This window comes from Carassius gibelio, chromosome B13 (assembly GCF_023724105.1).
Source record: "Carassius gibelio isolate Cgi1373 ecotype wild population from Czech Republic chromosome B13, carGib1.2-hapl.c, whole genome shotgun sequence".
In the NCBI taxonomy this organism is placed as follows: Eukaryota; Metazoa; Chordata; class Actinopteri; order Cypriniformes; family Cyprinidae; genus Carassius; species Carassius gibelio.
In genome coordinates this window covers 9,320,942-9,461,480 of record NC_068408.1, presented here as the reverse complement: position 1 = coordinate 9,461,480, position 140,539 = coordinate 9,320,942, and the positions used below count along the sequence as shown (strand labels likewise).

Here is a 140,539-nt window from a genome sequence, read left to right as displayed (position 1 = left end):
CCAGCTGGGTCTGAAACTTCATTAGACAAGAAAAAAACATTGCAAGAGAAGCAGTGTTCAATGTGTTTCAGTCTATTATTATTCTGGGCTTTGGAAATGTGCCTTTTTTGCTGTTGCCAGTAACCGCAGCCTCTTTGTTCCTCTTTTTTGGCCCACGGTTTAGCATGAAGATACATTGACACTTAACATTTATTTTTGATTTCACTTTGTAAATGAGCTCAGGATGTCAGACTGTAGAAAAGTGCTGGTTAATTTCTGTGTGTGATAGGAAATTCTAATTGAATGTCAATTTTGTGCGCAGGAGAATGATTTTGGTGGCTTGGAGCCAGTAGGAGACATAATGGTGGATGGTGAGGAGAATAACTCTGCCTGTCTGGACACGGTTGGTGCGGTCGTGGTGGATCGGGAAGGGAATGTGGCGTCTGCGGTTTCCAGCGGAGGCCTGGCCATGAAACACCCGGGTCGGGTGGGACAGGTGACCTGTGATTCGCTCCTTAGTCTGAGTGTATTCTATTTAATCATGCTATACATTTAAATAAATAAGCATGTCAGTGATATAGTAGTTAATAGTAAAAATTCATATTTATTAATAATACTATAATGTTATAATTGTAATTACCATTAATAATGTTCATTGGTTCATTCATTGATTTTCATAATTAAGGCCTATTCACATTGAGCAATTTTTTTTGCACAACAAAATTTGAAATAACAATGGATTATTACACTACTGTTCAAAAGGTTGGGGTCTGCAAGAGTTTTACATTTGTTACAAGTGTTTTATGCTCAAAGTTGCATTTTTGATCAAACATATAGTGAAAATCTTAGTAATTACTGATAACTAGTCATGTAAACTATGAAATTGTAAAATATTGTTACAATTTAAAATAACTTTTATATTCTGATATGCTGATTGGGTGCTCAAGCAACATTTCTTATGCTGCATAGAAGTATTGATTTCTTAAAGACAAATCTTACCCCAGACTTTTAAACTGTATTGGGTAACACTTTACAATAGGAAACACACATTCACTATTAACTAAGAGTTTACCTTGAGCAAACTCATAATTGGCTGCTTATTAATAGTTCATAAATTAGTTTACTTTTACAGATAGAGTAGGGTTGCAGGATCTAAAATGTGGTAATGCAGGATAAGGCATTAATATGTGCTTTTTAAGTACTAATAAGCAGCTAATATGCTAGTAATATGCATGCTAATAAATCAGCTTGTAAATAGTGAGAATTGGTCCTTAAAATAAAGTGTTACCCAGTATTGAATCCTGCAAACATTTGCACTTAGTAATAAGTGTAATAAGGTTTGGAAAAACTTAAGTTTTCTTTAAGTATAATAACGCTGCATTGACCATTTGGATGCTAATAAAAGATACTCTTAAGCCCGTTCGCACCAAGAACGTTAACTATAAATATAACTATAAAGATAACTATAAAGATAACTATAAAAGTAACAATATAAGTGTTCACATCCGCGAACGAGATCATGTGTTTATTCACATGCGTCTGCCGCCTTAAATTCTTGAGCTCGTTATAGCAGGATGGATTCTGATTGGCTGTCAATGTTTGTATCGTTCATCAGATGAAAAAAATAGTTCTGAAAATTATCCCAACGATATCGTTTCTCTGTGCATTTATCGTTACAGTTGTAATATGGACTCTGATATTCTTTAAAATTGCGAACGATTTTTAGAACTATATCTTTATCGTCATCTATAAAGTTATCGTGCTTGGTGTGAACTTTATTCAACATTTTTCTTCAAATGTTTCTGTCTCAGGCTGCTCACTATGGTTGTGGCTGCTGGGCTGAAAACGCCCGTGACGTCAGCCTTTACTCTACAGCTGTGAGTACCTCAGGTATCAAAAACACATATTAGTGTGACATTACTGTGCATTTACTGCTTTTTGACCGGTTTTACACAGCTTCAGTCAACCGTTAATGGGTCGTTGTTTAAGAAATTTGTGCACAAAAAATATCTCATTTGTAGCTTTCTTTTGCCCTAATTTAGATGTCAATCTTCTCCTCCAATATCTTAATGCCATTAGCCGGTGCTTAGTCGGGACATATATCAAGAGCAAAAAGGGAAGTTTTCTGCTTTAGTTGGGATTCCTGCTGTGAGCGGGGCCCAAGGCCGTGCTCTTCATGCTTAAACTAATGATTTCTGTCACATGAATAAAACTATATTTTCTCTCTATTATCTGTGCCCAAGTCAGTATGCCACAGACATGATTCACATCTCCATACAACACATGCAAGCACGCATGTCCATTGTGCCCATAGAGAATGTCTTGATCTCTTAAAGCAATCATAACATAAGACAGATTTTTGTTCATGGCTAGACTTTTGTGTATTTGAATAAATATTATTATGTATTCACTTCAGGTCCAGATTAAAGTAAAGATGAAATCTGTGTTTGGGTTTATACATCATATCACAACACATCACTTATTTTGATGTGAGTACAGTATATGCTTTAGCTTCTTTGCTAAATGGGCAGGATTACAGTGTAAAATATATGAAAATGGATTGAAGTGGTTTTATTTTGTAATAATATTTTACATGAATCTTTTTACTTTATTTTTGAATTCAGTCTTAAGTGATGTGACATACAGCCAAGTATGGTGACCCATACTCAGAATTTGTGCTCTGCATTTAACCCATCCAAAGTGCATTCAAAGCAGTGAACACACACACTGTGAACACACACCCAGAGCAGTGGGCAGCCATTTATGCTGTGGCGCCTGAGGGGCAGTTGGGGATTTGGTGCCTTGCTCCAGCGAACCAAAGTCGTGGTATTGCAGGCCCGAGACTCGAACCCACAACCTTAGGGTTAGGAGTCAAACTCTCTAACTATTAGGCCACGACTTCCCTTAGTGAACATAAGAGACTTGCTTTCATAAAAACAATCTTTCTGACCCCAAGCTTTTGGACCGTGATGTTTATTATAAATAATTATGTGTAGCAATGTATTATACCATAGCTGTCTCTTATTTTGATGGGGCCGTAAGGGATTGAATTATATGTGCACATACCTGATATGGCCATGGTGAGTGCATTGTGCAGTACTTTGAAGTTAAATGTATTCAACATTTAATTTATTCCATCTCCCCTATTCTGTGCAGTAAATTTGGACTTTGTTAACCACCACGACATGGTACAATAACCTTTTCCGCATAACTGCACCTGTAACTTTATTATAATATTTCACAAGGAATGGCGAAGCTTTCAACAACCAGTCACCTTGTTAAAAAGCTCCACTTAGCTTTGAATTGTCCAACTGTAGCTTCTGTTACTATGCTTCTCCATGCCAAAAGAGTGTTACACTATGATGAAGGCCATATTTCTTTTCTTTTCCTTCATCCTTTGTCCTGCGGCACCCTTGTGTGAAAGCACCTTTGGCCTGGCCTGAGCCCTGCAGTGAAAACACACCTGGCCCATTGAAGAGAGACTGGGATTCATTCAAGCTTGGCATGTTGCACAGGGGTGCAGCATGTATGACCTCCCCTGGTTAAAAGAAAAAAATGTTGGCCGTGATGTTGGTCACATATAGTTTTTAAGAGACTCTGCTAAGTCTTTTGCTGCCTAATTGTAATGTCATAAAAAAAAAAAAAACAATTATCAAAGTTTTTTTTACATTTCTATACATGCATTTATCAGATGCTTTTATCCAAATTGACTTACAGAGCATTCATGCTATAATTTATTTTTTTACCAGTATGTGTGTTCCCTGGGAATTGAACCCACGACCTGTTGCACTGCTAACACGATGCTCTACCACTGAGCCATAGGAACACAATTTTTATATAATCTTTCAATTTCTTTTTTTGATTTTAATGGAAAATATTACACGGACATGTTCTTGACAGGTTTCGTGATTGCTTGATTCAACAGGTCTGAAATATTATGAGCGCTGTTTTACATGTGTGCTCCCTGTTGACATTTTTACTTTATAATCACACAAACTCGTGCAACAGGCACGAAACTCACATTGTGTTTTGTGCCTCTTTGTTTTTGATCGTCCGCCATTCCGAAAACAAAAGCAGAATCACACATTTTATCACCTTCTCCCCCCATGGCCATTTCAACATGCATTTCTCTTTCATCCTCCTCAAAATTGAAAACGCATGGCGGTGAGGACAGGCTGTTCGAATGTGCGCTCCAGCGGTGCACCTGCTTTTCATTTCCCAACTTAAAAGGCGTTCCTATCAAAAGGAGGAGAAAAACATTCATTCTGGCTTCAAACTGACACAAAGAGCTTGCTTTCTCTCAGGTCAGCCCTGTTAGTCTCTGCAGCGCTCGCTGCGGTTTCGCTGAGGGCAAAAGGCGAGTCGAATCTCTTTCGCTACGTTTGCCTGTTTCATGCCATCTCTGGTTTGTTGTGTTTTATTTACTTTCCACTAGAAATTGAGTTTGCACTATCATGGCGCTGTTTGCTTGTTAAATTAACTGTTAACTTGTGGTATTGTTGCCAGTAACGTCCATTTCTCCAGAGAGAACGCGAGGGTTTACGGTAACTTGAAAATTGTGAGCCAACGGTGGAGCCAGTCGTTTGTTCGTTCTTTTGTTAAAACAATAAAAATAGAAGAACAGAAAAGAAATGAGCATCTAATTGTCATGGCAACAAACCCCGCACATAGTTTTGTTGTAGTTACCTGATATTTTACGAGGCCCACGTTTGTGTTTACAGAAACAACATGGCTATTTTCTTAAGGCTTTATGGTTTCTTAGGCTTGAGCGGTTGCCAGACGTTTTGTGTTCAAGGCATTTCTTTACACTCCCTCTCTTTTGAAAACTGGCTTCTGTACACGTTGGCCTTTGAAAAGCAAATGACTGTGACAGTCTTTAGTGTTTTGACAGTGAGATGAACCGTTTTTATACATTCTTTTAACTTTGTTCCTGTGGGGACACCTGACCTGTCAAACCTTTGGTTTTTATTTATTTATTTATTTTTATTGTACATATACATTACTTAAAATGTACCCAATAAAGAATTTGTAGTACAAAATAACTACATGGGTTAATGTTAGGTTCAGTGGTAAGTTAAGGGTTAGTACCTACATTTCATTTAGCTGACGATTTTATCCAAAGCGACTTACAATTGCTATATATGTCAGAGGTCGCACACTTCTGGAGCAACTAGGGTTTAAGTGTCTTGCTCAGGGACACATTGGTGTCTCACAGTGGATTCAAACCCGGGTCTCTTACAACAAAGGCATGTGTCTTATCCACTGCGCCAACACATATACATATATATATATACATACATTTTTCCCCCAATTAGATAAGAATTAGAGCACTTTCCATTTAAAATATAAACACAAGTCAGTTCCCAGTCAGTATGACAGTAAGATTTTCTGAAACGCTATGAACACAGACAAACCGAGTGATGCAAACAGTGAAACGTCTCAGTGCTTTTGGACAAATAAATCAGATTATGCAATTTGTTGTTTTTTTGTCAAATAAAAGTAAATACTGAATTATTAAAATGGGTGTTGTCTGTACTATTGCAGGCTCTGGAGAGCATCTGATTCGCACCATGTTGGCCAGAGAGTGCTCTACTGCCATGCAGGCTGAAAACGCACACCAGGCCCTACTGGAGGCTATGCAAAACAAATTCATCAGTGAGTGACTCTCAGAGACTCTCTTGTTTTCATGTTTCTCTCTCTCTTTCAGCAGGCTAGTGTCACTTCACCACAGTATGTGACAGTAAGAGCTGCACTGAGCTAAAACTGAACAACAAAATCATTAACAACTTGCTTGACTGGAAATGAGCACGACAAAAATTCAGCAGCCACAATGTTTTTTTCTATTTGTTTGGATTTGGGGATCAATAACATTCTTTTGAATGGGCTCCACAAGTTTTTGGTTAAATCATATTTCTCTGGCCACAGTTATTTTCAGTTGCCATAAATACTCTGTTGACAGGGCATTTGAAGATGTCGCTTGCTTTCATGTTAAGAAGCTTCGCTCATTTTGTTCCCTTTCTGGGCTTGTGAAATCGGGTGAACGCTTGGATTTCTTATTGAATGTAGCACACAAAATACATGTGGGAATATTTGCTGGTTTTGGCCTGTGACCTTTATAGTTTTGTTGCACGGAAATCCACAACTGCGGGAGATGCATAAATCTACATAAATATTCAAAATAAAACACTAGAATATTTTATTACAATTAAGGAATTCATTCATGAGAAAATAAAAAAAATGATTATGTACAATCTTGGATCAATCATGCACCATGTACTAACTATATACAGTGCAATGAGTTTCCAGTGACAAGCAGTTCTTTGTCAGTTGTGACATGGTGACAAATCAAAACCATTCAAAAGTCATAGCCAATCAGTAGAGCGTGTGGGTGAAGTCTCACACTTGCAACAAAATGGATGTTAATAGTTAAATTTATGAAATGTTTTTATTTTATTTTTTTTACATTATTTAGAATACCTAGTAGTGACTGATCAATTCTTTGAATCACAGTTCTACTTTCCTATTGGTGAAAATTATACTTTGTCGCTATAGTCGACTATTGAAGTCACTCAAAATGATATTCGAACTCTAACTTAAATATTGTGCACAGACGTACATGAGATTATCATTAATGCTGTCAGCCGCAAGTTCACAAATAAAAAGCAGTCCAAAAATAGAATCTGTTGTTGATCACCATGTATTGCTGTCTTTGATTAATATGAAAAAGATAGCTTTATTGCATGTTGTCGTGTCGCTTTGTGTTTTTTTTTTTTTTTGACAAGATGTTCATTTTGAGAAAATGACCAGATGGCTATGCATTACTTTTTTTAACCGTATAATTAAATGTGTATTATTTTTTTATAATTTTTTTTGAGAAAAAAGAGGCTTTGGAGTGACACGGTGTTTATTCTGTTATACTATTTTACTGCAAGAACCAATCAGAATCAAGTGTTTCTGAAAGCTGTGTAATTTGATTAAACTGTGGGGATGAAACAGAAGAAAAGAATAAAGGGATTTAATGGAATGTTGGATAAAGATCTATTTAAAGGTGTCTTTTGAAGTGTGGTGTTAAGATGTGTTCTGTGTGAAGGCCATCCAGGTTTTCATTGAAGGGTTTTAATGAGAGGTTTCATAAAAGAGCTGTGTTCTGTGTAAACAAGCTGAAAACACAACACGATGTGCAAAATCAATAAACCGAGCACCTATATGAGGTGAAATTTGAACTCTTCCCTCCTGTGGATTGATGTTATGCTTGAATGCTTCAAACCTAGGCTCCTTCCAGCACTCCTTTGCTTTTGAGATGTAATCATTTAAATGGGCTTGAAGCCCGTTTTGCAGCTCAAAACCTTTTTTTTGTTGTTTTTTTCCTCTTTGGAAAAGTATGCATTTCTCAACAGAGTCCCTTTATCAGGGCTCCGTGAGGGGTTACAGAAATAACTAATTCCATCATTAACCTATTAAAGAGCGAAAAGTGGCTCTGCTCCCAATTTTTCTCCTTTGGTTAATAAAACAAAAGCTTTGGAAAGAATAATTGTTTTCAGTCGCTAAGGTTGGCAGGGGAAAGTACGGAAATGTACAGCTTTTCCGCTCATTTCATTAACTTCTCAGAACACAGCATAACTAATAAATCATTGACCGAATCGCTGGATTTTCTTAGATGCCTCCAACGTGCTTTCATTTCTACTTCACATCTAAATAGACTGATTGTAGTGGAAAGAGGGTCATGGTTGAAATGCAGTTGGCTTGTTTGTGTTTAAGGTTCGCCGTTCCTGGCTGGCGAGGACTGTGTTCTGGGTGGGGTGATCGTTCTGAGGTGCTGCACATGTGGAGAAGCCCAGCGCTCTGAAGACATCCAGGCTCTGCTGGGTACGTGCCTCAGCTTTAATCCAATACACCTCACGTCTAGATACTTGTGTGTTCATCAAAGCAGAATGGAACAGAATGCAGGGATCTTGCATTATAATGTAAATAATAATAATACTAATAAAGAATAAACTAGTTATTTTATTTACTTTACTGATATGAAATGATTAAGGTTGTTTTGTTTTTTAATCTTATGAAGAAAAAAACACCTTAATGACCTCAAATTTTACAACAGTTGTGTGTCTGTGTGTGTGTGTGTGTGTGTGTGTGTGTATACACTTTCAGTATCTGGGAGATCTTTAAGTATCCGAAAGTTTACAGATTATCATAGTTATGGGTTTTTCTATTTTCCTCAGCATCATTGCCATTTGATTGTTAGTAATGAGATCATAGACACTGGGAGCTTTAATAGGCTGCATTTACACTAATGCACAAATGTTTTTTTCGACATATCAGATGTTTTGTCCTGTTTTAAAAACATAACTGACTGTGTTTACATCAATTTTGTATCATAAAAGTATTGCTCTATTACTTCATTGATGAAGAATCATCCGCGTCTGCATCCCGATGCATCAATGCAACAATTAATTTTGGCATCCCTAATATATATATATATATATATATATAAAATAAAAAAAATTATCTAAAAGTAATAATAAAAATAAATACATTTTTTTGAGGGACATCTGGGTCACTGAAGATTCCTTGAAAGCCATTCATAATGTTGCCCCCCTCCACCGTTCTTTCTTCTGATGCATCCCTCACGTTCTTGTCTAAAGATGCTGACTGTTTTTCCAGGCTCTTTGTTTAAACATTCAGGGATAAACATGGCAGCTCCCTGCATTCACAAATAGCAGAACAAACAGCACTCAAAATGTGGTCTGGCCTCAGAGAATAAAGGCATTGTTATGATTACGGCCAACACTCAGTGGAAGAACACATCTGAGACAGATATGAATGTACTTTTCAATATCAGTCTCTGTCTGTTGTGTTGATCAACTGTTCAGCCTTGACTTTAATTTGCAGGCCGACTCTGAAGGCTAATTCACCACCGGGTTCCCTTTGGAGTTTCAAATACATTTTTAGAATAGTGGTTTTCCAGATATGAGTACAAACATAGTGTTACATTCCTTTCTCTTTCATTCACAGTGGAATTTCTATGGAGCCATACTACAGAGAGCATGTGTGTGGGATACATGTCTGCCCAGGACAGTAAAGCCAGGGTAAGAAGTTCCTGTATCAGAACTCTTCATCACTACACTATTGACAATGGACCTTTTTTTGCGAGCACACCTTTAGGGTAAAGGGTTTGTTTATTTGTGAGCATTAGTAATAGCAGGGCTTGCCTTTGCAGTCATCACTTTTAATGTTTGTTCATATTATTAATCAAATTTATTATTGAAGTATTACAAAAGTCCTTATGCCCAACAAATGGGCAGTGGAAGAACACACCAAATACCCACTAATATACTTTTTATATTTTTAGTATACTCAGTCCAATTGTTTCTGGTATATAATGGGTAGCAGTTATTTAGAAAATTAAGCTGTTCAGAATCAACAGTGTTGGATTGTGATGGGTCTTTCTTTCGATGACTCCTTGCAGCAGGAGGACACCATTCCAGAAACATTCCTCTCATTCCTGCATGCATTGTGCCGCTGTGTATGTGTGTGTGTCTGATGAGATGAAAGCCCAGGGCTGACTGGCAGTTCGGTGAGATAGAACACAGTCCGCAGCTCTTGGAGTGTGTGCCGTTTTAACCATTTCTATTTACGCTAGTAGCTCAGAGCACGTCTGGAAGTGTGCATTGACCCGTTTTCAAATAGTCTTTTGTTGGGTTTGTGTTATGAACAGGGGCTCTAGTCAGTTCTTGCAGGAGCCAGTGTATGCTTTATCCGGTCTATTGTCAGGGCAGTCTGGCTGGAAGCAGAGGATCTCTGTTGCTTCTAGCTCTTTGGCTTTCATGCCTGGCATTGATGAATCTCTTACACTAGCAAGCCTATTTAGCTCCAGAACTTCTAAACCTGTTCTGTTTGCATAATCTGTTAGCACTGTTACAGTGTTGAGCCATAATTTTCATTTCATTTAAAATTTAATTGAATTAAAAATTTAATGACATTTTTTTAATACTTAAATTAAATTGCAGTCTAATTGTAAGATGTCCATCTGTTCCAAGAAGACCTTCAGTCAAGTTTAAATTGTGCACAGCATAAAAAATGATTTCGATACAGTATATTTGTGACAATGAAACTGTACACTTAGGACACGGATGGGCCTCTGTTTTTGGTGCACTGACAAACATGCTATCCAACAGATAGTCTGGAATGTGAATTACATGTTTTTTTCTACTAGAGCAATGGGATGGCAAGATTTCAAACCTTCCAGCTCAATTCCCAAATCTGCACAGATCATGGCTGGTGGAGAGGAACTAGTCTTCTCCTGTACTCTGGTTGACGACTAATCAGTGTCACTGCTCGCTTTTCTATTTTTCCACTTAGCCTCTCGAAACGAGGGATGGCACATTGTGGTTGAGAACAAAATAGTATGCGAAAACCACAGCTGAAGCATGGTCATTGTCATAGATCTGTTTTTGCACTGCAGCCCCACTTCTGGTTTGAGCATTCTGGTTTTCAGCTCTTTAACACATCATACACGCATTTTTTTTTTACATGGCAATTAAGAAAACATTTTAATGGCATATTTTTGGTCTCCCAAACAAAGCTATTTTCTGATTCTATCCAAATTTTTGGCTGAATCTTGATGTCCATCTTAGTCAGTGAATCTCTGGTTTGCCACACAGAATTTCGTCTAATCTCCAGTTTGCGTTAAGACTTTGTAATTATTTCCAGCAGTGGTAATCCCAACCACATGGGAACCATTTCAGATAAAACACCATCGAGTAGATTGAAACACGTTCAACTTTAAAACACTGTTGTCATTTATAAGAAGAATCAGTCCAATTTAGGCTGGATGGTTAGAGGTGAATTTACTTTTCCTTTTTCAAGGTATGTTAAACCGACAAAACAATAAATCCACCATCACCTTTCATGTAGCATGAACTCAGCGGGAATTACATTTTATTTTTATTTTATTTTATTTTATTTTATTAGTTTTTTAAGCCACTGTGAATTATTTTATATTTTATTTTATGTATATTATTTGTTTTGATTATGAATTCTTATTCCTTTTTTAAAAGACTGCAAAAGAATATATAATAATAATAAAAAATAATAATAATAATAAATTCTTGTAGACTTCTATTGGCGGGTAGATCTGAGCCATCATGGAGACTTAGACCAATAAGCAACCACCCAAAGCACCCTGGTAACCATAGTATAGATCAATACAAATATGTGCATAATACAAACATTTCTAAATATGCCATTTATTGCACATCGCGATTACAAAATAAAAGTTTCTTAGTATGCATGTGGCCAAATATTACAATTAAATGGATTTAAAAGTTGTTTAATCACACTCTAAATTGAAACGTTACCCTCTGCAATTATCTGATATAATACATAAAATTTATCATGTTAATATTGCATTATATATTTTAGCCGTGTTGTTCAATAAAACTATGTAATTAATTGGTTTTGCTATTTTATTTGAGCCAGTTATTCTTGCCGTTAGTTTATATATAAATATTCATACCAAAGCCTGGTTTTCACTTAGGTCTGTTTGTGATAAAAAAAAATATCAGGTTACTCAAATGTGAAAATAATCGGTAGATTACTTGATAACCAGAATAATCATTAGTTACAGCCCTAGATGATTTAAAATATTTCAAAATATAACCTTATTCTTTTACTTTTTGTGATTAAAAGACAAATATTTTGTCATTGAAAATGTATTAAAAATAGTATTTAAAATGTAGATTCGTTCTAGTTAGCCAAGTATCTGTATTTTGTCTCATCTTGTGTTAAGCTTCAGGTTTTTTTTTTTTTGCTTTAACCCCTGAAACTGTGAATGGAAACGTTGGAAAGCGTTCCATGAGGTATTTATTTGAGTTTTGAATTTTTGTTTCCTAACCTGCCAGTAATCCGCCTGAGCCTGTTCTGGGAAGTCACGCAGAGTGTGGGAGTAAGATATGGATCACTACGTTAACTGACACACACCGATGTGCCGTGAGAGGTCACAGTTTTCCACTGACTTTAACTGTATGCGTGTCCTCCCGTAATGCACCAGTGTTAGTGACAGGTGGCCTGGGGCACTCTGGGATGATACCAGTGCCTTCATTCTCCTCACACATGGGCAGGAAGCTGTCTGCTTCTGGCTCCCTGAGGGCCACTGTCAGAGAACACGACCAGAGCGTGTGTCAGAGGCGCGCGGCAGCTGCCTTTGATTGCAAAGAGGACACCTCACTCCCACCATCCAGCAGCTGTGTGCTTTCCCGCCACACTCATTCTTGACCCTGTAAACACTCTGTTTCTCTCTCTGTTTGCCAGACTCACATATCCAGACTTCCTCCCGGGGCGGTGGCCGGACAGTCACTGGCAATCGAAGGTGGAGTTTGTCGACTCGGGACCGTGAGTGACTGAAGCGGTGTGAAATCATCCTCTATTTCTGTAGCAATATGCCAGCGCCGGGATCTTCATAGAAAGAGCTTGACGTTGTGTCATTGTTGGACACAATCAGAAAGGGACAAAAAGGTTGCAATATGTCTTTTCTTCCATCTTTTTCTTTCTTGCACAGATATAAGCAAATATATTCATTTATTCACAATGATTCCCAATATTATTTATTCAGTCTTTTATAAAAACCTACCATACTACTTTTGCGCTCCATTCATAGGCATTGCATAGACAGTGTCAACTGTTTTACTGTTATTTGAGAGGGTGGGGGGGTGTTAGGGTTAGCAGGGTAATTTGCCTAGGGCGTCTGCTAAGAAAAGGACATGCAAAGTGCACTTCAGGACTAGTGTACTGCTCTGGTTTTAGTGGGCTTCCAAGAAACTCGGCTTCTAGTATGTTCTGGACAAGACTTGATGCTCCATTTCTATTCATCTATGAAACAATATGCACCGTCCTTCATGTAAATAAGCTAAGGGTTGTTGAAACAGGGTGGCCATTGATGTAAACGGCTTAATGGTTTGTTGCTTACTTGATGTTTAATATTACTTTTACTATCATGTTTTTATATATAGCCGAGATGCTTGTTTTGCGCAGAAGTTTAGTTTAGAGACTTTTGAGATTTTTGACGTGTGCTTGACGTGAGTTGCAAATGCGTACACAACATGGCATACAGGATAAAATCCTTTTTGAAATTACAAGAATTGCCTTGTCATTTGACTTTTTTAAAGCTATGTATAGCAGTTCAGTTGGATGATTTTGTCATTTACTCGTTCTCATGTCATTCCAAACTGTATCCTAGCCATTATTTACCATATAATAAGCTTTAAAACAATTAAAAACCCAGAGTATCATAACAAAATGGTAGATATGAATAGTGTTCTTATGTTCTTAGTCTTAAGAACTTGTGTACAATTCACATAATACTTTGGTGCTTTTATGTCCATTTTATAGCTTAAAAGATTCAGTCCCCATTTGTAAAAACCACATGAAAAATCATTCCATTCTTTTGTTTTTCATGCAAAAAGGTTGTGCAGATTGGAATGACGTGAGGGTGAGTCATTTTTAGGTGAAGTATACCTTTAAAGAGTGGGACTATTCTCAAATCTAATGATATGCACTGTTGAAAAAAAATTGATTTGTGGTTGTTACACTTTCACCACATTTGATGGCAGTAGGATCTCAGAAAGATCTTCTGATGAGACTAGATGCACACGCACTTTTGCCCAGCGTCTTACTAAGTGCACTACTTTGACTAACTGCACTGCTCATGAGTGTACTAAGAATATGGCGCATGTTGCGTAATCCAAGTATGCATTTCTCTTGCGTACTGTGAGTTCACTTGACCTTGTTTGAAAGCTGCATCGTGCACTTCTGTGGTTGAGCTATATTAACAGGTGAACAGCTTTGTGTGTTTTCTAATGCCATGTGTAGTGCTCAAGAGATGAGACCCCAAAAAGCAAGCTAAAAAAAAAATGACTGTTAGTCCATCTTTGAAAATGCAAAATATATTTTAGGTCTGTATTTTATAATGGCAGAAAAATGAGAGGATCTCTAAAATGTATTTATAAAGTACACTGATTCAAATAAATTGAAGGTTATTACATTGTTGAGGGTTTTGCAGTTTAGACTTTTTCTTTAGTTAAAATTCTTGCAGTACTATAAAAATGTAAGAAATATATATGCTTATTTTAGTTTTAAATGATCTTGCATTTATTAATGAAATGTCTGTGAACGTTTCAAACAGCAGATTGTACTAACCTCTTGCTATTGTAATGTTCAATAAAAATGCGAAATGGTGTTGTAAGTGCTGATTGATTTATTCATTCATTGACTGCCTATTTTCACCTCTTTTACTTAGTCATATTATTATTATTATAATTTTTGGTGTGCCTCATGAATGAGGGTTCCAGTAATGTCAATGGCATAAATTTTTATTTTTATTTTTTCAAGTAAAATTGGTCCCCCTATTATTGTGGCTGCATGTGAAAATTGTTCATATGTTAAGGCTTTTCTTGCAATTAAAGTAAATAATCACAAGCTTAACTGATATTTGTGGGAGTTTCAGCTTTGGGTAAAATCATGTTAGTATAATTGGCTCCGGGGACAGCAAAGAACCTAATACGGTCGTAGTGTTTATGGAAACTTTCAAAAGAATCAATTACTAGATGTGCATTTTCGATTCTATTCTGGGAAAAGAGGTCAAAAATATAGATGATTCATCCTGCAATGCAAATTTCTGTCCAAATGTTCTCTAAAATGACTGTAGCTCTCTAACTCCAGCTGCTGCAGAGTAGCAAATAGCAAATCATGGTCCATGACCGTAATGTAACTAAAGCCGATTCGTTAGTACCTCTGTATGTCCCGCCCAAACTTCTTGTTTCAATAGGAACTACATCAACACTGGTAGGAAACTGTGGTTGCTTTACCATGCTCTTTAAGTGGACTAGTGAAAAAGGATTATCTTTGCATTCACACTGTTTCTGGCTTTAGAAGTGGACTTGGATCACTTTTTTGTTCCATTTTCCATAAACTGACTTGGATGCTGAACCATTTGAATCCTTCCTGTGTTAGAAAGTGTGTTGTTTTTTTTCTTCGGCCAAATTTATTGTATACAGTTTGTTGTTTTATCGTTTATCTGGAGGCTTCTGTATTTCACTCTTTTAGTCTCCATGTCCCATGAGCCCTTGTCTTCCAGACAAAAACACTACTCTATTTCTAGCATCATATTTGTTTTTGAGGCTCTAACGGACAGCAAAATTTCTATCCTTGTCTCCCCCAGCCTTTTCTACTCCCCACATATCTTATAATCTTAACTGTGGGCTGCTGGAGATTTACAGTCTAGAAATAAATTACACACTCGACAATAACCCAGAGGTGAAAATAGAAGCTCTCCAGAGAATCTGGAGAAATGAAATAACTCGCAAATGTTTGTTTGATGTCAAACCGGAATGATGTTGTTTTTTAGTCAGTAGTGTTTGGAAGGTTTGGGTTAATAGTGCTTTCCTTTAACATCCATAAATAACAATCCTGTGGCTGTCCCATGTTGTCCTGAAATTTGTCCTACGGGGTGCCTGTGGATTTATTGTCATCCCATTGTGTTTGTGGTTCGTGCCACATTTTGACGTTTGGTTTCTTTCACCGTCTTAAAGAGTGATTTAACCCTTCTTCATTGAATGGTTAATGCAGACTCGCGGAGTCCTTTGTGCCGTTTCCAGTTATGACAATGCTTAAATTTGTTCTTTAATAGAGATCTTGGTACAACATGGACGTCTTTTACACTATTGTAGGACGAATTTCTTTATACATCTGCCTGTCAATTAAATATGCAAATGCTGATTGCGCACTCCATTCCCACTTGTTGGCGATAGACTTACCTTCAAATACATGTAGATTTAAATACTGATTATATTTAGAGAGACATATATTAACACTTCTATTAAAATAGTCATTATAATTCTATTCAAATCGCAAATGCACTTTTTGACTTGATAGACTTATATTGCTAATTTGATAAAAAAAAATAAAAAAAAGATTTTAGTAATGGTAGATGAAGTCAATTACAAAAGTGTTCAAAAGAAAAAGTCTATATTTTCCTTCTGCTCTTGAAGACGTCCTCCACCTGTTGCTCTTCATAGCATAAGCACAAACACATCACAAAATAAAACGGTTCACCTTGAACACTTAACACAAACCTATTCCCTGTGTCCCTTTCCATTTCAGTGGCACTTTTATGCCGTGCACAGTGTAATGTTATTTGTGAGCTTGTGGCAGAAGGGTTGCGGAGGGCCCCTTTGGCTTTGAAAAGAGATACTTGGTCTTTAAGAGGTAGCAGGGCACAGAAGTGAGTGCCCCTCCACATTCAAGGTGTATCCAATGCCTCGCGCTCAGCGAGACCTAAAACGCAAAACAGACGGCAGTGCGAGTCAAGATCAAAGCGTGTGGCCGTGGTCCCGGTCGACCTGCTGTCCACGCAAGCTGAGCTCTCTTGTCAGACTGAATCGCTGCTGTGTGTCCTGTGTCTTTCTGCAAACACCGACTCAGACAATAGGGAGCTACCGCTCACCACCACCAAAATCGTTATTATTGCACCCGGTCTGAAGTCTGTACAGAGAGACAGTCACGTACACAGAGCCTCACAGGTCGTCTTCTGCTCATGTCACACAAGGACATTCTGTGCTGGAAATAGCAGGCAGACGCCCCTTCAGTGCAGAACAGAAGTAAAGGGAACTTGGCATAACTGTTCTCTCTGACTAGTTCAGTATTTTGTCAGTGGTTGATGGTGAAAGAATGTGTTATTTCAGAGTAAACATCCATGCACACACGCACGCGCGCACACACACACACACACACACACACAAACAAAATACACACATATATATATATATATATATATATATATATATATATATATATATATATATATATATATATATATTGCTATTTGTATAAATAAGATATATATATATATATTGCTATTTGTATAAATAGGAAATATTTTTAAAAACACATTCCATTCAAAAATGTTTGTTATTACAATTTATTGAGTTGTGTCTGTAGATTTAAATTACATTACATATCTTTTATAGTTTTATTTTTTCCTCCAAAAATCCATTTAACGAGTGATCAAATGATATCTAAAATCCCCTTTGTAAAATAATGTCAACAAAATGAAGTAAGCATTTTGAACTTGGCAATATCCGTTGTTCAGATAATAACTATATGCACATGAATGCATATTTAATTATATAATGTATCATTTGCATATCTAAACATAACATTTGAGAAACCCTATAATGCAATAATAATAATAATAATAATTCAGTTGGGGAAAGTAAATAGTTAATTTTACCCTATGCACCTATAATGTCTTGCCTTAATGATATGAAAATAAAACAAACAATATAATAACCTCAAAAACAAGTTTCTCTCTCTCTCTCTCTCTCTCTCTCTCTCTATCTCTCTATCTCTATCTCATTTGTCATAATGTCTTTTTCTATTAAAGCATTAAAAAAAAAAAAAAACTAAGCTGCAAAATATACTTTTTTCCCCCCATATTCCTATCCTGTTGTCTGCAAGGCTGCACACTTGTGAGGTGAAAGACTGAGGTCACGGCTAAGGTCATAAGGTCATGTATGCGTTTCAGCAGTTCTTATATGGACAATCCTCTCGCAAGGGTTAATCTAAGCCCCAGAGTCCTTTGAGGTGTTTGTCAGCTACTTGACCTGTTTGTTCAGCTGCATGCCCCTCATTCCTGGACCCCTCCCCCAGCTTCTGTGCACCCTGTGCCAACAAGCCGTCTTTAGGTCAGGCATCGGGCCAGGTAATACACCACTGACTGTAGCACTCTCCCTATGAGCCTAGGCATTTGAGCTAGTCCTGGCAGTCCAGGTCAGCTATTCCAGGTTCCACGCACCACGAGCTGCCTTCTAATTAAGCCCACCAAGCAGCCGCGGCCCTTGCGGCATTGCGGGCCAGACACTTCCTGAAATGTGCTACACCACCCATAAAGTGTCAACGCTGAGAGAAAGAGTGCAAAAGCGAATTGGATTTGCTCTAAAAACAGCCTCGCTTGAAGAGAATAACACGAAAATAGTGTGGTCAACTGCACTGTGGGACTTCTTTTATAAAAGCCAAATAGTGGTTCTGCATCATTGCAAAATGTTTTGGGCCTGAGTGTGTTTTTTTTTCCTTTGCTGCAATTGTAGAATGACCTAACCATTACTGTAGGCTTCAAGTTTTTAAAAATGACACGGATGCATGAAAAAAAAATCTATGTAAAACATAAAATATTTGTAAAAATGTAATGGTAAATATACAAATCAGATATTTGTACAACTTTTTTTGAGCATTTGGAATGAAAATGACTCCAGATATGACAAAAGTTTTGAATGTAATAAATATCAGCTCTAACTTTATTTCAATCATGACAACTCAGATTTTACGTGACAAAAGATTTGAGCATGGTGATGGTGATATTGATATGGTTATTGCTGTAGTTGCAGATTATTGCTGCTATTGCAAGCAAGTACAGGAACTTGCTACTGCCAATGCATACGGCGATATGTTGGTGTGAGTATTCAAGACATACTGCCGCTGAAAGTGACTTACAGTGCATTCATGCTATCAATTTTTACTTCATTTTGACTCACTCACTTTTTACCTATCATGTGTTCCCGGGGAATCGAACCCCCAACCTTGTGTTTGATAGCATAATGCTCTCTCTCTCTCTCTCTCTCTCTCTATATATATATTCTTTACAATTGCAAAATGATCTAACCACTACTGTTTGACACCAAAATCGAATAAACATCAGTAATGCCTGGTGTGTTATATGGTAATATCATCGTCTTTTGTCATTAAGGGTTAAAAATAACACCTCAAATTTGTAAGCTTAGTATTAAGTCCCAGTACTGAAACACCATCCAGTGTTCACAAGCACCTGTGAAGGCAGAAGTCTGTTATTATCCACTGTCGTTAGGAAGTCCGTAAATAGAAATGGTGTAACTTCTGGAAGGACATGTGGAGTGTGTGAGAGTGAGAGATAGAGTTGGTATGGGGCAGGATCTGCCACCACTCTAACACAGGCCTGATGTTTTAAAATAAAGCAGGCTGTTGGCTTTGATGTTGAGGGGCCTCTGAAGCAGACGGTCTGATTCAATAAAGATCACTGCTGCTTATCCCACTCCATGCTGTAAGCTTAGCCTTCACTCCAAAGTGCTTTTATGAAGGTGAGTTGGGAGAAGACCATGAGAATTCACTTGATACTAACAGCAGATGTACTCTAAACCCGCTTGATCGGTGTCTTGCTGAAGGCGTCTTCTGGAGCTCTCTGTCACTGTGGGCTCTGTGATCAAGTTTGATGTGTTAGGGCTTTTATGTACAATCATTTGACTTACTGTGAACATGCATCAAAATTCAACCACAACTGCCAGGCACCAAATGTAGGGAGGGGGCAGTCTCTCTTTGAGTTTGGTGATTTAGATAATATTAAACCAAGATAATGTTATTTAGCTGGTTTATATAATAACACAACTGAGCTATTGATGGATTTGCAAAAATTACTTTTGAAAGCATCAGTAAGAATGCTGAAAACTACAAAAGTCAGTGATGTTTTGTGCCAGATGCATTGTTTTATTCATAAATGTGTGTTTATGAATACATTAATTATATTATATCCATGTCATTTAAAATGTAATTCTGCATTTTCTTATATATTTAGCAAAATTTAGGAAATATTCTACAAATAAATGACTTGCCATAATTGTTTTCACCACTGATAATAATTTGAAATGTTTCTTGAGAATCAAATCGGCATATTAGAATGATTTCTGAAGGATGTTTTAAATTGTAATAACATTTCATAATAATACTGGTTTTACTGTATTTTTGATAAAAATACAAAATAGCAAAAGGTTTCTTATATGGTGAGAATGAGAAACTTTTCTCAAATAAGTCTTACTGACCCTAAACTCAGATCAGAAATTAATGTTTAATGAAAAATAATATGCATTGCTAAATAAATGTAAATGTAAAAAAAAAAAAATGCTTTTCTTGTAGGATAATGGTTTATATATATATATATAAAACAGTGAAATGATCATTGATACAAACATCTGACGGGATGTTCTGGGGTTTCAGCTTTGGCTCTAAGATTGCGGCCCTCTATTCATGTGATTGCATGATCATAGGCAGATAAATTACTGGGGAATTTAAGAATATGAGCAAGCTTGCAAAAAAAAAAAAAAAGAATTCGAGCCCCATTTAAAGGGAGGGAAAAGTATTTTGCATCAGACATCAAAAGAGGAGCTTAGGCCCATTTCTGGATAGAGCTAATAGGAGTCTTGTGGAATGGCTTAAAGTGTTTCATATCTGAGGACGGATCTTATTTGACTTTGATACAAGGTGAAAGTCTCTTTGACCTCAGCAGATGCTATGGAATAATCTCCTGTGAATTTAACACACAATAGACATTTAATGTGCCATGGACTATTTATTTAGCACTCAAAATGTGTCCATACATCTATATGCACAATCCCCTACCATCGACACATAACTATGACTCAATAAATACTTTGCAAAGATTATGCAGAACAGTTTTGTTTTTATCAAAAAGGAAAAGTGATACAACAGGACATAATATAGGAATTCTGTCAAATATATGCATGTTTACACAGGAACCTGAATTTGTATCCGATATCCTTATACCTGTCCAAGAATCCTGAGGTGAGGGTTTCCAACTGCATGTTGGCCATAATGCAAGCATGCAAAAACACATGAAACTCTCGCTGTCAGCTGAACATTGGTGGGGTGACTCCTGATATGACTTCCCTTTAGTTTTCCCTTTTTCTCCTTATAAAAAAATCTGTTAGCCCAAGTAATACAGATAAACAATACAAAGAGAACCATGGTGAGTAACTTGGTATTATTCTTTCCATGAAAACGCTCCAACCCAAGGTTCTGAGGGAAACCATATGAAGATGTTCTGTGCTTGTTGTTGGCTGTGCCGTCTGTTTCTCATAGCAAGTCCTGTTCAAACACACAGCCAGTTTTCAAAAGGAGTTCATAGCATCATCTCAGCTTAGAACTCTCTGGCCTCCTCAAACTGTTTATAATAGTCCTCATCCTGAGGGTTCTCTGCACATTTCTGTCCATTATTGGGAGGTCGAGCCTGGTTGTAGCGACTCCAGTCGCCCTTGCAGATGATCCATGGTAGGATGTCCACTTTGTAGTGCAGGTCGGCGGAGAACTCGGTGCTGATGAGATTGGGCGCTCCGGCCCCTTTGCCACGGGTGATGAGCTTCATGCTGTCATCGTAGCAGCAGTGCTGGGCTGCCAGTGTGGTGGATTCCAGTGTGAGCATGGAACGAATGCAATAGCGAGCGGTGGGTTTGTAGATCTCCAGCTTCTCCTTTGGTCCGCTGGCGTCCTTCCAGCGGAAGTTGCGCCTTGTGGTGGCATCATGGACGTCTGCGGTGCTGTAGGCCACCTCGGTTGGGTATGAGCAGGGACAGCTAGGTAGGTCGCTGGCCACTTTGCTCATGTATTTCTTGAGGAACTCGCTCTTGCAGTTCATCCAACGCTCGCAGCTGTCTGTATCTGGGGAGGAGTAACCCACATCACAAGAATAACAACATTTTTCAATATGTGATTGACTGTTAAATGGAATTTAAATTTTTGATAAGGAAATATTGGTAACACTTCAGTATAGGAAAGATTTCTCACTGTCAACTAGTCGCTTATTAGCATACCTATTATCATCATATTAGCTGTTTATTAGTACTTATAAAGCACATATTCTACATCTTTATCCTAACCAACACCTAAACGTAACAACTACCTTACTTAGCAGTAATTAGGAGTTTGAGGCAAAAGTCATACATAGCGAGAATTGGACCTTAAAATAAAGTTACTGAAATATTTTGAAAAACTACAGTAATTAACTGAATATTAAAAAGATCAAAATAAATCTTCTTAAATTGTATACGTTTAGTTCACTAAAAATAACTTTTTCATAAGGGACGTTTGATCTGGAATCGGACTACATTAGTCACGCTTGGTTTTGACTGACTTAAAGGGTTAGTACACCGAAAAATGAAAATTATGTCATTAATGACTTTGATGATGTTTTTATTACCTTTCTGGACATGGACAGTATACTGTACATACATTTTCAATGGAGGGGCTGAGAGCTCTCGGACTAAATCTAAAATATCTTAAACTGTGTTCTGAAGATGAACGGAAGTCTCACGGGTTTAGAACGACCTGAGGGTGAGTCATTAATGACATAATTTTAATTTATTGGTGAACTAACCCTTTAAGACAGCACATGAAATTATTCTGATTCGTGAATGATGCTATCTTATAAGTCAAAACCACACAAAACAACTAGTGAGGTCAGATTCATGAATTAATTAGTGAACTAGTTGTGCTGTTTAGTTTTGATTCACTAAAAGAACTGAATCTTAGGTCTCATTTGTTCAGGAATCAGAATGGTGTATTAGAAAACGAATCTGTATTCCTGTGTCTCTGCCTGAATATGGCCCAATATAAAGTAAAAAGAGTACCATTATAGAGTTAGGAGGTTGTTTTGATTGCTTTTTAGTGACCAGTCAACCAGGTGGTGTTAAATTATTAATAACTTGCCAACTCCAAAGAGTTCTGTTGCGTTAAAGTCTTCAGTGCCGGCGAGAAGACTGACTTCTGTCGCTGCTGTCCTGAAAGCATCTTCAATTCCTGTACATAAGAAAGTGGTTTACTCAGTGCCATTCATTTCATATATGTTTTTTTTGGCAGCATAAAGGAGCTTGCTTGTATGGTCTCCAAATGATGATCCAAAGAAAGTATTTCTTACCTGGACAGCTGGGCATGTCACATGTCCGTGACTCTGTGGCTGTGCAGGCATAGCCGCATGACCTGGTCCGCTTCTGGTTACCATTTCCACAGGATACGCTGCATGGCGACCAACCACTCCAATCACCATCACCATCTATGTAGTCTATAATAGAGTGAAAAAAATATATATTTATTTCACACATTCACTGGCACTTGAGTGCTATGACATGATTTCAAACACAGGTCCCACTGAGCAGATCCTGATTCAGACTGTATGTTTCAAATACCTGAGGCGCTCAAGTCAGCCCGCTGGCCTATACCATTAGCATACTTCTCTAATTGGCTCATACACATGGGAGTAGGTGAATGAATGAGCCAAGTCTGCATACTTACGCCAACTTCCAACTGTTTTTGAAACAGCATACAAGTATGACTCTTACATTTCTGATTCAGTGATGAGCAGCAAAACAGTAGCTGAGGTGGAGTATTCTAGAAATTCTAGAATGTCGTTTTCTGACATTCCCATAATTTTATGGCCTTCAATACAGTGTTATATCCTTGCGATGGGCGTTTACAGTTGGTCTGCTGGACACAAAAACATCTGCTCTTGCTAGATTCACATGAAACCAACCTAAGATTTTCTGTTTAGAAATGCAGATAATTTCTAAATTAAACTAAGAAAATCAAGGCTGAAATTTTAAGAATAACAATGTATTTGTTTAACATTATTTATTATTTTGTTATTATTATTATTATTATTATAGTTATTTGTATTATCAATCTAATAAGTTTAAACTCTAAAATGTATCAATTGTGGCTAGCAAAATTCTTGACAGAACGATGATGATGATGATGATGATTATTATCAACATTAATCTAATAATAAAAAAAGTTTATACTCAAAAATGTATATATTGTGGCTAGGAAATTCTTTGTAAAATTATTTATTATTATTCTTATTAATCTAATAAATTTATGCTCTAAAATGGATAAATTGTGGCTAGGAAAAGTATTTAAAGGATGATGATGATTATTATTATTATTAGTATTATTATTAATCTAATAATAATACAATTCTGCTCTAAAATATGTAAATTGTGGCTATGAAATTCTATACTAAATTATTATTATTATTATCATCAATCTAATAAGTATGTGCTCTAAAATATAAACTATGAAAATTCTTGTTGAAAATTTTGTTTACAAAAATAATTTTTTATAAATTATATATTGTCAATGTCAGTTTTGTAAAGAAATGATGTGTATATTTTCATATGCAACACTAATTTATTAGATTATTTTAATCAAATAAATTTTTATTTAAAATAATGTAATAATTTATAATAAATAGTTTTTTAATATTTCTTATAATTGTTATATTTCTTTAAAATTTTCTTTCTTTCTTTCTTTCTTTCTTTCTTTCTTTCTTTCTTTCTTTCTTTCTCAGTTCAATCAGATAATGAAAGAAAAGCAGCCAAACTAAGGGTGGATACTTTGCTAAATTATAAGGAAGTTTTGATTTATTTAACATTTCTTTTGGTCATTACATAATTTTCTGGTAGTGTATACGCACACAGACACACACACACACACACACACACACACACACACACACACACACACACAAACCAAGCAAGCAACCACAATCCTTATCCTCTGCCCCTGATGAGAGAAAAACAAAGACCTCTGGTCTTAAAAAGACAACATTACTTTTAGCGCTGTCAAGCTGCATGGTCACAGTCGAGTGCGGGCCAACTCACAGGCAACAACATGTCTGAACCCACACGAGCCACAGCTCCCCACACACCGCTAATGGAAACGAATAAGCCAATCAAAAGCAGATATGGCAAACCCTCAGGAATGAGTCATGGCCACAACAGTCCGCGTGTTAGTCATGAGGAAAATTATATGGAGAATTTTCAACTTCGATTTGGTATTACCTTAACACATTGATCACAGAGAGTTCCTCTAGAGTAAAAGGGTTTAGGCAAGTGGTGACAGGGTAAGAATGTGTTTGACAGGAAGTGCAGTCTCTGACAGCAACACACATTCACTCATTTAACTCCACTTTACCAAAAGAGACAGAGAGAGAGCTATTAGACCAGAGGAACAGATGCTCTGGATTCTCTCTCTCCTGCTTTGATGTTCAGGAGTGTTTTCTGTCATGGAGACAGACTCTGCCACACAGGAATCTCACTCCTGCAGGGAGCGATGTACACTGAACAAAATTATGAATGCAACACTTTTACTGACTGCAGGAGTGTCCACCAGAGCTGTTGCCCATGAATTGAACGTTCATTTCTCTACCATAAGCAATATCCAAAAGCGTTTCAGAGAATTTGGCAGTACATCCAACCGGCCCCGCAACCGTAGACCATGTGTAACTGCACCAGCCCAGAACCTCCACATTCACCTCTAAGATCGTCCAGAGTCCAGCCACCTGGACAGCTGCTGCAACAATCGGTTTGCATAACCAAAGAATTTCTGCACAAACTGTCAGAAACGGCCCCAAGTTGCAAGGATCTGTACACAATTCCTGGAAGCTGAAAACATCCCAGTTCTTGCATGGCCAGCATACTCACCAGTCATGTCACCCATTGAGCATGTTTGGGATGCTCTTGATTGGCATATACAACGGTGTGTTCCAGTTCCTGCCATTATCCAGCAACTTCACACAGCCATTGAAGAGGAGTGGACCAACATTCCACAGGCCACAATCAACAACCTGATCAACTCTATGCGAAGGAGATGTTTTGCGTAAGGCACTGCGTAAGGCAAATGGTAGTTACAACAGATATTGACTGGTTTTCAGTCACCCCCATCCCCCAGTCCCCCAAATATAGTACAACTGCACATTTTAGAGTGACTTTTTATTTTGGCCAGGCTAAGGCACACCCGTGCAATAAACTGTCTGTCTAATCAGCATCTTGACATGCTACACCTGTGAGGTGGATGGATTACCTCGGCATAGGAGAAGTGCTAACTAGCACAGATTTAGACAGATTTTTGAACAGTATTTGAGAAAAATAGGCCTTTTGTGTACATAGAAAAAGTTTTAGAACTTTTTAGTTCAGCTCATAAAAAAAGGGGGCATAAACAAAAGTGTTGCGTTTATAATTTTGTTCAGTGTACAATCACAGACTCCGTAAGAAGCACTGGCCTTGTTATAGTGACAAGTTACAGATTTCATCACCTCACGGTGGAGCCATATTTATGCTTTGCAGATTTTTTCAGTAAAACAATAACTCCATAACACATGCTCATCTGCAATGTACCGTATTCGGTCTGGGATCTGCTTCCTGTGCCAGCAGACCCTCTTCGCTCCCAGTCTCCGAGCGGTTTGAGGAAGTTGCTGTCCTCTGTGTTGCTCTCGTAATCCTGTTCATCAGGACCCTTCGGGGTGGATACGGAGGATGAGGACGAGGAAGACGAACGCTGCCACCAGTTCCTCCAGTTAGTAGCTGCCCAGCCAGGCTTGTTTTCTTTGCGTAGTCCCTTCTCTGGCTCAGAACCTTCCAGGCTGTCCACCACTTCTATGGTAACCTAACGATTTTAAAGGATACTATCATTAGTAGAGTTTACTGAGGCAAACATCGCTTATTATTGCTCATCCTCAAGGTTAGGGATTTAATACATCAAATATAAACCTATAATAACATTTTTACATTCATAAGACACTTAACCCTAAAAAGGGACCATAAAGATATTTTTTTTTCGATAAGTGAATTTTTTTATTCAGCAAGGACCCATAAATTGATCAAAAGTAATATATACGTAATGCCACAAAAAATATTTTCTTTTCTTTTGAACTTTCTGTTGATCAAAGAATCCTGAAAAAAAAAAAAGAATTCAAAAATATTAAGCAGCACAACTGTTTTCAACACTGATAACAATAATTCTTAGGCACAAAATTGGCATATTAGAGAATTATTTCTGAAGGATCACATGACATTGAAAACTATAGTAATGGCTGGCGGAAATACAGCTTTTTTATATATATTAATATAGAGAAAGATATTTTATATTGCAAAAATATTTCAAAATATTCTTTTTTTTTATTATATTTTTGATATGTTTGATAATATTTCCCATCATTTTACACTAAAATCAATATAATGTTTAAGTAAATTTATAATTTTTTCATTCTTTTAATTCAAACGCACACTACTATTCAAGTGTTCAAATATAAATTCTAATTATTAAATAAGATATATATTCATATTTATTTATTTATGGTTACACTTTATTTTGATAGTCCACTTGAGACATTCTACTTGCTATAAGTAATTTTGCAACTACATGTCAACTAATTCTCATTAATTTGCAACTACATGTCTACTAACTCTTAGAGTAGACTTAAGTTTAGGGTTAGAGGAATAAGTTGACATATACTTGCAAATGTTCTCATAGTCAGTATGTTGTGGACCTTCAAAAAAGTGTCTACTAATACTATAATGACTGCTAGTTGACATATAGTTGCAAAGTTAATTACTGTAAGTAGAATGTCAAAAGCATGAATATCAAACATGAGGTTAGGGTTAGGTACTAACCATGTGATACCATCATACCTCCAACAATTTCCTTTTGTAAGAAACTATTCATAACAATAATTCCATGCTGTGCTATAAAACACATTATAAACACTGCAGTCTACATCGGTCCCTTTTGTTGCAAATCTAATTTGTTTACTTGCACATGTTGAGAATAATTATACAGATCTGTTGTACTGAGAGATGGTTTTTGTGGAACATCAAACATTAAGGGGTAGTGTGATCTTGTGGAGGTCCAGATGGACTTTGGCTTAGGTCATGCTCATGCTCCATGTCTTGTTCAGAGACGCTGCCATTCTGCAGTGACACCCCCACCCCACCAGTAACACATGTGCCTCTCAGATTGGGGCAAGGGGTGGGCTTCCCCTCTCTTGCCTCTCTTTCTCTCGCTCTCTCCACCTAAACATCAAGTTCAAAGGGCCTCTCAGCCTCCTTAAGACCATGAAAGCCAGATGATGATTTGGATCAAAGATACCCATGCCCACACACACCCCCGAGCCTCACACACACACATTCACTGCCATCTTAAGACATCGATACACTTTATCCTTTCTGCCATTCTTGGTCAAAATTCACGTGTTTTTCCTTCTGATGGAACCCGTGGTGGATTAGTTGGCGGCCGGTGCTGTACAGGTGTGTGTGGTTACTAAGACTAAGACTAAGCAAATGTTAGAGTTTGATTGTGTGTGTGTGTGTGTGTGTGTGTGTAAAGATAGGGAGAGAGAGAAAGCGGGGGGACCAAAAGGCTCCCTTCTTGAAAAGAAGTGCTGATGTGCATCAGAGCTTTTTGCCACTTTCTGTTTGCCAAGATTTTACTTTATGTGCTTGGTCAGCCATGTCTCCTTTAAAAGTCTTTGTGTTTGTACACCGCAAAAAATGCAAAAAAAAGAAAATGTATTAATCATTGTTGTCTTATTCAAAAATCTAAACATATTTTAAAAAAGATACATTTATTTGATTTTATATACACATACATACATACATACATACATACATATATATATATATATATATATATATATATATATATATATATATATATATATATATATATATATATATATATATTTACTTATTTCTAAGTTTATTAGTTATTAATTAACAGTTTAAAATTCCTTTGCCAATTGGGTAGGAAAAAAAATCTATCAAATGTAACTTATTCCCTTGGTGGTTATGCTGAATTTTCAGCAGCCAATACTCCAGTCTGCAGTGTCACATGATCCTTCAGAAATCATTCTAATATGATTATTTGGTGATCGATTTTTATCAGTTGTGCTGCTTAATATTTTGTGGAGAATTTTTTTTTTTTTTTTTATGAATTGTAAGAACAAAATAACAACATTTAAATGTATATACTGTCATTTTGAAGGCACGGGTAATATATATAGTTTCATATAATAGTATATGAAAATAGAATAACATTATTTTAAAGTGCACTAATATTTCATAATATAACTGTTTTTACTGTATTCTGAACAAGACAAATACACACTGACTACACAATGTTTATTTATTTGTGTTAAGACAAAACATATTGTGTGTGCGTATTATATATTATTTTATATGTGACACTAATGAGCATAACAATTGATTTGGTAACTGTAAAGAAAAACACATTGGTTCTGAGCATCTTCCTACCTGAATGTTGGGGTTTTGCCCATTTATATCAGCTTTGGAAAGATCAGGGAAGTTCTGCAGGTCCAGCAGAAAAGCTCCAGGTCCGTCTTTCTGCAGGCTGCCCCCTGTCCCGTGACTTTGAACCCAGGGCTGAGACGCTGAAATATGAGGCACTCTGGACTTTCTGTCACCCGGCCCCAACTGAACGGAGGAGCTGCTTTCTGCATTGACATTATTCTGCACAAAATAATAAACCGTGGCAAATATTAGACTGGTGGTTCCCAGTACCTATTAAAAGTCTGTTTTAAAGGGTTACCCCACTTCAAAATGTAAATTATGTCATTATTCACTTACCCCCATGTCGTTCATAATTTAAGATATTTTGGATATTTCTGGAAGCTTGTGACTGTCCCATAGACTGCCAAGTATATCACACTGTCAAGGTCAAGAAAAGTTTTAAGATTTAAAACATCGTCAGAATAGTCCATCTGCCATCAGTGGTTCAGCCGCAATGTTATGAAGCGACGAGACACTTTTTGTACTCGAAGAAACAAAAATAATGACTTTATTCAACAATTTGTCCAACAATCCTCTGTCTCTCTCCACATCACTGTATCGCCATTTTGGAGAATATCCACTTAACGCAAGTAGTTTACGCTTGTAGTGTCTCAGCCACGACACAAAGATACGTTTTCTTCATGTATTTAAAATTTGATTTGAATAAAAACAGAGCATCCGTGCAGCACGGCTGACACAGAAGAGCGTAAGCTGCTTGCATTCAGTGGATGTCCTCCAAAATGCCTTTACGGTGATGAGGAGAGACGCAAAGGAGACAAATTGTTAAAGTCGTAAAAATTGTTTCTTTGAGTATAAAAAGTATTCTTTTCACTTGATAATGTTATGGTTGAACCACTGATGGCAGATGGACTATTCTGATTATGTCTTTCATACTTTTCTTGACCTTGACAGTGTAATTTACTTGGTAGTCTATGGGACAGTCACAAGCCTCCCGGTTTTCATCCAAAGTATCTTAAAATGTGTTCAGAAGATGAACGAAGCTTTTAAGACATGGGGGTAAGTGATTAATGACAACATTTTAATTTTGGGGTGGAGTATCCCTTTAAGTCTTTTTAACACACAAACTACATATGCAAGTTGCATTTTATTGTTTGCATTTAGTATAGTTTAGCATAGTCTTAGACCTGTGACCCATTTTTCATGACCCCCCAGTATCCTTACAGATATTCAAGGACTTGAATCATTCTGAAGAATGATAAAACAAACCACTCAGAGTGAATCATCCCTCTGTATACAATTCTTGACTCTGTTGTCACAGATTCAAAAATGTATCTCAATTATCAGCTTGTTTCCACCCAGACCTTGGGAGACAATCTACAATTGATGTTAGACTCAGTGTAGAAGTATATTTACACTGTGTAACTTCCCACCAAGAAAAAACAATGTACAGATGGGAGTGGTTAAAAGTGGCTTAGGGTCTGTTTACATAATTTAAGTCTCAAGCAGGAGTGCCCAATGGGTGATAGAATGGAATGGTGCTCCCTAGCTAGTCTTCAATGATCATTAGTTGCTCTATGATTGAAAAGATTGTCTATAAGCTGAGTTTTGACCTTGTAGACCATTGTGGCAACCTGGTTGGTGCTGGTAACCTCACAAACAATCTACAATGTTCTAATCTGGTTTCTCCAGGAGAAGATTGTTCTGTAAATCTGTTTAGAAAGTTAATAAACAGGAAAAACAGTGACTTCATGATATAAACTTCGATATTCGACTATGATCAGAAATGCCTTAAAAAAGGTGACTCAAACATCATCAGTATATTTTCCTTTCCACCTGAAAGGTGTGATTGCAACCTAGACGTCTTTAACACCCCTTTAACCAGCCATATGTTCAAGAAAGAGACCTTAAAGTCAGAGATCAATGGAAACATATACTGGTTTCATCCAGCTCACCCCAGAACTGTTTGTTTACACTCAGAGATTAGAGACATTAGCAGCTCCACTCACTCAATCTCGCCTCAAATGGCCTAATTACCCACAGGTGCTACATTGCTCCTAATCACCCCATAATATAAACATACACCCAGACACTTTCTGTGAATCTTGAGAAAGCACCATGACAATAGCCCATCATTTAAAACCTGCTGAGGGACAATTCACAAAAAAGCCTCATGAATTAGATAACTAAACTAAATCTGACCAGGTCACTTTAAAGGGATTGAATAAATGTTAAATTCATTGTTTTATTATAATCTTTTTTATGTTTTTGAAATAACTTTCCTGTAGTGTTGTCAAAAGACCCGGTAATTCTGTACCAATTCGGTACTACAAAATGTAAAATGTTACGGTACCAGGTTTTTTTAAGTACCGGTGGTACCGAGTACTCAGTCAGTCCGGTTCTTGATGCCCTATCCGAGAGGTGCGCAGATGCGCTCTCTTCATAAAAGCACTTAGACGTGGTGACATCAAAAGAACAACGACCAGTTAATGATAGACGTGAAACAGTTCTTTTAATTCATTCAATTAAATAATACATAACTACATAAATTATTCGGGTCACACTATAGATGAACTAACTAATATCTATGGCTTTTGCCTCAATATACTTTTTTTTTTAGAATAAGGTATTGCAGAACATTCATATGTTTTTTTAAAAGTAATAATAAACAGGAAATATCCCAGTAATATTAATGCTAATAACCAACTATTTAATATTGAGAATTGTACACTAAAGTTTTACCAATATTCTTACTAACGCACTAAAGTATTTAAAGTGAGAAGAGTACATAAAAAGCATGTATTTTAAGGTTAGACTTTACATTTCTATGTTAAATCCACTGTTGTGATGTATATACATTTTCTTCAGTCTGTCTTCCCTCAAGAGAGGAGTTCTGGTTGCAGTCCCGCACTGTTCTTGAAATAGATACTGTACTACTGAACTCTTGAAATAGATATAAAACGGAGCCCATATGGTAAAATTGTTGTGCGCCCCATTGGCTGACAAAAAAAATATGCTTTTCCATGTCAAAGAGGGTTGTAATTGTTTTCCCTTAAGACTGCCAAGGCATGTGTTTGCTGTCACATACACACAGAGGGGGCAATTACTTCACAACTGGACAGCTATAAGTAGCCTGTAATCATGCATACTGAGCTGGACAATAAGATCAAAGGGCATCTTCAATCTTTTGTCTCCCACTCCTCCCTATTTTTTATTCAAGCCATTTTGTTTGACTGACTGAGTGCTGTGTAAAGCTGTAGAGTAGAATGCATTTCGCTTCAGGTAAAGGGAACAAACATTGTCCAAAATGCTTCGGCAAAGCTATTTTGAAAAAGTAGTTGTTTTCCAATTGTTAAAGTGGTTAAACTATAGTAAAGCTACATGAGTATGTGAATGTTAAATAATGAACAATATACTATTTGGTATTTAATAGCATGACGGTAATGCATTTAAGGTGATAGTTGCCCAAAAATGAAAATGTGTTGTTTATCTGCTTACCTCCAGGGCATCCAAGATGTAGGTGATTTTGTTTCTTCAGTAGAGCACAAACTGAGATTTTTAACTCAAACCACTGCAGTCTGTCAGTTGTATAATGGAAGTGGATAAGAATCATGGCTTTGAGGGGCATAAAACATACACAAAAGAAACCCTGCAAATTAAACAAATTAAACCCTGCAGCTCTTGACGATACATTGATGTGTCAACACAAAAAGATCAGTCTGTGCAAGAAACTGAACAGTATTTACATTGTCTTTTTACCTCTGATTTTCACCGCAATGTCTGAACTGTCCTGAGAGCATTCGCGTCGTCTTCTTCACCCTGCATGTGAGGCATCTTCTTCTTCTTCTTGCTTTATGGTGGATTGCAGACTAATAAGTGTATTTCCCCCACCTATCTCTCAAACGGACCATTGACACACTATCTAAAATCTCAATTAGGAGTTTCAATGGTCCACTTGAGAGATAGGTGGCGGTAATGCACTGCGATCTGCGATCCACCATAGAGCAATCACATCAATGTATTGTCATGAGCCGCAGGGTTTAATTTAAACAAAATCGCGTTTAAAATCACAGGCGATTTATTGAAAGCCACTGAACTACGGATCTATGTAACAAATGCTGCTACATTTGAAAGCATGTGCTGGCTATTTACTTCTAATCACAGAAGCGGTTTTACTGGCGAAATGCACATGAGAATCACATTTGATTTTTTGCACAGCCCTACCATACACTTACTTTATACAACTGACAGACTTCAATGGGTTGAGTTAAAAATCTCTACTAAAGTGTTCTACTAAAGAACAAAGTCACTTACATTTCGGATGCCTTGGGGGTGAGCAGATAAACATAACATTTTCTTTTTTGGGTAAACTATCCCTTTAAGGGCTGGTTCTAAGATAGTCAGGGTTATTGATGTAATATCGTCATGCTTGACAGCAAATAAACATTAAAAAACTTTTTAAAAATCACGTCAGAGTAAACTTGGCATAACAACAGCAATGTAACACCTTAACGACTGTCAATCAATCTTCCTGTTATATCCAGGCTTTTGAACTTTGCAAGTTGAACACGGCTTTAAATAAGACTTCTGTCCAACTGAAAAATATGAAAAATCCTAGAAAATCCAAGATATATCTGGTTATGCAAGGTTAATTTGATGTACATGAGGCTGTGAACAAACCGTTAGATACCCATTACAGTTCCTACAAAAACTTACAAAGACATTACACACACCATTCTTCAAACCATATGGGTTTCTAACAAGGAAAACAGACACAAGGGTGACATACAGACGCCCCTGTCACATTTCTGACTACTTCCACCTCCTGCTTCCTCTTTATTCCCTTTGCTTAAGGAGCATGACAGCAATTCAATTAGAAGCCTCTCAGGGGGTCTTCCCAGGAGACTGGACAGGAAACGAATGCTAAACACAAAGTGCAATAGGCCTTTCAATGAAACACCTATATCAAGTAGTAAAATATTTGTTTTTCTGACATTTTCTGAGGAAGTACACAGCTTCTTGTAGTCTGGAAAATTACTTAACCCAGTTTTCATGACATTGTGAATCCTATAGAATAAATCATAAAAAAGAGAGGAGAGAGAGAAAAAAAGGTAATAATCAATGTTTATGTTTAAAGGATTGCAGGGGCTGGTGGTTCTCTTACTGCTTCTGTGCATTAAGTACTTTAAGATCAGAAACTGCAAGTGAGGCTTAACTGTCCATCACCAGGCTCTTCTGCCTACAACCCTCACTGCTGCCCCCAACTCTCCTCAAACTTGGTGATGTTTGACACATTCTATTTACATTCCAGACGTATTTCCAACAGCCGTGCATGTCATAAACGTGTTCCCAGAAAAGTGAGTTCTGTCCCATGACTCTACGTACAAAAACCACAGACTTGACCTCCAGGGCTAAACTGTAAAGACTCACCCGGGATTCATTCACTTCCTTTAGCAGCCACTGAATGCAGTTAAACCAGTAACAGATTGTGCAAATTCAAACTTTTAGCTTTCAGCTTCTGAAAATCCAAACAGCTTTTGGAGAACTACATAATAAATGAGATATCATTTAACTGTTCAGCTGAATCCCATTGCTGCTGCTATTCCGCTACAAGAGAACCACCGTAATGGATAAACACACATTTACCATGGTGTTGTGCCAATGTTTGCAGACTGACAAAGGCATCTCTGTGTCATGCTAAAAATACATCAAAAAGCCAGCCACAGGGTTTTTAATGCACCCAACAAAGCCCTGTTGATCTCAAACCCTTCTTGACCCCTTGGTCCAGTCTCTGGGAGCAATGCACTTGCTCCATAAACAGATGGCAGAACACTTTTAGCTGAAACCAGCACAGACTCATTAAAGACAGGTCTAATCTCGGCCAACGACACTAAAGGACTAAACGGAGAATGTATTCTGTAGCTCTGAAAGTCACCCTGCCTTATTGTAATGTTGTGCACCAATGTGTGGAACACATAGAGTCTATATTTGTCTTTCCCCCTTTCTTTCTTTCTTTTTTTTTTATCTTGGTAAATGCATGGTTTGAAGCATGAACATATTAACAGGATACTTGAGTGACACTGATGAACCAGTGGTGATAAATGATAGCCTGCAGCTAGTCAGCTAGAGAGAAAGAGAACATCTCTGACCCTGGCTGAACCCCAGCTCAGTTTGAATGCTAAGTCAAAACTACTTGATTAGATACAAAACAGTACATAAATCTGTGCAACATTACAAATTATGATGTTATGGTTGTTTTACAATTACAATGTGTATGCATATTCTATTAATGTCTATCTATCTATCTATCTATCTATCTATCTATCTATCTATCTATCTATCTATCTATCTATCTATCTATCAGTGGATCAAGCGATCAGTGCAATGCAAAGATGGTGAAACATAAGTATTTTTCATTTATTTACTCCTATGTACCTAATAAATAAATAAATAATTAAAAAGTCAAGATAAAGTCATGTTAACCCACAATCAATTGAAATATATGAATATATTTTATTTCTTTTGAGTGTTTTCTTTCGCCATATATTTTTTATTGAAACTTCCCCCACAAATTCTAATTATAAGGGGAAAATGTAACAAATATATAATTGTGATGATGAAAAAACATCTTAACGGTCTTACAAAAAAAAAAAATCTTGAAGCAAAAATACTTATTTGATATTTGACTTATTACTTATAAAACTTATTTGATCTTTAAAAAAAAAAAAAAAAAAAAAAAAAAAAATCTGGACGTATTTTCATAAAACTCACCTCCGCCACCTGCTCCGAGCTCACAGTGTCATTTCCGTGCTGCAGCGGGCTGCTCCGCAACACCGTGATGTGTAACGTCAGGAGAAGGAGTCCCAACAGCAACAGCAGCTCCGCCGCCAGCCGCACCATCCTCTTCACTCGAGCACTCTTAGGACCCTGCGCCGCCGCCGCCGCTGCTGCTGCTGCTGCCAGGCTTCCGCTGCCGCCTCCTGCCGCTGCAGACACTCCGATCTCCGGATCCGCCGCGGACGAGGAGCCGCCACACCACTGCGAAGCCACCTCGGGGTCCAGAAGAGCAATACTCAAGGGAAAAAGAGTTACTGGCAAGAAATGCTCTCAAAGAAGCCCAATCACTCCACGTCTGAAACTGCTCCTGATTTTAAAAATGGTATAATCCCGATGTCCAAAAATAACTCGAATTACCTTTAAAAAGCAATAAAGTAAGTCTCACAAACTCCAAAGCTTTGTACCATTCCATTGAGCATCAGTATAAAATGCGAAAGTAGATAAGCATATATGTTGTGATAATTTTTTTTTGACTTCTTTATTGAGGAAATACTGGAGTTTTACTTGTGCGCAGGTAAATCAGGTACATCGGCACAAGAAAACTCTTTTGAGAACCTGCAGCATTCTTCTTATGTTTTAAAATAAAAATAAAAGAAAACAACAAAGTCTCCAGTTCAAACCACTTCAAATCCTCGTGGTCTGTCCTTCACGTCTAATATAAAACTTCGGGTACATTGTTGCGCTCCGGTGCATTGCGCAAAGTGCTGTCATCCTCTCCAAATGCCACTGTGTCTTCAAGGAATACGTGAAGTTCACTATAAGCCCATCTTCAGTGTGATGAAGATCCAAAGTTCCTCCTCTGACTAACTCATCTGAGCTCTGTCCTCAGGAGGGTGTATGAGCCGCTCTTGCGCAAGAGTATCCACACACACCTTCTGCGTAAAAGCGTGCTGTCAAATAACACACGACACCACATCTAAAGACCAGTGTGTGTCCGTGTGTGTTCCCTTCTGTCGTTGTGTGTCTTTAGTCCAGCACAAACACAGTCAAACTCGTGCCCACGAAGCCTTTGGTGTTTTTATATCCCCCTCTTCTTTTGGTTAGCCGTCACCTCCCCTCCCCACAGATTTAACCCTTCATGTCCCATTGCACTATAGTGCACTCATCAGCTGAACACGTACTTAATGTCTTTATCTGTCCTTTGTCGATTTACTGTGAATATTTCGATAATCCATTCAACTGATAACAACTTTAATATACATTTAAAAAAAAAAAAAAGTTTTAAGGCAATTTTGAGGAAACTCGTTAATATTAGCATGAATAATTGCTGCCATATAAAACATGCATTATGCCATTAGACCTCTAACTCAAAACCTGCTCAACTCTACATCATTTCTACTAAATACTTGAGTGATTTAAGATTGATTTATTCAATTTAAAACACTAATTAAAAGTGATTAATGGGTCAGAGATTGTAAAGTCCTATTGGCTTTGCCTTTGTTTGAGTGATTACAGTGCTAATGAACTTATTGTAGATTCTAAGGCTCTCTTTACCTCCTCCAAATTTCACACATTCAGGAATGTGAGGACAGAAGGGGACGAGGTGCGTCATGATTTGCATTTCTTTGTTCTTCATGGGTCATCTGAGAGCCCAAATCAAAAAAGTGCGACAAATGTTGTAGCTCCCGTCCTGAACTTGTGTATTGCGTGGTTCAAAGGGGTCTGTGCTTTTTCAAGAATACTTGAACTTTGAAAGCTGTTTGTTTGGACTGTGCCTTCTGATTAAGCGAACAAATCTGCTTCGATGAAAAGGTGGTATGCAGAGCTAAAGTTTTGTACACTTCACATCTCAGTAACATTTCAAAATGATCTAATTTAGTGCTGTTGGGCAAGAAGTAAAAGGGAGAGGAATCCGGCAGGGCTCAGAACTGAGTGGCACACAGTCTTGCGAGTTTCAAAGGGTGGACGAGCTAATTCATGGGGGCCCCTTTGCTGATGGTCAATGCTTAGACAGATGTTTTCTTGGAGCAGCACATTACTGCGTTGGTAGCAAAGGAGATGGAAGGAGACTGGACATCTGTTCTCCAGACCGGCTAGACCCTCTGACACACAGGGTGGGTTGTAAACTGATGGAGAGAGGCCCATCCTGTTGCGTGTACATGTGTATTTGTGCTCTTCTGCTGAAATGTGTGTCCGTCCTTGATTTTCCTATAAACAAGGATTTTTTCCCCCCAAGTTGCGCTGTTAGAATTCCAAAATGTCAATAATCAAAGAATGAGTCTGGGTTTACGTACCTTGCAGAAGTGATAGCTTATGAGTCATCCTTTGCAAGGTTCAGATTTTTCAGCTGCTGACCCAAATCTTTTACGACTACATCACACCACTTAAAAGACAATAGTGAAGGCAGGATGTCTTCACACCAGGGTCAGATAACCTGGGCTTGGGGTAAAACAAAGTGTCACTGAAAAACCACAGACATTAAAATACCTCCAGTTTTGACCTGTTGTGTAATATTTGAGATATTCCACAATAGATTTTATTCGCCTAGGTCATTCTTGTTGTGGTTTCGAGCCTCTGCAGATATTACAGTGACCTTTAGCTGTCAGAATAGTGATGGTAAATGGGTAGCTAATATGTATTGGTTTTCATGTCTGATAAACACACACACACACACACACACACATAATTTAAAAAAAAAAAAAATATATATATATATATATATATACACACAAACACAAAAGTATTCAAAATGTTGGGGACACTTTTTTTTTCTTATTTTTTCCCTTTTTTTTGTTGAAGAAATTTATACTTTTATTCAGCAAAGATTAATTAAATTTATCAAAAGTGGCAGTAAAGGCATCCACAAAAATATTAAGCAGCAGCACAACTGTCTTCAACAGTGATAAAAAGAAATGTGCATCAAATCAGATCTAATGAAGACTGGCGTAATGACTGCAGAAAATCCAGCTTTGCCATCAAAAGAAATTACATTTAAAAATATATTAATATAGAAAAAAAAATGTCTTATTGCAATAATTTTTTTATATCTTTAATTATATTTCACAAGTTTTAATTGTTTGCCCTTTAATTAAAAAGTTAATTTCTAACAGGCAGAGGAACTCATCCACTTTGAATGTGTATTGGACGTCTTTTTTAGTAACAACCTTGGTTGATAAATGTTGTTTTCCAACTGTTTGCAAATGTTTTCCAGTGCAACAACAATTACTCCCACTGTGTCCCTGAAATAGCTAGAATAAAACAATGCATTCTCCGATGAGTCTAGTCCCCAAGACATCCTGAGTTTCTCACCTCAGTCTTGAGAAATCTTCATCACTATGGTGTTGGTATTCTTGAAATAACAAACATTGTTTCAAACATGGGTGAAACAAGTGCAGACTAGACCCCATCTGTCTGTAGCATTTACTATCTGTCTTGATTCCTCCCAGCATTAATCAAGTGGTTACCCCACACCTGCGGAATGTGTATCTCTCTACTAATTGCTAGTTTAAGGTGAATATTGGCTCGTGTGCAGCATATTTGGCATGTTGAGCTCTAGCGCTCAGACAGCGATTTTGTGTCTCTTTCAAATGTAACAATTAAGTTTTGTCTCATTCAAGGCAGAGAATTTGGGAAAACATGTGCAGACACTACTTTTTGTTAGCACAAATAATTTTGCAGCAAATGAAAGTCAAAGAGGTAATTACTATGTGCTTTGCTGTTTACTGTGGTAAATAAAGTTACCATAGAGACCCTGTGAATGTGGAGGTGGCATGTCATAATTAAGGATGAAAATTGTAAGTTCTGTGCTTGATTCCTCTTAATGATTCTGATTCTTCTGTCATTTAATTAACAAAGTACTACTGTGCTTTGGAAGTGCAAAACATAACAAGCGACAGTAAGCTGTATGTGTTCTCTAAAAAGAACCAGCTCAAAAGAATCATTTGTTTGGGAATTGGTTGAATTGCATTGCTTGTTACTGTATGGTACTGATTCACTAAAAAGAACTGACTCGAGTTAATTTGAGAATCAGAGAACTCCAAACTGAATAGGTGTTTGTTTTTAAGTCTAACGGTTTTTCAATTTGAAGTTTTCTTGGATCACAGTTCTAGGTATTATTAAACTAGATGTTTTGATTTCTGAAGAAAATAAGAATGAAATAAAATCTAAAATGCATGAAACAGAAGTTCTGCATCTGAAATATGCAAACAAATGACACAAAAACCCTTTCACACTTTCCAAGCAAAGATTTGATTTTCCAGGACAACCAGTTTATAAATGTTTTTTATTATAATTATAATTATTATTTTTTAAATCAGAAGTAGTTTCCTGCACATGAAATACAAATTAATCCATGTCAGTGTAAATTTGAAGGACTTGGAGCTGATAGCTGCTATGTGTGCATGTTTAGTGACTGTGAATGACTTGCACTGGGTCTGAAACGCCCAGCCTTGTTCAGTCTCTTTCAGTCAATGTAGTTGTGGATCACACATACACATAATACAGCACAGCATGGTCTTTCATCAGTCCATTTTAGCAGCAGGACAAAAAAAAAAAAACAACAGGATTTATTATCCACAGCTAGTTTTGATGTAGGTCAGTGTTAAGGGAGTTAACTGTTTGATATATGTAGATCAGCTTTTGATATACATTCTAGAAACACGGCCCTTTTCCAATCAATCCCCTGAGGACAAAATCATTTAACAAACTTCTCAAAACTGAGAAACAGCAGATTAAAAAAAAAAAACGATAAAATATAATTTTTTACAAAATATACATGTAAAAGTCAATGCCTCATAGTGAAACACACCTGAAAAAGTGATAAACACTGCAAAAAAACTTTTTTTTTTTGGTAGGGGGAGCAGAACAGTCCTGTGTGGTATTGCAGGACACTGTTTCTTCTAAAAACCACCAAGGCATTCACACCTTGGCAGTCTCTGGACAAGCCTTCACACTCACAGTGATGATGATGAGTGATTAGCTGTCCAGCTCAAAGTCTGTTTCATCATACAGTTCTGGCCGATAGGAAGATCTGTGCCTGGAGAACTTCAACTTGATGTCGTCTCCAAGTTCATCAAGGCTCTGGAGAACCTGGAAGAACATGAAGTGAAATGTGAAGCTAAGAAAATCAGAGGTTGCTATATAGACTTTTTTGGGGGGAATATGCCTGAGATGAGGTACGTCACTTTCTGCTGCCCTTTACAGTGGCATTTTTATGAGGCATTAAATCGGTTTTGGATTGTAAAAAGCACTAAATCAACTGATCTAAAATTGAAATTGAATAGGTGTTCAATCAGTGTCATTAATTGCAACCCATTATTCTTTTGAGGCAATTCTTTACTCAAAGATGTACAACTTACCAAAAACCATACCAAAATCATATCGGTCAATTTGGGATATTTAATTTTGCATGCTTCCCCTATATTAACATTTAAAGTACCTCATCTCATCATAATATATTGCTCAATCTAAGTTGATCTTTGAAAACACTAATAACTGGCTAAATTTAAACGTAATCTTTAGCAAATCTCAAAGTGAAATCCCCTTTTCATTTTAATTTAGCAAAGCCCACATTCACAATTTTTATAGTGTTTTATTTTGCCATTATTTAGACACAAGAATAGAGAATTTTAATACTGGCCATATATCATAACATAATTCTGTCAATCCGAAATCACATAGAATTTGTATATCTGTGCATCCCTATTAGGAAATCTTTGGAAATAAACTACATTTTCAGCTTTTATGTTTTAAAATTTGTCTTTGTGCCTCGACACTCATTTCTATTTCACTTGACAAAAGTCTAACACAAACAGTGAACGAAAAACAACAACAACAAAGAATACAGATAGAAATAGATAGAAGTGGAATGTTGTAGTTTATTACCTTATCGAGCATTTCTCTGGTGTGGGCGGCAGACACACAGAAGCGAGCCCTGGCCTCTGTAATAGGTGTAGCCGGGAAACCTACAACTACAACACCGATCTTCCTCTTCAACATGGCTCTTGAGAACGCCCTGTGAGCAGATGATTAACAACTTTATGGCATATCATCAATACGGATTTTATTGTGAAGTTTATGCACAGACACACTAGCAAAAGTACTACTGCCAAGCATCCAAATGTTCTATAACAACTTGCATCTTCAAGTTTTTTTGTTTTGTTTTTTTGGGAGAGCTGTTTACTATTGATGTCATAAAACAGGTAGATGTTTTCACTCTAGTCCTGAAAGCAGTACATGCCTTAACCCAATCTAAAGTGTTTTCTACATTCAAGCTTCCATACATTATTAGTGCTCTTAGTATGACCATCTTCATTACAAACTGAGCCTGTGATTACACATCAGAAAGACACCGTCTGTCTGTTGAAAGTAGAAACATTATGCAGGGTAAAGCTGTCGAGAATCCCATTCAGAGTTTGCACTGTCTGCTACCTTTCCTCACCCTTTGAGTGAAGGGAAATCCATTGTGAACCGCACAGCTGGACTGTCATTTGCATTAGCCAAGAGGGAGAATAAGAAATGGATTGACAGGGAGAGAAAGGCAAAGGGAAAGGTATAATGGAGGAGGAAAAGATTGAGAGCGAGAGGAGGAGAGTAGGCCTCCACTTTGTCAGAGAACAGAGCGGCGACGGAGAGTGAAAGCTGGATTTAAAAGGCCTCACAGCTGCCGTCGTCTTTGTTGGTGTGCCAGGAAGCTGTTATCTTTGGAGGAGTCTGAAACGCCTGTGCAGTGATGAGCTCTCGCATGTCATGTTTTCTTTCTGCCTCTCTTGTTTTTTTCCTCACCACTGATTCATGCATCAACCAGACCATCCAAGATGGCTACGGTCCAACGTCTTCTTGAAAAGACCACATCGCCTTCTTTGGAATGACCAGTGGAGATGACTGCAGCTTTTGTTGGGGTGTCCTCAAGCAGTTAGTACATTTCCAACATGGCATTCAAAGCTATCACCTTTGTAACCCGATGTAAGCCTGGCATTGTTGTTTTATTGGCAGCCCGAAATGTGGGCAGGTTCACAAGTTCAAAGAAGGATTACTATAGCATCCAGACAGTGGAAACTCTCCTTAATCACAAAGAAGACACGAGACGAGCTCACAAAGAAACAAAGTTTTGCTTCTCGCTGGCCCAGCGATCTAAGCTGAGGGTTTTCAAATAGACTAAATAGGGTTTGTGTAAATGCGAGCTTGGAGATTCTGTAGTGTAAACTGATGCTCTTTTATACATGTTGTGTGAATTGGACTTGGCCAGAATTGGTCATCCGAACGGGCCACTGGCTTTAGGAGGTGCTTACCCAACTTTTCCAGGTAGATAGAGCAGGAGTGGTACCACTGGAGAGTCCTGGTTGCCGTAAATGATGAAGCCCATCTCCTTCAGCCGAGATCTTAAGTAGCGTGTGTTCTCAGCCAGCTGCCGAACTCTTCGCTGGCCTGTGGGGGAGATGCAGACAGAAGCGTCATCGAGGAGAATTTGTTAGCTTTCATTGGAAAAGGAGAGACATAAATGGGAGTCTAGAATAAAGTAAAGGTCATGATTTACAACAGAGCAACCACAGGTCAAAAGGAAAAGTGCAAATAATCTCAAAGGGCTCCTCCACTGGGACTGTATCTGAAGGATTTGATTGTCCTCAAGATGAGAGGGATGCAGACTATGAAAGTCTCAGTTACAGTAGATGTCCTGCCATTATTTATAGGCCAATTACTAAGATGACAGTGAAACTTTACAGGCATATTTTTGCACAGAAAAATACCAAAACCTGCAATTGTCAGAAAAGAAATACAAAGGACCACAATAGTCAGTCAAATAATTTTTCATAACCGGTATACTATCTATACAATGCATAAAAGCTTGCTGTGTTTGGACTGTCTTAGGAACTAGTCTGGGGTGTGTTTTCCAAAAGCATTATTAGCGAACTATGGTAGTTAGTTCCACTGAAATCTATTGGTAATAACAGAACTTGCGATCACAGTTGCTTTTGGGAAATGCACCTCTGACTAGCAGTTAACCAACGTATGATCAATCTTACCTTTCAGATTCAATATTCACATTTTCCCTTTTTATGTCACTGAAATGTATGGCCGGTCCTAATCAAGGAATTTAAACGACTAAAGTAAGACAAGTTTAAGCAGTAGCACAACATTTACCAAAGCATATCGTGACATCACAAGTGGCACATCTGTGCACCTGCCTCGCAATTGCCCAAACAACCTGAAGGCACTGACTGTGGTGATTTGATAATTTGTTTATGATATTTTGTATAAACCTAAACTGTTTGAATCTGATGGTAATTTGAAAATACACGTGTAATTCTACAGTAATTTGTAGCACTCAGAGAGTCTGCACCCACTCTGCGGTAGCATGAACGCCAAACAGACCATGTCAGGCAAACCATAGAACAAATACGTCTACAAACTGGTCCTAAAAACAGCTGGCACAGAGATTAGCCCACTTCTTTCCAATTTTTTGCCTACACTGTTTGCCTGCAAGTTTCCTAGTTGTCTACTTAAATATAGTTGAAAACACTGGGGAAATGGCCAACGAATTGCAACATAATGTTGTGGCATAAAGCCATACCACCAGCGGTTATTTCTCTGACAAAACAGTCTTAGCAATACCTTAACTTGCCTTTACCTAGACAAACTAGAATGTAGACATTTCACCCTTTTATAAACAACTATTAGTTCCCTTTAGGATATAGGCTGATTAAGTGTGAAAGACTAGGAAAGGGGCCCAAAAGAGGAGACAGGAAATGACATCACCTGCTCTGCAGTTCAACTCCCAGGATCGGTCTTTTAATAGCCCCTCATTAAGACCATTAAGTAGTTAACTGAGACAGAGCAGAGCCATTCATAAAATAACCCAAAAACATAGTAACAAACAAAAACAGGAAGAAAACAGAAAACAATAAAGTATTACGGATGTTCAACATTTTCATTACATTTTGAGGCTCTCTTCAAAACGCCTCATAATGTGTGTGTGGAGTCAGTGGATGTGAAAAAGAGTAGCAGCTGGTTTTGTTTTGTCAGGCTGAATGGTAGACAAATTTCATCCTTTGCCAAGACACTCTTGGCTTGTGCATAGGATACAATGGATTTGGCACACAACTGGAGACTGGGGTAAACTGAGAAGCATGGACTCAGATGTGAACGGTACCATGCGGTTAGCGGTAGCTTAGCGGTTACCACTCTGGACTAGTAATCTGACCTTTGGTGGTTCGAACCACAAAGAGATCATTCAATGAACTTGATGTGATTGGAAACAATCAGTAGCTCGATGAACATCAATATCTTTCACTCTCTTGTCTCTTTCAGTTTATGTCTACCTCTCATTCCCTCCTCCATGTTTAACTGTGTAAATCATGCAGTTCTGGGGGCTGGCCAGGTCTGCCTCCAGCACTCTTTGGCACCATGGCCTGAGTTTTTGGAAAACAACGGCATGTTTGCATATAATTACCTGTGAACCGATTGGCAGGTATTTCAAAAGGAGGTGGGCTGTAAAGCTATGCTCAGAAGACCTTATGTCAGCAGAACGAATACAACCGCTGTTAACTTTCATTACATTAGAAACTCTTCAACAGAAACGCTGAAAACTGGCAAAAGCTAGAAACAGCAGGTGGAGCTCAGACTAAACAGTTAGTCATGGACGTGGTACAAGTTTAGATGTGGCAGGTCTTCTGCAGCATATTGTGTTGTATTCAGAGTGAGAAAGTGAACGCTCGGATCAGTGTGACTCACCCACCACAGAGCTGCACATCATGCCAGTAATGACACACATGGGCAGCTTGTCCAAGTCTGATACAGACATCACAGTGTTCAACAACTCCAAACAGCCTAGAGAGATTCTCTTCAGACAAGCTTGGGCTAGAATCACTTGTCCAACTGAAGCAGAGGAGTTTAGCTAGTTAATTAACTCCGCACTATATTTTTGTTTCAATTTGTATTAAAAGGTTTATTTTTTGGTGACTCCACATCTGATTTTGATTTTATTTTGTATAATTTTTTTTATGCATATACTTTAATGCTCATTTAATTTTAATGCATAAAACTATTTATTGGTCAGTTTAATTGCTGTTCTGTTGACTCACACTACCGTTCAAAAGTTTGGGGCCAGTAAGATCTTTTTCTTTTTAAAGAAATTAATGCTTTTATTCAACAAAGATGCACTGGATTAAGTGATAGTAAAAATTTTATAATGTTACAAAACATTTATATTTGAAATAAATGCTGTTCTTTTGAACTTTCTTTACATCATAACATCCTGAAAAAATGTTTAAGTTTTCCACAACTTTTCGATATTGACAGTAATAAGGAATGTTTCTTGTGAGGATATCAGTGAATGCTTTCTGAAGGATCATGTGACATTGAAGACTGCAGTAACAGCTGCTGAATAATAATTATTAATATAGTATTTTAAAATGATACATAATATATATATATATATATATATATATATATATATATATATATATATATATATATATATATAATTTAATATGTCACATTTTACAGTTGTTTCTGCATTCTTGATCAAATAAATTTGGCTTTGTTGCACATAAGCTTTCAAGAACAATCAAAAAATCTCACCGACCCCAAATTTTTTAACAGTAGTGTGCTGAACTTAAGGCTGGCCTTCAATAGTCTGAATCCCTTCCCATCATGGTGTGAACTGCGGTGAAATAAAAATGAAACGTATTCTCTAAAATAATAAATATATGGATCAACGCATATCAAAAACAGAAGAGAGCTTGGGAAAACCATTTTAACATCTGGTGCCATTCTGCTGACTCCTAATACTTGGAAATATGTGACCTTTCCTTGACTAAAAGTCTCTAAGACTCTTTAAGCCAGTCCTGTATTTTACTGAAATCTGTTTTCCATGAGTTATACGCTGTAGCAAAATAAATTTATAGTGTTATTAAATCCATGTGATTGAGAAGTGTTGGGTGGAGAATTTCAATGTCTTCCGATATTAGAATGGCTGACTAGTTTGAAATCAACGTCTTCTAACACATCAAGTGTAAAGTAGTGCATCTGTTGACTTCAGTCATGTGATTAAGTTTTACAGAATCTCTTTCATGATTTTATGCCTCAGTATTGCTTCAATGTCTATACATTGCTTTTTTTTTTTTATACCAACCTTCTGTTGTTCCATCGACACCCATGATGCATTTAATTGCCCTGATGATCTGCTCTACGACAGGTGGGGACATGGCTGTAGCGTACACGGCACTGTGAGAGTGACTCCGCAAATAATCCACCAACTCCTGCAAAAAAACATGTCCATCATTAAAGGAATACTTTCAGAATTTGTTCACATTTATGTTACTCAAGTTCAGACATTCTGCAAAAGATCTCCTTTTGTGCTTCACAAAAATAAGAAAAACACTGGGTTAAAAAAAGAAAATATTTTAATAGAATAAAGAAATGAATTATATTAAATAAATTACAATTAAACAAATTTAATTCAATTAATTTAATTTAAAATAAATTATACAAAATTGTAAAAAGAAATTAATACTGTTGTACCAGTTAGTAATTACTGCCAAAAATGTCGGAATGAGCTTTCCTTTTAACTATTTTATGGTCTACACTCCTTGTCAATGTTTCACAAGCTGTGGTAGTATTATGGTTAAAGTTATGATTTGTAAGTTTGAACTTTTGAGCAGGTGATCCATGAGAAATGTATTGCACCCTAGAGCAAGATATTTAACCTCAGGTTTTTTCAGCGAAAGAAACCCTGTAATAAGTGATTTTAAAAAATGACTATATACAAGAGTAGAACTGAAACATTGTGCTGTCCAAATTACACCACTAGATGGAGATGAAACCACACAACGCACACCTGAGACACTGATTGTCCAGTGATAATGACAGCTTCTCTATTTGTTGTCATTGTGTAAAATCTTTTTTTTTTTTTTTTGTTATGGCTGACACAGGATGTTAATTTTGCAAACTGCTTGTATTGGAGTCCCTTAACTGGTTATACTAACAGCAGATCTGACAATGAGACAAGCGAACACGTATGGACACTAATACAGGCTTTTCCATACAAACTATTACAGCTGTCATGGAATAAGGCGACACTTTGTACATTACAAACAAACAGTTTTGGAGATTGTGTCTGTCCTGCATCCATTAAAAAGCTTCTGAGTAGGAGCCAGGACCAATATTCAGCTCTTAATCTCTGTCCTCAGACATCTGCATCCACTGTGGAGGGACATGGGGAGGGGAAGCACCTCGCGGTGCACACGGGCCTCTGCATCCAGATGTGTCCTCTACTTTGAGGATGGGGGCGAAGGGGTTTTTAGGGGAACGATCTGCAAAGCAAACATCTGCTTCCACTTAAAATGCAAGATTTGAAGTACTTTAGGTCCTGGGAGCTTTGTGGAAACAGCATAAGATAAGTCAGTTAAGAGAACGTGTCCGAAAATCCACCCACATCTGTGGAGCAAGGACTGGCTGGAGCTGTTTGGCGGCTCTCTTTGCGAACCTCCCACTGTGCTTGTGTACAGTGTCCTTATTGCTGCTGAGAGCATGTGTTTTACTCTGCTGCTAAGTACCTTTATAAAAATATGGTAAATCTACAGGAAAGGAACAGAAGTTTTCTTTGATAAGCTGACAAGTTTGACTAAATGTCTGCTGACATTTTTCAGACAGAAAAAAAATATGAACCCTTTAAGTGCCCCTCCCATTTTTGAATATAGATGAGAAAGTGCTCTATTCAAACTTAAATTGTTATAATTCATGAACACTTTGCAATACAGACCTAAGGCTAGACTCTTCTTTTAGAAGACAATGCAGATTATTGCAGAAGTGGACTCATTTCAAAATATTAAAGTAATGTATCAAAAAGTGTACAATTTTCTGTTAAGAAAATGCACTGTACCATTTTTATTTTATCAAAATATTTTTGAATCCAAAATCGCTATAAAATAAAAGCCTTATGTCTAAATAAGTTATGTTCCAAATTTGAAGTTGAGATATATATATATATATATATATATATATATATATATATATTGTCAAGATTATAAAAAGGTTTGATTCTAAAAGACCACAATACATTTTGTTATATGACACCTGATTCAACTCACTAAGGGGAAGACTGCCAAAATACATTAAAGTCCCATTTCCATTGGTAACGCAATGTCTGATTTTAAAATGGTTTTCACAGGATGAATTTTGAGGTTTTAAGTTTTCAATTGATATGTAAGTTATAAGTATTACTAAGATATGTGACAGAGAAAAAACACAATGAAAAACAAAAGCATCAACAGGCCCACCAGTGGCACTTAAGAGGTTAAAAGTGTTATTTTTTTACAATTATTGTAATGATTATCTATTTATTTTTAAAATGGTAGTATACATTACAGACAAGTACCACGTTTGGAAGCAACCTTTAAAAACCTTCAATTCTGATTTGTTCCATAAAACAGAGTTGGCAATCGCACAGTCTCACCTTATTAAATTCTCAATATTACATAACACATGTATGGGTTCTCTCTCTCTCTCTCTCTCTCTGAATGTGTAATTCAAAGAAGCTGCAGTCTTTTTAATTTTCAGTCTTTTATAATCAACTGCCATGTTCGTGATGTGGTTATGAAGTGAAGTGGTCTTTTTTAATAGAGTAATGAGTTGAGAGAGGCGGTGTGACAGGAGCGTGAGTGACATTTGGGGAACATATGTAGTTTCACATCATGAAACAAGACCATGTGTGCGAGTTTGAAAAAGAAAGGAAGGGAGAATGGTGTGCACTCTGAGTAAAGGTGATGTAACTCTTTTCTGTACCACGAGCGTCAACAAATGACAAACAGCAGCGCAACGATCCAAATTTCTATAAAACCTTGTGCTGTCTGCCTCAGGAAATGTCTTGTTAAAAGCTTGACAGTAAGGCATTACATAATTCCTACCTTTTTCCCAGCTATGTACCCGCCAGCAGCCCCGAAGCTCTTAGTGAAGGTGCCCATTAGAACGTCCACTTCATTGGGATCCACCCCAAAATATTCTGTAACCCCCCGTCCCGTGGGCCCCACGGCCCCGATGCTGTGGGCCTCGTCGAGGTACAGATAAGCCTTGTACTTCTTCTTTAGCGCTAAGATCTCCGGCAACCGGACTAGAGAGCCTTCCATACTGAAAGAAATAGACAAAGACATTTCAATTAGGATGTGTAAGAAATCAGATTATGGACATAGAATGGTAAACACAAGGCAAATATGTGACTAGAAATATTTTAAATGATTGAAATAGTTTAATAAACTGTATGTGTGTGTGCGTGTGTGAGTGCATATATAAAATGTTTAACATGTATATGAATATACAGACAGACAGACAGACACATACATTAAAAAAAGTGTATTTTTTTTTACATTTAAATGATCTAACAACAACTTTTCAAGTTTTTTAATATTAACGGTGCTGTAAAGGATTAGTTAAACATAAAATGACGCCAACTACTTAGCAGATATCAGTGAAATAGACATAGAAATCACCTTTCTCAGTGATGGCAATAGGCACTGTAAACAGTATTATGTGGCTACTGGTACAGTGGTTGTAAGTTAGTGAATCATTCATAATCTTCTATAATCATGCATGAATTTCATATAAAGTTCATGAACCTTCAGTGTTCACTTCAAAGCACACAGAGGACAGATTTATGGAATAAATGACCTCAGAAAAGGGGTTATCGAGTTATCGGTTATGCTCACGAGACTGGAAAGGGTCACACAACCATGACTGAAGACTTTGGCCTCAATAAACTAACAATCAGACAGGCAACAAGAGTGATAATTGTGATAATAAAGATAATTTTGTTTGTGCCACCAGTTATTAAATCCAATTGCCTTTAGCTGTTAATGATAGTAAATTCATTTTTTATTGTTTAATTAACATTCTGCTGCTTTGTAAAGCATCTTGAGCTGTACTTTTGTAGGATAACCTCTCTATAAATGTAGTCTTTATCAATTTGCTTAATTAGATCCTTTTTTTTCATTTGATGTAGCTTCTTACCTTAAGGCTACAGTGAATGGAACGGTAAATATTCACAAACAAACTGACCTGTAAATGCCCTCCACCATGATGAGGATCTTCTTCCAGGCGCGATGGGTACGAGGTTGACCAGAGCAAATTGCATCCTTTAGCATTTTTTCTAGACTCTGCATGTCTGTAAGCAAACACAAAACAGACATTATGACACAATCAGGTATTAAAATAAATATATACTCTTAGTTGGTATTTAACCATAACTCAGGCATTGTCTTGTGCTAGTCATGAGCACAAGTGGAAATTTGATTCAATGAAAGAATTTTTAGGAATATATATGGCTGTAATATTACATATCACTAAGCTTCTTTACAGATTATGAACAACCCTTGAATTCTTCTGTATGTGGCCAACAAGTCTTTGGATGTACAGAACAGTGTTTTTCAAGCCTTCTTCTGTAGAGACGCCCCAGCAATGAATGTTTTAGATTGCTAAGACACGATTTGACAGTGGTTGCCAGACCTAGCTAGAAGAAGGAACATGTCATGGTCTGGTAAAACAAAACCCAAAATAAGTGACCTACAGTGTATCTTACCAAAATAAGCATCAAGAGTTTTTTTTTTTTGCCTTTCTGGGAGGGTGAGGGTTTTTATGGAGAACTGCTTGAATTCAATGATCTGATTTATTATAGCATAAAAAAAAACATTAACCAAGGCTAAATTACATCGTACTGCAAAAAAAAAAGAGAAAAAAAAAAGAAAATGGAAATAAATTATATTGATTAATAGTTATAACAAGTAAAACTGAGCTCTAACTGCACACTGGGATATTTAACAATGCTATTATTGGTAGGCCATATTTAGTTGTGTAAGCCCAAATGTGTGACTGTATTCTGTAACCAATAACCTGAAGTCGCTCATAACAACCACAACCAGACATGGCAACACTGCAAACTGGCCAACAGATGGCAGAGTGTAACTGCAAAATGACAGATTTTGAAAGCCAACACCGGTTTCATTCTGGCCTGTGTTCCATCTGATCCCATTCCTCCCCTTTTACCCTATTAACTTACTGCCTTCTTCCTACTGTCTCTATGAATAAAAAGTGACAAAAAGCCCAAAGAAAAGAATGTTCCATATAGTCTCTCATTAAAGTGGCCTCATTTCAAACAGGTGGACGTATTTAGGCCAGTGAAGGCCAATGTGGACGCGGCCTGCTTTCACTATCCATGCAGTCCTGAAATACTACACTCACCTAAACAGATCCGCAAACGGTTTCAGGCCAAGAACATCTATACAACAAACAATGAGAAGTACATTTATGTGGACATAAATGCCAAACTATTTGTGGCTAGATGTTTAAGTGTTTTATGTTGTCACTAGTTAATTCAAGATGACAATGAAAGCATTTGCAGCTTGGTTATAGAGACTCCAAACAAATAATACAAAAATATACTCTGTTTGCAGGAAAAATCCACCCACTCGCTTCAAAATATGTCTCACTGACGTATACAAAACAGCAGTGATCATTATTCAAAACAATGTGCAAATGAAACAACAAAAATCCATTATTTTATTCAGTGTGCCATATTTACAGCTGCAATCTTTCTCCGGAGAAAACACAAGTCTTCCAGCAATTCCTTGCGTAACTGATCAACTAAAAAAAAAAAGGTAAATCTATGGCCTAAATATTCCTGATGTCAACAACACATTTAGCGCATTTAAACAAATTGAGTCCGTTTGCATTTAAATGTTCTTTTTGAATGAGCAATCATTCAGAAAAACAGATGTTATTATCCTCTTCTGCTTTTGGATATTTTTTTATTTTTTCCAATGTGGGTTTCGCAATCCTCTGGAGACAGATAAAGAATTAAAATGGCAATGCACCCCTAGCGTGGTAGGTGGTAGACGTGGTATACAACGATCAAAATTCAGATGAAAAACGTTGTTATGCAGTGCTATTAACAGAGAAGAACGTTTACTGTATTTTCCACCAGTTTCTGCAAATGCTTGCTAAACAGGTTGGCTTATCATATAATTATGAACCTTAACTCACTGATGCATTTTATTTGCTTGATGGTTATCATTAACTCATCAAATCCGGTTGTTGCAGTACATCATACACCGGCATCTTTACGAAATCAGAAGAGGGGATCTCTGCACGAGTTCAAGTTGAAAGTTCAACTTCAAGCAGCATTCTTTTTCATTTCTGAGGAACCAGAACATGGCATTATGTTCAGACACCATAATTAAACAAACCTGAACCAGCTAATCAAGTTTTTTTTTTTTTTATCTGAACAATCGCAGCCAAGAACAATGGACTAGGGTTGCTAAACTCCTCTGTCACTTTTTATAAGTCCATTTTCAGTGGCATGTGGAGGCCTTCGGGTTTGATGTAAGGAGCCACAACCAACTATTACACGGCGCTGGCTGAGTACATTCAAGCTTTTGTTGTTCATGCATCAAGTATTCTCATCCATCCTCTGGAGAAAGATGCACACTAGTTTTCCAGTAGCTACACAAGAATACCATTAACCACTATGGATTCCCTAAAGCATAGCTTTTATAAAACCCAAATATGCCTCGCTGCAGTCGACTGCTTAAATTTAGCTTGCTAACCATCACAAAATGTTTTGACCTTTGACGATTGACCTCAGTATTTACAAATGTTTAACCTTGAGCAGTTGCGTGGATAACTGAACACACCATGACCTGGTGTTTTTAAACTTCATACTATTTTAAATATGTACTCACTGTTGTGCTTGAAGACTCGAATGGTGGCCCCAGACAACCTGGCTCCCAGAATGAGGGATGTGTGATTTAGCTCATCGCTCAGAATCAGGCAGCCCTGGAAACAGACATTGGGTGACACTTTAGAATAAGGTTCCATTAGTTAATGTTAGTTAACTACTTTAGTTAACACGAACTACTGTAAGCAAGAACAATCCTTCAAGCATTTATCAATCTTAGTTAATGATAATTTCAACATTTACTAATGCATTATTCAAATCAAAAGTTGTGCTTGTTAACATTAGTTAATGCACTTTGTGAATTAGCATGAACTAATGATGAATAACTTTATTTTCATTAACTAACATTAACAAAGATTAATAAATACACTACTAAATGTATTGTTCATTGTTTGTTCATCTCAACCAGTTCCTGAGGTCTTCTAATCTGAGCTGATCATGACCGACCACATCATTGGACCCAGCATAAACAAACCTTAATGAGACACCCTAAACAAGTGCTGTCAGTTCTAACTGTGTTTGTCTATCTGATTGAGCATTATTTTTAACAAGGGTTTGTTTAGTGTGCTGGATCATTGGGTAATTCAGCGGTGCGTGAAAAACTGTTTATAGTAGCAATTAATAGCAGGCTCCCAGAGATAATAGATTAATACCACACTTCTGAGCTCACTTCAACAGATAAAACTGAGTGATTTAAGACAGATGTTCAAATAAAGAGGCACTGCCGATGATTCAATCTGAAATGCTCACCTTTCCGACTAGTGCCGGAATGTTCATGGAATTGGTGGCGAATCCCATTCCAAACGTCATGGCAGACTCCACCCCCAAGAACTCTGCCACAAGTCGCTCCAGTTTTTCATGGGTGCTTAAATTGCCTATAAAAATAAAAAGAAATGTATTCTTAAAATGACACCTTTATCTCATATGGCTACATGAACCATGTTTTAAGAAGAAAGTAATTAGTGAGAAAAAGCTTGTGAGATTATCAATACCTTAAGGAGGCTTTTGAACAAATTAAATCCAAGCCAATAACAGTAGTAGCAGCCATGGTAGACCTCTTTTTAGTTTACTTAATTTACATGGATACTACTAAACAAAAATAACGACTTTATTCAACAATTTGTCTCTCCCATGTCTCCCTGGAGCCATTTTGGAGAGTATCCACTGAACGTAAACAATGTATGCTGTTCTGGGTTAAGGGTGATGCCGGGGTGATGTGGAGGAGACAAATTGTTGAATAAAGTCGTTATATTTGTTTTCTTTGAGCACAAAAAGTATTCTTGTAGCTTCGTAAACTACGTTTTTGGACCTTGATCATGTGTGGATCCTTGCTCTCTATGGGAGGGTCAGAGAGCTCTGGGAATGCATCAAAAATATCTTAATTTGTGTTCCAAAGATGAACAAAGGTTTTATAGGTTTGTAACAACATGAGTAATTAATGATTTGTTTTCATTTTTGGTTGAACCATCCCTTTAATGCTATGAGGGCCACAGAAGGAATGTAAAAGTGCCTCACACCACTGGTAATAGAAAGCAGAGATACACACTTTAAGAATTCATTAGCCCAGTCTTTCCAAGTCAGATTAGGTGTTCTTAACCGCAAAATTTTCCTGCATGCCTCCTTCAGCTTTTCTAGTTTTAGAGGCTCAGGCAGGGTCAGCATAAAGGAAACAAACGAGATCTGTCAGAACATGGGAGGTGAAAGGTCATTAATCACTCAGTAGGTGCCTTCAGAGGCTAAAGACATCATAATGTTGGTACATAAATGTCAAGAAATCAAAAACAAACAGAACATCTGATACTGTGAGATAAAATGTGACTCAGTGTCCTGTATAGTTTAAATATATAGAGAGGATCTGGCTATAGATATGTGCCATAAATATTTTTTTTCATAATTTTTTATTACTACTGTAAACAATGTCATTACTTTTTGAAAGCCCATTTAAAACAGACCCTAAAGTCAGAAGTTATCACATCTAAATAAAAAAAGACTCACTTTTAAGGGAGAGTTAAAAGGGATACTCCATCCCAAAATGAAAATTTTGTCATTAATCACTTAATCCCATGTCGTTCCAAACCCATAAAAAAATAGTTCGTCTTTGGAACACAATTTAAGATATTTTGGATGAAAACAAGGAGGCTTGTGTCCTTGTGTCCTCTGTCCCATATACTACCAAGTAAGTCACACTGTAAGGTCCAGAAAAGTATCCAAGTCATCATCAGAATAGTCCATCTGCCAGCAGTGGTTCAACTGTAATGTTATGAAGCAACGAGAAATCTTTTTGTAAGCGAAGAAAACAAAAATAAAGACTTTTCTTTGTCAATTCCTTTGTCAATAGTCTCTGTGTCCCTCCATATCACCGTATGCTGCTTATGCCATGCTAGAGAGAGATGGCAGGTTAAAAAAAAAAAAAAAAGAGGAGGAAAATATCAGAGGAACAAAAAATAAAAAATAATAATAACAATCTTCACTTGTTTCCGCGATCGTTGTTATTTCAGGGTGTGTACACACATACAAATTAAATATAAATGAAAACATTCCTAAACACTATGTAGTTGTTGCAATGTTAAAATGCATCCACATCCACAGTGCTTATGTTGGCATCATTTCCTGATCCCATGAACACCTTACCCATCAAAGTGACAAAAAGACCATAATGGTCTGACTGCTAGAAATTTTTAACAGCTTTATCCAAGAAATTCTGGGTAAAGATATATTTCCTACTAAATAAGACAGAAGTCCAGAGTGGTTGTACAACACCTAGTGTTAGTCTGTGAGAAAACGTTTCTCCTTTTACATGATTCCTATAGAGAGCTTTGTACTCTAAAAAACTATTGATTACTCCAGACCTCGAATCATTCCCTCTCACAGCAGCAACTGAAGCGTGATGTGTTTGATTAAACCCGAATCTGGGCTGGGTGGACACACTGCACTTCAGTGTGATAACTGAGAAGCTCTCTCTACAGAGGAAACCCATAAGGGTCTTGACTTCTAACCAGGATATTGTAGTAGTCTAATGAAGTGAGAAATGAGAGGAAGACCCATGTAGAGTTGATTCACCTGGTGGGAGTGTGTACACAAACAGAAACTACCCATAAAACATGTCAAGGTTACGCATTTAACCATGGTTCCTCGAGGGAATGAGATGCTACAACGAACGCTATGGGGAACGCCTTTAGCGTAAGCGTCTCTGAATATCATGTGCAATCTGTCTAATGAAAGGACGTGACGACACCAGCGGGGTGACGTAAGCAACCAGGAATCTATAAAAGCACATACCGCGCAGCTGGCATCAGCTTTGAGAAGAGAAGCAGGCGCTGGTAGGGGTGCTGGGAGTATGGCTTTTGAGACGCAGCATTAAGTTCCCTTGGGGAGCTATGGTTACATGCGTAACCTTGAGACGTTCCTCTTCAGGAACTCGAGCTGCGTCGAATGCTATGGGGAACAAGGTGCCCACGCCCCCAGACTTCCAAATCCCTGTGTATCCAAAGAGCACAGCTAAGGTGAGAGAACAGAAGAGCCCAGAGTGGCTCGCATATCAAGGTCATAGAACCTCACAAAGGTGAAGGGCAGATGTCCTGCATGGATAAACCTGCTAAGAAGGCCTTGGAGGCCCATACCCCATGTGGAGTGAGCCTTATCTCCCATTAGCGAGGGGAGATTGGAGGACTCCTAGGCCTCGGCCAAGTCTGTACCATTTTGTCCAGTCCAAGGGGAGCTTGGTGAACTAGAGAGAACAAGAGGGGTTCTCTTAAATGTCTCCTGCGATGTCTCCTGAGTTGCAAAGAGGCCCACTTGTGCCTGGCCAAAAATTCTCCATATCTGCAAATTTTTCAACTCCTGTTATGCAAAACTGGTCAACTCTCTACTTTTTAAACCAGTAAACAGGTTTATCCACCTTAAACAGTAGTCCCAACCCTAAAAAGATGATTTACAAAACTTTGTAGCTTAAATAAGACAAATTTTCTGGTGGTTGTAGAGTCATCATGGTGAAATATTTAGCTCTTTTTATAATAACTGTGACACTTAAATGGCCTATTATGTTGTCGACTCCTCCAACCTGAGTGCCACGTGCTTCAGTGATAATGTTTGACAACTATAACAATGTTAAATCTATAAACTCTTTGCACATTAAAATAGTCCACGGTGACTGAAAACACACACATTATAACACAATCTGAAGACACACAGACAATCCTACAGCAGAATTTCTGTAAATGATTGATGCATCTGTCTTAAAAAGTGTCACCAAAGACAAACACAGACATTATTGACCTTGCAGTCGGAAAAAAAAAAGTGTCAACTGTGTCTGTACCGTTATAGTTAAAAACCTATTACCCCAACATCACATGGGTTTGATGTAAAATAGTAGCCTAATGTAATTTGGGAAACGCAATAACATCTTCACAAATCTCCAATAATTAAAACACTTTAAAGCAACAATGTTTTCCATTTGATTAAATTATGTAGTTATATGAAATATATGTATGAATAAGTATATACTTTATGTAATATAATATTTTACATGTTCAATATATTTATACTTATTTTACTAATTTTTATGTTTTGGAATTCTACAAAATGATTTAAAAATGCCCATCCCTAATATGCACATACTGTACATACACAGGCGTCTAATTAGAAACTGCATTTTAATAAGGAGTCGTGGGGTTAGTTGTTATTGCTCATTTTACAGAAGGCCTGCGGAAATATATCAGAAAGAAACGACAACCTCTGAGTGATGCAAAAAAATTAATTAATCCCTGAAATGAATAATGAATGATGCGAAAAAGCCTTTACACACAAATACCTCATGCCTCATGATCATGTGTTTTTTAGTGTCTGTATCTGTATTTGGATTAGATTCACCACAGTCACTGCATACCAACGCGGATAAAGATCTCAGATGACCTACTTTACTCTGAAAATGATCTGATATCTGGTAAAACATCATTAAGAAGGGTGTGTATTTATTCTGTGTGTGTATGTGAGAGGAGGAGACAGAAAAGTAGGTGAGTGACGATAAGAAATTGAGAGAAAACAGTGGTGAAAATATTTCCAACTTAACTGTCATGTCTTGACCTGACTGTGCTCACGTTATGTTTTACGGCCTTGCTTATGTCAGAACAGGTAGTGACATTCATCAAGCAGCTGAAAAATGCAACACATGCAACAAGCCAGAATAACCAGATCCTTGAACATTCATCAAACCAAAAAGTATTTTACAACTGTGCCCGAACAGGTCTAACCTCCATAAAGGATTTCCATGCCATTTTACCAAGGCATTTCCCTGTAAGTTGTTTGTGATTACTCAGTAAGCATTTTTTAAAGTCACTTTAAAGAGAATGCACTCGCAAAAAGTAATTTTATATCAAATTAAATGTTTTAGAGCTTGGCGTTAATAAAGAAAAATACAAATATATTCACTACATAGCTTTTCGAGCCTGGAAATCGCAAGACTAGTTTTCTATCACTGCGGGAAACTTATCATGAGTGCTTTAAAAAAAAAAAAAGTGCATGCACCCAGAAAACCATTTCACCTCTTAGCTTTAGTGCAAACAATCCAGCTTTTAACCTATAATAAACATATTTCAGCATGGAAATACGAGGAAGTTCATTATGGGTCATTTGACCAATCATAATACATGTAATAAATCTGTAGAGAGAGATATTAAACAGTCCAGTCAATCATCAACTTATGCTGCAAATAAAAAAAAAAACAGGTTGGGCCTTTAATGAATTACCTAGAAACTATTTGCGAAGGAGGAATTCTACGAATGCTGCTCAAAGCAGGTCTGATCACAAGTGGGAAAAAAGCATTTGACAGGTTAATGATGGCATTAACTAAACTAAAATAGTTGCTCAATAACCTACTACGCTTGTTCTTATGCAAACACTGTTGGATGCTATGGGTGACCCGTTTCTGTGATTGTAAGCAGGTTTCGTTCGTGGTGCAACCACACACTTACCTAGTTCCTGTCTTGTGCTGCAGACGCCCACCCCATACTGCCTGGTCTCCTCTGCCACAGTTTTCAGGAAGTCGACATTGTTTTCAGCGAAACCCAGGTAGTTGTAGGAGCCCATGTTTATGACATTCTCAATGGTTCTCCCTGTTAACCTGTCAAAGAAGTAACACGTCATCAAACAAGATGTGGAAAATATGTTTTTTTTTTTTTGACTATAGCACATACATAGATCTTTCTTGTTCCAGGTTGCAACTGAAATCAATGGGTGTAATATAGAAGAAAAGCATGAATTGCTAAGAAGCAGTAAGCGCAAGTATTGCAAGTGCGGCTGTTGAAAGAAAAAATCTGATGAAATTACAAAAGCCATAATCATATACAGTAACTGGTACACCATATTAGTTTATCAAATATGAATATATTTATCCCCTGATGAAATATGTTGTTATTATTATTTAGTTTACAGTACAATTCCAAGGTTCAAGGTTTTTGCAATAAGTCTCTTATGCTCACCAAGGCTGCATTTATCGGCTCCAAAAACAGTATTTATATTTTAACAAAGTAACTTTTTTTTTTTTACGTTTTCTATTTTAATATATTTTTTTAAATGCAATTTATTACATTGATCGCAAAGCTTGAATTTTCAGCAGACATTATTTCAGTCTTCAGTGTCAACATTTTGTATTATTATCAATGCTGAAAACCATTGTGCAGCTTTGTATTTTTGAGGAAATCATGATGCAGTTTTCCCCCAAACTTTTCAACTGTAGTTATAATAATATAATATTTTAATATATTTCTCCCATGATACTGGCCCAAAAAGTTGGCTCACCAACTTGCTAGTTAAGAAGTCTTGCCTAAAACATGTTCTGGTCTTTATAACAGGATCACAACTGTTTGTTTTAATGCAAAGCATATACCTACCTAAAAGTCCAGTTGTAATCATCTGAGACCCTTTCCATGACGTCAAAAACCGGACCAGGTAAACTGCATATAGGCCGGTTCCAGTTATCCCTGACCCTCGTGTACAGGTTCCGTTTGTAAAAGTTTTCAAAATCTTGGTACAGAGGAACAAAGTCCTGTAATACAAGAAACTGGTTACAACAAAGTGACCATAAGCACTTTTAATAACCCAAAATTAGTAGTATTTTGTGCATTCCTCACCACAATATACCGTATTTATTAAAAAATAAGAGGCATAGAGCTGACACAAGCCATCAGCATCAGTCATAAAAAGACACTGTTTGTATGTGGGTAGTTACAACCGGGTGAATGTTTCAAAACCATCTGCTTTGTGAGTATCAGAGTCCTGAGAGACTCACCCACATCTTGTTCTTAAATAAACTCTGCCAAAGAACAAGGCAGAGTCTAATCAGACTCCTCATTGTGCTGCCTTTATTAAACTTACTTTGAACAAATTGCCGCCTGACTTTTACAAGTTTTGCATAAGCTTTTGACTGCCACTCATAAGTTTTTCTGGTCACTGAGGAGGTTTCTGATCTTTGCCCAGCTCTTCAGATCATGCATTCAAAGCGTTCTTTTAAGACACCAAGAAAGCTTAAACAAAACAAAAAAAACTGCATAGCATTTTTTTATTTTATTTTTCTCATTTAACACAAAGAATACACAAAGCACACAGTTTAAAGCTTTGCTGGTGTGTAACTCAAACAGCAATGTAGTAGAAACCCCTGTTAAACAGGAAAAGGGAGAACAGAAATGCTGTGAGATCATTTGAGGCTGCATGTAAATTTTGCTCTTAAATGCTAAGGGGGTGTATAGGTCTACATACCAGGCATACTCTGTGAGATGTGCACTGCTGAAGTAAAAACTGTTCTTTTCTGGTTTTTATATTTATTTGTAATTGGAAAATAATGGGAAACGATGGTGCTATTTCAGCATTCCTACACTGAAAAGTCTGTTGCACTCCTTCTTACAGATTTATGTTTTTGCACTTTACAGATTAGGGCTTGGTTAGATGATTTAGACACTGCCAATTTGGCTGAAGTGTTTGGAAAACATGGCAAGCACAGTGCAAAAAATCCACAATTGGTTACTCATATCATTATAACACAATTTTAGCATTTTAGTTTGCTAAATCTGACAGTTTACCGTTTCATAATCTTGCCAGCTAAACTTAAAAAAACTCAATTTATGCCTTTGAATAATCGCATTTGATGTAATGCCACCAGCTTTGAGTTGGAAATGTGCATGAAAGAGGCATCTTTGTGAAGGCGGCATTCTCAGCGGACAGACTGAGAGCAGAAATAATGAACCCACACTCCTTTGGGGTTTAATTGCGTCTTTAACCTCCCCGGCATCACCTCACACATATCATGGAGATTTTCCGTAGTTAACAGTGTGTAAATGATATGACATGAAAGAAAACACTTCTGTGTGTTGACAGTAAATTTGTCTTGACAAATACTCATCTTTTTACAGTTACTATTTCTAAATGTTAAGAATGTAACTGAGCATTTGCCATTTAGAGACACAGAAAGTTGTTATTCTAATCCAAAAATAAAAGTTCCACCAATCAAGTGGAAGGTTTACATGAGGTAAAACTAAAACTAATTATTAAAAAAATATGTTTTCCCCCCGGTGTGTAATGAACAAGACAAACTGGAACAAACTAACTAATTTCTACACATGATGGTTATCGCACTTTGAAAAATATATTAGATGGAGAGCAACCCTACCTTTTGCTCTTCTCTCTCCTGGGCCTGATGGCACTTCTCGAAGCCAACCGCTCTTAAGAAATCCCTAAAATAGCCAAAAAGAATGACAATTCCATAACCCATGTATGTCAGGACAGCTACATACATGGGGGCCTCCTCAAATGAATCTTCACCCCTAACACGAGGTTGATGAAAACCGTCTCCCTTGCCATTTTTCTGCACCTAAAATACCATTGACAAAACATTCAAGTTAATAATGTTTTAACTGCACTGCAATTTAATAGACAAAAGACATTCAAACAAATGGGCCTACTGCATAAACTAAACACCTCAAATAACAGAATTTAATAATAAATGCAATTTCTAGGTTTGCTTATACTTTCACAGCCAATACTACACTTTAAATAACAAATACTATCGTTTGTTTGATAGTAACCACAGTTAAATTAAGAGAGAAGCTAAGCCACCAGTGTTTTGCCTGTGGCTACAAATACAATTTTTACAGTTAAACTATTTATGGTTACCAATGCAACTATTTTCATAAGAATAAATATTTATGTAATGACGAAAATAGCACTTGGACTTTAAGCATATTTCAGTGGTGACTAACTGGTGACTCGTTTTTCGAATGATTCATAAATGAACCATCTGAACGAACCGATTCGCTGAAATGAACCAGACCTGTCAAACCCATAGAGTCAAACCTAGGAATATGTTGTTAAAGTTACGACGTTGTCTGTAAAAAACTACATTGTACTACAAGTCCGCCTTAAAAATCACTCCTTGCATTTTAACATGTCTTTTTAAAATAACACGTTTAACTTGCAGCGTTGAGCAGAAGTTATACAATTTGACTTACCTTTTCTTTTTTGTGATATCCATTTTTCATACTGTTGCTTTGCAGTTGTTTCTGGTCAGAATGACACTTCGGGGTTCCTTTGCATGAATGATGTTCATCTGTTCGTATCATGTTTGCGAAGCGTCAACACTGAAGAATGAATTATATAGGCTATTGAACTTCTCTTCTCTGTCCCTCAGTTAGAGAAGTGTCTGTGTTTGTTTGTCCGTTGAAGTGTATTTCCCTGACGTGACTTCACCATCCGACTTCATTCTCAATTGACTTTGATTTGTGTACACACAACTTTGGACCAGGAAGTATTCACAGACATCAGGGAGAACGAAGAGACGCGAATGGGCGCTGCCTTTGACAGCTTGGTTGATGATAATGGACGAGTTCCAGGCTTGTGCAGTGTGTGCAGACGCGTGTAGGTGTTTCAAAGTTGGCCACAGTCGTTCTGAATCTGCGTCTGAATGGGTTTTATAATAGCTTCAATGAAAAGCAAAACTAAAAGTACAATTCCCGCAGCCACTAAAACAGAGTTGTCAGTGGTGAAAGATAAACTGTTGAAAAATGCATGTGATGCAATCGAACTATTATACAACCAATTAGCAAACAGCATGAAAAAATGACTTGATTTACTTAAATTAGTTTATTATTAGGGATGCACCGAATTTTTCCGGTCGCTGAAAACGGCATTTTCGGTTAATATGCCACACCACACCGCCCGGCTGTGTTCAGACTGATTCATATGCTCGACTAATGAACTTTTAATGAAATTAAATGAATAATGAAAATTTTGTTTTAATTGTTGTTCAATTACTGTTATTAGTTTCATATATATTATATCCATATACAGTATTTTGATTTAATTGCACTAATAATAACAAAGCTTGACAGGTTTTTACATCATTCTTTTGTAATGCGTCTTCCAAATGAACCCACAACCTAATAAGTTTATATATAAATAAATAATTAATGAATTAATCCGTTAATCCGACAAGTTTGCTACTTCTCACCGCTGTTTCCTGAGTTTTAGAGGGCAATTACTCTTTGTCGCCCCCTGTCGTTGTGTGGCGTCCGTTTGGGGTGGTGCGCGCGCAGTCAGCGAAGCCAGACGAAAGTATAAATTCTGCTTTCAGCGCGCAGGTTTCTATCCTCGCCTCTCGTCGGTTTGAAGCGCTGCTCAATTTTCCGCTCGTGTAGCGTTTATGCTCTCCGGAATAATAAAGTCCGCTCAAATAACGCGCCTAGAGGAAACTTCTATGTCCGTACTAGGTTACTTGTACTTGTTTACAATAGCGCTACTGTGCTGTACCATGGCAACGCTGGTAAAATGACGCTACCCTCTCATGACGCTATGATCTGCTCTGATAATAATAGCTTTGTAGGATTATACATTATTTAGATAATTAGTTTAAAACCAGTTATATATTATTCTGTTGCGTGGAACAGAATAAAAACAATGTATTAATATTAAGGTAATATTATTAAGGTAACATTTTACAATAAGGTTCCATTAATTAATGTTAATTAATGTAGTAACTAACATGAATGAACAATGAGCAATACATTTATTGCAGTATATAATAATCTTTAATAATTTTAATTAATGAGAATACCGTTGTTCACTGTTAGTTCATGTTAATTCAGCACGAGTTAACAAACACAACTGCTGATTTTAATAATGTATTAGTAAATGCTGAAAATATCATTAACTAAGGTTAAAAAAACACAAGCCAATAAAACCACTCTCAATAATAACCACAGATTTACTGAAAGTAACAATAAAATTGGACAGAATTTATTTTAATATTAGTAAAACTTTGCAATAAGGTTCATTAGTTAACCACTAGATAACATTAACTAAGAATGAACAATACTTCTTTGACATTTATTAAATACAGTATCATTAAAATTGTTGAGTTAAATTAAAAGGTCTTACAAAATGACTTTTATATGATTTAATAAAACAATAAACAATCATTACAAAGCAATTTTGGTTTTGGTTTTCGGCCTTGTGCATTCAGAATTGTCAGTTTTGTTTTCGGCTCAGAATTTTCATTCCGGTGCATCCCTAGTTTATATTAACCACTATTTAACGGTGTCCATTTATTTTAAGAACAAGTAACAAGAAATGGATTATGGATCTCACAAGGAGGCACTGCAAAGGTTGAATGTTTAGTATGTTATCAAAGTTGTTGTAATTGTTGCAAATCCATTAAACACAGTGTTTACATTATAATAACTATAACATTGTAAACAAGTGGATTCAAATTTCCTATAATTTTTAACAGGGATCGTTTGGAAAGATAGTCAAAATTCTGCAATTTTAAGTCACAAATTATAATTAAAAATGAAGTCACAATTCACTAGCCTATCTTTTTCTGTGGTGCATAAAGTTGCCTACAAAAGTATCTCTAAAAGACTTATGTACTGTACATGACACATAAGTTAAATTCTATAAAAATGATAGTCATAGCTGTTAAGAAGTCTATGAAATGGTGTCATTAGATCATTGTAACGGTGATATTAGCCAAACTATTATGAGAAAATAAAAACACTTTATTTCCATAGGACAACAGTTTTGTTCAGATACAATAGTTGCTCCAGGTAGTGTTACTTTAGTAAACACGTTACATTTTCATATGGTGCACTAGTGGTATATTTTGTTTGTTTAAGTTTTAGTAATTTTACCTAAACATACTATTTCATCTAATATTTATATTTTGTTTATTTTTTATTAGCATTAGATTTTAGTATTAACAATGACAGCACTGAGGAACTCATGTGGTCTCCTTTTATTTCTCAATAAGAGAAAGTTAACTTGTATTTTAGTGAAGTACTTTTGTCTTCCGTAAACTTCTTATGTATGATTCTTACATTGAATTTCCTAAATTTGTAACAGAAGTCTTCCTGGTATCCAAGATGAGCTATCTTTGAATCTTTTGCTGCCTTCTGAATATCTACCACTCCAACTGCATTCAGCAGAATGTGGGAAGCCTTCACTACAGAACAAGAAGTCATTGTGATTGCACAAATGAAGAAAGCGTGAGGCCAGACTTTCCTTCCTTGACCTTTCAATGGGTTTGTGCTGTTGTTGGATGGAAGAAAACAAGAAGAAGAAGAAAAAAACACCTGAGTGAGTGAGTGAATGAGTGAATGAATGAATGAACGGGAGGAATAGATATATCTAGATGGAAATGAAGAATGAAGTAGAATGGCAACGTGGTAGCTGGTAGCAGCCTGCAGCTGTCTGAACCAATGCTGGGCCAACTGTGGGACTGTCACTGCTAATTAACCATGGCTTCACTCTGTCTTGCTCTCCCTGTCTTTCTCTCCTCACTAAACCCTGAACCGTCCCCTCTGTCCACCTCTATCCCTCATTTCTTCACATCCAATGAGCTTCCCAATCCTCTGCCAGAGACTTCGTGCTAAGGGAGCTGTGCTAGCCTAGATCTGTCAAGCATCATTAGCTTTATTAATATTAGCACTCATTATGTATCTCATATTTGCATGACAGGTGTTTATGCACACTCCTTATAGACCTCTAATGACTTATCAGTTATATGCTTAACATTATTAATGCAGAGAGAGCTTGTTTTTATTACTTTTAATACTTTTTTAGGGTGATGCCAGAGGTCCAGAATTTAAGTAGCCTATTTTATTTTTTTATATATATTTTTTTTAAAACAAATGTTATTTTAAATAAAAACGACATTTATTTATGCCCCCGGACCCCCCTAGAGGGATGCAGGTCCACCCACCACTGGTTCATTAAATCTTACGTGAGCTGATGTGAACTCCCACCCATCACCATTAGCCCGTTTTTTTTTTTTTGGTCGCAGCCCCAGATGTTTTCAAATCCTATAAAAGCCCCTGATCATAAACAAACAATATAGGATGTGTATCAGTATAATGGATCTTTGCATTTATTGCATTACTAACATTATTCAAACAAAATAAAATAGAGGAACACTCACTGCTCTTAATTAAGTAATTTATTGCTTCACTAGGTATTTGTGTATATTTACTGAAGGTGGTAAGTGATTTTTCTAAACATTCTGGCAACACTGCAGGAAATATTTTTGGTGCATTAAAAATTGTGCCCATTAATTCACCAGCAGACATGCGAATCCAGCAAAAATTGTTGCATTGAAAGTCACCGAAATTAAGTATTTGAACTTCATGGTTAAATATAAAATGGGTGTAAAAATGAAAAGGTCTACTTTTTGAAAAATACATAAATAAATCAAAATAAAAAGGACCCCCCTTCCACTAGGCTAGCTACGGGCCTGAAAAAATTATACCAACATGGAAAACATTTGCCCTCAAACTCTTTCAAGATGAGTGTCATTTCCCTCTGGTTAAATCAGATGCCCGATTTGAGAACAAATTTTTTTTTTGCATCAGCTGTTTGCAGTGTTTCTATCCATTCTGGGGTGCATCTCCTAGATCCAAGTATGGTCGCAAGTTCTGTTGTTGCCAGTAGAGTTCAGTGGAACCCGCAATCATTGCTAAATGCACCCCGGGTTTCGAGATTTAGCATGTGAATATTAATTTGTTTGAATCAGCTCACCTAATTAGGCTTACTGCATCATTTGGTGTGTTATTTGTCTGTTTTAAGACTCAGTTTATAGACAAGCACAATGATATGAGAGTACACCTGCATGTGCACCTTGTGATGACTCAGTATTGCAGGTAAGGACACTTCCCTACTTGTCCACTACAGTCCATGTCATCGTAAAAAGATGTACCTTACAGTACCATGTAAATACCATGGTAAATGAGCGTAATAATCATGCAGTTATGTAGTATATTGACTTTTATTTATATATTTTCATATTTGAATGTACTAATGTATCATGGTATTTCTGTCTGATATGGTATTTCACTGTACCACTGCCCCAGTGTCCTGTTTGGAGAGAAACTTTAACTTGTGCTTAATGTACAGTAGCCTGCAAGTCTTTCAGATATGCTTTGTAGCATTGTAGCCTACCATTGTTCATCACATATAATATTCACTATATTATTTTACTAACAATTTGAGTCAAATGTTGAATGGAAAAATTAACAGCATTTTCAGAATTTCCTTATTTGGTATTTCCCATTTTTTATATGCTTTAATAACAGCAGAGTTTCTTGAGCTTCATGTAAACCCTGGTGCTCATGTTATGAATTGAACTGAAAACCATTTAATAAGCAATAATGTGTAAATCTCTTAAATTATATAATAGTTCACATGGGCAGTGTCAAAAATGTGTGTATTATGAACTCTCTAATATTTCTTCATTCACATTTTGTTCCACAAATCCTAATATTGTACATGCTGCTTATTTCCAAATCTACATTAGATATAATAATTAGATGTATAATGTGGTCTAATACTTTTGGACTGCACTGTAGGTGACTTACAAAACAAAGTTCTCTATTTCTCCAGAAGCAGTTTGATAGAATCTTTGTGACGGTTAAACAAGAATACCCGCTGAGCCACATGTCTGCCTGTTAACCAAAACCTTCCCGGCAGTATTTCATAAGTAAGGTGACATGTTAAGCAAAGATAAAAGAAGAAGATTATCACTTTGACGCTTCAGGAAACCTTGCTATTTAGAGCTCTCCTGACCTCATTTTACAAGACTACATGTCTGAGTGTGTTTGTGTTTGAGGTAGATTCTTATTTTGCTAATGACTATGCAAATGAAGTTCACAACTCAGCATACATCTCTGCAGCTAGAATAAAAAAATCTATTCATAATGGAAAACAGTGGGAGAGTTAATCCAGCATTGGTTCATTTAAATGTTTTGTGTATAAAGCCTCTTCCTAATAAGGTCCATTTCCAATGAAGGCATGGCGTTCTCATTTCTTTTGATCTTGAATGAGAATGTTTTCTGTTCTGTGCAACCGTATTGTGACTCATGTTGTGGTTTCTTCCAGATTTTGTTACACATTCTTTGTATTTCTTAGTGGTGATGGTAAAATGAGATAAAATACCCTGGAAAGGTGAGTACACCTGCTGTAAAAGAGTTCCTCCTCCACCTAGTGGTCAAATCAAAGAAGTAGGTAAGGCACTGACAGAATAAAGAATCAAAAGAATAAAAGTAGTCATGGAAATGAAAGTAGGCCTACATTCTTTCATTAATAGGAGTTGTAATACAGAACATTTCCAGAGCTGCACTTAATCAGATAATGAAATGAACATTTATGATAGTATGCATAAAGAAAGTGAATATGTGAATTGAAAGGAATGGTATAATCTAATTTTGTTCATTATCATTTAACCATCCGCTTTATTCATTGTAGGCAGTGCTTCGTCTGTGTCGTGTCTCTCTCTTGATGTTTAAGGGTGATGTCCTTGCCGCTCTGTCCTAGGAGGGGCCAGAGTTAATGCAGTGCTATATTTGTGTTGACCCTCAGGGGCCATTAAATCACATAATTTCTTCATCAGCTGGGTCTGACCTGATTTTCTAGACAGCCTCCTCAAGCAGTGTTGGGGGAAAATTTTTTAAATAGTACGGAAATGTAGATACATTCATGTAATACTGCATTTCATTTTTATTTTTGCCCTGCAGAGAAAAAAAAAAGATGCTAAAGAACTTTACTTTAACTAGTAATTTGGTTGATCATGGATTTTTTAAGGTACATTATTTTATTTTTTAAATAAAACATTTTTTTTTTTGTACAGTATGTCTGTCTGTGTGTGTGTGTGTGTGTGTTTGTGTGCTTGCTAGCACAGGTTAAAGTAATTGTTAACCCCAAAACGACAATGTGCAAAACATTTACTATCACCTAGGCCATCAAAGATGTAGATGGGTTTGTTTCTTTATTGGAACACATTTGGAGAAATTTAGTATTACATCACTTGCTCACCATTGGATCATCAAAATGAAGTTCAGAGAGAGAGAGAGAGATGATAAAATCATTACAATAATCCACATTACTCCAGTTGACATCATGTCTTGCATTTAGGACCTTTTGGACCGTATTTATGTTTTTTTTTATTTTTTTTAACATAGTTGATCTGTGTATATTTCTTTCCTGATTCAGAGAAGACAACTTTTACACTGAAGAAAGCAATTTAATGGAAAAATAAGCAATGATTTGTAGTTAAAAACATCTTGATGAGTTTGTTTATTACAGACATGCAGCTTTTCACTTTTTATAAGATATTAATGGATAAACTAGAGTTGTGTATTCTGACGGCACCCATTCACTGCAGAGGATCCATTGGTGAGCAAATGATAATGCTAAATTTCTCAAAATCTGTGTTCGATGAAGGAACAACCTTCACTAGATAAAATATGGTGAAATTTAGGTCGAAGGTAAATAGCTGTGTACTATAGGGCGCCATCCCTGAGGTGCTGTGAAGTGTGCAGTAAGGTCATGGCTGTTTATCCAACCTTGAATTGGACAGGTGAGCTCCAGGGGGTGGCTGCGGCCACGTAACATTCCTCTGAGCTGTCAGTGCTGGTGAGGGGGGAGGTAAAGAAAGCACCCTCTGTCTGTCAGAGAGGGAAAAACAGATGGTAAGAGAAGAGAGAGGTGTTGTAAGCTAGTGGTGGGTCATGGGTCTGTTTTGATTGCAGGAACAAAACATTCAACTAATTAAATGGTGCATATTTGACATCCTATGGTGCATAGGATGGAAAATTAAACAAACTTTAAATAGATAAACTAAATAGAACTGAACAAAAGTGTCTGATTGTTGGCATACATTCATCTGATGCTTGTTAGAAGCTAGCCAATTTAGTAGGCATGCATAATATAGTGACACCATAATATGTTAGTTATATTAGATAAACAGTCTACAAACCCGATTCCAAAGAAGTTGGGATACTGTACGAATTGTGAGAAAAAAGGAATGGAATAATTTACAAATCTCATAAACTTATATTTTATTCACAAGAGAATATAGATAACATATCACATGTTGAAAGTGAGACATTTTTAAATGTCATGCCAAATATTGGCTCATTTTGGATTTCATGAGAGCTACACATTCCAAAAAAGTTGGGACCGGTAGCAATAAGAGGCCGGAAAAGTTAAATGTACAAATAAGGAACAGCTGGAGGACCAATTGTCAACTTATTAGGTCAATTGACAACATGATTGGGTATAAAAAGAGCCTCTCAGAGTGGCAGTGTTTCTCAAAGTCAAGATGGGCAGAGGATCACCAATTCCCCCAATGCTGCGAAAAATATTGGAGCAATATCAGAAAGGAGTTTCTAAGAGAAAAATTGCAAATAATTTGAAGTTATCATCATCTACAGTGCATAATATCATCCAAAGATTCAGAGAATCTGGAACAATCTCTGTGTGTAAGGCTCAAGGCCAGAAAACCATACTGGATGCCCGTGATCTTCAGGTCCTTAGACGGCACACAATCACATACAGGAATGCCACTGTAATGTAAATCACAACATGGGCTCAGGAATACTTCCAGAAAACATTGTTGTGAACACAATCCACCGTGCCATTTGCTGTTGCCGGCTAAAACTCTATAGCTCAAAAAAGAAGCCATATAAAATGGACTGTGGCAAAGCGAAAAACTGTTCCGTGTCAGACGAATTTAAATTTGAAGTTCTTTTTGGAAAACTGGGATGCCATGTCATCCAGACTAAAGAGGACAAGGACAACCCAAGTTATCATCAATGCTCAGTTCAGAAGTCTGCATCTCTGATGGTATGGGGTTGCATGAGTGCGTGTGGCATGGGCAGCTTACACATCTGGAAAGGCACCATCAATGCTGAACGGTATATCCAAGTTCTAGAACAACATATGCTCCCATCCAGATGTCGTCTCTTTCAGGGAAGACCTTGCATTTTCTAACATGACAATGCCAGACCACATACTGCATCAATTGCAACATCATGGCTGCGTAGGAGGAGGATCCGGGTACTGAAATGGCCAGCCTGCAGTCCAGATCTTTCACCCGTAGAAAACATTTGGCGCATCATAAAGAGGAAGATGCGACAAAGAACTCCTAAGACAGTTGAGCAACTAGAAGTCTGTATTAGACAAGAATGGGACAATATTCCTAAACTTGATCAGTCCCCAGACGTTTGCAAACTTTTATAAAAAGAAGAGGTGATGCCGCACAGTGGTAAACATGGCCTTGTCCCAACTTTTTTAGATGTGTTGATGCCATGAAATTTAAAATCAACTTTTTCCCTTAAATGATACACTTTCTCAGTTTAAACATTTGATATGTCATCTATGTTGTATTCTTACTAAAATATTGAAACTTAAAACTTCCACATCATTGCTGTTTTTATTCATAATGTGTACAGTATTTTTTGAAATCAGGTTTGCATATAAGATACGATTTTTTTATTTTATTAATTTTATTTTTGTATTTCTCATTTCCCTTAGTTCCGTTATTTAGTGTACATTTGCTGTGATACTATGTTCACTTTAATTGATCATTTAATATAATTGTCATTTAACACCGTTAAGTGTGATCTTTAGCAAATATCAAAATAATTACCATTGTGGTGAAGCATAACTTCACTTATACATTTTAAATGGACTTTATTTCTAGTAATTGGTTCTGACTACAAAATTGTACAGTTAATCATTAGCTGTTGAGAAACCATCAAATTTAAGACTTAAGGATACCCTCAACTGTTATAGTTTGTCATGGTAATATTAAATTCCATATTTTGTGGTTTTAAGGACATTTTTGTATGATGTTGATGTCGCTGCTTGATGTTCAGCATTAAAATATAGTTCTTGAAGTAAAACCATTGAGAACTGCTGTAAGCGGTGTTTCAGAGAAGGAACTCAAGTAGCAGAGGCAGCTTGCTGTAGTCTTATGATTAGAGTAAGAGAAAGATTGTGAAGGAAGAACTCTGAGATGCTGAGTAGAAAATGGGGAACAAATGAAATAATGAGAGTGGAAGTGAATGGAGGGCTTATCGTCTCACAGCTCTTTACATGGTCAGAGGGTCAGAAAAGTCTCTTAGCCGCTGTTTCTTTTCCAGCAGCTCTAATTAAGATCTCCAACGCACATGATTCAATTATGATGAAGCAGGCGTTTATTATTGAGGAAAAAAACTGCCTTGACTAATGAAAGTTTCAGGCAATATCCTGAGGCGCTTCCTCTCACCATTTCTCTCGCTGCCTAGTTTTGTTCTCTCTCTCTCATATCTTTTTGCTCTCTTGCTGTCAATCAGACAGCATCTTCTCCACCCCTCTCTTCCTTTGCATTGCTGTTTTATCTCCTCCAACCTGCTTCTGCAGCAAGTCAGTCTCAGTTTGACTAAACGGTGAGGAATGTCTGTGTTAAAAGGCAGCCATGCTTTGATGCTTGTGTCTGTTACTGTATAGATAAAAATAGTTAGAAGTTTTCAGTCTGTACCCCAGATTATGAAAGCCAATGAAGCTATGCATAATCAGAATGGCTATGGTTTGCTTCAGTCTGTTTTTCCAGTGTAATTTCATCAGTATTTTTAGGGTGTATGTAGAGTTTATGTCTTGAAGACATATTGCACTACTTTTTGTATAGATGCTTATATTGACAATAGCAATGTTTAGATCCCTTTTAAAATGTAAACTGCATTTTGTATGTACAACTTTGAGATGGTCTGTATAGAATCCACCATGCAAAAACTACCAATTTAAATTAAATTTATGCATTTACACTTTTATCCAAAGCGACTTACATTGCATACATGCTTACAATTTTCTCATAACATGTGTTCCCTGGGATTCAAACCCCCAACCTTGTGCTTGCTAATGCAATGCTCTACCACTTCAGCTACAGGAACACTTAAAATGTAAACATTTAACAATTTAAACTTTGCATTTCTGTATTTCATTTATAATGTAAATATGCTATTTAAAAGGTCTTTTTTGGATAAAGTTTGACCTGTAAGAGACTTATTTTACAGACAAGTTAGTGTTAATTTAGTTAACGCAAACTGTGACAACTTGGTGATGACGAGAAGACGAGATGACGAGAAGACAATAAGGTCAAGATAATATACATACATATATATATATATATATATATGTGTGTGTGTGTGTGTGTGTATTCATCAGTTTATCTCATGGTTATCTCATAACTCATGGTTTGCTAATATGATAAATAATAACTCAAAAGTACATTTGACACAGGACTAAAATAAGACTAAATTAAAAATGAATGACAAAATAATTACAAGAAGTCATCCGGTAGAGCCACAAAACATTTTAGTGGTTCAGGTTTTATTTTTTAATTTATTTCAGCTAAAATAGTATAGAATTATTTATTGTATAGACCATCATTTTTAGATCTCCAGTACATACAGAAAAGTATTCACATTTCAGAATCATTCCTGTTGTGTACCAAAGCATAGAAAAAATGATCTGTAGACAAAGAGGGTTTTTTTTATTTTATTTTGTGGGACACCATTTGCTGTCCTGTCTCACTTTTGCTGACTTGGGCAAGATAAGACATGAACAAAGGGAAAAACAACCACTGCTTCTTATAAGTGTAAGATGGGATAGACTAGACAAAAAAAAAAAAACTTTGTTCAAATCCCAACATGAGATAGTTGATGTGTTCAGCTTCATTGTTTATCATGTCTGACCAGATTTTACTCAAGTAAATCTCCTCTCCATCAATATTTGTTGTGTTTTTTCGGCAGGTTCGCTCACACTCTCTCCAAATCCTTTTTTACTAAAAACAGAAACTATTCATCTTGACTGCATGCTTGCTTCATGGCCTGTATCACACAACATCTTTGGGGCTTAGTGAGTGATGCTGATCTCTGATGCCCCTTTCTGTAGTCCATCCAAGGCTGCAGCCATCTATAAACTATTGGGATTGGAAGACTGCCCTTCTCCGGAACAACACTCCTGTGATGGTGCCTGCCATCAGGGTACTGATGCATGGAATCCAGGAAACTCACCTCAGTGTCTGGTAGTAATGTATTACTGTTGGCAGGCAGAATATACACACGGCTTTCAGGAGATAGATGGCTTGTTTGCAGAGGCCAGTGGGGCTGTAGACAGGATGGATCAGCGTTTCAGTCTGCCGGGAAGGTGTCTTAAAGAGAGATGGGGAAAATGCATGGAGAAATAGCAGGCTTAGGTGCTGTTCGGTCAGAAGTATGACAGCAGTCGTTTGGGGAGAGAAGGGAGATAATTTTGCTGAAATATATGAAGGTCATGAACAGTGCTGGAAACAAAGTTTTTCTTTATAAGGGACTAGATTTGCCAGCTGAAACAGATTTCAAGGGTGTTTTTTTTTACAACTGAGATAAGAATTTTAAAATGTATCTCATGCACACCAAGAATGAATTTATTTGTTTAAAAATACAATAAAAAAACTATAAATCTGGGGCAAGTTACTTTGCAAAAAAATGTGGTGTATGTATATATATTTATCAATTATACTGCATATATCATACACTGAAAAAAACACTTGCACATATCGTACACTTTTTAAATTCACAAACATTTTTAATCACAGTTCTGATTTCTGTTACACTAAAAAAATATACTAACTTTTTTAAGGTAAGTGGTTGCAATCAATTCATTTGAGCTACATTTAAATAAAATTAGTTGACTAACTTTCAAAAAAAAAAAATGTTTGCAACAACTTAACTTCAAAAAAATTAGTATCTTTTTTTAGATCATATTTGTGATTATTAATGAAAATGAAATGAGAACTCGTTAAAGGGAATCTATTGACTTTGAAAAATGCCAATTAATTAGTGACAAAGAAATTCATGAAAAAGATTCCGTTTTTTGATAAATCACCAGGAAAAATCCGATAATGTCATCCCAGACCTCATCTTTTCACAAATCCCTTTGGAAGCAAAGATGTTTACTGAAAACCAGGCCTCATTTGCATATCTTGTCATTTATCATCTCAACAAAGAGGTGTCAAAGAACATCACATCAAACATTTCTAACAATTTCATCAGCAGAAATAGCCTTCAGAAGTGTCTAACTTAAACGTGGTGTAAGCCTACCATGTAATGCTAAATCAGAATGTAAGACATCGATGTCTCAGCGGCTCTGTTTCGCCATCATGTTACTCCAACAACTGTGTTTGTGCACTGGTTTAAAAATATGGATCAAAAAAGCCATGGATTTGCCTGTGAGACCTGTCCTTGATGTAGAAGCAAATCTGTCTCCAATCCAGAAACATATTCCCTCACTTTCAACTGAACATGCATCCAAGCTCCGGTTTCTGTTTTCTCAATAAAGTGTGGTTTCTGTTATAAATATTTTGGGAGCGTTTCACCTGAAGTTAATGGAAATCATTTTAAAACACATGCAGGAATGGCAGGCACAACCACACAGAAATATCTTCTGACCAAGATTAGATTACCACTGACAAATTCCAGAGCCCACGTTTAAAAAACTCAACAGACCATTCTGCTTCTCTGAAACCATCACAGGAGTCATCCAGCTAGAAAAAGAAAACAATGCACAGAAGACAGGAAATCTCACAAATGTCAAAAAGATGGACAGAGAAGGCTGAATTCATTGAACATGTCAGCAGGCGAGCAAATGTTCTTTTGATTATTGCCATAAAAATCTGGTGTGCAGCTTATTCTTGTCAAAAACTGCCAATTTAGACAGAAAATGTCTGTCTACTTGACATAAACTGACCAATCAGAGTTCACTTTGGTTTATTTGCTGTCAAAGTGTGGATTTATTTGAAATAGAGAGACGTTCAACTATTTGCCACTAATTTGGAAAAATTGCATAATAAAAGCCAGTCAGATTGGGAATGGTGATTCCAGCAATCTTTTGGTCTTTATTTTGTAATATTTATCAGTTGACTGACTGTAAGTAGTCCGTGACCATGCCTTTGGAAAATTATGTCTCAAACAAACAAACAGAAACCTCAATATGTACCTACAAACCACATACATAAATTATATACATATGTCTCTAACATTCTTTAAGAGATTTTCTTAGTGTTGCACAGAAGAAAGAAAGCCATATGGGTTTGGAATGACAAGAGGGTGAGTAAATGATGTCAACATTTTTATTTTGGTGTGAACTGTCCCTTTAAGATGCATGCATATGATAAATTTCGAGACTAATCAAATAAACACAACTGGCTGAGTGGGAGCAGGTGATACCCTGAGATTTTCATGGCAAAGAGAAGTCATTTGCATTGATTTGTAGCAGTCGGGTCTGGGGACCTTTGAGATACACATACTGTATAGCCTTTTCAACATTAAAGACTTGCTTGAATGGTAAATCCATATCTAAGATACTGCATATGTCTTTGTGGTTTTGTATAAAAGTTATTTGACAAAGAAAAAAATTTATTTCATCACCCAAGTCATAGTTCTGATCAATCGAAGCAGTTCATATTTATTCAAGCTTTATCCATGCGGAACATAGCTGGTCCAAAGTGCGTGCCAGCCCAGTAGGTGACCCTGAAGAGCCCGATCTCGTTTAATCTTTGTCCTAGTGTGCATCTGGACAAGCAGACTCTCCTTCAGAGCAGTGCATCATGTGGCGTCAGTTCCACAGAGACCCGCACAGAACAATCAATGCAGGAAATGCTCTCAGAACTGAGGGAAGTTAATGGCCCTGCCTTGTTCTGCATCAGATATGATCAATGTAACAAATGAGTACAGTTAAGACTTCTCACCATATCAGATGCTCATAGAAGATAAGCACTTTGTTTAAGCTGTTTAAACATTGATGTGTTTGGTTTGTGGAGGGTTTGTTTTCTCACAAATTTTAGTCTTAAAGGAATTGTTCACCTTGAAATTAAAAATGTCGTCATTTACCCACCTTTGTGTCAGTCCAAACCTGTTTTGGCTTTCTTCCAAAGATTCTGAAAGGAGAAAGAGAAGAAAAATAACTCTGCTGTGCTGCTTTTCATATAGTGCACAAGAATAAGAATACTTCACTTATTATATACTTATTATGAAAGTATAAAGTTGGTAATGCAACTCATAGAATACATTTCAAGTCTTCTGAAACCATTTCTTAGAAAGAGACTGAAATTCAATCATTTTATCTATTACGTCTCTCAAATTGCTTTTAGATTTCCTTCTTGATTTGTCATATTTTATATCAGAATGCTATTGGTTGTTGCATTCACTACCAGTGGGGTTTGGAAGATTATTTAATGTAAAATCTCATCTGGCTCACTAATGCTAATAAAATAACAGTTTTCTATTTGAAGATAATAAAGTATTATTAGTTCCCTAGTTTTGAACAGCCATTATTCCAGTCTTCAGAATCACATAATCCTTTAGAAATCAATCTAATATGCTGATTCGGTGCTCAAGAAACATTTCTTCTTATTATTATAAATGTTGAACAGTTCTGCTGCTTAATAATTTTTTTTTTTTTTTTTTTTTTTAGAAACCATGACAAATTTTTGGTAGTGGTTTGGTAGTGAGTTTGGTAGTAAATGGTAGTGTATGTTGTACTAATTATAGTGGTAGGCAAGATTATCAGTGCCTTAACTTAAATATTTAAATACTTAAAGCTGCGGTAGCGAACTTTTGATCCGCCACGGTATCCCCGAAGCAATATAAAATAGTCAGAATATAAACACTTATTATAGATGTACCCTAATGATTCAGGACAAGCTAAAAACACGGTTTGGAAAATGGATTCATGGTGTACTCGCTTATTATATACATTTTTCTACATTTTGAACACAAACAAAGTTACAGACCGCAGCTCTGATTGGTTGTTTCTTACCGGGAGCGGATGCATTTCTGCAAATGGCAATAGGACCACTGGCAGGAGCAAGAGGAGCTTGATTTTTTCACAGATTATCTGTCTCATATTCTACTGTCAGGACATAATGACAGGTTTAATAAATATGTAAAAAATATTTTTTTTTACAAAAGTTCTCTACAGCACCTTTAACCCGTAATGCTTCAAATGATGTGGAATGTGCTGTAGCAAACAAGTTTTATGGGCAACTTCTGGACTCTAAACATTCACCTGAGAGTAGACTTTCAAATGAATCCACTATCCATTAAACTGATACTAAAAAATCAGCTTAAACTAAAGATTTATAGTTTTGTGTCAAGGAAAGTTAAAATAACAGCTTCAGCAAGGTCAACATTTCTCAACAGCAGACAAAGTGCTAAAAGCCCAAGTGCAAAAGCCTGTTCGTGTTGCACTACACAAATTCACTGATGGAAAGGCAGCTTGTGATGGATAACAAGACAGCTCAGACACAGGGGACAGAACTGGGATCAGATTGGACAGATCATCAGAGGTGAGATGTGTGGGGAGATGGGTGACACTCTCAAGGCCTGGGGTTACTAGATTGAGCGACAGGATTGTGTCACCTCCTCAGCACATAACGAACTCTCGCCTTCTAATTGGAATGAGGTGTCAGAGAAGTTGATCGTCACTATCATCGTTTTCATTTAGACTCAGATGCTCCATCAACACCCTGGTGTTTTTTTTTGACAGTAGAGAAGGTTAGTGCTGTCTTAGACAAGGATGGAAGAGGTTCTAGTGACCTTCAGCACACATTGCCACCTACTCTCTCATATTTTGTGTGGTTATGAAGTGGTAAAAGCTCTGGTAGCTGTGGAGTTCCATTTGTGTTACCAATAGAGCCTTTCGCACCGCAGGAACCTTTTCATAGTACCAGAACTAATTTTGGAACTAGCCACTTTTGGGCATTTTCGCACTGTATATATATATATATATATATATATATATATATATATATATATATATATATATATATATATATATATATATATATATAGACCAATATGGTACCAATATTAAACAGATTTTACACTAAATACAACTAAGACATGACGTGTGGAATCAGCGGTTTAAAAACAAAAAACTAATTGGAACAAATAGCTTGTTACTAGAAAAGATGCACTAGTTCGAGAACAATGTCACGCTACTGAAAAATGTAGTTAGAGTAGCAGTGTTCAATCTGAGAGTCATAGAAATAAATTCCACTCACTCTTATCTCATTGTTATGCATGCCTTCTAAGCATTTTTAGTAGAAATTGAAATTCAGCCCAGGGACTGCTAAGAGCACAGATAACATGAGGCTCGACACAAGTCATAACAGATGAGTTTTTACTACAGTTACTGTGGGGTCTTCTTTGACCTCTATTTGTTTGCTGCAGTACACTGAAACCCCTTGGTGGTCTCCTGTGGGAAATAACCCAGTGAAAATGAACAGAGTGGAGCACGGGCATTGAATACGCTGTGTGATTTAAAAGACCTTTCTTGCTGCCGCTGGAAAGCAGTCATTTGTGAGTGGTTGCATAACAGACAGGCCAAATGAATATGGTTTAAAAGCTTTTTAGTGCTGCAGTATAGCTTTATTAGCCTTAACTGCTCTTCACCGCTGCCGTGGATATGAGCTACACAGGAAGTACTTGATGCAGCAAATAACAGCTCTCATTTTAAGGTCATTGGTCATGATGGATGTAACAGGAAAACAGAGATTATTTTGCACTGTTTTTGTTGGTTGGTTTCACCTAGCAAAGGCATTTGAAAGTGTGTGTGCCACAAAAAAAAAAACACTTTCCTTTCCTTTATCATTTTAATGGCTTTATAATGGCCAAATTCAGCACTCAACATTCAGGATTATTCAAATTCCCAGCTGAACGTCTCTGGAGGTCATTGATGCCCTTGAAAAAAAGTTGCTGTTGAGTCCAGTGGCCTAAAGTAAGTGTCTTTGAGAGATCCTTATTTCCATAATGCCTAAAGTCAGAAAACAATGTAGTAGCTACTTCAGCATGATTTCCCATCCTTATCCAGCAGGTGTGTAATTGGCTGTATGTGGCTACTCTGGGTTGCTGGTAGGAACAGTGTCTTCTGTGCTGCTCAGACTAATTGGATCTTTAGCCTTCAGGAGTCTTGATAACTAGCCAAGCAAGACAAGGGACATTGGCATTGTAGATGTAAAAAAAAAAAGATTGTGCAATCTTTCAAAAAAAAATCTTTTAAACTTAACATTTTTTGATTGGTTGATTTAATTTGTAATTTGCACTAACAATGTTCAATCTTTGGAATACAATGGCCCAAACCCAGTGCTGTTATTAGTTACTAAAGCTATTAAAAATGTAATAAAAATTAATAAAAATTTCTTATTAACTGAAATATTAAACTTAATAATCGTAAAAGTTGGCTGAAATAATTCATCATTTTAGTGCTCCATCTTAAACATAGAACAAGAATTGAATAAAAAAGCAATAAATAAATAAATAAAAATTAAAGCTAATTCAAAATGTAAAATACTGTAACAATATTTATGTAATACTAAAAAACCCCTGCTGAATATTTTGATTTGCTAAGGTTAACTTCATAGCTTATTAGCTATTTAAAACTTTTTTCAGGCAATAAATATTATGATTATTTCAGTATTCAAATAATAATATTTTTTCTTTAAATACAATAGATTTTTGTAGTTTTAGATTAAAGTCTGAATAAGGTTTTGATCAAGGGTAAAATATAATATTTTTTAAAATAATATAAATAATAAATGAAATAATTTAATTAATCTATATAGAAGCCGTTTGTAAAGTAGCCAAAATAAATGAATATAATTTGTTTTGATGCTTTCTTAAAGTTAATGTTTTCTGTTAACTCCTGGGACAAGAGCTTGATAAAACTCCCAAATGTGCACAGTTATGAACTTCACTGTTCTCATTTTATGTATTCGTTCATACTGAGGCCATGCCAAGTGCTCTCCGCAGCTTTTTTTAAGCTTGATTCCTCTCTGTGGATTTTTATATGAGGCAACAAACTCCTTATTGAGGGTAAACTGCAAAACAAGCTGTTTAAAAACTTTAAAAGTTTCATGCACGGCATGCCTGCAATAACACTGGCTTGTACCAAGTGAATGTAATAGAATGTGTAAACCCCACACAGAGGCGTAACAATTGATAAAGGAGACATCAGCATCAATGATTAATTGATCATTGCATCCATGCAGCAGGAGAGAACCGTGAGCAGTCACAGCAAGCAAACAATCATTCCTGGGGACAGCAAATATATTAAAATTGGATCCTTGACACACATGGGCGATGGAAGGAACCATCCAATTTTCATTTTACCTATAGAAATTGCATTTCGTTCACCTCTGACAGTCGGAGCCCAGTTACTACGTGGCACCCCAATGATTTTTCTTGGTTTATGAAAGCTCACAGAGGCAGCCGCAGCTGGTGGAAGGCAGAAATTTTATTTGAGAAATAAAGTACGCTAGTGTTACAGTTTATGTGCAATGCAAAAACCATAACCATCCCGAGTTATCATTCTTCAGTGACCTTTGTGCATTGTTGACATGGAAACGCAGATCATGAATGTTTAATGGGAAAAAAAGACTAATGAGAGACCCAGGATGACACTAACTCAAAGCCGCAGGGTTAAAAGGACAAGCGGCATAATCAACCCTGCCAGCAGAACACAAGGAGAGGGCAGGGAGAGGACGTCACACATGAGTAAAGGTGTTAGTGGCACACATTGATGATGCTTTTGCATATTCACACGCTTACACAGACCACATAATGTTTACCTACACGCACACTGCTCTGCTGTAGCCAGAGATAAGGCACATCCTGGAGAGAAGTAAATAGTAAACATTCAGGATGAATGTTTCAATCCTCTCGGGCACTATTTTCCTCTCTTGGCTTTGAATCTCCTAGTCACAAACTAAATCTCAAGGTCTAACCTTAGCTAGTGTGCAGACAAATTATCATCTTTGCAGAGCACTGAACTGGGTCAGGCAGATTTGTGAAATGTATAAAATTGGATTGATATGTTATTATTATTTAGTAACTACTCATTTATAAGTCGCTTTGGATAAAAGCATCTGCTAAATGACTACATGTAAATGTAAATTATTGTTATTGTTATTATTATTGTTAAGTCGGTAAGCTTGAGAACTCAATATATTTTGAAAAAATTTTGTTTATTCCTGTGATGGCAAAGCTGAATGTCAGCAACAATTACTCCAGTCTTGTCACTTCAGTGTTCTTCAGAAATCTTCTGAATAATGTGATGATAATGTTTCTTGAGCTCCAGTGTTGAAAACAGTTTTGCTGTGTAAAGTTTTTGCTCAAACCATGATATATTTTTAGGATGCTTTGATGAATAGAAGGCCCAAAACAACAACATTTATTTGAAATGTAATTATTATTGTAACAATGTTATAATCTTTGCTATCACTTCACTATCAAACAATTGAATCCATCTTTACTTAATCAAAAGTATTAATTTCTTTTTAAAAATCATACGGACGCCAAACGTTTTATTTTTATATTATTTCATGTTTCATATTAATTGTTTATTTTTAGAACATATTTTACATTGTATTATAAAAAAATCTTATTTTTAATGTAATTATAACCCATGGTAAATGACCCATGGTTGTAAAACAGCCTCATTTTCTGAAAGCTATTAGGTAACACCTATTTTTTCCACTGGGGTGCCATGGTTTGAAGCTAAAAAACAAAACAAACCAAAAAAACTAACAAACAAAAAAAAAAACAACAACAGGAATGTATTATTATATATACATATATTACAACTAGTATATGTATTGAACTGACTCTTTTCTCTTAATTATCAGCATATAAACATGTGAATGTTGCAGAAATGCATCAGTGAGTCTTTATGGACATTGGTTTTTAATGTTGTTAACACAACTGAGTGCATTCAGTAAGCCATAGATACCCTTCTCCAGCTGATACTCAGTGTAGTCTAATGAAACTTTACAGTGCTAGAGGGCTGTTATATGAACACACAGTACTGAGGGTACCAAGGCTTCAGCCTTCTATCTTTCCGGAAAGCCTTTTATAGAGGTCAATGCATCTGCGCTGTAGGCCTCTTCATATGCAATTTCAGGTTCTTTACAGGAGGTCAGTGTGGTCTAGAAATATTAGAGGAACATGAAATCTTAAGGAGTTTCAGAGGACTGCACAGATAAGAGCATATCTACATTTCAATAAGGTCAAAGCATGTGTGTTTCAATGCTTTAAAACTGTGAAATGTTGTTATACTTATATAGCCTCTAAACATCATTGTTGATAACCACGTTTAAAAGAGAGTCGGCTTTGATCACGAATATAAACTTGGTTTCTTAGGAGAACATAAGAAATGATATCATATTGCTAGTAAAAACATGCCAAACACTCAATTCAGTTGTTTCCCTGACGTATGTGAGGATATAACTTTTTCCAGTTAGCCAGCGTTCCTCTCATGTTCCTGTGCGATAGAGTGAACAAAGGAATGTGGGAATGATGTTTTCGAGGCTAAAGAAAACTTTCCCTTCTGTGTATTTCACTGACGTTTCTGTCGAGAAGGCGAGGCAAGATAAAACCTAGCTTGCAGGAAAAAAAATCATTCGGCAAGTGCAAGCTGTAATGATTAAGCTCACTGTCAGCTTTAAACAGTCGAATAAATCTCCAGCACATTAAACATTTCATTCAGCATGCTTCATTTGCATTACTCGGTCTGCAGACACAGACATGATAACTGCGCTAATTACAGCGTAGCTCGTCGCTAGTAAAACATTGCATGCGTTAAAATCATACACAAGGATTAATTTTTAATAACTCTGAAAGTTTCGTGGTACTGCATTCGTGATGTGAATAATGGTATTGAAGAGTTAATACCTCATGGATTAGGAATGTCTTTGCTGGCATCCAAAAGACTTAAAAGTAACTTCCTGAGCTGGGTGGAAGATAGCGTAGTTCTCCTGGGTCTGGAGATTTGTGGAAACTTATAGATAATGCATCAAGGAGACCAATCAAGGTTAACACTAACTCATATTTATATTCAGATGTATTTGAATAATACATAAAGGCAGTTTGGTATGCAGAATGGCTTTAGTGACCTTTGCTCCTTAGCATTTAGCTGAACTGAGGTTGTGAGCTGTGAGTGAGAGGAGACCATGGTTTAGTGTGAGCATTTTGTATCATTATCTACAAAGCTCCAAACTGGACCATAGGTCACTCCTGAGAGTTCAGTAGTTGCTGGCTCACAATAATAATAATAATAATAATAATAATAATAATAATAATAAAATATATAATAATAATAATAATAATAAAATGTCTTGCTCTCCTGGAATTCTTAAAAGGTTCAGGCCGGAAGTAGTAAAGAAATTGAAAACGTTGAGAGAAATGGGGGAGCTGGCATTTTTGTGTCGCTTTGTTGTGCTGCTGACCTTTGAAAATATCACAGATTAGATCTTTAATTATTTATGAAGGGCAGCAGTGTTGGGCTGAGGCGGACACAGTCTTGTCACACATGATGAGGTTGTGTTATTGGTGTATTAAGAAGGACAGAATGGATCAGGCTTGAAGGTTGCTCTTATAGAACACTGAAAAAGCTATACATTAGAGAGGTTAACGGATTTGGAAAACATGCATTGGTGAAATTGTGCATGTGCTGCCTGTCTTGTTTTAGGGCTCGATTCAGAAGAAAAGTGATGCCTGATGAAGGTTGCGTGACCAAAACATTGTATATAAAATTGGCAAGTTATAGCAGTTTGCGGGATTCAGAAATTTTTGTTTGCGTCTATTTTTCCTACATTCCTGCTTATGTGATTTCTGAAGAGTTGCTTTGGATTTTGTTTTTGTTTCACTGAAAGAATTATCACCAAAAGTTAACTCATGCATTACATTGAACATGGCCAGATCATTCAACGCTTTATTACTAATTTAAAGAGGGGGTAAAATGCTTGTTTTCACTCAACATCCTGCTAATCTTGAGTACCTAACCTACCTTGAGTAGAACTGCATCCTTCATAACTCCAAAAAGTCTTTAGTTTTATTATATTTATAAGAGAAAGATAGTCTGTACCGATTTTTCCCGGAAAAACACGACCGTCTGGAGGCGTGACGTGTGGGCGGAGCTAAAGAATCACGAGCGCCAGTAGGCTTTTGCGTTGAGACCGTTTGGAAGATGTGACATTACCGTGAAGAAAAAACCATACAAAACAAACTATGGTTAACCGTCAGATTCAGCCGTTAATTTATGATCCAGAATCAGATCCAGAGGCTGAAATTTAACAAGAGCAGCATCAGCAACGACGTCTCTATGTGGTATGTACTGAAACTGTATATATTTGCTTAGCGGTTTTGGAAAATGACTAAGTTCCACTTTGTCGTCTTTTTTTTTTTTTTTTTAAGTTGTACATGTGGAAAGTGCAGTTTGATGACAACATCGCATGTTGTTTACTTGATGTGCTCACGCGCCGATAGCTAAGTTAATAACACAGAGATATTTGAAGCAGTTTTACTCACCGCATGTGGTTCCAACACACGATCGTGACCCTTTTTTGTTGGGACTGCATTATCTTTAAGAAATTAACGATGTGCAAATCCGGCGTCAAACTGGGCCTTTTTTGTAAAACAAGCATCTTCGAAATGCAGGGAACAAACAAAAACACTTGCACAACTCCGTTGATGCTCTGTAAAAATAAACTCCATCCACTGGTCCCTTAATGCTGTTTTTTTTTGGTAAGCTGTGCAGGGTTGTCTTGCCCTGGCAACCAAAAACACACTTCTTTTGTGACATTTCGCGACACTCTCGCTCTGATCAGTGAATGTCTGTTGTGCTCTCAGTGCTCTGCTATACGGGAGCGCGCGCTCTTCTGGCAGAAGTGCCTTAGGACCCATATAAGGAAATTCCGCTCCATCTAACGTCACACAGAGCCATACTCGAAAAAACCTTCCGAAACTTGTGACAAACCGGAAGGAGTATTTTTGGAACAGAAATACTCCTTCAAACGTACAACTTAATTTTTGAAACTTTGTCCATGTTTAGCATGGGAATCCAACTCTTTAACAGTGTAAAAAACTCAGTATGCATGAAATAGCATTTCACCCCCCCTTTAAAAGAGCGTGAGCGCTGTTCAGTGAATGACATCATGTCGAGAGCTGACAAACGGCATTATTTAAAATATAAATCTTTTTTAACAATACCATTCAAAAGTTTGCAATTCAGTGGGCCAGTATTTTTTCTTTTCTTTTCTCTTCTTATTTATTTATTTATTTATTTTTTGAAAGAAAATGATTTTATTCTTAAGGATGTGTTAAATTGATGCTGAAAATTCAACTATGGCTCACAGAAATAGATATTTTCAAGTATGGTAAAAATAGAAAACCATTAGGCCATTGTAAAAAAAAAATAAAATGTAAATTTTGTAAACTGTACGTAATGTAATGTAATTTAAATTTCTGGTGCCAATACACCAAACAATGCCATTATAGGATCTGGCTCAAGTTATGTTATACAGTATACCTCAGAAAGATGACCAAACAGCGGATTCCAGACGTGAGGAACTGCTGACTAAGTGTGTCTTCTGCCTCCGAACAAAGATGATATCTCTGGAGAGGATTTTATGCTCAATTATGATCAATTATGCAATGTAAAAAATTGTTGTAATTTGTAATTATGTAAATTTACATGATTTAAATCCATACACTGTCAGCATTCAAATTTTGTATTGACAACTATTTACATAAAAAATATTTATTTGAATTTGTGTCTTTTAATTCCTTAAATTGAAATTCAAGAAAGTTATTTTAGTTAGTTTAGTTAATAAATTCTGGTTGGTGCACAACCTTGTCACAACACAGCACCATTTTTTGAGCATTTACCACCTGGTTAAACTTTATTGCAGAGAGTCACCTTCTATTTGGATTATTATCAGTTAGTAAAAAAAAAGCACGATCATTTTTGGCATCTTCCAATTTAACAAAACTCAAAATCAGCAAGAATATACATACCACATCAGCAGTGCAGCTAGTAATGCATTCACTTTTAGTATCAGACCAAAACAACTTTGACTATCAACTCGCAAACAAACATGAGAATGAGCACTGGAGGATTTGATGTCCTCCCTCGAGTGATAACTATAGAATGTTTGATATGCAAATTAGCTTCTGTATTACAGATCCTCTATGCTTCGTGAGGTAGAATTCACTGGAGGAGAAGTGAACAACTCAGTCGGAGCTCTGCACTGTGTGCGCCTCCGAACGCTGGGGGAAATGAAAGACGTCATTCAGATTCAGCAAGGGCATCAATGAGAATAGCTAAGTGAGACTCTGAATCTGCCTGATGATGTTACTTTCATGAACATGACTATCAAACACTGGAAGTAATACTCAGTGGCAAATTCACTAAAGAGTTATTTACATGAAAGCTCTGAAATAAATCAGTATTTTTTTTATTATTATTATTTTTAATTTATTATTCATAAAAAATTCAATCATTATTCTTTTTTGCAAAAATGCGTTCTTTCTATGTTAATTAGACATTTATTTAATTAATTAATTTTTTACATTTTTATATTATTCCATTCTAATCAGGCAATAAATGCAATTTCATTAAAAATATATTTTTGTGTACATTTACTTTTGATTGTTGCAGCAGTAATTTATCAAATTATGGAAAAGAGTGATGTAATTGGGCATATATCCAAAACATATGCCTGTGCGGAGTATTTGAGTACATTTCCAGCATTTTAAAGAGCTAATTGTCTGAATCACAGAGCCAAATGATCATGGTTGCACATCTAATAGCTCACCTTCAGCTTCTGCCGAATTTATGATAATGGAGAGGATCAAAGATGAATGTACTAACAGCCCGTAGAGACTGACTTAATAAAGCTGTATGGTGACAAGAGGGACAAAAAACAAATGGTGGAGACCTAGCATCAACCTCAAGTTGTCATGGGCCATATTTGCCTCTACAAGTCCATAACATAGACATAACATAGTGAGGTGGAAAAACAAACAAATTAAAGGTGCTAAAAAGGTTAGTCATGTCATAAAAGACATTTTTGGTTCCACAAAGAACCATTCAGTCAAAGGTTCTTTAAAGATTATGGACCTGTCTGTGTGTTTTTGCTCCTGTGAACCAGTTTCTGTCTCTGTGGTTTGTTAATTTGATTCCAGGTGTGTCTAGTTTCTCTCCCATGTGTTCCATGTCCCTGTTAATTTAGTCATTCCATACACCTGTGTCCTCCCCATTATCCTGCCTTTAAAAACCCTAGTCCTTTCAGTTCAGTTTTGTCAGGTTTACCAGTCAAAAATGTGTGCTTTCCTTCTGTGCTTCATGTTGGAGTTACCCCTGTGTTGGATTAATAAAGACTCTTTCGATTATTCTTCGATTTGTGTTCCTTCTGTCAGCACAGTGTAACCTTCTTTTGCCACAAAGAACATTTTGGGAATCAGAAAGGTTCTTCAGGTGTTAAAGGTTATTTCAGACAGGAACCACTTTGGCAAGTTTACATGAGTTTATTGAACACAATTTATCTTTGGCGGTATGGTTCCTAATGGGGGTTCTTGCTCCCAGAATAATTTAACATACAAGAGCTTTAACATTAGCCCGCTGGAACCATGAGTTTAGTGATTGGAGCGATTTGACAGCTGACCGCATCGGCTGTTCAAAGCCTTGCCTCCGTGGCCTGACTGAACTAACGCTGCGCTCGATTTATAGAACCATTTAGACAGAAAAGGTTCTTCTATGGCATTGTGTAGCATCTTTATTTTTAAGAGTGCAGACAAGGTCTTATAACAGCTTCAAGGAAGAAGGTCAGGACTGTTCTTGTTCTAAATTACCAATTTAGAGTTAAAATTAATGAGGAATTAATTTTTCCTTTTCCATACCGAAAAGGTCATTTGACATTTCTTAGCATATGGAGAAGGTGATGGTTCTTTTCTCTTGAAACTGCAATGCCATTTGCAGCATTTTGTGTTGTACTGACTCATTTTCTTCATGTGAATGTCATTCTACACATTTGTAACTAGTAATCTGCAACTTCGACTTCAAAACACGGGTGTTTTGATCATTGTCCATGTGTGCAAATCAAAAGATTCTGCTTTTCACATCAGAGCTGTGAGTATAAATTTCAACATTAATATGACAAGTTCTCACATTCAGATCAACAAGCGGTCGAGTTTCGCTACTGCTTTACCTTCATACTCTATCATAAAACATGAATAAGATTATCAAGTGTAAATACCCTGTATTTTATGTTTCTGTGTTAGTTTTTGTATATTTGTGTGTGTAACTGTCAGAGAGGGATGTAAAACTGGGTGAGTAAAGTAAAACATGCATGTTTTTTCTTTACTTGCCAACCCTACTTTAATTAACCCTGAGAACTGCATGCAGAAAAAACACCCCAATCTTGTTGGTCATTCTTCTTTCCTCTTATCTTTGTACACTGCATATAAAATGAGAGAGAGAGTGAGAGAGAGACTTTAGCAGAGGAGATATCACAAGTCCAAAGGATGTCTAAAATGCAAAATTCGGACACCTTATTATAAAACTGTTCAATGCTCTGCAAGAGGGGTCAGTCCACTGAAGTGACCTTGTCTTCAAACTGTCCCGAGGCTGGCAGGTGCTTTGCATATAACAAGACATTTGGAAAGCTCATATAAAGTATCCAGATAAAGTAGGGTGCAAAATTTAACCACATTTTTACATTATTACGATAATTATCTCATCAGGAATACAATTTGAGTAAAAATTTTTAATATAAAAAATACAGAAAAAATAATGAGATGGTTTTATATTTTTAATAGAATAAAAATAAAAATAATAACAATAAATAATAATAATAATATTATGCTGTACAGTTGAAAACAGAAGTTTACATATAACTTGCAGAATCTGCAAAATCTTAAATGTTTTACCAAAATAAGAGGGATCGTAAGAATGCATGTAATTTTTTATTTATTTAGTACTTACCTAAATAAAATATTTCACTTAAAAATGTTTACATATAGTCCAAAAGAGAAAATAATGGTATGAATGTATAAAAATGACCCTGTTCAGAAGTTTACATATACTTGTAACAGTTAAACTGTATGCTGTTCTTCAGAAAAATACTTAAGATCCCACAAATTCTTTGGTTTTTCAGCGTTTTTGTGTATTTGAACCCTTTCCACTTTTCACACTGGGGACAACTGAGGGACCATATGCAACTCCTACAGAAGATTCAAATGCTCATTGCTTCAGGAGGAAACACAATGCATGGTGAAAACTTTTTAAATTAGAATTTCAGTGTACATTTATCTTATTTTGTCTTCTGGGGAAACATGTAAGTATCTTCTGTCACTTCTGACGGACAGTGGTAGATGAAAATATATGATATTTAGGAAAAATATGAAAAATGTATACACCTTCAATCTGTTCAAAAGTCCCCCCCCCCCCAAGCTCGTAATGCATTGTTTCTCCTTCTGGAACATCAGTGACTGTTTGAACCTTCTGTAATAGTTGCATATGAGTCCCTCAGTTGTCCTCGGTGTGAAAAAATGGATCTCAAAATCATACAGTCATTGTTGAAAAGAGTTCAAATACACAAAAATGCTCAAAACCAAAGAATGTGTGGAACTGCAGGCAGTTTAACTGTTCAGGACAAACAAGAGACTCATGAATAACTTTCAAGAAAACACAGCTGTGGATTATTCAGGTAACAACACAGTTTTAAGACTCAAGTATATGTAAACTTGTATAAGTGCAGCTATTATTTTCTATTGTGGACTATATGTCAACATCTTTTATTTGAAATATCTTAATCTTAATCAAGTTCACACAATGTGTTATCATTAACATTAGGCCAAATGAGATCGAAAGGCATCTTTCTGAGTGAATTTGATTATCATCTCTCTGAAATTCTCCATATTCCAAACTCAATTTTGGGCTCTATTCTTTTTTACAAATAATAAAAGCCTAATTTTAGCATGTAAATGTTACTGTGGCAATTGCATCATCTCATCTTCAGGGTCATGTTGCTCTTGAAGGTGAAATTAACTGCTCATTGTTATGAGAAAAATCAAGGATGATTTTGGCACCTCTATTTGCATCTGCCATTTTAAAAAGGCTCTTGTTTTTAATTGCAAAATAATGTAAGGCAGCTTCTGTCGGACATATCTATTAAAACCTGTCTTTATTGCAAATGACATCAGTGTTTACTGTGTATATATTTATTTATTTTGGTGCAATAATGCATCTGTGAACTCAGTTCTTTTCTCCCTGAGGGACGTTCAAACTGGGGAGGCGCCGAAGAGTCAAAGAGAAAGCCAGATTGAGCTGCTGTAAAACTTCAGTCATGTCTTTCTAAATGTTGCAGTAGGAAGTAACTTTACACACTGAGGTTCAGTGAGTTCATGAGCCAAGTGATCCATTTTAAATGCTGCCGTTGTCTTAGACACAAAAATGTCCTTTGAGACTACTAAATGAGGTTTGGGCTGACAAACTTTACCAGCGTCATTATCATTTATTTCTCCACTGATTTTAGAGGAACATTGTGAGACGTTTATTATAAGGTGACTGGTCAACACTTTATTTTGTGGACAAACTCATAAACTCTCAAAACTTTTACATGGCTGAAAGTGGCTGTCTGGGTCTCAATAGAACCACTATTAGTTTCAGGTTTTTCTGTAGCAATATAACAGTATAAAGATTATTGTTGTCCAGTACACAAATCAAAAAGCAGACATGGTATATTAACTGGCTATTTGACTTAAAGTATTATTTTAAGGTAATTTAATTTCATTTTAGACCTGCTTATTTAAAAATGAGATTACAGATAGGGTGAAATCTGGTAAATTATTGCAGTTGGAGCAATTGTCCCAATTAAACTAGAACAGAAGCAGAACTTCTAACAGAACGTTTGCAAAGACTTTGTAAAAAAGAAAAAAAAAATCTTTTGAGATGTTTGAAAAACAGCAGCAATAAAAATGATCAGAACTGCATCCATACTTCATGGATTATGATACACCCCCTCCATCTCCAGCTCTAATTATGAGCCGGATTCACACGGCAGGATGAGCCAGCTGTTAGGATGGTTTTAATTTGCTGATTGGTGAGGCGTGTCTGATGAGCTAAAGCTAAAGCTCATCAAACAAGCGCAGAGTCATCCTTCATCGCAGCCCATCTGCATCCGGCAATAATTTCTCTCTGTAAAAGCTTATTTTGGAGTTAAACTGGTGACATGCAGTTTTTAGACAACTTACAGAAAGGTTGCAAAGTAGGTCAGACCATTAAAAGATTAGTTCACCCCCCAAAAGATTGTTTACTCACCCTTGTGTCTTTCCAACCCTTATTAATTATTGTAATTTTTTTATTCTTTAAATCACAAAATGAGACTTTTTTTTCTTTCTCTATGCAATTGCAATGAAATAAAAGTGACGCTTGTCAAACTTAAAAAAGGATACAGAAACACCATAAATTTGTTATTGAAATAGCTCACATGACATTTCAAGTTTTGCCAAACCATGTGATAACTTACTTTTGTATTAAATGCGTTCCTCACATAAACCTATTGAATGGCTTCAGAAGATGCAAAACATATATTAACTATTAGCATAAATAATAGTTAATAGTTAAAATTAATAACAAAAATAAAGAAAAAATGATAAAATTCCTCTACTCCATAAAACAATTAATTTGATTAAACAAAGGCCAATATTTATCTATTTTTGGTTCATATTTTTTTCAATTTTCGCTCTCACACTTTTCAGTTTCTTCTATATATATATATATATCACAACTTTTATAAAAAATTCAAAACTTTTAAACTTTAAACATTTTGTAATTCTATTGTGGCTGTATATTATTTTTTATATTTTTTTTTTACATCATCTGCAGCAAAGCTTGACAAATTAATTAATTAATTTTGTATGTATCTGTGCTATGTATCGACATTTGAATTTGAAGACGGGTGTAAAATGTTGTCATCTGGGAAACATATAATAACATCTTGTATCTATCTAATACAGTATCTATCTTCATTCTGTTTAAATGTTTACACCTCTAGCTCTTAATACATCAGTTTTCCTTCTGGAGCATCAGTGAGTGTTTGAACTTTTTGTAATATTTGAACATTACAGTTGTCCTCAGTGTGAAAAAATGAATCTCAAAATCATACAGTCATTGTTGGGAAATGTTCAAACATGTAAAAGATGCTGGAAAACCAAGGAATTTGTGGGACTTGAAGGATTTTTCTGAAGAACAGCAGGAACTCTCTCTCTCTCTCTCTCTCTCTCTCTATATATATATATATATATAAAATTATTATTATTTTAATTCAACTATTTTCTCTTGTAGACTATATGTAAATATCATTGATGTCAATTATCTTATTCAGGTCAGTACTAAATAAAAAAATAACATGAATTTTGTATGATCACTCTTATTAACACTTTGCAGATACTGCAACATGTACTGTAAGTAAACTTCTGACCACAGCTGTAACAAAAATAATGACTGAACTTATATTCTTGAGTGAACTTCTCTGAGTTTCGGTGGTACAGTATTAGTACCAGAATTACCTGAGAAGTCACCTCTCATTTCAAATGAGCCTCATTTCTGAATAACTCATCTGTATGGGTCAGAACTGATCAGGCTGCACAAGCTGTTTCCCACAGAGCCCATTCAGCATATCTGTCCATTTCAGAATGTGAACTCTTTACCTACGTATGAATCGAGGAAGATGCGTGCTGCAGGGAACTGGAGGAGTCAGTACCGCCTTTGCATCTGGCCAGCAGAATGCATGACATCAGTGAAGAGCTGACCTAGAAGGCGGGAACGAGGCCTGCGGGGGAGATCTCAGCTTTAAGAGGGGGCAGCTTTTAAAAACCCAGTAAGATTAAAAGAAGTTTGAAAAAAATGCAAGATGATATCAGTGTTCAAACCTTGCACACAGTCAAACACTTCTTTGAGGTCTTGCACAATGGCCGACAAGAATGAAATGTAGAGGAGGCATGTCGAATTAGCCGGGGGCAATCCTTTACCCATGTTCCCTGAGGCACATACTGCGTTGCAATGTCTAGAGGAGAAGGAGGAGGAGGTAGGCGCAGTACTGACATAGCAGTGCTGACACTTTAAAGAGTGCAAGCACATCCGCAGTGCACCCTGTGCCACCTCCACTCTGCATTAGAGCTTCATTCCTCTGACTCCCAGACACACTCCCAAATAGGCCAATCATCAAGATCCCTGTCTCAGAGAGGGAAAAGCGTCCTCAGCTATCCTCGTGACCATGGCATAACCTGCATTTCAGCAATCAGTGAGTCAAAGTTCATACATTACGCCTTTCCTTCCAGAGCATTTAGCCATAAATAGTTGAAAAGGAACCATATAAGTGTGCTGAAGTCATGTTAAAGGAATAGTTCACCCAGTAATGAAAATAATGTCATTATAACTATAACTATAACTAAGTTTCCAAATATCCTTAAAAATAGTGCATATTTTGTGATGTCATATTCCTTCATGTTTATTCAAGTTTACTTTATCCAAAATTGCATCTTATTTGAGACAAATAATGAAACATTTTAGTTGACCAGAAAGATTTACACATTTTATAGACAAATCTGTTCAAAAGTCTGATGTCTGTAATTGATTTATTTATTTAAAACAATATGCGTATTTAAATTGATCAAATACATTTGTAATGTTACAAAAGATTTCCATTACAAATGAATGCTGTTTTTTATATATATTTCTATCATCAATGAATTAAATATCGTTTGAAAATCATTACAAATCATCAAGCAGCACAGCTATTTTCAGCTTAAATAAAAAGAAATGAGAAAAAATTCCGATTTTGAATAAATGACATGTAATCACAGCACAGGAATAAATTGCACTATGTTAAAATAGAAAACAGTTATTTTAAATTGCAGTAATATTACTGTTTTTACTCTATTTTGTCAAATAAATGCAGCTTTATTGAGCATGAGAGACTTTCCGAAAATAAAAAAAACTTACCAACACCAAATTTGAAATGGTGCAGTATAGTGCATTAATTTAAATACAAATCAGTATACATTTTCATATTGTTCATTTAGCAAATTTCTCATGAATAAATTTGTTGATTAGATAAACACTGTTTAAAAAAGATATCTGTTTTTTATCTATTGTCCTTTTGTGTTCATTGGAAAAATATATGCATGCAGATTTAAAACAACATGATGGCGACCAAATAAATTCCTTTAATATTTCCTAACATACGGTACATACTTCCCAAAGTTTGCCCATCATATAGACCTGCAGAAAGGATGAAGACAAAGTTAATTGTGTTGTGTCCTTAGTCAATGGGAGCTTGCTGTTATTGCTTGCTGTTAATAGAAAGAACCGAGCCGTAATCCAGAACGATTCCTCCAGAGGAGCACTTGATTAAGATGTCAATGAATCAGGTGAGCTCGTGTCAGCAGGAAGCAAAGCAGTGGTGCGAATTATATCCATCAAAAGAATCCATAACTCTCTTATTTTCTTCTTTCTCTTCCAAGTCATACCCCACTCACTTCCCACAATCCTTTCTTGACCCTCGGGATGATACAGGGGGTCTCCAAATTGAATTCCCTGGTTCTGTGTTCCTTGTGACTGCATCTTGATAATTAAGAATTTAATTATAGCTGAAGGGGAAATATCAACAACAAAAAGCCTGATATTTTAAACATGAGATTATTGCCTCTTCAAGGATTCCCAGGCAAATGAGGAGAGAGGTGATCTTAGGGCACGTTAGACTGCTGTGCAAAAACTTAACAAATTAATTAGAAAAAAGCAAATCAGTAGTCCAAAACGTTTCCTCAAATCCCTAATGCCTGCCATGAAGGACGCGGTTTGAAATGAAATCATGGACTTCCTCCCTGACTGGGTTATTCTGTGGTTTCCTGGGTAAATTAAATAGCTGAGAGCTGCAGAACAGTGAGTTCAGGCCCTTAGCCCTGGGCTCCGTGGTGATTCTCTCTTCGCTCAATCTACACTGTTGCTTTTTTTCTGCGGGGAGCCCTCCAGCAAGAATTTGTTGCAAGCAGATGTTTCAAAGCAGAGGTAATGTTCTGGGTTTTGCCGAGACGGTTAGCCAGAGCATGAGCAGACTTTTGAAAATATTACATGAGATTGCGGATGTTTTTATTTTTTGGAATGGGATTTATTCAAACTGATAAACAGGCACAACTTCTTTATTAAAACAACTACAGAAATAGTTCATTAATAGTTCAATTAATCCAAGACGTAGATGAGTTTCTTTCTTTATCAGAACAGATTTGGAGAAATGTATCATTGTATCCACTGTTCACCAACAGATCCTCTATAGTGAAATGGGTGCCATCAGAATGAGAGTTCAAGCAGCTGATAAAAACCTCACAATAATACACAACTAATCGATATATCTTCAGTCAATCAAATAATGCCTTGTGAAGCAAAAAGCTGTATGTTCGTAATAAACCAATCTATCATTAAGACATTTTTAACTTCTGATATGAGTCCTCTGTCCATTATATTTCTTTCTCCTGTGACATTTTTTTTTTTCGTCTGAACGAGGGGAGAAATATACACATTCCAAAACAGATCTAAATAAATATGTCAGTTGATTTTGATGTGAGAAGAAGCCTGTCCTCCATCAAAAAAAACGACCATAAAAGTCGTTTGTGCAAGCACCTTATTACGACCTATATTTACGTTTTAAAGTTAAGAGCCCTCTAGCGGGCGTAAAAATAATGACAGTATTGCGTTGCGTCTGTCGTCATGAAATGGACGACATTACCAATCAAAATGCACGTTTATTTAAATGCAATGTGTGGGCTTTTTACACCGATCTCACAGTATTTCTTACATATTTTACTAGGTTGCTTATTCGTTCGAATGACCACACCTAACCCCACCCCTAAACCTAACCCTCACAGAAATCATGCTAAGTTATGATTTATTGAGCATATACATTTTCGTGCACATCCTTTCCTTGGGATCGAACCCATGATAGCATGATTACATATCAAGGTATAATGCATTAATCTACCAACTGAGCTACCCGAAACGCAAACCAGAGGGCAAATAAAAGAATACAAAACATTAATATGAAAACGACCTTTTGGTGATAGGGGCGCAATTGTAGTATACGCTCTGATGGGTTGCATTTCAGGGATTTGGACAAACGACCTATATGAGCGTATTGGTTGGAGGACAGGTTGGAGAGAAGAAAACAGAGGAAGGTCTTTTTATTTAAATAAGTGTTATTATGGTTTAAGGACTCTAATTTTGTCTAGAAGGGATGGCAGTTTATGGTTTAAATGCTTTGGATTATTGTGTTAGTTTTTATCAGCTGTTTGGACTCTCATTCTAACAGCACTCATTTACTGGAGAGGATCCATTGGTGAGCAAGTGGTGTAATGCTACATTTCTCAAAATCTGTTTAAATGAAGAAACAAACTCAACTCTACCTCAGATGGCCTGGGTATATTTTCAGAAAACTCTTTAATATTAAAATTTTCATTTTGAAATGTAGCATTAAAGGTACAGGTTGTAGGACCTGCCACGAGAGGGCGCACTATCACACAAATAACAATCGTGTGGTTTGATGATGCTAAGAAGGAGCATGGAATGATGGGATTTGTTGTCTTCTACCCAACCGCTGACGGCCATCAGATGGAAAAATAAATCATGGATTTAACGCGAGTTCAACGATTTACACGAGTAGATTACATACAAAGTCAATGCAAAGACGCGATCAGACTATGGACCAGACGTGTCATCGCGCGGGTCTGGAGACGCAATGCCCTGCGTTTGGCGTGTATGCCACATAATACTTATCTTGTTGATTGTTATAATAACATACGTTTTCTGTAAAGACATGAATAAAAACGTAAAACACTGTCGAGTAAAATACAAGCCAGATCGGCATCTCTTTCTAGTTGAAATTTGTTGCAAAGCTACTTCCACATTTGTCCAAAAACTGTTGTCATTTAGTTTCTACGTCAGTAAAGGCGGTAACTAAGGTCATTGATAGGCGACTACACTGCCCCGTGTCACTATTTAAAATGGGAATTTTCTCATGATTTACAAGTAGTTGAAAACATTAGAGATATTGTTAGTAATCAGCTGGACAAAATATATAACACTAGCCTAGTTGTTTTTGGATATTTTACTGCAAATATCTTACAAATTGTACCTTTAACTAAGTAAGTCTTCTTAGAAAGGAGGAGAAAAGTAAAGTGACCAACATCATTTTATGTGCCAAATAGGGCAGGATTATTGAGCAGTGTAAAAAAAAAATTATAATGAAGAATTTAAATTGTGTCTAAGCAGTTTATACAATGATTATACAGAAGAAGAAAAAATGAATGAAAAATTGGTTTTGCATGTGGATATTAATTTACTTGCTAGTTTAAGTGCCTCAAATGAAACTCAGAATATATTTAATACATTTAATGTCACCAACCTGGCAAACCCAGTCATTATTTTTTCTTTTCACAAGCTCTTATTGACATGACTTTGTATCCAGAAGGACTGATTAAATTGTTCCAAGGCAGCCAAGATTAGTGCTTAACCGATTGGGTAAGTGCTTTCCAGTTTTGAGCATAATTTTGTACAGATTTGCAGACAATTTTTTTCATCAAATAGACCTGCAAAATGGACAAATAGAAGTCAGTGAAGAAAAATAATTGTGTTGAGTCCTTAGTCCACAAAGCAGCTTATTGTTGTCGCTTGCTAATAATGTAAAGAACCCAACAGTAATCCAGAGCGCTTCTACTATGTGCATTGAATGGTCAGATAGAGCACTGTGAACGGTCTTTAGATTGAGTGCCAACAATCTAGCTGTTTCATTGTTCAGTCCGGTATATAATAAATAATTTTGCTTTTACTTTAGGGAAAATTGATACAGCACCGAATTTCTTATATCCTTTATGTTTACAGGAACACTTTATGGTGACATGAGCTACAGGCCACTCATGCAGCGCAAACATAAGGGCCCAGGTTGCTAGGATACACATGTACAGTCATAAAACAATCTGCCTCTGTCCAAGCACTTGATGCTACAATCATTTTTCCCCATTATGGACTGCACAATGTGTCACAGGTTTCACTGATTGTGTGAGATTACTGCAAGTTACACATTTGGCAATGCAGCTCATCAGTTCTTCACTCTTTTTAAAATCAAATTTTCATTTAATTAAAATAGATCATATGCAGAATAATGTCCAAGTACTTCTAATGAGAGTAATGTAGAGTTCTCTGTTTGCTCTTTGCAACTTGTTCCTTGCAGAGGGCCGACCTGCTCTGATTGCATGATTAATATGTTTTGAAAGCTGTAATTAAGACAGAGGTCCACATGCACATAATTCTATTATTTGATCTACTGAAGCAACAAATTTCAGTGTTGAGTCACTCTGCTATGAAAAAGGCTTTGAATTTTAAACGGCTATGTTTCAGTGCAGTGGGTTCCTCCTTTCACTTTTTCATTTTCACAGCATAGTGCTTTGCTATGCATGCATTCATTCTTTTTCAATCTTGTCTTTAGGATTTCCACAGTCATGGAAAACCAGGAAATATCAGGATTTTTTTTTTTTTTTGCGACATCCAGGTTTGAAGAATTCAAGCTCTTATTTAAAATTCTGTAGTAAATAAAATATATACATTTATATATTTTTTTCTCGTTTTTCTACAGAAACATTGTCCAACAGTGACACCAACAGATAAATTAAAAGCGGAAGTCCGGATCACCTCCCCTGAGCCCATTGAGTTTCAACAAACCTCCTAAAGCTTGCTTTGAGCACAAACTTAAATATAACCTATATACTGATATTTTTTAATGTCAAAACAAGACTTAAATGGAATGAGAATATGATCTGTTGAGCCTGGTGAAATTTAAAGTAAATCTCCATGTCTGTGACCAGTATTTACTCAGCTTTGATGACTGATGATAAAAGTTAACTATTAAAAAGAATAGCTGAACATAAGCCAAAAGTTAACTATTAAAAAGAATAGCTGAATGTAAGTTCACAAATAAAATATGAATTATTTAAATTGCGTTGAGTTCTCATTTTGGAATAAATGTATAATGCTTAAAAACACTTACTTGATGAGATTCGTATTTGGCTTTAATAAATAGAAAATTGATTACATTTTTAATGTAAAAATAAAAAATAGCACTGCACTCCAAATATAAACTTTGATTTTGAAAGGCTTTTTTAATGGCAGTCAATCTTATACGCTGAAATTGTTGTCATTATAAATAATAAAAATTAGTATTGTTGTTTTTTTATTATATAAAATACTTATTTGTTTTCAAAAAGCAAGTAAATGCTTTTTTCAAATGATTTTCTACATTATGCAGAATACAGTGTAATCACTTATCAGCTATTTCAATGAGCTGTTTAAACATCTTTTAATATAAATGTGTGTAAAAAAATAAATAAAAGTGCTGGTCTAGATTGTGCGGTCAGTGTGCTAAATGGTTCTTTCTGATGCAAAGAGTCATTAGGATCTGCTAATATGCAATGGGATCAGTAGACTGATTGCCTCATCAAATGCAACATTGCCAACTGTTGTTCCGCATGACAGGCAATTGTTTTGATGGAGCTCTGAATCCCACTTGCAAAATTGGAGATCTATTTTGATTGCAATCGGTGCTAGGCTGTAATGGGAGCTGAAGCACGTAAACAGAACTGAGACTTGCTGTCAGGTGCAGCTGGGGAAAAGACATTTACTCCCATTTGAGGCTAGGGGCTGAATTTCAATGCGAAACTCATTGGTTCTGGATCAGTTTAGTTTTTACTGCGTATAGCGGCTTTAATCTGCTCAGAACGTCTGTTGTTGTATATATCATCTATCCGTATTGTCATTACATTTTACTTTGTTGATGTACATGTGTTTTAATGACTGGCAATCTAACACATTTGGTGTTTTATGAGGTACTGAACATTATTGTTGTGGATTTTTATCACCATAGTAATTTCACCTAGTTTGATGATTTAGAGTTTGATAAAAATACAGGGTTGTCTTCTGATTAGTTGAAAACCAAACCAGTGATGTTTTAAACCATATGCATTGTGTTCCAACAAAAGTAATTTATTTTTCACACACACACAAAATATGACATAGTTTTTAGAAAGTTTATATATATATTTTTTATTTTTCAGACTAAATAAAGACCATGCACCTGTGTATAACACAGATTTAGAAATAAAAATATAAGAATTTAAGAAAATATATAATATAATAATATAAATAAGATATAAAATATATTTTGTGTGTGTCTGTCTGAACTGCTGCAGAAAAAAAGAAAAAGAAAAAATATATATAAATTTTTTTTTTAACCTTGTCCAATTTAATCATTTAAAAGATTTACTGCTAGCTAGTGCAGCCTGCTATTACTGTCAAAATGTAAGAATCAGGGATGTCATGTACTGTATGTACTGTATAGGACTCACATCTTGTAAACACACCTACACAACCACCATTAACTGTAAAGGTACAGATATTGAAACATGTTTCATCCAGGTCAATTATGAGCACGAGAGCACCCTGCAGTTACTGTATGTAACAGCTGAAACAAACCCGCCTGTCACGTTTTCCTGCCTCGTTTGAGAGAGCTTCTCACACTAATGAGGTCTACAGATGTGTCAGAGCCAGCGGTGGGGAGTGTCATCTCTGTGGTAAATAATGGCCAATTACCCAGCTCAATTAAGCCTGCTCGTTTCTTTTGTGTGCGTTCAGAGGCCACATCTGTACAACTGCATTTCGGTTTAATGGTTCAACACCGGAGCTCTGCTGCTCTGAACCTGGGGAGATAAACATTGGTCATATGTGTATGAACTGAAAGAGGACATTACAGGGAGCGACTGAAAGATAAAAAGAAGGGGGGGGGGGGGCAGACAAACTTTATGCCGGCTTGTATTCTCATCCCAGGTGTGCAAGAAAATAGAGCAGCCTGCTGAAAATAGGTCACTATGTTTTTCCTCTTGTGCTGAAACTGGTCTTTTATAAACGTTTTTATGGACATAGAACAGATTCGGTGCCTCTAAAATCATAATCAAGGATCTTGAAGCGCACAGTAAGAACTATTAATTAACTGACTGTTTGAATGATCCAAAACAATTAACTTGAAATGGATCAAATTTTAGGTTGATTTAATTGGACATTCCTGTTCGGTGTTGGCTTTGCCAAGCGTTTTACAAAACATTGCAATTTCAGTCATTTTTCTACATTTAGAGCTGCTATATAGTTCAAACACCAAGCGTCTATGGTGTTTCTCTTGCAGACTGCTGAGAGTGATGCTTTTGATAAAGGTGCCATACTTACTCCCAGAGGATTTGATCCTTGGTTAAATTGAGCTGCACCAGATATTGCACAAGACTGCCTGTATTTCTCTTTTTATCCAGAAGTACAACAAGAAAATACACCCATATGACTTAAACGTGGATTTTTTCATTCTCGAAATGGCTCATGTAATGTTTATGTGTTTGCGCTACATGCCTTAATCATTTAAACAGTACAGAATAATTGAGCATAAATGTCATTCTGCATAAAATATATCAATTCCATTAGAATTAGTGGTCAGCCAAATGAGCCAATATGCAATTTTCTGTGGCTGAGGCCTTTTTTTCTTTTTTTGCAACAGATGCACACAGATTCAGTCTACACATCTCTCTTATCATTATTCTCCATCTGATACATGGGTAAAAAAAAAATTTCTGATGGCACATAGGCATTAAAACCATTTTCATCTACCATTTTCCCAACAGTATTTATCTTCGAAAGACACTAATAACATTACATACTGTTTTTTATTCACACTTAGACTGAATGTCAGTCAAACATTACAATCATTTTATAGATTATGTTTATATTATTTAGAATATAAAACCAACATTTCATTTACAACTTAGTGAGGCCATTTTTTCCATTTAAGAATATTATCAGCCCATGTGATTGACTTTTTGTGCTGCTATAAAGAGATCAACCCTCTTGTCAGTTTCTCTGACTAATTGCCTGCAGTCCTGCTGCACAAGATGGAGACACATCATGTGACTATCAGCACAGGTTGAGTGTGTGTGCCTGCAGCCCATTAGGCATATGTCATAACACATTCATACACACATAGCTGTTAAGGAAATGTTGTACTATGAAAGCAGGATACTTTATGACTGTAATGCATATTAATGTATACTGACCTTTCAATGACCACCACCTAATTTCACAGATGTTCCATATGCAATAAATATGATGAAGTTGGATTATTCAACATGAATACTAATACAAATTTACCCTGCACTTAAATTAGATTTCTCTTGTTCAAAATTGTTCAAAAACAACAACGTTGCCCAAATGTGAATTTTCAATAATTTGGTCAGTTCAGTTCACAAAATCAGTCTGACATATTCATTCACAAGTAAATTGTATTATTTGAACAAATAGATTATTAGTGAATAACAACTTGAATGTCAGTACTTTTTGAAGCTTGTAATCTCACTGTGCCTATTAATTGCATAGAAAAATTTGACCAACATTGTTATTAATCATTTCTACATCTGTGTTCTACAGAAGAATGAAAGTCATATGGTTTTGGGTGATTAATATTATTATTTTTTGAGTGAACTATTCTTAGTGGTGGCCTGAATGCAAAAATCTAATAATGTTCCACAGAATCTCCTTAAACTCTTCTGTGCCTCATGTTTAGGTGCTTAAACGACTTGTGAGTTTCAGCTCTGCTTTAGGGAGAGTCTTAAGTGAAGGTAGCTCATTATTCTATTGTAAAATAAGAAATAACTTATATATGGTTGGCTGATCAGCCTGAGCTGTGATGCAGATGTATAATATGGAAGCAGAAATGTGTCCTTAATCTGTACTATGACTTTAGAAGGATTCCAGCACTGCACCTTTTGATGTCTTTCCTCTTAAGAATAAGTTGAAAGTGTCACTAAGTATCCAACACTCGTTAAGTTCCAGAGCATTAATGCAGGCATGCAATGACCAACCAGCAAAAAAAAACAAAAACAAAAAAACAACAACAACACACACAATGTGTCAGAGGGGTCTGATTGGAGTCTGTGCAGACAAAAAAAGTCTGTACTCTAGACTCCCCAGGGTTTAAATTAACAATGCTCCCATCTGTTCGGCTACTTTGAGCTTGTCTCTAATGACAGGTCTTCCTTAGCCCAATACTAACCCACATCCAACAACAGTGCACTGGCAAACTGGAGCTATCTTTACACATAACCTTGAGAAACTAGGACTACACCGAAGAGTTTTTCTGGCCCACTTGGTTTTGTCTCTTTTATGATAAGATGCTGCGTCCCATGAGAGCATCATACGGTAAGTGTAGAAAGACTGTTTTTGTTCTCTGAAATGGAAAGAAAGATCAACAGCTTACTTTACTGGGTCAAATGAATACATCTGTGCATTTAAAGAGGATAATGGAAAGTGTTTGTGTCCTCATGAATGCATTTTAAAAGCTTGAAAAGATCAAGGACTTGAATCTAATGCTGTCCTCCCCCTTGTTCTCACCTGAGGATCTATTTTTTAAAGCACTTAAAAACAATCTTTAATAATTTGGCTGTAGACATGCAGATATGCAGATATGCAGATTACATCTCCAGCACACCACATCAGCAGAAACACGTTTAATGAGATTTGCAGGGGAAAGCGATCCTGCGGTGCAAAGCCTCTTCTAGCAGGAATGAAAGTTTGTGTGTGGATTCAAAAAAAACCTTTTGTTTTTTCTCTTCTCTGCCCTGTGGCCTTTTCTGCTGTCTGTTCTGTCTGTTCCAGAGTGGCAGTTGTGTCTGGACTGCGGGGAGAGAGATGCACTTGACTCCTCTGCATGAGTTTAGATCTTGCTTACGATGTGCTCTCTGTCGGCTTTGATCCTGAGATGGAATGCTCATCTGAGTGCCACATCGAAACGACTCAAAGCAACTCATCACTCTCTCTTTATCTTTCTTTTGTTGTCTCTAAGGATCCATCCTCTGTGACAATATAAGGTTAATGCACGCGGTTAAGTTACAGACTCTGTTTTTGACCTTAAAGGAATAGTTCACCCGAAAATGAAAGTTCTTTGAAATATTTATTTACTCTTAAGTCGTTCCGGACCATAGAAGCAGTCTGATGCTACTGTATATTTCAAGTATTCTGAGCCTATGCCCTTTCACCATACAAAATAATTAGACCTGAATGTTATGAATCACAATTAGTCACAAATGTGAATACAGTTTAAATGAAGTTCTGTTATGTTCAGTTAACAACACCATTTTTATGTCAACTGATGTTTTCTTAACAAAGCAATGAATAACAGTGGACAAAAAGGATTTAACATTATAAAAGGTTTTATACTGATTTGTAAGCTCTCGATATATTCCACAAATACCCTTATAAAAGTGTAATATATATCTAGAACACATTTATTTCATGCTAACTATAGTTCAAATCTCTTCACATATTATTTACCAACATATCGGTTGAGAGTTAAAGTTAAAATTATAATTACACTTTAATTGGAGTAAAGCATGTGTGTGCACAATGCACATTTCTTAACATTATGCCCAAAATGTATTACTATTGAATAATATAAGTCTTAATGCACGATTTTTAAAGTGTACATGAAGTACAGTATACTTGCAATAGTTCCACTTTAGCACAATTAAATATATTTCAGTATTTCTTTAGTTGGACTTCTGCATACTTAAAGTGCCTAAAGTAAAACATTTGTTGTTCATATTTTAGAATACTAAAAGTACAATTGCAGGGTATTGTTTTATTAAGTACATAAATATGTTAATGTATTTGTAGTATACTTAGCATGAAATAAATGTATTTATGTAATGTAAATATAATGTATTTATTTTTCACTAGGGTATGCCATACGCCTGGCTCTATGTACAGTGTATTAGTAATTTAATGCACAAAAAAATATGAAATTGTTTGCATATGTAGGGTGAAATGAAAACATGTGTTTTTCAAATAATTGACAGTAATATTGTCTTCTGTTATGTGCAGTAACTAAATATCTGTCAACATGAACATGAAAAAAAAAAAAAATGTGCCGGACTCTTTCATTACTCTTTAAAGATCTCGCTAAAAACTATTTTTGCTCCTTGCAGCCATGAAGAGCAATCTCATTTTGCAGCTCAGAGAGCAGAAGTAGAACCCTGCACGTACCTGAGTCCAAAAGCATCAAACCCACGATTCATTTATTAGAGAATTTGGCAGAAAGCTACTGCCTCGAGAGAGAGGAGAGTCTGTGCTATTACATTGCTTGATACAGTAACGCAATTACACTTTGAGCAGCTGGAGTGCAGCAGGAAGCCTGAGGTATGGAGCCCTGAAATGAATGTTTATTTGACTTAAATCATACCAAAATTCAAGCTTAAGGGGCCATCAGTGCTATCCAGCAAGTAAAGAGACTTGGACCCTGTTTTGTAAACTCATTGTGATCTCATTGACAATTGGCGGTATTCATACATAAAGTCTGATTCTAGCACAAATTCATTTTCATTTGTCTGCATAGACAGTAATGTCTATTTATCAAGCTACTGAGTTAAGCAGTTTATGTATGATAACCTTTAGAGATGTTATTAAATATGAAATAATATGAAATGTATTATTTAATTTTAGTTAATCACAGCATAATAAAATGTAACTACAGATTTATATACTTTTTACCTATGTAAAGCTGTGCATATGTAAATGCATTTTTTCTTTTAGATGCTCTCAACACATCCATATTTTATGTTTCAGTGTATATTAATATATTCTATGAATTTTAATGAGATTGTTTTTTTTTCTCAAAGTGTTCCATAAGATTGTATAAGGCCCTCGATATAGACAAAGCGATCTCATTGCACTTACACAAGGAGTTAACATTCACTGTTACGATTTCTTATTTTTATTTGTCTGTCTGATATCTATTTCCTCAAGAGTCATCCGTTGAAGGAGCACGGACTGTTTAGATTCACTCTGAAGCACCATCATACCCTCTGTGAACAAGCCTGAGTCTTTTCAGCGTAATTTCGGGTCAGTCAATGAACTGTGGAAATTGACTGTGAGGGAAGTAAATATGCACTGAGAAACAAACAGCACTTGACACACACACTTCAGAAGGACTGTCGTCACAGAGACACATTTACTGAACTCGAAAGCCACTGCTAGCGAGAACGGTGGATTTAGCGAACCCACTGCCAATCAGTATGAACGACAGCTTACAGAAAACAGCCACTGCTCAATCCGGACAAATAGATCAACTGCGCAGCAAGGCCATTCAAGGCAGGGTGTTTATTTGAAGAGAAGCATGGAATAAATTATAACACTATATTAAAAACCATGTCCAATCAGACAACCATTCTGAAGGCAGAGTTAATACTGATTATAACTCTCAGAAGTGGAAAAAAAAGTCATAAGAGCTAGTTATAAAAGTTTCAGAGGTGGCTTTCAAAATTCCATTAGTGTCTAGCAAGAGGTAATTGAGATAATTAGCATCATCATTTCTAACTAAATGCTTTTTAAACTAGGTCATTTACTTTATATTAAGAGAGATGAAGACTTTGGGAATGTATCAGTCTTTTCACCCCTCAGTGGAACAGGAAGTCATGCAGGTAGAAATAGGTGTAATGGAGGCCATTTAAGTAGTTCTGCAAGTCTTTAAAAGATTGAGCCCATTGAGAAAAGACTACATGGTATTTATGTCCACTCAAGACAGATAATGAGGAAGTTCTACAGCTCCACCGGGTTTTACAGCTTTATTGGAAATGACAGTTGCATGTTCCTCTGAGAGAAAACAGCAAGAGAGTACAGTTATCACAGTTAAGTCAAAATGTATTGGCATAGTGCTTTTAAGAATGTACACTGTTTCGAACTAGCTTTACAGAAAATCTTGATATCAGTGTTTATAATATGCTTTTAGTCACATCAAGGAAATTAGAGCTTGACGATAATGGAGCTTATGTAGCGCTATATATATAGTGTGTTATCAGTTGAATAATCATCACCCCAGCGCTCTCAGAAAATAAAAAAAATGGTGCAGAAGCTGTTACTGTGCAGTATCCTTTCAAAAGGTTTAGGTACTGAAATGCGCACTTAGTACCTTTTAGGTACTAATATGCATCCTTTTGCTTTTGGACCATTTTTTTTCTCTCAGTGTGAACTGTACAGAGTGTTGCTTATACTATACACTTATCCCTCACAGCTTCATTTGCATCAGATTAAATACTCTATGTTGTTCACCCTGACAAAATTTCATTAAACATCTATTTCCTTTGGTGAGACCAATATGAATTTTGACATCTATGGACTACCATAATCATTCATACTTTTACGGTTTACAATTGCAACACAAGCATGGATATACAACTGGATTAGTTTAGTAATTTTTCACCATCATTTATTCTAATTTGATAAATTTCTGCTTCCGTGGCCAACATAAATGTACACAAACATCTCTTTTAATAGATTTTCTTTGCTGCCTGCTTTCTGTGGCTGCTAATTCCACAACATTAATTGCACATTTATTTATTTAATTGTTTCAGCACATTTAGCAGCTAGTTGAACTGGATTACTGGATGGATAATTATTAAGATGCTGGTTTTGCATTTAAATGCCACATGCAACGGTGGCTTAAAACTGTCCTTCCTTCCAAGTTGAGGAGAGTTTGATTTACAAGTACAAACCAAAACTTATGTCACTGGTGTGATTTCTCATGGTTCAAATCCAAGTGTAACCCTAGAGTTTTCACTTTAGGTAATTGCATTTGGAATTTAAGTAGGCCAGTAGTAGTGGAAAAGATCATGTTAAAAAGAAAATGCCACAGTCTTGTCAATAGTGCGTTGAATGAAGTACCTTCTGAAGAACTGATTTAGCACTAAGTTTGACTTCTTCATCTGTATGTATAGAACAGGATACTGAGTGACCCAGTTTCTTCCCGGAAAGACTCCATAATCTATCCAGTAGCTAAGATGAATAATTATGCTGAAGGAAAAAACTTTTTTTTTCTTGCCTCATTCCAATCAACAGGATACAAGCCTTGAGTGCGAAATCTAATTTGGCCTTTTCAAACTTTTCCAAGGCTTGCCATCCTTGTGTTTTTCTGTCAACCTTAATCTTTTTATTGCCCTATACCTTGTCAAATGAATCGTGTAGTCTTCTGGATAATTCAACGAGATGCATTCATTGTAACAGTTATATGACTCAGACTTCTGAATATAAAATCACGACATATATCTCTGTCTTCTATAACCAGATAACACAATGTTCTGAAATGCCTTTAAATCTGTGTTGCCTCCAGGTCATTATTATTATATGGCTGTACCAGAGTCCTGTGAGAGCGGGGACAGAGATCTGTGGCGCTCAATTAAATAAATGTGGGAGACAGGACGGATCTGCTTTCCTCTGTTATCTCTATCTCATTAAAATGATGGGAATATTAGATCATAGCCTGTCATGCCTTGTGCTGTTCCCCCCCACCCCACTGCTTTGCCACATACTGACGTGTAAAGCTGACACACATCACTCCTGGATGTAACAAACATAAAATGAATAGCTTGACACTTCACATCACACATCAATACAAATGCTGTGATGAAGGAAAATTAGTGACCCAGTTGAGACATGAGGTTGAGGGGGTCAAGAGACTGACATCTGTAAAAGAAAAAGGAGAAAACGCACCTGCTTCTCAAGAGCTAATATAACAGAGACGGCGTGTGATGCCACTGGTTATGTCAGGTGACTCTAATGGCAACATTTTAAAAGAAAAAGAAAAAAGAAGACGAGACTATAATGCATGTGTGTATATTTCGATACTGAATAATACCAACCAATATTTCCAACAATTGCATATTTTGTATAAGTAAAGAGTGTATTATAAGTATTGATTATTTGTTTTTTGTGTGTGTTGTTCTTTTGATTGGTCAATTTTCTCTTCATAGTGAAGGACATCATTTTAAATGCACCAACTTTGTACTTGAAACATTTACTTTGAAACGCAGACAGTGTGGGCAGAGAAGCTGAGAGCCAAGATTTTCCAAAAAAACAGACAGGAATGCAGAGAAAATTTCGGCTGAACCAGCAAAAAGCGTCAGTAAAAAGTTGTTTGTAGAACTTTGCACTATACCTTCACCAAGGTAATATATGTGAACTGTTTGTTGTTAGGTGGTGGGTACAACTTTGGCTATATATGACGATACTGCAGATTTATTTTTAATTATATAAGTAATGTCTTTTGTCATGACTTTAAATCCTATAAAGCTTGTGACATATTCAATATTAGTTTGCTTGTGTGTTTGTTTGTTTTTTTTTGTAATGAAAAAATTATAAACAATCAATGCCATGCAATTCATATACAAAATATGATACTATATTCTTTATAGGGTTTCAAATTCTCAGGCATCTAGGCCATATATTTTCCACTTATTGAAGACTCATCTTCACGTTATAATTCTTACAATAATTTGTATTTGAGGTAAGTATGTTTAGAGATGAATATGCATCAATTATGTCTATATTAAAGCCATAAAGTATGTTTAAAATTAATTACTGTAAAAGCTTATCTTATCAGCAGTCCCACAAAGACTTGGCACTCACAGAAAGCTCAGAACATCTGTGCAGAATTCAAACATTATTCTCTAGCCATTAGAATATCAAGTTATAGTTAATTTGCTTAAGCTTTTAGTGTGATGTACTTTTACATAAGACTTTAACCACATTTAAGTGAATTCAGTTTAAATTCCAATATTAGCATAGAATAAAAAAATGAATAAAGTCTGTGGATTCTATTTGAGCTTGCTTATCAGTCACATAAAATAAATATAAATATCTATTTTGGGATTTATTGGGAAACGTATGAATAAAACACTTAAAGGTATAGCTCACCCAAAAATGATTACTCATTAATTACTCACCCTCATGTCGTTCCAAACCCGGAAAGACCTCTGTTCATCTTTGGAACATAAATTAAGATATTTTTGATGGCTCTCAGATTTCATCAAAAATATCTTAATTTGTGTTTTTCTGAGATCTTTGGAAAATCATGAGGGTGAATAATTAATGACAGAATTATAATTTTTGGCTGAACTATCCCTTTATTTAAACTGAACTATCCCTTTATTTAAACTATATATTTCACCCAAGAAACAAAGCTTTCAAAGGGCTGTAAAGCAATATTACAAGCCACGTTGTAAAATGCAGGCGCTACATGTCAGAGCATTCTGTAATCAAGGTTGCTACCCATCTTCTCGACCTGATTTCCTGTCTCAGTATTCACTGCCGCTCCTGACACATTGGCAGTGCATTTCACTTGGCAGATCCCTGCAACTCAAAAGGGCACCTCGGCATCCACAAGCAGAATAGCCCTTTCTACTGCTGCGACTCAGTATTCAGTGTGCGTATCAGGGCTAAATGATCTCTTCCCCCCAATCTCTCTCTCTCCTTCACTGTCAAGAGCTCTGGAAGAGTGAAGCAGTCACACCTGCTTCCCCTCAGAGTTCACGAGGACAGTGTGTTGAGGTCCACTGTTTGCAGAAGACATACAATTATTTTTTATTTTTTTATTGGTGTTCATGGCTGCTTTAAAGAAATAATTGACCTAAAATGGAAATGTTGTCATTGGTGTTATTATTACAAGGGTTTTTATGAAAAACACAACAAAATTAAACCATTTTTTAATTAAGTATTTTTTTACATTTCTGGTTACAGGTTTGAAATGACACGCAAGTAAGTTAATTTACTTTTTTTGGGGGGGGTATCCATTTAATCTCTTATTTTAATTAGATGTGTGATCCAAAAATTGGTAGCTCTTTAATCAGAGAGATGGTCTCCCAATAACCAAACTTTTGTCTCCCGTTTGAACAAGTAGCCTATTGTGGTTTATCTCGGATTGGATGAGCTTCATCTGATGCTCATTAATTCAGTGCCCCTAATGGAGGCCAAGATCTCTGATAGACAGATCAGTCTGCTCACTCCCCCTTGATTTCATGATCAATTCTCTGAAGGCTGCCTAGCAACAGAACACTGGTTTGTGGTCACTGAGCGTGAGCCATTGGCTTGGGTGAATGCAGTAGTTTTACACATACAATTTATAAATAATATGCTAATATTTCTGCAATGCCACAGACTGATTATGCTAGCAAACAATACGACATAAACTCTAATTAAGAGATGAAGTATGCTATTCTCTTAGGTTGCTTGTTATATACAGTTTTATATGCAGTTTTATATGGGAAAAAATAATGCAGTTTTATATGGGAAAAAATAATGGGAACACCTGGTAAATAGGCAGCATTTAATTATTGCAACACAGTTCCCTTTCACTTGGTCACCTTCAACGTCACGTCGGTAATGACCGACGAATTAGGATCTAGTTTAGAGAGACCAATCCACTTCAAGTGTAAACTAAACTAGGCAATGCACATTGGCATGCAATAATTGCATCCAGCTGCTGCTGATCACAGCGCGAGTATATGCAGTTGCAATGCATACTTAGCTTTTAGCTTTGGAGCTGAGTGGTCATATCATTCTGCTCTCTCCAGAAGACTGAATAAGTTCACCGGCTCTTCGAGAGCCCTGTTGTTGGGGGTATGGGTGCTTCAGCAGTGGTGGTTTCCAGTGTCGAGTGGGTTGCACAAATCAGACTACACTACCCCCTGTTTGTGTTGCAGGCAGCCATCTCCCCTGTGCACTTCAGCATGCTAAAAGAGCTTTTTCCTTAAAAGAGCACTTATGGGTGCATCTTTTTAAAGTCGATGTTGTATCTGGCTATAGACAACATATCACCCGTGCGTTTCTGGATGCGGTCATTACCTGGTGTCGGGTGATGGTCACGACCGCTGCCTCACGTGTCTGGGCATTAAGCACACTGAGGTGGCGTTCGTGGATGAGTCATGTTCTCATTGTAGGAAGATGACCATTTTGGAGTTGTGGGCCAAGCTCTGTTACCTCAAAAAGGGAAGCACTCTGTTGCCACTGCCTCGATCTAGTTCTTGCCAGTCAGGTCGGGCTACATCAGGCAGAAGCATGGGCAGTCTGAGGGTAACGGTGATGGCAACAGTGATGGCAAACGCTCCAGGTAACCAACCCTCTGGAGAACACCTCTCCTCTTGCACTTTGCAACCAGTTGAGCTGCAAAAGCAATGTATTGGGCCCTCTACAAGGAACGTACCGGCAGTATCCTTCGTCACTCCTCCTGATATATATATATTTATATATATGTATAAAATGCAATAGTGATCACATAAGAACAAATGGTTACTCACACTTGTGTGTTGTAACTTTCAGTGTTGTGCAAGTTACTTCCAAACTGTAATACATTATAGATTACTTATTACTGTTATTTAAATGTAATACTTTACCTTACAATATTACCATCTCAGAATTGTAATACATTACATTACTCCTGTATTACTTTTGGGTTACTTTCACGAAAATAACTACAAGGTTCTAAAATGACAAAATGTAATACAGAGCATTTTACATCCAGTAGAAGGCAATTTGATGTTCCATAATGACTGTGGGCTATCCAGGCTACTAACAATATAGCATATAATTGGCAAAGTGAAGGCTCAAGACAAAAAAAAAAAAAAGGATGACAGACAAAATCCCAAATGATTAAAGTCTGTTAAAAGTATGGTAGAGGTAAAATTATTATCTGGCAATATCCGTGAATAGCTTGGGTCTATTAATATAAGACACAACATAAGTAAACTCTAATGCCATGACAAGATGCACATTTGTTTTACTTTATTCTCTTTGAATTCAAGAGGTTCACAACACAAAACTGTCATGCACAAAGTGCACATGATAAACATAGCTTAGGCTGTGCTTTCTCAAGTATAAAGTGCAATTGGAGGACCAACCCCTTAGCCTCAGTCATTTTAGTCCACAGAACTGAACATATAGGCTAAACATAGCCTAACTGCTTACCACCTCGTGAATGTACAGTCGTCTTCTGCCATCTTCATTAGCCGCTTTTCCACTGGCAAGCGTGACTCGCGAGCACAGCAGGGGCAGAAATCATGTCTCGCGCCACTCCTGTAAAACCCGCCTTCACTGGACTATGTCACGCAATAACAAAGTTACACCATCAAGAGGGAGATTAATGAAATCTCGCGGTCTCGCAAAGGTTTTTTTTTTTTTTTGTAACGCACGCTTTGCTGAAAATGTACCGAGTAAAATATTACAGAAAATTAATTAGTAACGCCTTACACTACTGCGTTACAGGAAAAAGTAATAAATTACTGTAATGCATTACTTTTGTAACGCTTTACTCTCAACACTGGTAACTTTACTGTTGGATCCAATATAGTCAGCACAACATCGTCTTTCAGTTTCAATATTTTTGAAAATCCTGCGTAAAATTGCCTCGAATCTATGGTAAAAATGAAGTGAACAAAAGGACCAAGTTTTTATTGATGCGGTCTGGAACTTCATCCACTCTTTCCTAATGTTGGGATCAGAAGGAGTGCAATGCAAAGACTGTTTTTCAACAACTTGGCACTGCACAGAATCTCATAATATTCTGAGCATCTTTATTATTTGGTTTCTGTGTAGACCTGCATTTGCCTGTTATTGTAATATGCACTACATGCAGGCAGCGATGTTGAAGCAGGAGTTGATCATCTTCCACGGAGACGATGTCTAGCCACACTGATATGTCATGAAGTGGAACATTCCACAATCTCTTGTTTTAGCAGACTGGCTTCAATATACAGTAAGCCGTTTTTAGACTAACTTCCGAGTTCCGAAACATACTGAATTATTTTTATACTACAATGACCTCTTATATGTGACCCTGGACCACAAAACCAGTTTAAGAATTACGCATCATCTGAAAGCTGAATAAATAAGCTGTCCATTGATGTATGGTTTGTTAGGATAGAACAATATTTGGCTGACATACAACTATTTGAATATCTGGAATATGAGGGTGCAAAAAATAAATAAAATACGGATAAAATCGCCTTTAAAGTTGTTCAAATTAAGTTCTTAGCAATGCTATTACTAATGAAAAAAAAATAGTTTTAATATATTTATAATAGGAAATTTTTCTAAATATCTTCATGGAATATGATCTTTAGTTAATATCTTAATGAGTTTTGGCATAAAAGAAAAATCGATAATTTTGACCCATGCAATGTATTTTTGGCTATTGCTACAAATAAACCCCAGCGACTTAGATTGGTTTTGTGCCCCAGGGTCACAGATGTGAAAATATCAAGGGAATTTTGGTTTCTCAGTTCATGACTCCTTCAATGGATTTTTTCTTTGTGAAATTCTCAATGGCCCATTTTTGTGAAAAAAAAAAAAAAGTCTTCAAGGGTGATTATTGATGCTTGATGTCACTTTTGCTGCAGTAGTTCTGTTTAGTTTGGACACAATCCTTCTTGGTGTTCAATGGGTCCTGTCATTCACTTTCAGCTTTCACCGACAACTTTTCTTTGCTGATGAAGTCTTTCCATGCTTTCTGTACACAGTCGTAATCAACTTTTGTTCTTAAAACACAAAACATTGGGCTGTTAAGGTGACAGATGCTTTTTCTAAATGGGCTTCTTTCATTTGCCCTTTTTGGAAGTAAGTTACCCACTTAACACATATGAGATCAACCCTCATAATAATGGATGTCCAAAGGTGTGGCATAATTTTTCTGTGACCAAGTAAAAAATTTTTTAATACATTAAGCAAACTGTGAAAATGAGTCAGTATAAAACTAGGCTAAGCTCGTGAGGGGTTTAACCCCTGAGACAGCTGGATGAGGCATTGAACCTGCCACCAGCTTATTTACAACTGGGAAATCATTTATTACATCTCCTGTCATTTCATTAAGGTGAACACTACAGAGGACAGAGTAAAGAATGTCCTTCTCTTTTTATTGAATGTTATTTATTTATTTCTATCATAAAGTCCTTGAAGACATTGGTCTGATAAAAACAATGTCTAGTTCAATTGACCGAAACCATGGTTTTAAGAGCCTTTTCTCCTAATGGAGCTCCTAACAAATATTAAATAACCTGCCCACAAACAAACTTTTCTAGTTTCAGATAACTTATTTTAGCATACAAAGTTATTTCTTTACACTTTAAAAACCTATGTATAACCCTGAACTAATAATCCTGTTAAATCAATACTTTGTGCTGCTGCTTATTAAAATCTGCATGAAGGAGGGAGAGAGATCTGTTTAAGCTTGTGTCAGTAACAGAAATATTTAGAGTAAACTCTTTCTGCCTTCATCTCTGTCCTACTGGGAGGCTTTACTCTGTCCATCACAGAGCAGAGGGCGAGAGAGAAGGAGGGAAGGATGGATTAAAACAGCTTTGTCTCTGACTAAGTGGATTAGCAGCGGGTAAAGTTCTCACTGCATTTCCGCCGTGATGATGTTAGCGCACGTCCCGTTCCAGCCATCTGCCATTTATCTGTGATGGATGAGCTAGAGCAGGCATCACTTTTAGCACGTCTACACACACAGTTGTTTTTCTCTCATCGTAGGCTCTTTCCGCTGCCTGCAGTGTTTTTTTTTTACTAATGAAATATTCTGTCCCCTAACTACTAAATCTTTCCCTCACACAAACCTTTTTGCATTTTAGATTTTCGTTAAGATATTATTTAGCATGTTTATTGGAACCATTGGCTTGTCCCCACAAAATGTAGAGAGTTTAAGTTTTTCCATTCTTGTGGGGCTTCCACATTTTCATTGTTGGTCTATGATATTAAATCAATCTGGATGGATCATGTTTGTATGTACTGGAAAACTGTTTCTTCCATTACTTTCTTACTCTGACTTTAGAAAAGAAGAAAGGGGATGCAATTAAGAATAGTAAAGCCTAAATCCATTACATTATATATATATTATTAGAACAATATTTTCACATTTTTTAAGTCAGCTTTTTCTCTTTTGCTGTATGTCAGTAGGAAATATCAGTTTACATTTCCAAACATTCATTTTGCCATTAATTATAATAATCCAGTGAGATTTTTGTTTGGGATTTCCCAATAAATCCTTTTTTTTCCTTTAGTCTGATAACAGCCAGCGTTCCACACAGAGATATGAGCTTATCATCATCCAATCTTTCTGGGATAACATGAAGAAACAGAACAAACTGGGACAGACTGAATCCAGATAACTGTGGTAACGACTCCAAGATGCTTAAAAAAAACCTACTTGCAAAGCTAAAGTACTGTACAAAGTTTTAGGCACTTGTGTAAAAATGCTGTAAAATAAGGATGCTGTCAAAAAATTATGTCATTAATAGATTTTCTTGATCAATTAATTACTATTAACTAAATTCAATTAACATTTGGTCTGAGCATCCTTTATGTTTAAGCTTTTACCCTAGATGTGTTTGCACATATTTTTTTCAGGTAGCTTTGCAGGTAGGTTTCTTGAAGTATCTTGTAGACATTGCCACAGTTCTGCTATTTATTTATTTATTTATTTTTACACTGTGCTCTAAATCAGATATTTCCATTAAAAGACAAACTAAGTAATGAACTAAGTAATTGAGCAACATCCTACAATTGTCATGATTCTGCCCTCGTGTCCTTGATTTTTCCTAGTCTTGAGGCAGGATCATGACAGACCCGTGTTTTGTGTACAAGCACATGGCCTTGCCTTTGGGCCATGTGCTTGTGTTGTCTCGTTCCCTTGCCCCGCCCCCCTTGTTAACCTAGTCGTGTCTTGATTGTCCCATCTGTGCCACCTGTCGTGTCTTGATTGTTTCCCCTATTTAGGTCTCCAAGTGTGCTCTGTCTTGCGTCGGTTCATTGTGATTTGTGTACCTCATATGTGTTCATCATTCGTGATTGTACCTTGTCCTTGAAACTCCTCGAAGTCTTTTGTCCTGCAGTGAGTGTTTGTTAGTAGTTAGTGTTCAGTCTTTGTTTACCTTGTTTATTGTGTTTTGTAGAATCATTTAGTGTTTACCCTAGCCCTTGTTTTCCCCCTCGTGGGTTTTTATTTTCCCCTTTTTTTTTGAATAAACCTGTTTGTGTTGTAAATCCTGTCTGCACCTGAGTTCCTCCTTGACAACAATGCTGTGCTTAGCCACCACGTATCATACCCTCATCTTTTAATTTCACTCAAATAAATGTTTCATGAAAATCTTTTCTCAGGTATTCCAGTATTAAGCAGGATAATGTACAGTCATTATCACAAAATTATTATATTCCGTCATTATCACAAATGAAACCCCTACAGGGTGATACAAGACCTGATCACCGGTCTGGGTTTATTTTGTGTTAATGAAAGCACATTTTCCCATACATATATAATGAAATGATAGAACATACCATACAAGTGACATACCATACAAAAAAACTAAATAATAATAATAATAATATATGTTCAAGTGTATATTGTTAATGCATGCTATCTATCCCAAGACAAATTAGAGTTGTACAGCTTCATGACATTTAATAATCTGAAAATTGGAATGAACAAGATTTTAGACTTGAGCTCATGAATATTAATTATGTGAAGTTCATTCATTAGTTCTACCTGATTTGCTTAAAAGCCAGATGCTGGATTACTCTTAATCACAGCTGTATTTTCAATATATAGTGGGAGAAGGGCATATGGTTGCTACACTTTTCTTCAACCTTGCATTTCATTCTCAAATGGATCTTCCACTGAACAGGCAGTTAGATAAAGATAAAGAACAAATCTATAAATTCATAATATGCAGTGTTATATTGGCTTGTGATGATGAGCAGGCACAGACAGACTCTGTCAGCATGAAGAGGATTGTGTGTCCTGAAGCGTAAGAGTGTCTGTCCTGCCATATGTGGACATTATGTCCATGTGCTCGCCTTTCTTTATGCGTTAGGCCCTGCATATTGGTATGTATGCATGACATCACCTACACTAAGCCACCCAATTGAGCATGTCTCCCATTGGCTTTCACAGTGCCTTCACCACGTAAATCAAAGGCGTGGAAGCAACTCACCAGTTCAAAGCGCAGCAGCGAAGTGGATTGTTCTGGAAGGATCTGAGAATGGCTCACTCAGCCATTAAACTGGATGAGGCTCAGTACAGGGAATTCAGAGGGCAGAGGCGGGCTTTGATGTCACCAGATTTCATGTTTAGAAATGAAATGCTGGGATAACACATCCTAATCTAATGGAAATACATCCTGGTGTGCATAATACAAACCTGAACTCAGGTCAGAGGAGTTATGTGAAGCAGAGGATATGCACAAATGATGTGAATTTAATTGTAGGAGACTGTCTCTCAGTGGTGTTACCAATATGTTTTCACTGTAATATATCAAAGTAAGTAACGTGCAACTGTTGAAGGCAGAGAAAATAATTTTTCACCAGTCTGCATTTCATGTAGTGATTTGTGATTGATCATTTTAGAAATTTTAAAAGATAACAATCAACCTTGATGTCTTAAAATGCAGCATTTTCTCTGTTTAGTGTTTGTTATTTTTATGTGTTCAGTCAATGTTTCAATGGAAAATAAGTTTATTATAGGTTTATTATAGTTAACTAAAACTGAAGTTAAAAAATTTTAACCATAAAAAAAATAGATTTTTTATATACAAAAATAATATGGGTTTTTGTTGATACTTTAATATATTTGAGGAAACTACACAAAGGCTGCCTCCAGCTGCCATGAGGCATCTTGGGCAGATTTATTAATTGGTTTCTCTCTCTCTTTCATTCATTCAGGTCCAGTGCAGGAGACAGGTAGTAGGACAGCTTTGTGTTTCTGCTGTATTCAGTCCTTGAATGGGATTCATGCTTAACAATGGGTCACGAAACTCCTCAGATCAGAGTCTCTGATAAGCACCAGGAGCAGAAGGATGGAGAGAGCGAGAGTGTTTGCTCCTTGGCTTTTCTCCATTATCCGTGTCCAGCTCTTATCTGGGCCTTGCCTGCCAGGAAATCAATTAGACTACGTGAAGGAATGAAGAGAGGAATAGATGTACAGTATGCACACACATATGGAAATCAGTGATGGAGAAAACTTCAAATCTGCTAACTTAATTTTAAAATGATTTGACTGAACATAAAAGTTATCTTATAATTGGTTATAATTTGAACACTAGCTATTTGGTCAGTTACAGACATAGTTTGTATTTTTGTATTGATGCTGTTTAGTGTAAATGGTTCTGTTTAATTCAGAAAACCAAAATGAGATTTTTGTGATAAATACTATACATATTTTTATATATATAAATGTTGAAAACGTAATGCATGAACCAGAAAAACTTTCACCATTTGAAATGCACACTTGAATGCATGAAAATGAGGTTTTGTTTACATTCCGCATTCTCCTTTGTTGTTTTAGATCTTTGAAGATTAAATTTATGAGCTCTGCATTTTTAGACAAACTGAAGGCCCACACTATTTCAAAAAGACTTGATTTATTTAAGATATTTATCATTGTAGTTTATCACATCCAGCTTACTTGGCCTCGAGGTTTCCACATGAAGTTATCAACCTTGGAAAGAAAGCGATGGGACGTGATAAGCTACTGTTATCAGACACATCTGTTTAACCTGCAGGTTTTTTTCCGCCCTGTGACTTTGAAAGAGCAAGACAGCTATCAGTGAGACCTAATAGAAAACTCTAGTCGCTCTGCCTCCTGCCTCAGGCTGCTTATATTTCTAGATTTAAAGGGATACTTCAGCCAATAATTCATTTACTCACCCTCATGACATTCCAAATCTGTATGACTTCCTTTTGTCCATGGAAAGCAAAGAAATGCGTTTAATAGAATGTCCAAGTTTCCCCTTTTTCCATGCAATGTGAGTAGTTTAGGACTCCATGTACCCTTATTTTTAGAATCTAATTTATTTTTTGTTAACTATCCCTTTAAAAACAGGGCTTGTCAACTCAATCATGACCTGCTTATTCTGCCAGTTTCATCAATTAATCCGCCTCTCTTTCCATGTTTCCTTCCTCAAGGTGACCGCTTGACGCCAAGTTGACACATGGCGCCTGTAAAACAGATTGCATTTATGATAATGAGGCTAGTTGAGGGTAACATCAAAGCATATTTTCATTCCAACACCGTCAAGGCTGACATCTCCAATCAATGCGAAACTGATTGTGAATCAATTTCCTAATGATAGGAAATCAATATTTAATCTGTGAATGCGGGGTGAGATCTTGGTCAAGGTGGAGGTTTTCCCACAAACCCGTACTTCCGAGTGAACTGTTTTATGATTCGCCTTCGAGTACAAAGCTGAAGCTTCTGGCAGAGTATTAAGGAATCCACACTATCATCTTTCTTTCTAAAAGAAACAAGCAAATAAATAAATAAGAATCACTGAGAAGGGAAACTCTCTGAGCTCATAGCTGCCGACGATCCTTTATTCCTCAGAATTTTTCTTCTTACAGCTGCACTGTTTGCAGTTTTCATTTTGTCATATCTGGCCTTCAGATATCCCAGCTAAGCTTCTGCCGAGGTGACCTGTCACTCTTCGTAGTTGAGCCAAGCTCTGAAAAAATACACTGCTTTACTGCTCGCCATGTGTGACGGGCTCTCTTGTGCGTCTGTGAGAGAGTGTGAGTGTGTGTGCCCAGCCTCGTTTTCCTTCCTTTCCTGTTCTTTTGCAAAAGATATTTGGTGTGAAAGGCAATCCTATTACCCCAGCCTGGCGATAAGGGGGACTGGCTTGCTCACAAAGAACGAACTGGAGAAAGCAAGCTTCCATTGGCTTTGGTTTAACCCAGGGCCAAATATTCTGGTGAGGTTTTCCACCCATCGTTTCAGGGATATTGGGTCTTTGGCTGGGATAGTATGTGTTTAGGAGATGGAAAAAGCTGTGAAATTTCACCACATCCGGCTGCTGCATCATCAGCAACACAAGTTTATTCAGTGGTGCTGAACAGTTCACACATCTCTAGGTCTGAAAATGATGCTAAGGAATATAAAATGCTAAAGCCTCTTTAAAGTATTCATATTAGGACTTGTATTAAGACACATGATCAGGTTTTTACAGTCAGGACTGAGAATTTTAACCATCTGTGAGAAGTTCTTCTTAGATACTTATTTGACAGATATACTGGCAACATATTTCTTATTCCAGCTAAAATAATGGTATTTTTCTTCGAATATGGGTATGATAGTTTTTTTGTGTTTAATTCAAAAAAGCTTGGTGGACTTTAATTGAAATAATTATATTTATTGTGTACATTTTATTTTGGTCCCACTTTATATTAGGTGGCCTTAACTACTATGTACTTACATAAAAATAATAAAAACACTTTTGCTGCTATTGAGGTGGGATGGGGGAGAAGGTTGGAGGTATGGGTAAGTTTAAGGGTGGGTTAAGGTGTAAAGTATGGGTCAAAAGTGTAATTATAAATGTAATTACAGAAATTAAATACAGATGTAATTACATGTAGTTTTTTTTTTAGTATAAGTACAATGTAAAAACATGTATGTACACAATAAGTACATTGTACTACATTAATAATTAAAATGTAAGTACATAGTAGTTAAGGCCACTTAATATAAAGTGAATCCAGAAAAATAATTTAAGGTTGTAATTCTTATTTATTCATTTTTTTTTTCAGAATGATTTTCATAGTTTAAGATTGAACTTTGGACCTGGAAAAAAATTAACTATAAATATAATCTAAATAATTATACATACATTCAAATGCACTTGAAAAGTAACTAAAATTAGTGTTCATATATGCTGAATAAAAAAAAAAAAGTGGTGTAGAATTTACAGTTTTCACCTAAGAATTGCATGTACATTTAACAAATAATTACAAAGTAATTGCACCTGACATTGAATTAAACCTAGCATTTTTTGCAGTAAGACTGAAATAGTATTTCCTTGTAAAGAGTACTCCAATAATCTGTTTAAAACTAAAAAAAAAAAAAAATGAATCCCCTCGTACTTTGAAGTTGAAAAAAAAAAACATCCCACTATTCTTTTAAGAAGTGTATTTATATGAGAAGGATCATACGAGGCATTTTGCAGAAAACTTGAATGTTGTGCATTATATACCAAAATGTGCCACTGACAACCTTTTGCAGTGCAGAATATTACATTAAAAAACAACTATTTTTATATCCTTGCTATGGCACCTCAAAGGAAATTAATGCCATCCAGTTGAAAATGAGTTTCCTTTTCCCTTCAGTATGTTATAACCTCTGAAAAAGTTTGTTTGTTTTTTTGCTTTTTTTCAGCCATTCAAAAAATACTGTATATAGCTGTACCATGTTTCACCAACAAACACCTTTAGATTTCTGTTATCTGCATAAACATGAATAAGCCCTTCTGAGCAAGATTATTGACAATTAGTGTTGTAAATATCATGTTTAACAATACTGGATATGTATATGAAATACTATTTTGATAATTATTTATTAGATAAATAATATAAATCAATTAATAAAATAAAAATAGGAATATGTGTTTAATAATGATATTAATCATCTTTTTTCCCCTTTACTTTGTGTCTCACTATTATATCTGTCTAATATAAAGAAGCAAAAGCCCAGAAGTAAATAAAATTGGTATTTATATTAATGTCCAGCCAGCTTTTATTCCCTGCCACAGAGAGTCTAGTGCAGCCATTGCTCTAAATCAAAGGTGTCTCCTCCAGGTCTCCCAAAGTGTTGGCCACCGGTGGCAGTGAGAACCATCCACCTAATGCTTGAAGAGAATATAATGGTGTCGTGCCATATAGCAAGAGAGTTAGGGAAGGCGTCCTCCTGGGAAAAATGCCTGCAGAGAGGCAGGGAGGTGAGCAGCTAATTATGAGTCCATCCCCCCTCTTCCTCTTCCTCTTTCATTTCCTTCCTCATTTCAGAGGTTCATCTGCATGTTTCTGAAGCTCTCCAATTACCACAGCGAAACCCCTGGCCACAACCAGAGGGAAGAGGACGAAACAGGAAAGAACGAAAGAAAAATGAATAATATTAAATGACATGAATAATTTAATATATACTTAGTCTCTTCGATTGCAATTTTTCCCTAAAATGCTTTTGGATCCCAGCATTGCATTATATTGCATATGTGACCTTCACTCTGCTGTAATAGAGATACTGCTGGGAGAAATGCTTTTGCTGAAAGCGTTTAAAGTGAGAGAGCCATAATCAATTATAATGAATAAGGACGTGTATGTTCCACTTCTAGTAATTTTTCCACTCTGAGTTTTCATTTTACCAGTGCTGACGATCATTCATTTAATCAAATGCTTTGAATTTATGTGTCCAAAGTGCTTCTTTTTGTCTCACTGCATGATGCACAGACTTCTCTATTTCTATGCTTTTAGCTAATGTTGCATAGACTTGGCTTTCACCCAAACTAGGCTGGACTACAGGTGAAAGGTTTTTTCCTAATGAACATTATCCTTCAAAGGGTGAAATTTACCATCAGCTGCAGTCTTGAGTCCTCTGACACAGATATGTAGAGAAATGTGTGTCAGTTAGACTGATAGAGAGAGCCGTTCTCCATAATGTTTTGCAGTTGGCAGTGATGAAGATGAAGTTGTTTGCATTTAGGTACCTTGTGGAAGCTGACACTAATTCTTAATATGGTCTCTCACACCTTCAAAAGACATTTTAAAGCAGAGACAAGAAAATGAAGGAGAAGTATACAGGCTTTGTGACATAAATAAATGATTTGCAGCATTTCCCACAAACAGTGCTTTACTGTTTGTGGGAAATGGCAACTTTCGATTGATACAGAAATTAACTTTTAACGCTAAAAAAATAAAATAAATAAATAAATAAATAATATATATATACTGTATATATATGTAATCATTTTTTTTTTTTTTTTTTTTACACAAATCGTTGTAGTCTTTCGGTCTTATAATGGAGGTGGATGGGAATCACAGCTAAAACATACAATAAAAAAATAAAATAACCTACACAAACAAAACCAAATTAAACTCTGCTTCTTATGATGATACATTGATGTGTAAAGACACTAAATGATCGGTCTGTGCAAGAAACTGAACAATATTTATATTGTTTTTTTCCTCTGATTGACGCAATGTCTGAACTTTCCTGAATGCGTTTGCATCTTCTTCTTCAGCCTGCTCCTGAGGCGTTTTCTTTAGGGCTGCTCCGATCACGATTGGCCGATCGTTATGCGCATCTCGTCAGTAAATTAGAGAACTGGCTTTACTGACGAGATGCGCATAACGATCGACCGATCGTGATCGGAGCAGCCCTAGTTTTCTTTTTATTCGTATTGCATTAAAGTGGATCGCAGACTTATACAGTAAGTGCATTACTGTCCCCTAGCTCTCAAAAGGACCATTGACACTCCTAATTGAGATTGTAGCAAGAATTTCAATGGTCCATTTGAGAGTTAGGTGGAGGAAATGCACTTATAAGTCTGCGATCTGATGTAAAGAAAGCAAGAAGAAGATATCTCATATGCTTGCTGTTGAGAATGCACTCAAGAGGACACGCTCAGGACAGTTTGAACAGAAAAAACTAAATAAATACTGTTGTTTTTCTTGCACAGGCCGATCGGTTTGTGTCTTTAAACATCAATGTATCATCACGAGCCACAGAGTTTAATTTGGTTTTGTTAGTGTATGTTGTTATTGTATGTTTTAGCCATGGTTCCCCTTCACCTCCATTATAAGACTGACAGACTGCAATGGTTTGTGTTAAAAATCTCAGTTTGTTTTTTATTGAAGAAACAAAGTCACCTACATCTTGGATGACCTGGGGGTAAGCAGATAAACATCATTTTCATTTTTGGGTGAACTATCCCTTTAATATTAGTGTGTGACCAGCCACCTTCTTTGTAAGTTGCTGTTTGCAGACAAGTCTTATTCTAGGATGTTTAGATCTATTTGACCAATTTTGGTCATTTATTGGGTAAATAACATCAGAAAATATTTATGTGCTAGCTTTCCTGTAATATCTACTTATCTATCCATCATTCTCAGAAAAACAGACATTTGGAAATCCATGGAAGGCAGGGTCTGTTTTTAAAGTGAAGTGTCACATTTAGTGTGGGAGATGATGACACTTAGGTGCATCTACCTGACCATGTAGGCAGATCCATTAATGTTTCAGAGCCATCACCACTGTTTTCCATGTTCTCCAAACTCAGCCTTGTTCGAACAGCCCTCTAGGCTCTCAAACATGTTGTTTTGTTTTACAAAAAAAAAAAGTATATATATTTCTTTCTTTTTTTGTGCTTTTTCCTGTGCTTTACTCTCTCAGTTTCTCTCTGTTTCAGTCCTCAATGGACGGCACAACACCCTGGCTGTCTATCTGTAGTCCTGTAGCGTGGGGTGGGTAATGGGTGTTCATGGCTGATGGCTCATTGGGTTACGTGGGTTATGTGCTGTGCTGTTCAGTTCTCTCATCGTGGTGCATTTCCTGTTCCATCACCTCCAGCTCGTTTTAATACACCTCCATAATGTCAGTAATAATACAGCTCCCACAGCGTCGTGACATCCGCGCATCATGCCATTAGATACATGGCCCTGCTCCCAATGCATGAAAAGGGCTCAATTACTGGAGGCTTATATCCACAATATTAGCTACCTGTCAACAATTTGTTCATAAAAACATAGCAGACATTTACCTATCTTGTCCCATGAAGATATTACCCTTTGCTAAAAGCATGCAACCCATGAACTGAACTCCAAATCTCCTAATGAAATGTGGTTCTGAATACCTTTGGTGCCAAATCTAATAGGAGACCTTGTTAAATTACAGATGAACTCCATTTGTGGGTCAAAATCCTGAAGGATGCACCTCTGGTGAATTTTAGAGATGTCTTCTGCCCTAGTGGGTGTATAATGGAGGCTGATGGGGGCTGCTAACCACTAGCACACTAGCCTTCAGGGAGCCACTAATGCCCTGCAGATATTGATCCAAAATCCATCATAGTTCCCGTCGTGCTCTCCCATCGGATGCCACAGTGTCTTTTTTCCAGACGTTAAGTGAAAATTGTTTGCAAACTGAAAAAAAAGTCTCGCACACATAGCTGCTAATTGTTGGAAAATAAAATGCATCTTGTAACCAGCGGTGGGAAGGGTTGCGGAATCAATGTATTGATCTCACGTCCAGCTTACTGTTTCTAAACCTGCAAATCTTGTGTAGCTACTGGAAGTGCTGTATTGAATATCTGAACGAACCAGACGTGCTGCTTAAGTGTAATTTATGTAATGCAGTGCATGCGTGTGTTGAGGTTCATTCCGGCAAGTGCTCACGGATTTCGGGAGCTATTAAATATATTTATTTAGCTGCAGTGGCTGACAGGATCAACATGCAAGTGCAAACCAATCTGTGTTCTTAAGGTATTTATTTAAAAAACTAACATGTCATGCTCACAGAAGTGTGTAACAACACTGTAAGAAATAATATCTGTTATATCTGTGAGGTAATAGAAAAAGTACTGCCAACTCATTAGTGGGACATTATCCAATAATATAAATATTATGTATATTTCTGATTATGGATATTTATAACTCTAAAACACACCTTAATGCAGTATTAAAATTCAAAATAAAGGTGAAAAAAAGAAAAAAAAATCCTTCAAATTCATAAAAAAAATTTCTCTCGATTTTTTGCAGCGTTTTTTTTTTTTGTGTGTGTGTGTGTGTGTGAATTATTATTTTTTTGATTGTCGAGAATCATTCATTACATTATATGTATTGCAGAATTACCATTTTGTTATTTGGGTCCCATTGTTGAAGTGAAGCTGAAATAAAATATCAATTTTAGATTATAAAACTAAAAACAAAAACAAACAAACAAAAAAAACTAAATGATCATTTGAGGAAGAACTAAAATGACGAACTGAAATTAAAAAAAAATAAAGCTAAAGAGAAATAATTGGTAAAAAATACAGAAACAAATAACAAAATTACTAAAAAGGTGATCCAAAATATTAATGAATACTATCATAGTGTAAATAAAAGTAAAATATCCCTGATTACCTTAAACTCAATCCTGTATTAGATCGCAACAAATCCTACTTAACAATCACCAAGGGTTTAAATCCATTAAAATAACTAGTTGAGAGGTTTTATTCACTTAAGGGGTTCGTTGGAACTGGGCCTGGAGCTTTAAGTTGACAACAGTTGGTTTGCACCTGTGACTCTGTGAAATGTTTGGAAGGATCCCAATATTAGACTTTTGGCTGTTTATAAGTTTATTTTCACCATGATTCTTTCAATCCGACCTTCACAGTTTGTGTGGCCCATTTCAGATTTTTTTTTTGTGAAACTGTCAGAGTGTAATGCAGGCTTTGCCAAGGGGAAGAGGCGGTTATTGATGGATGGTGCAGCAGCAACTCTATTGGTTCTAAGAAGGTCTAAAATACCTGGAGATAGTTATCCGATAGCATTCTCATTTATCTCAAAGGCAGCTTCTTGGCTTGTGCCCCAAACCCTGATCCCTTGATTGGACCCGAAACCTGTAAGCACTGTGACTCATTACGTATGGTAAAAGGTAAGCCAGTGATAATAGGTCATTTACATAGAGATCTAGTAAAGTGGCATAAAAACAGTTTAATTCAGAAAGGAAGTGAAAAACTAATAACAATAACTTATTATCACTGTTTGGTGCAAGAAACTTACCACCCTCTGCAAGAGATGAGATATTAAAATCAATATGTTTTATTTGAATTTTACATATTAACTTTTTCAGCACATCTAAAATTTTTGTGAATTTAAATATAAGTTGAATGGAATTTTACGCTCCAGATAAGAGTGTGTTTAATTGTTTTATTTTATTTCAAATATATTGCATGCAGTAAACAAAAGGTGCAATATTGAATCTTGTGAACTTCTGCCACAAGTATAAAAATCTGTTTAGCAATTTTCATCTTCCTCAAATGTCACTCTCAAATAATTTTAAATCATAGTTATTATATTTCCAGAGCTAATCTTTTAGCTAACATTCAAAATTAGGCAAACATTAATTCTCCGCTGCACAATTGCACAATATTCAGTGTCAATCTGAACATTTTTAATAAAGCTTTTAAAATAAATAATGAAGAGAAACAGTTCAGAATTTGAAAGCATCTTTGAAAAGATGATGGCTCAGGTATAAAAGAAGCGGCTTAACCTGCTCTTCCGTTATTTGAATAGTACAGTGAAAAAGGCAATAAAATATATAATTTTATACCCAGCTAGTTTAATGAACTGTTCTTTTTACAAGAAAAAGGGCCATCCAAGGGTTTGGCGTCTTGGATGACCACACATATAGTGCTGTAGACTTTGATTTTCCTGTAAAGTAAATAGGTCAGCCCAAAAAAATCCCTTTGGCTCTTGATAAGATTCAAGCTACAACACATAAATATGAACTTGTTTTGCCTTGACAGACAGATGTTTTCTCCACGGGGGTCTTCTGTTCTTCTCCACAAATGAAATTGCGCAGCATTGCCGTCACAGTTTGGATGAAGGTCCATTCCAGTTTTAACCAGAGCAACTTCCTTTGATTCCCATCATGCGGCGATGTGCCGTCAGAGGGACTTGCTCTCAGCATGAAATATTGAAGAAGTCAGTCCTCTTTTGAGAATCAAAAAGAAACATAAACAGCGTATGCTAATAAGTTTCGGAGTGCACATTTAATAATTGATATTTTACAAAGTATGGATTGGTTTTAATTCCACAGATTTCTCGTTCTGAGTGTGCTCCCTTTCATTTGCAAAGCCACAGTTTGTGGTCTGACTGAAGGGTGGGTTTAGGGATGCTCTTTCCTGTTCCTGTCTTTGTCTTCAACAGGCGAAGAGAGACAGAGGGGGAGCGAAGCCTTGAGATAGTATTAAATAATGAAAAGCGCTGCCACAGTTTCAGCGAATGTTTGAGCGCCGCTCATAGTAAGTGATCAGCATCAGAAAATAAAGTATGTTTGTGTGTGAACATGTTTTTGTGTGTGTGTGTGTGTGTGTGTGTGTGTGATGTGTGTGCTGCTTTCTGTCTGCCTGATTCATTTAGATGTGTTGTGATATTCATCTCTCTGACAGGCTTTAACACTGTACAGCTTTAACAAAGACATCTAATGCAATGTAAAAACTATATGCTCGCACACAACTGTATGAATTGTGTGATTGTTCCCTTCTGAAATGCATCTTAAAATAATTCCTTCTTTATTTACTCACCCTCATGTCATCTTTACACACTCATTCCATATAATGACAGTTTATGATGATCCTATCTGTCAAGTTCTAAGAAACATCATTTAAGTAGTCACATGCATAGTGCACCATATCCCAAGCTTTATTGTCATATGACAGACCAAATAAAATAAAATAACATTTCTAAAAAGCATTTATTAAAAATGTATTACAGTTATTAACTTCTAGTAAGTCTACTAGTTTTCTTTTTTTAATTTGTATGCATTTTTATAACACTATACTTTTCTTTCATTGGCTTTAAATTACATAAAACTATTAATGCTACTGCATGAGTGTTGCTAATACAGTGGCTGAGCAAGTGATAGAAAATGTTTAAAGTATATTGTTATTCACTAATAATCTTTTTCTCCATTGAGCTTCTAATTGTTGTGACCAAATCATTGAACCATCTGATTCATTCAACTCAGTGATTCAGTGATCCAGTTCACGAGTTCCAAGTTTGTGGTTTATCAGTCTTTGATTTTATTTGACTTCAGAAGGCTGAAGGCAAAAGTCATATGGACTATTGTATGTGTATTATTATTATTATTATTATTATTATTATTATTATTTTAATTTTGAGTTTTATTGATGCTTTGAACCATCTTTTCGGACTATAAGTCGCACCTGAGTATAAGTCGCACCAGTCCAAAATACGTCATGATGAGGAAAAAAAACATATATAAGTCGCACTGGACTATAAGGCCTGGTTCACACCGGACGCCGAAGCGGCGCGGGACGGAGGCCGCTTCCTTTCGTCGCCCATATTAACCTATGGTGTCGTTCACACCAGACACGGAGCGTCAATTCCGGAAGGAAGTCACACTAAGAAACACGAGACAATCCGGTCAATTGTCAAAATATAAGCAATTTTCAAATTAAAATACCGCGAGTGACAAATGCGACCAAATTTGTGTATCTAAACAGACTAGAAAAATGAAAAAAAAAAAAAAACACAACACACACACGCCAACCATGCACACACAAAGAGGCAACGGGAGTGGGTGGACTACAGGGCGGGGGTCTGAGCAGAAGCGCTTGTCGACCGCAGCGGAGAATACGCGTCTGGTGTGAACAGGCAGGCGCCGGACCGCGCGTGATTTTCCATTCCGCGCCGCTTCGGCGTCCGGTGTGAACCAGGCCTAAGTCACATTTATTTAGAACCAAGAACCAAGAGAAAACATTACAGTCTTCATCCGCTAGAGGCCACTCTATGTCTTCAGTGTAGACTACAGGAGCACTGAGCAGCATAGAGCGCCCTCTCGCGGCTGTAGACGGTAATGTTTTCTCTTGGTTCATTTCTCTTGGTTCATTTCTCTCGGTTCATGTCCAATTAATTTTGATAAATAAGTCGCACCTGACTATAAGTCGCAGGACCAGCCAAACTATGAAAAAAGGGCGACTTATAGTCCGGAAAATACGGTACATCAATGAGTCTTCTACAGCACAACAGCATATGTATTTGGATTGACATGAGATAGGGAATAATGATTTTCGGGTGAACTTTAGATAAATATCAAATCATTGTCAAAATTTTTCATGAAAAACATTTTCAAGGGAACATAGTTCTAGAGGGAAGCACAATATCCTATCATTCCGAGTAGACTTCATTTATTTGATTATTGCCATTTAACTATACTGCTCTGTTTATTCCCTCCTCTTATCCACTTAGGTAAGTGAATGCATGGAGAGCCAATACAAGGTAAGTGCTTCACTCTGGGTTTGGTCATCATTGTTCAGTTGGTCCTTTAACTGCCAGTCACACAGGCCTATTGATGGATGGAGGGGTGAGGCTGCTATGCTTGACAGTTATTGATGATACAGTCGCTAACTGAGCTGCTCTCATTCAGAATGAACCACTGCAGAAAGAGCCATGAATGAACATTAGAGTCAGATCAAAGGAAATGCAGTTTTCCCCAATGGCACCATTAAACGAAGGCTCTTCTAATGCACCGTCCAAATTAATCTGCTGTTTCTACTCTGCATTCAAAATTGAGGATGGCAACCTTCATGCAACATCATCTCATGCATCTATATTTTATGAGTTGAGCTCACTGGCTGTTCAATATTGTAAATCATTATTTTTAATTATGTCAATGATGGGATGAATTTTACTGAAATTGTAGTTACAGCACAAAAGATACGCTTAAAACTGTATGATATGTCATAAGCTATAATATATAGATTGATCTACTTATATGTAAATATTTAGCATATATACAGTAAGACTTTGTGTTCAAATGTAATCAGGTGAACTAATTCTGTTTTCACTGTTCCATCACAAATAGTTCAGTGAAACAACAAGCTTAATAAATCTATCAATAAATATTATTATAATTCAGACACTTTATGTAGGTTTGCCATGAGCAAAATCGAATGGTGCTTCTGAGAATATTTCTCCACAAATTACATGAAAAACACGGGGGCATTAGTTAAGCGTTTAAGTTTTAAATTTCCATCTCAGGCAGGTGATGGAGTGTGTCAGAGTGGAAATACACAGCATAATTTCTGCTTTTTCTCCTGACAGCCAAATAAAATTGGCATAAAGTGTTCTGTACAAGAGGTTCAATTTGCCACAAACCTGTGTTATGCAAGTTCAACATGAGGAAAACTGGAATTGACATCTCAAAAATAAACTTCTGAAATTTCATTCAAATCATTCGCTTTTGACAATTATCACAGTCATATAATGCATTTTTAAATAATTGGCACTAATGCTGTAGTCAGTACTTTTCACTGCATGCTGTAAACATTAGAATCTAAAGCTGGAACTGTATTTTTTGATTGAGTTGTGTGTGTTATGTAAAAAAAAAAAAAAAAAAAAAAAAAAACTCTAGAGTTTACTGTGGGACAAACTAAACATCTTGATGTTTTTATACATCTTGTTCATTATGTTGACCTTTAATGCTTTACAGGTTAAAATGGATATCATACTCATTCTATTACACTGCTGAATCTTTAATTCGCTTTTTAAAACTGCATGGGAAAGAAATGCACTTCATTATCCAAACAAGAAGTCATCTGCCTCTTTGAAGTATTAAGGTGGCAAAAATGAAATGCAAAAAAAATAAATAAAAAAAATAATACATTTGCATTTGCACTTGTCTTAGGAACAATGTGATACCTTGCAAAGAACTTGTAGAGTGACTAAATTTGGATTCCTTCAGCATAGACATTAGGAAAACAAAAAACTGAAGAGCTTGTTTTCACCACTCTGTATCCTCTGGGAGAAGATGACAAACACAGCAGAAAACTACTGACGGTCCTGTTTTGCAAAAATGTGGCATATTATTAAGTTTTTTGCCTATATATTGTGAATCTAAAAAATATATCCCTTTTAGTCATGAGTGTTCACAATTTTAGAATAGTTACTCTAATATAATAATAATTATTATTATTATTATTATTATTTTAATTATTAAAACAGTTTTTGTACATTTGTCAGATGAAACTATTCTGAATACTTAGAATATAACATTGCGGTCCAATGAAGAAATACAATGAGGGTGAGTAAATTATCTTGTTTTTCATTTAACTATTCTTTTAAAGTGTTTTTTGGACTGTAGTTCTTAACACATTTCCATAACCAGGCTAATATCCCAAGTATCATCCCGGTCAGTTAAAGGGAGGAAATATGAATCGAGTTGCTTGGAATTCTGTGCACGTTGTGAGTAGGCGGGGGGGCCAAAAAACACATTATACCGGTGTTGTGAAATTGTGCTGACTCCTATTCTAAGTGATGTTCATTTCTTCAACCCTTCTCTCAGACACAAAAGAATGGCTTTTGGAGAGATGATGTTTTCCCTAGACTAAGCAACCCAGTGCCAAACAAGAAGATGAATATGGCTGATAAACATACAATAAGTAAAAGCATTCACCTGTCAGTGTGTGTTTTTGTCTCAAGCCATTCAAATTGTGCTGAATGCGAAAGCGACATGCAATCAGTTTAAATAATCTCTCTGTGTGGTATGCTCTTCATCTCCATCAGCGCAGGGCAATAAAGCGTATATTCCATTAACTCTAATTAGGTCTTGGTATTTTCCAGAGCTTATGCCATCTTTAGCCTGGCTAAAAGTGTTGTTGAGCTGTGCTGGATTCTACATTTGCTCTCTTTAAATGCCCAGATAATTGAGGTCAGATATTCACACTGCATATCATCACAAAAGAACATCATATTCATTGTAGTTGTTTTTGTGCTTTAATATGACTGTCATATTAAAAAGCATAGTGACTGTGGCTGCCATTAAGAATCAGAATGCCTTTTTAAATTACAATTCATTTCCTGAATGTGAACTGAGTTAAAAAAGATATAAATTATGTTTAAACAATTTTTTGTTTAATATATATTTTATATTAATAAAACTTTATAATAATAATTTTGTTTAATATATATTCATTTTATATTTTTACAAATATTTTGTGGTATGAGGGCATATACCATAATTTTGACAGTATTTATAGTTCACCCAAAAATTACAATTTGCTTAAAATTTACTCATCCTTAGGCCATCCAATATGTAGATGAGTTTGTTTCTTCATCTGAACTGTTTTGGAGAAATCCATTGCATCACTTACATATCAATGGATCCTCTGCAGTGATTGGGTGCCGTCAGATTGAAATCTACAAATAATCTGCATATCTCTTTTCCATCTGTGAACAACTTGTGAAGCAAAAATCTGTAAATTGTCATTATTGGGTGAACTGTATATTCTTAATTTAGTCAAAATAATTTATGTCTAGTAAATTTAGAATTGCACAATTAGTCAAAGTTAATTATTTAATTAGCTAAAGATTTAACTTGATGTTTTTGTTTTTGTTTTAAACTTATGTTTTGATTGACAATTTGGACAAAGGAAATTTCTTTGTGACTGTGTTGAATTTCTATGCACATTTTTTCTATGATATTCAGTAAATTCCACTTCCCAACATTCCAGTTCATCTTCTAAATTCCTATTTAAATGTATTAACTGGAAAGGAACTCATTCTTAAATTCTGATTATTTTATAAACAGCGAATGATGCAAAAGCAGCATCTTTGTATGAATGCATGCACAGTAACAACTTGCAATATGGAGACAGAGAGCAGTTTGGATTGTGTGTTATTGGTCAGGCATTAGAGTTTTCTTGGTCTCTATGTCTTTTTTCAGTGGCTCCTAGATCCTGTTTAGTTAGCTTAGCATCTTTATACGGGGCCCCTGGGACACAGCGCCTCTGATTCGTTGCTTTCATGGCTCTAGGCTGACTTTAAGGACTCAGAGCAGGCTTGCACAGCTGATTTAAAGAACCTTGCCTTCAAAAAAAAGTGCTCTGCTCAGCCCTTCTTTCTGTGTGTGTTGTTGCCAGCATCTAGGGTTTTGATCAAGTCTCATCATTATGGCAAAATGTGACAGGTATATAGAGGCAAGCTTTCCAAGAGAATGCAGATTAGCATAGTGCATCACCTACAGAATCATCTCTCAGTTTGAGAACAGCGATTCTGCTTGCAGTACATAAGATAATATCCTAACCATATATTGACGTTACTGATAGCAAACAGGCAGAGTTGGTAAACATGATACTTATTGTGAGTAAAAATATTGAGGCAGACAGTGTAATGATAGCCTGAACATGACAGATATGCTGTTTGGCAGTCCGAGAGAAACCTATGCATGACTGTTAGAGATAATCTACTGTGACACTGAGGGTCATACGAACGGTGTTCCTAGAAATATATCCAAAGTGAAATCCTAATTTTCTCTCAGCCTGGGATGTTTTCCTCCTCAGAAATCCCTGTCATATTGATCTATCTGAAACTGTCGTGCTTGGTAATAGCAAAGATAATCTTACATAAAGCCAGGTTGCGTGTCCGCCCACTGCCTCTTGAGACGATTTACCACCGCCTGCTCACAATGAATAAATAAACAGAGAAAAGAGATAGAATCTCAGCTTTCATTCTATGTGGGCCTTAATTGTGCAATAGAGGTGACAAGTCTGGAAAAAATAGAAGACTGTGCGGAAAATTTCATTTAAATTAATGGGCCTGTAAGTGTAATGTGACATTTAGTCCAAACAGTTTGTGTTAAAAACTCGGGAGCGATCGTAACTGTTGGTTAACCAATGTCAAATATAATTTTTTACATGAAAAAAAGTAATTTTTGCAACATCCATTTATCAGGATAACAGCCCTGAGTCTCATCCTAAAATAATTGTGACCAACTTGTTTTGAAGAAGAAAAAAAATATGTGTGATTTTCCGCCCCGCTTTCAATTGTTTTACTTTGATGAAAGGGTAGTTTTTGTGAATTTGTTTTTAAGGAAATCAAAAGGATAAATAATACAGATTCATTTTCACAGCCTTCTTTACTGCTGTTTACCAAGGGGCAAATTATTCTGACTGTAAGCTTATACTTAATATATCAGAATATCTAATTAAAATAAATAAGATAGATAGATAGATAGATAGATAGATAGATAGATAGATAGATAGATAGATAGATAGATAGATAGATAGATAGATAGATAGATAGATAGATAGATAGATAGATAGATAGATAGATAGATAGATAGATAGATTGATTGATGTGTGCCTGAACCTCTTGTTTCAACAGGAAATACATCAACCGAGAAAAGAGGAAAGAGAAAAGAGAAAAGAGGGATTTCAAAGCAATTTCATGGGATATTTAATCTGTCTGAAGTTCTTGCTGAATACAACACTCACCCTATTTCAGATTTGTCTTTTTAGGTGAGGAATCATATCTCAGACATCTATATACATCTCCAAATGGCTAAAGCTGACATTTCTGTGCTACTTTATATGGGGAACTGAGCATAAAGAGACTGTGAGAATGATTTCAGCATCAACTTCACTAGCATCCGTAAAAGCTTTGGTTTCTCTCTCGCTCTCAGTCTTCTTCTAACTAAGTCTTTCTCTTTACCTCTGATCAATATTACCAAATTAACATTTCCAACCCCCATTTCAAAACCACAAACCCTCTAAATTAGTCATTAGAAACGTGTCTCAGAGGGAACACAATCTGTGAGTAAAACCTACACTCATTCAATAGTGGATAAAGCAATTTCACCCTAACATTCACCCTAGACACACACACACACACACACACACACACAAATACACGCTACATACACCACAGTTTGTTCATTAGGCATTACATGACAATGCGCAGGGTGTTTTTTTTTCAGTCCATCCTGATGAGTTTGAGAGAAACTAGATCCGTAAATACAAAGTAGTGTCAATAGAGGGATAATGCAATGGGTATAGCTGTGTTTCATAGTTACTGGTTTCTACAGTAGTTGTTCTACGGTGCTCTTTAACCATGTTCCAAAAAAACTAAAATTAAAAACAAAAATTGTTTGACCGCCTTTACTGTACATAGTTCACATGATCAAGATGGACTAGTAAATCACCACCTTTGAGCAGCTAGAAGCCTTCTACCAACAAAGTTTTCCATCTTAAGCTAAATTTTCCAGTATGCTACAGGCACACAAAAGGAAATCTTAACATAATATTTTGATTATGCAGTATAATGGACAGTTAAATATTGATTTACATCATGGAATCTAGGAGAACAAACAGAAGATTCTAGATCAGAGCTGCCATGCACAGGTAGCATGGGATTTTAGCTTCCAGTGTGCTGCATTAGTGTAATTGCTTCTCAGATCCATTGATCTTTTAGAGCATTAGCTTGCTGATCATTTGAATTAGTCCACTGTTTCTCAAGCCTGAAATTCCCTCTTCCAAACATGATCAGCCAAATCTATGATCTCTGAGTTAACATCTAAAGGTGAGACGTAGGTGTGATTGTTTGACTGATTATTCTCATTTATCACGTGTTAGTCAATGTAAGGCTTCAGGGGGTCAACTGATAACTGGCTAATACACTGACTGCAAGCTAAGAGCCATGTAAAAGAGAAATCAGGAAGATTTTATTTCTTTTAAAGAGGAAATTAATGCTTTGGTGTGAGTAAAAATTTGATAATTGTTGGATGAATAGAAATAACATGTTCTTGTTTAATAATGAAGAATGAAAAAAAAATGAAGAAAAACCAAATCACCAAGAAATACAATATACAGAGAAATATGCTTTCATATTTATATAAATCTTTTTTTTTTCTGCAGAAATGTGCCACAAAATATTGGGCTTAAGATAGCAATTTCAGATGGAGAGATTTTAAAGAAAGAATGTTATCTACTTTATATTCAAATAAGCTACACTCCTAGGGTGGTGAGCAGCATGAATAAGTTGTTTCAGAATGGAAACACACACACACAAAAAAAAAAAAAACATGATGAAAGACGATCTGCTATCTGCAATTGCTCCACCATCCTAAATGAAAAATGACCTTGACTGACAGATTTTAGTCCGATGACTTCATCCAAGATCCAAAATGTATCTTCTATGCCTGTTTCTGGCATGTGACCAAAATTGGCTGTGAAAGATAAATGATTTTGTTCACCGCATGTGACCAAACAAGTGTGTGTTCTTTTAATTGAGAACATGAAACATTTATCTTGTCAGCACCTACAGTGTTTCAACAGTTTTGCCCTTTAGCGTGGTCTTTTACTGTCGCTAACAAGACAGGAAAAAAATAGCTGGATAATAAATGAAAATGGGAAAAAAAAGTCTAACTGGTCTCATGCACAAACACACACCTACACACACACACACACACACACACACACACACACACACATATATATATATATATATATATATATATATATATAATTATAGTCACTTGTTTCACTCTTCAATGAATCAATACTGTTATAGTGAGCAAATGAAGACAGCATTGTCAGTTTTTGAGGCAAAACTGGGTGAAAATGCCTGTACAACCACATGCCCTTATTTTATTTTTTTTTGTTTAAGAATCTGAATTGTAGGCTATTTGAAAGGAAATTGTTTATGTAAAATTGTCACTGTGTGATTACCCATGAAATAGGGCCCCAAAAGTCTGTGTCCTTTTATCATGAGGGCAGGATTCTGAGAGCACTTGCAACCTGGTTTCTGGGATTTAAAACTATATGAGTTGCTTGAAGCAGATACTCAAGTGGTTATTACTGTGTCTGTATTATGTACTGAAAGGTCAATCCACACTAGAATCTCTGGCTAGGCTAGTAGACATTTCGTGACAAAGAACAAGCCAGTGTGGACATGCCTTTAGAAGAAAAAGAAAGAAAAAAAGTCCTTTCTAGGGATTTCTCCAGCCTTCTAGTGCATTCTGAGTAGCTCTTCTCAGAATGTAATCTGTAGACTATAGTGCAGTTTAAAAGAAACCTTTTTTGGATGATGCTATGGTTCATAATACATTGTCACAGTAGATAAAAATGAGCATTAATACTGTCGACTGTTTGCAGAGGCATTGTAATGAATCTTTAATGATGCTTTATGAAATGTATGGTTCAAAAGATCATCTAAATTCAGTCAGTGCAGAACAGTTACTACAGCTATAACCGGGGGCATCATGCACTCATTATTATTGAGGAGGCACGAGTTAGATGGGTGGGTGCACTCAAAAAAATATTTAACCCCAAAAGTTAAAACTTATTTAATTCAATTAGATGTCAATTTTCCATCCAATGTAATCACATAAATCCAACGCAAAAGTTAATATTTGTTTAAGCTTCACCTTTTCATGTTCAGTTAACGTAAATGAATTAAATACATTTTATGAAAACTGATGAACTGTGATCTAAGCTTGTATAATACATAAACTTTACTCATTTTCAATAACTTATTGTTACTTGCTTTATATAAGCACCTTACATTTTCTTAATTCTGTTAAATAAATGGACAAAACATGTTACATTTTCAAACCTTTATTGTTGTAATTGAAAGTGACGTGACATTCAGCCAAGTATGGTGACCCATAACCAGA

The 140,539-nt window shown here is 36.3% G+C and overlaps 3 protein-coding genes and 1 non-coding gene across 4 annotated transcripts in view; 2 read left to right on the top strand and 2 right to left on the bottom strand.

Annotated features, from left to right (window-relative positions):
- Positions 1–14,218, top strand: part of tasp1 (taspase, threonine aspartase, 1) — a 26,144-nt gene extending 11,926 nt beyond the window's left edge. Inside the window, exons 9-14 of the mRNA XM_052572959.1 lie at positions 302–475; positions 1,791–1,869; positions 5,524–5,634; positions 7,738–7,845; positions 8,992–9,065; positions 12,289–14,218. Coding sequence (XP_052428919.1) covers positions 302–475; positions 1,791–1,869; positions 5,524–5,634; positions 7,738–7,845; positions 8,992–9,065; positions 12,289–12,381 — 639 coding nt within the window. The 3' untranslated portion in view covers positions 12,382–14,218. The remainder of the gene's footprint in view (positions 1–301; positions 476–1,790; positions 1,870–5,523; positions 5,635–7,737; positions 7,846–8,991; positions 9,066–12,288) is intronic.
- Positions 14,219–20,380: 6,162 nt separating this feature from the next.
- On the bottom strand, positions 20,381–37,694 carry ism1 (isthmin 1). Its single transcript, XM_052571771.1, has 6 exons — positions 35,700–37,694; positions 28,935–29,150; positions 26,022–26,289; positions 22,766–22,909; positions 22,558–22,647; positions 20,381–21,510 (listed from the first exon to the last, which is right to left on the bottom strand). Exons 1-6 carry the CDS (start codon positions 35,826–35,828, stop codon positions 20,993–20,995), a joined length of 1,365 nt encoding a protein of 454 aa, XP_052427731.1. The 5' UTR covers positions 35,829–37,694; the 3' UTR covers positions 20,381–20,992.
- A 2,274-nt stretch (positions 37,695–39,968) lies between these two features.
- Positions 39,969–63,424, bottom strand: sptlc3 (serine palmitoyltransferase, long chain base subunit 3). The gene is made up of 12 exons (XM_052571671.1): positions 62,925–63,424; positions 62,087–62,287; positions 60,315–60,469; positions 59,397–59,545; positions 54,178–54,302; positions 53,432–53,525; positions 50,754–50,859; positions 49,610–49,829; positions 46,837–46,963; positions 42,995–43,130; positions 41,589–41,718; positions 39,969–40,793 (listed from the first exon to the last, which is right to left on the bottom strand). The coding sequence occupies exons 1-12, from the start codon at positions 63,033–63,035 to the stop codon at positions 40,680–40,682; spliced, it is 1,668 nt and encodes a 555-aa protein (XP_052427631.1). The 5' UTR covers positions 63,036–63,424; the 3' UTR covers positions 39,969–40,679.
- A 15,870-nt stretch (positions 63,425–79,294) lies between these two features.
- On the top strand, positions 79,295–79,421 carry LOC127970814 (U6atac minor spliceosomal RNA). Its single transcript, XR_008156685.1, has one exon. It is a non-coding gene; the product is annotated as a U6atac minor spliceosomal RNA (small nuclear RNA).
- The last annotated feature ends 61,118 nt before the right edge of the window (positions 79,422–140,539 follow it).

Excerpts from the sequence above, each read along its gene's own strand:
- ism1 (XM_052571771.1), bottom strand. The coding sequence starts at position 35,828 with ATGGTGCGGCTGGCGGCGGAGCTGCTGTTGCTGTTGGGACTCCTTCTC. Across the intron at positions 29,151-35,699 it reads GCTCGGAGCAGGTGGCGGAG|AATAATGTCAATGCAGAAAG; the intron begins GTGAGTTTTATG and ends TATTTTGTGCAG. Across the intron at positions 22,910-26,021 it reads CAGATCCCAGACCGAATACG|ACTACATAGATGGTGATGGT; the intron begins GTACATTGCAGA and ends ACTCTATTATAG.
- sptlc3 (XM_052571671.1), bottom strand. The coding sequence starts at position 63,035 with ATGATACGAACAGATGAACATCATTCATGCAAAGGAACCCCGAAGTGT. Across the intron at positions 49,830-50,753 it reads ATGGTGGAGGGCATTTACAG|TATGGAAGGCTCTCTAGTCC; the intron begins GTCAGTTTGTTT and ends TATTTCTTTCAG. Across the intron at positions 43,131-46,836 it reads TGTCGATGGAACAACAGAAG|GCCAGCGAAGAGTTCGGCAG; the intron begins GTTGGTATAAAA and ends TCTCCCCCACAG.